The 144,179-nt window shown below is 39.2% G+C and overlaps 6 protein-coding genes across 18 annotated transcripts; 5 read left to right on the forward strand and 1 right to left on the reverse strand.

Moving 5' to 3' along the window:
• Positions 1-5,775: 5,775 nt before the first annotated feature.
• rbm25a (RNA binding motif protein 25a) lies at positions 5,776-16,907 on the forward strand. 2 transcript variants are annotated; one of them, XM_084914485.1, is made up of 18 exons: positions 5,776-5,964; positions 6,236-6,363; positions 6,781-6,830; positions 7,085-7,255; positions 7,690-7,747; positions 8,112-8,272; positions 8,529-8,723; positions 8,848-8,931; positions 12,018-12,280; positions 12,868-12,979; positions 13,105-13,194; positions 13,314-13,387; positions 13,488-13,638; positions 13,832-14,234; positions 14,343-14,647; positions 14,741-14,839; positions 14,942-14,989; positions 15,269-16,907. In XM_084914485.1, exons 2-18 carry the CDS (start codon positions 6,258-6,260, stop codon positions 15,359-15,361), a joined length of 2,463 nt encoding a protein of 820 aa, XP_084770611.1. In that variant the 5' UTR covers positions 5,776-5,964; positions 6,236-6,257; the 3' UTR covers positions 15,362-16,907. The 2 variants fall into 2 exon arrangements, with proteins under 2 accessions (XP_084770611.1, XP_084770612.1); XM_084914486.1 differs by having other exon boundaries at positions 8,851-8,931.
• A 97-nt stretch (positions 16,908-17,004) lies between these two features.
• Positions 17,005-24,892, forward strand: slc39a9 (solute carrier family 39 member 9). Of its 2 annotated transcripts, none has more exons than XM_084914488.1 (7): positions 17,005-17,578; positions 17,702-17,810; positions 19,390-19,593; positions 19,970-20,038; positions 20,430-20,515; positions 21,834-21,968; positions 22,211-24,892. In XM_084914488.1, exons 1-7 carry the CDS (start codon positions 17,483-17,485, stop codon positions 22,442-22,444), a joined length of 933 nt encoding a protein of 310 aa, XP_084770614.1. In that variant the 5' UTR covers positions 17,005-17,482; the 3' UTR covers positions 22,445-24,892. The 2 variants fall into 2 exon arrangements, with proteins under 2 accessions (XP_084770614.1, XP_084770613.1); XM_084914487.1 differs by having other exon boundaries at positions 17,006-17,578; positions 19,387-19,593.
• A 540-nt stretch (positions 24,893-25,432) lies between these two features.
• plekhd1 (pleckstrin homology domain containing, family D (with coiled-coil domains) member 1) lies at positions 25,433-37,363 on the forward strand. Of its 3 annotated transcripts, XM_084915539.1 has the most exons (14): positions 25,433-25,540; positions 25,650-25,824; positions 28,475-28,568; positions 28,711-28,800; positions 29,234-29,310; positions 29,477-29,568; positions 29,663-29,715; positions 29,881-29,975; positions 30,123-30,216; positions 30,703-30,893; positions 31,980-32,112; positions 33,322-33,466; positions 33,918-34,061; positions 34,494-37,363. In XM_084915539.1, the coding sequence occupies exons 2-14, from the start codon at positions 25,670-25,672 to the stop codon at positions 34,649-34,651; spliced, it is 1,521 nt and encodes a 506-aa protein (XP_084771665.1). In that variant the 5' UTR covers positions 25,433-25,540; positions 25,650-25,669; the 3' UTR covers positions 34,652-37,363. The 3 variants fall into 3 exon arrangements, with proteins under 3 accessions (XP_084771665.1, XP_084771666.1, XP_084771667.1); XM_084915540.1 differs by lacking the exon at positions 25,433-25,540 and having other exon boundaries at positions 25,551-25,824; XM_084915541.1 differs by lacking the exons at positions 25,433-25,540; positions 25,650-25,824 and adding an exon at positions 26,249-27,234.
• Positions 36,399-43,945, reverse strand: ccdc177 (coiled-coil domain containing 177). Of its 3 annotated transcripts, none has more exons than XM_084915530.1 (3): positions 43,678-43,945; positions 39,056-42,434; positions 36,399-36,964 (listed from the first exon to the last, which is right to left on the reverse strand). In XM_084915530.1, the coding sequence occupies exon 2, from the start codon at positions 42,426-42,428 to the stop codon at positions 39,882-39,884; it is 2,547 nt and encodes an 848-aa protein (XP_084771656.1). In that variant the 5' UTR covers positions 42,429-42,434; positions 43,678-43,945; the 3' UTR covers positions 36,399-36,964; positions 39,056-39,881. The 3 variants fall into 3 exon arrangements, with proteins under 3 accessions (XP_084771656.1, XP_084771655.1, XP_084771654.1); XM_084915529.1 differs by having other exon boundaries at positions 43,642-43,945; XM_084915528.1 differs by having other exon boundaries at positions 43,170-43,945.
• Positions 43,946-54,167: 10,222 nt separating this feature from the next.
• smoc1 (SPARC related modular calcium binding 1) lies at positions 54,168-113,674 on the forward strand. 7 transcript variants are annotated; one of them, XM_084915532.1, is made up of 15 exons: positions 54,168-54,577; positions 76,271-76,433; positions 77,196-77,267; positions 79,170-79,288; positions 79,493-79,592; positions 82,443-82,493; positions 82,995-83,042; positions 85,799-85,891; positions 86,280-86,360; positions 96,507-96,699; positions 98,543-98,625; positions 101,116-101,221; positions 101,638-101,882; positions 102,598-102,651; positions 108,373-113,674. In XM_084915532.1, exons 1-15 carry the CDS (start codon positions 54,476-54,478, stop codon positions 108,387-108,389), a joined length of 1,527 nt encoding a protein of 508 aa, XP_084771658.1. In that variant the 5' UTR covers positions 54,168-54,475; the 3' UTR covers positions 108,390-113,674. The 7 variants fall into 7 exon arrangements, with proteins under 7 accessions (XP_084771658.1, XP_084771660.1, XP_084771657.1 ...); XM_084915534.1 differs by having other exon boundaries at positions 108,376-113,674; XM_084915531.1 differs by having other exon boundaries at positions 102,598-102,631.
• A 3,948-nt stretch (positions 113,675-117,622) lies between these two features.
• On the forward strand, positions 117,623-128,590 carry slc2a1c (solute carrier family 2 member 1c). The gene is made up of 10 exons (XM_084915542.1): positions 117,623-117,637; positions 118,117-118,215; positions 118,906-119,066; positions 119,156-119,396; positions 124,631-124,793; positions 125,035-125,219; positions 125,756-125,857; positions 126,108-126,209; positions 126,522-126,725; positions 127,182-128,590. The coding sequence occupies exons 1-10, from the start codon at positions 117,623-117,625 to the stop codon at positions 127,359-127,361; spliced, it is 1,452 nt and encodes a 483-aa protein (XP_084771668.1). The 3' UTR covers positions 127,362-128,590.
• The last annotated feature ends 15,589 nt before the right edge of the window (positions 128,591-144,179 follow it).

Raw genomic sequence — 144,179 nt, forward strand, 5'->3', positions numbered from 1 at the left:
GATGTGAAGTTACCTATTGATACAAAGTATTTCCTGTTTTCTAAGTATGTTTTGAACCAGTTTAGTACAGTTCTTGAAAGACCTGCCCAGTTCTCCAGTCGTTTGAGTAATATGTTGTGGTCAACTGTGTCAAATGCTGCACTGAGATCCAGTAAAACTAAGACTGACATTTTTCCACTGTCTGTATTCAGACATATGTCATTAAATACTTTGGTCAGAGCAGTTTCAGTGCTGTGGTTCTGTCTAAAACCTGACTGGAAGGCATCATAGCAGTTATTCTGTTTTAAGAAGTAATTGAGCTGTTGAGAAACTGCTTTTTCAATGATCTTACTTAAAAATGGGAGATTTGAGATCGGCCTGTAGTTGTTCATTTGTGTCTTGTCAAGATTGTCCTTTTTCAGTATAGGTTTTATTACAGCAGTTTTTAGTGGTTCCGGAAACACACCTGACATTAAGGAGAAGTTGACGATCTGTAACAGGTCTGACTCTAAAGTCTTTGAGACCTTTTTGAAAAAACTTGTTGGCAGGACATCTAAACAGCAAGAGGAGGAGTTCAGTTGACCTAAGATGTCCTCCAGGTCTTTGCTGTTAATAGGGTGAAACTGTTTGATGGTGTTTAAACAGTTTTTCGGTGGACACAGTACATAGTCTGGATCTGCTGTTGATGTACCAATTGCTTGTCTAATCTTTTGGATTTTTTCTGTGAAGAATTTGGCAAAGTCATTGCAGGCCATGGTTGAATGAAGTTCAGCTGCCACTGGCACAGGAGGGTTTGTTAGCCTGTCAACTGTAGAAAATAAGACCCGAGCATTATGACTGTTTTTAGTGATGATGTCAGAGAAGTAGGACCTTCTTGCACTCAGTTGTAAATTATAATTGTGAAGTTTCTCTTTATAGATGTCATAATGAACCTGGAGGTTTGTTTTTCTCCATCTGCGCTCAGCTTTCCTACACTCTCTTTTTTCATTTTTCACCAGTGTGGAGTTTCTCCATGGAGGCTTTTTCCTTCCAGAGATAACCTTCACCTTAATGGGAGCAATTGTATCCATTACATTTAACATTTTTGCATTGAAGCTATTGACGAGCTCATTGACTGAACCTCTGGACAGGTCAGGTGTTAATGGGAAGACCTGGTTAAAGATCTCACTACTGTCTTCAGTTATACACCGTTTTGTGATCACTGCTGTTGATATATTTGTGTGGGCTGAGATTTTACTTTCAAAGAAAACACAGTAATGATCAGACAGGCCCACATCAGACACAGTAACCTCTGAAATGCTCAGGCCCTTGGAGATCAGTAGGTCAAGAGTGTGTCCTCTATTATGTGTGGCCTCTGTTACATGCTGAGTCAGCCCAAAGTTGCCCAGAGTGTTACTCAGGTCTTTAGTCCCTTTGTCCTGAGGGTTGTCCACATGGATGTTAAAATCCCCAACAATAATTACACAGTCGAAATCAACACAGATCACAGACAGCAGTTCACTGAGGTCATTAAAAAAGTCTGTGCAGTATTTGGGAGGCCTGTAAACATTAAGAAACACAACTTTGGATGGGGCCTTCAGCTGTAAAGCCACATATTCAAAAGACTGAAAACTTCCAGGAGATAGCTGCTTACATTGAAATGATTCATTAAATAAGACAGCAACCCCTCCTCCTCTCCTGCTCACCCTGGCCTCACTGATAAAACTGTAGTTAGGAGGGGTCGTCTCGATGAGAACAGCTCCACTGTTACTTTGGTCCAACCAAGTTTCAGTTAAAAACATAAAATCAAGGCTGTGCTCAGTGATTAAATCATTAATTAAAAATGTTTTCCCAGCTAAAGATCTAACATTTAATAAAGCCAACTTAAGTGTTTTAGAGGCATTACTTGTCCCCTCGTGTTTGGGAGCAGTCTGTGGCACACAAGGTATGTTTATTATATTTAAAGATCTTTTAGAGTGCAGCTCTCTGTGTTTTGACCAGGCCACATGTCTCCTTCTGTCACCTAAAAGTACAGAGATTTTAAAACCTTCTAGTAAACAGGGTCCCAGCTTCTCCTGGGAAAAGTCACCACTGCCATAATCCTCGCAGCCCGGACCCTCCACACATCACACATCAGACTGCGGAGACAGAGCATGAAGGTGGTAAGGAGGAACTAAGGGGGGCGAGGCTGGGCAATGTGACTTCGATTGCTCTGTTGAGTGCGGGGCTCGATGGCAAACCTTTGGCTGCTCTGGTGGGGGGTTTATGGGGGACAAAAAGGGATTGGGCCGGGGGGTAGCTCTGAGCCCAGCATTGACCCGCTCCATCATCTCCTCAGTGAATTTCAGGTGTGGGGAGAAGGGAGAAAGGGAGGAGGGTGATGGCCTGTCAGGGGTTTGGGGGACTGGGGAAGATTGTTCCTAGATGAACAATTTACTGGAAAGTGGATTGGTCGTCACGGGCCAGTTGAATGGCCCCCAAGGTCTCCCGATCTGACCCCCTTAGACTTTTATCTTTGGGGTCATCTGAAGGCAATTGTCTATGGTGTGAAGATACGAGATGTGCAGCACCTGAAACTATGGATACTGGATGCCTGTGCTGGCATTTCTCCTGCGGCGTTGCTATCAGTGTGTGAAGAGTGGGAGAAGAGGGTTGCATTGACAATCCAACACAATGGGCAGCACATTGAACACATGTTATGTGGTGAGAAACTTGTAAATAACTCATGAAAGAACAAAGTTACATTGAAACCAAGCACACCATTAAGTTTGATGTGTCACATGGCCCTCTTCCTATTGAAAAAACAAAAGTTGTATCCAAGATGGCCAACTTCTAAATGGCCACCATGGTCACCCCCTCACATATACTAATATGCCACAAACAGGACTTTAATATCACCAACCATTCCCATTTTATTACGGTGTATCCATATAAATGGCCCACCCTGTAGTTTGATGCTACTGTACTGTACGGGGATGTTCATCTGGAGCAGCTTTGTTGCTTTCATTTTGTATGTGTAACCTCTTCATATTTTTCTAAAACTCTTTATTCTTCCTTTGTAAATCAGCTGTTCACCTGCGGGTACAGAAATCAATGTGAATGGGCCCAGTGTTTGGATGTTATAGTCTTGTAAGGCTATGATGAATCCACTATATCTTACCTTTATGTACTCGGATTTTCTTCCAAGCACGATGCGCAGCGTTCAGCTGAAATTATTCACATCACAGGCAACACAAAGATAGCTCGGATTCATTAACATGGGCTATTGTGGGTATAAAGTAGTGCATTTCTAAACGTCAAGCCTAATTGTAAATCCTAACCCTAACCCACTGAGCGGTTCTAGGCGAATCAAGTGCAAGAGTTTTTCTTCTGCTGTCATTAGCCCACCTCAGATGCATGACTGTGGCATGACTCAGTGAACATACTGTACTACAAAACAGAGGTTAATATTAAGGTAACTTCGGGATTAACCCTGTGGTGTCTGTACTATGAAGGAGGTTCACGTCTTAACAGGGTATATCACTATGGTAACTAATGAGCAGTTTTATTAATAGGGTAGCTCCTTTCAGGTCTTGTTGACCAAAGCGCATTCAGATAGTAGTTTGATGCTACTGTACTGTACGGGGATGTTCATCTGGAGCAGCTTTGTTGCTTTCATTTTGTATGTGTAACCTCTTCATGTTTTTCTAAAACTCTTTATTCTTCCTTTGTAAATCACCTGTTCAGCTGCAGGTACAGTAATCAATGTGAATGGGCCCCGTAACCTTTTTATCACTTTTTAAAAATGGGACCAAATAAATTATCTGTATATAATCTTCTTCTATTGCACTTACTGCTCTTGCACGTCCGATTAGATGTAAACTGTATTTATACATGTGTAATGGCAATAAAGATGAATCCTAAATATTTTTCTTATCCTCAGTAAAATGTAAAATTGGAAGTGAAAATAAAAAAAGTCCAAGGCCTCTCTGTCGTTGCACAAACAAATTAAAAGGAACTTTCACGTGATCGAGATGAACACTTGGGTGGCACTGAAATATGTTTGTTTTCTCTCAGCAAATAGTCTACAGTCACGATATTGCTCTTGAAAGAAAATAAAGGAAACGAAAGGGAAAGTACGATTGTGACATTACATAAAGACATGCTATTTCATGTCAGTCATGCCACTGAGATACTCCTCTTATCATCTTCCTAGTGTCTGGTAAGGCTGACCGCTTATCCTGATGTTAGGGTAAGCGAATCCAGATAAAAAGATGGACTGGTCCTCGTAAAACAGGGTCCTGTAGTTACAAATTTACGAAAGTAAGACTTTAGCGCCACCAAGCGTCTAAAAGTAGAGATACAAAAGTTATATTGTTCTTTTTCTAGCCCTCAGTAAGGCTTGCCAGGAAAAACCTTGGATTGGATTGGATTTCACCCTGATGTTCTGGGTCCTATTTGGACAATTATTGGAGACTAGGGACAAACCCAAGCTGGGACTTGAAAATTCTTTGTACTTTGAGTACTGTGCAAAAGTCTAATTTCTTCATATTTTACTAGGAAAATGAGAAGTAAGTACAGCAATGACTGTATCATTAATTACAGACCATTAGGAACAAATTTTAGGTGGGCCCTTGCTGACTTATTTTCATGGGCAGGCTTTTTCCTTCTTCTGTGTCTTCTGTATAGGAACCTGTTGTTGTCAGCAGCACTTGTGAGTTCCTGCACTCTTTATCTGTTGCGCTTGTTGTGCTTGTATACAAAACTAAAGCTCAGAAACTCAGACAGGGCATCCTAAAAGCACACATTCATGATGTGTCCACTTAAAAAAGAAATAAATGCTTGTACAATTCTAATGTGCTTCCGTGTTTGTGGGGTTGTATGACCACCTTTATTCTTAAACACAGGCTGAACATTCTCAGGTAAGATTTCTTGTAATTTCTTTAGGTAGCCTTCAGGAATAGTTCTCCAGGTTTCTTGAAAGACATTCAAAGTTCTTCTTTAGATGTCGGCTACTTTTGTTCTGTTCTCTGTCAAAATGATCCCACACGGCTTCCACTTCCATTCCACTGAGATATTTTCTGATGATGCTTCAGTGAACAGCAGCTGGATCAACTGAAGGGCTTGATGCGTCTCTCGGGTCCTGTATCTGGTCTTTGCTGGAATTATTTATCTGTTTCTTAAGGACATGATATTCAGATACTGTTCATTTGCTTTAGATAGATTTTCTGCAAAACATGCAGAGATATGCCAAGTTTTCAGCTAATATATATTTTTTGTAAATCATTGTTGTTTAAGCTTGTCAAACTGTGTTATCTTTGGGATTTTTTTCTTTTTTCGTTCTTTTTTCTTTATTAAAAATGACAATAAAATCTGCCTCCTTAGATGCAAAATACAGAGGAATGTAGGATGGCTCAAGGCTTTTGCACTAACTAGACACATAGTGTATAGTAATTTGCAACAAATTATAAATGTTATTCTGATTGTATCAGTCTTAATTTTCAGTAAGTAACAATGTAATCCACATTTCTCATAGAAAACATTTACAAAGTGCGTTTGTACCATTTACTACACAAATAAATGTGTATATTTAATTTGTTCTATAAGCTAATGGCTCTAATTCTAGAATCCTTTGTCATATTTTTCCCTCTATTTTTTTTTCCACATTGAAAGCAAATTTCAGATAACTGTTCTGTTTTTTTGGGGTTTTTTTATTTTTATTTTTTTTAGCACATTTGTAAGGTCCGGTTATTTTTTATTTAGGACACGCTGGTGTGTTTCCAGCCTGCCAGACTAAAAACAGGGCAACAAAGAAAATGTGTGACGGATATGTTTTCCCATGATTCATTTCGGAAAAGAATCGGTCCCAGTTATTTGTATCCGTAGAGGTTCTCGTTGCTCACTGATGAAAATTACAACGCTAATCATTAGCGTTGGGCTTTTCTGTCAGTTGACTTTAACTGGGCTTTATTTGGACAATTAACTCCGTAATTAGGCTCCAGTTTTATTTTACTCTTGGTGTACCAGGTAGGTAAATCCGTGCTTGACCGCTGCAGCTAATATTTAGCAGCAAGGCCACAGAGTAGCGTTAGCCAGTCTCGGCTAATTTAGCTAGTTAATGTAGCTGCTTTTACGTGGGTGAGCAGATATCCTATCTGCTCAGTTGGTCATACTAACGATCATTTTGTCTATCCTTGTGAAAAATACTACTGTCATGATCTTAACAAAAGCCCGAGGACATAAAGAAATGTTCCTCTGATGTTTTGCTAATTTGCTAAATATCTTTTCTCCTCTGTAGGTAGGTTTCTGGAGTCTTCAGGATGTCGTATCCTCCTCCGATAAACCGCCAGCAGATTGGTATCCCACAGTTACCACCCAGGATCCCCCCTCCACAGTATGCAGGCTTTGCTCCTGCAGTCCCACCAGGTATTGAAAAGTTTTTTAAACTTGCTCTGTACCCTTTTTAAGGAACACACTGGGAAGTGGCAGCTCTGTGGCATTCAAGGAAAAGCAGCAGGGTGATCTAAATCTACAACCACATAATGTGGGTGAAGCATTAGTTGACGGTAGAATATCTTTGAAAATGAGTGCACATAGATAACTGTTGAGAAGTAAGATACCTAAAGGCCCAATAAACTGACATAACTTAATACCCCAAAGAGAGAGATTGAGGAATGTTACAGGAAAATTACCTTAACATTTAATATTCAGAAAATTAAATGTTAAAATTGCAGATCACTTTTTTTGTTATTGGCTTTGGAATTTTTACATGTAGTTATGTGTATTATCTGTTATAATATACATAACACCTGACTGAGTGCTGTATTTTGTTTCTGTTTTCAGGGACTCCTATGATACCGGTTCATATGGGTGTAGTGACCCCCACACCCACAGTGAGTTTGAAGCAGGAGCATTCTGAATAACCTACCTACTATTAAAAACATAATACTTGCACATATTAACAATGATGCCTGGTGGAATTCTTTTTTTTTATTATTATTATTATTATTATTATTATATTATATTGTCAAAGAATAAAACCCCTATGCTCGCCATCGGTTGCTTGTTGTATTTGCATTTTTTTTGGTTTGCTTTGGCGTTACTCTGAATATGAGTGACATTTGCATACATCAAATTTATTTTGCAGGTGCTCGTTCCAGCCACAGTTGCTGTAGCACAGAAGCCGATGACTCCGAAGAAAGAGCCTGGCACGATCAGAGCCAAGGATACGGAGGACGGTGGCGGCCCCACCACCACTGTATTTGTGGGGAACATTTCTGAAAAGGCATCTGACATGTTGGTCAGGCAGCTTCTGGCTGTAAGTTTACTGTTACTCAACTGGAATAATCCTGTTAATGTACGTTAGTGATCTTTTCATGTGAAACAATTATCAATTTGGTATAAAATCAGTCTACAGCTAGACAAATCTTTATTTTTTTATGAGAGCACTTTAAATATTTAGAGGTTGCAGTCATAATAATATTTAAAAGATGACAGCGGTTCAGGAGTTGCAGGTGACAGACATTTATTCTTGTTTTAGTCAAATGCAAATCTCCAATGTATAATAAAAGTAAAAAGGAGTGAGGTTTTCATGATATTTGATCACTATTTGAGTCTCTCAAATAGCCAATTACCAGGAAGTATTGTTATAGGGATACAACAATAGTGTAGCCATTTACTTGTTAATTATTATCATTATCTGGACTACTAAACACAAAAAAAATCCTTGTTTTCTGTTCTCTTTGAATATAGAAATGTGGTATTGTTCTAAGCTGGAAAAGGGTCCAGGGTGCCTCTGGGAAACTTCAAGGTAACAGCACAAAAACAAAAGCACATTTTAAACCTTTTTTGGTGTTTGTGCATGGAATGGTGCACAGGGATGACACTCCTAGAATTTTAAATCCTGCTAAACATACTTACCCTCTTATTTATCATGCTTAAAGACCTATTTTCATATGTTTATTTTATGTATGTGGTTTTTGGTCATTTCTCTTGTATAGTCAGTCAATCAGTGATTTGGAGAATTAGGACATTTGAAGTTGAATGTCAGATTCTTGTTTTTCCCCATATGTTTACTCCATTTTTTTCTAACAAAAAAAAGTTATCAAATATCTTCGTGGGCTGAATTTGAAAACCTTGTGAACTAACTTTGTTTTTGTCTTAACTCCTGCAAGCTTTTGGTTTCTGTGAGTATAAGGAGCCTGAATCCACACTGCGAGCCCTCAGACTCCTGCATGAGTTGCTCTTGGGTGATAAAAAGCTGTTGGTGAAGGTCGATGCCAAGACTAAGGCTCAGCTAGATGAGTGGAAGGCCAAGAAGAGGAGTGCAAATGGGGTATGCTGCTCATCTGTCTTTTATTTTGACTGTTCCTTTTCTTTTGGAAGCTACATTTAGAGGTCACCACAGTGGCTCATCTGCCTCCATCTCATCGTATTCCTAGCGTCCTCCTCTTTCACACCAACCCACTCCATTTCCTCTTTTATTAAATCCACAAACCTCTTCTGAGGTCTTCCTCTTTTATTCCTTGCAACTTAGCAAGCTGGCAGCCTTACCTCTCTTGTCTCCAAATCTTTCTCGATCTAATCAATAGGGAGTCGGTGGCAGCGGGAAAAACGGGGATGAAGACGAGGAGGAGGTTCTTGATGAAGAAACCCTGCGTAGAGACCAGGCTGTGAAGGGGGCAATAGATGTCCTCATCCGAGAGTATGCAAGTGAGCTTAATGCTCCCTCACAGGATCCTGACAGTCAGCCTCGCATCAAGAAGCGGAAAGAGAAGAAAGAGGAGGTAGTCTTTGCATGATGCACATGGGGAGGAGAAGGGGCTGGAGAATGGCTCTGGCTGTTGTAGTATTCATTCATTTTGGAGTGCTTAGTGTGTTTGTTTCCTTTCTCTCTTCACTTTGTGTAAGGAGGATATCAATGCCATGGAGATGGAGGATGACAAGAGAGACTTGATTTCCAGAGAGATCAGTAAATTCCGGGACACACACAAGGTAATGTATCAGACTGCTCTTGTTACTGTGTAATTTAGGTTTTGAAGAAGAAATCCTCCACATTTGTTAGTAGAAATTCCTCTAACGCAAAATGGATCTGCAGTTTAAGACTATTCTGTTTCTGTCAAACAAAGTCTTTTGGTAGTCAGTAAGTTCTTAGAGTAGCTAGTGGAATTCAAACGGTACAGAACGTAGTTGATGTTGATTTATGATCCATTAATACTTCAGCCACCGATTGATTACTTTATAGTACGTGTCAGTATTTCCAAACTGGCCATGAGTTGTCACTGTTCACAGTACTGATTGAGACTAAAATATTTCGCTCTTCACAAGCTAAATTCATCACACAGAGTGCATGGACACAATGTGAAATTCCAACCAAAGCTAATCTATTGATTAAACCCCACCAATATGGTAGAGTTCATTTGGTGACTAGAGCAAGATGAATCTCAGAATCTCAGCTTTGGAAAAAGTTGCGAGGATAGGATGTAAGTATGATCTTTTATTTCTTCTCTACTCATTTTGGGCGCTCCCTTCTGGAGGGTTTGCAGAGGGGCAGCTGGCTCTCAGTCGACTTGCACTAAGGTTGTCAAAAAAAGTGATGCTGGACAAATTCCTAGCAGGTTGTGATTACAGTGAATCATGTTTAAGAAGGTCGGGCAGCTCAGTGAACCTCTGCATGTCCTCATATGATAAATAGCGTGTTTGAAAAACACACAGAGCCTGAAAGAGCCTAACCACTGCAGCAGTTTGAACTGCAGCCTGTAGTATTACTGAAGCAGGGAGCGCCCCTTCACAGCACTCTGCGGTCTGAAGACTTGCAAGGTAAGTAATTGCTTTGCTGTTTCTGTTTTGTTTTTTGTTTTTTTGTTTTTTTAACCCTTAGAAATTTACACCACAATGAGACAATGCATAAATAAAGTATGCAAACATAAATAAGGAGGAATAAGCTGCAGGGATATTTTAGTATGAATACCATTGAACTGTTTTTTGCCGCTTTTTAAAACAAGGTTCTCTTATCAGTAGTATGCTATTTTTAAAAGAAGTTATAGGGCTACTAACAAAACCCAAAAAGTTGTGACTTTGTACTGGAACTGAGGACAATTGATGTTATATACTAAAAAAAAACTGCCATCAACAAAGGGGAACAAGCCTCACACCACATCAAACACACAGTATGGTAGGAACCTGCTCATGGCAATGTTTTAAAATTGTTTTCCAACTAGTATGTTTCAAACTCACTACTAACTAGTTTAATACAGGAGGTAAGTTGTAGGTTAGGGAAAAACTGTTTCAAAACAAATAATGTGTATCTGTCAAAGCCATCCCTTTGGAGCGAAGGTAGAAGTGCTAAAATGGTGTGCAGACTTTCGAGACTTTGGCAGACTTGAGTTAAATTACAGTTTTGTAGTTTCCTCCTCTGTGGTCCTTTTTTGCTTTTTGTTTTTTTAGTTAATGGCTGTCAGACCCACGTTTAACATGTGGTAGTTTATGTTGTTAACCGGTCCAGATCCACAAAGCTACCAGCTGGAATTTTTTTTTTTTTAAATCAGCCACAGGTCCGTTTGAACTGTGGGTCTGACTCTGAAGGGTTTATTTTTTACATTTTTTTTTTTTTTAATTGGGTTGGTGAGACCAGACAGACACCACAACCTGGCGGTAAGACTGCTTCACTAATTTCTTTGTGGCAAAATGAAATGCAGTATCTGATTTGCATTGACTTTAAAAACAAACAGATGTGGATGCTATTTATGTGGATGAGTTGTAATAAGATGAAACTGCTTCACAGGAATCGTTTGGACTTCTTTTTTTTTCCTGATTATATTGACTTTGCTCTTGACCTGCTTTTCCTTCCACATGTAGCCTGTAGGATGTGTAGGGGCAGAGAAGTGCTGAAACCCTAGTTCATCATCTGTAAGTTTTGCACCAGTAGCTCCAGAACAGACTGTGGAACATGATTTAAATGTTATCTAGTGAGAATGTAGAAAAATGGGTCAAACTTTGTTTACTGAGATTGTCAATGGACGGCTGTGAGAATCAGTGAGCTGTGATTGCCTTTACAGATAAATAAAATGGTGTTCAAATTATTATTTAGTAGTTTGGCTTCATACTGAAGTCCCACACTGCTCTAGGGGATCACTTACACTGCAGTCAGGCATTGTTTTCCTCCTTCTCAAATGACCATGTAGAAAACACGTGGGGGCCGATTATGTAATTTACTTAGTTACGCCATTTGCCGTGTTAAGCTTAGGCTTGTTTTAATCCACTTGGCACCTATAGGTACAACCAGTGCATTACATAGTGGAGATCTCAAGTTTATAGTTAGATCTTCATGACCTTAAGTTAAAAAAGGTTCAAAGCTGGCTTCAGTTTGTTGTATTTGTGTTTTTTTTTTTACTTACCACGAGCCATATGAAAAACCCCATTTCCAGTAAAATCCTATGCATATGCATTTCAGGCCAAATCTGTCCCTTATCCGCAGTCACGAGTACACTTTGAATTGGAAAACATTCAGATGCTGGTTTGACCAGTACTTATTTGCCTTTTGATATCAGATAATAATCCCACATCACCATAGAGCCCATCGTAACAGCAGAGGTTGAGTTGGCCTGTTATTTATTCTGTACAAATCTGATAAAGAAGGGAGGTCAAATACTGGAGCCAGAACAAGAAATGATCTCTTTGCACAGGAAAAGAAGACTGTAAGTGTTTACAGTAACACTGGAAATGTTTCTTTGGTGAAACCCCTCATATGAGCTGTGACATCCCCAGTTTGTTAGGTATTTCAAGAATATACTGTCATTTATGGTTTTATATAAGTGTGTCCTGAAATGAGCAGTATATACATTAAACCTGCTCAAGCTGCGGACCACTCTTCCTGGAGGAAACCACTTCCTGACTTGGAGCAGCCAACCTCTCCCCAAACAATGAGTCATGGTAGAACGTGAGCATTTCTGAAACAGGCAGTGTAAACCATTTTTTGCCGATAACTTGTTTATTTATGTAATTTAGTATGATGATCTTTTTTTCACCTTTTGCATCTTCTAATGCAGTTTCCTTTTCTCTTCCCATGTGGGCTCCTGCAGAAATTGGAGGAGGAAAAAGGCAAAAAAGAAAAGGAACGCCTGGAGCTGGAGAGAGAAAGGAGGGAGAGAGACAAAGAGCGGGAGCGGGAGAGGGAGCGCCGCGATCGCGAGAAAGAGAAGGAAAGGGAGAGAGAGAGGGACAAGGAGCGGGAAAGAGACCGGGACCGCGACCGTGAACGAGAGAGGGATCGTGAACGCGAGAGGACGAAGGAGCGGGAGAGGGAGAGGAGTCGAGATGTCAGTGAAGCTCGCAGCAGATCGAGGTCAGTTCTAATACAAGATGGTTTGTTCTGGCTCACACACAAACGGTTGGGACTCATCTAAAGGGTCGTCTCTTAATTCTAACAGTTTGGACTTTGAGAAATCAAAAGGTTGTTGGCTCCAGCTGTTTCTTACAACAGACCTCAAGATCCACTCATAAGTTTCTCCACATGTGTTATGACTTATCAATGCATGTGGCATAATACTGGTAACATAATTTATTATCTGTGATTTAAAGATATGCTAGATATGAAATCTTGTTCCCCACTTTAGGGCTTTGCAAGTTTTTTTTTTTGTTTGTTTGTTTTTAACACTACAATGAAAGACTCATTTGGTAGCTGTAAATGAAACCAATGAGGATTTGTTGGAGGCTGTTAAGGAACTTTTTATTTTTGGGGAGTGTTGTGTTCAGTTGATCATTTGTAGAAAATATCTATATCACAAAATAACTCTAATGAAAGCACTATAGTGAAATGTATTCAGCAGTTGGCTCTGGCTATGGGCAAATACCCTTGAAATGATTGCGTTTCAACTTCATTTGATATAAAGATGAACTTCACAGATCAGTAACCCATTATTATTTTAACAGAGAGAGGTCTAGAGACGATAAAAAACGCGACCGCGAAGAAGATGAGGAGGACATGTATGAGCGGCGGAGACTTGAGAGGCGGCTTAGAGATAAGGAAGCAGCTTATCAAGAAGTATGTTTATCATCTCTCCCATTTTGATTTGATGAAATGTTCATTTAAATAACTGCACATAAGCAAATTACTGTTAATGTTTGACAGATTACTGATTGGAATTTCTTTTCTGTGCCTTCTTAAAGCGCCTGAAAAATTGGGAGGTCAGAGAGAGGAAGAAGGCCCGTGACTATAGCAAAGATGCTGAGCGAGAAGAAGAGAGGCGTCGTGAAATGGTATATAAGAATGCATGCCACGCTGCATAAAACAAGTTTTAGACTATTTATTATTTCAGATATGTGGAAACAGAAGGCTTGATTTACTGTTTACTGTTTGATTTTGTGCATGAAATCAGATGAAAGAAGCCAAAAGGCTCAAAGAGTTCCTTGAAGACTATGATGATGACAGGGACGACCCAAAATACTACAGGTGATTATGTTAATTTGCATTTTAAAATGTTTTAATGCTTTTAATGCCTTTTGTCATTACTTAATGTTAATGCTAATCTTTTTTTAAAAAAAAATTTCAGGGGCAGCGCATTGCAGAAGCGTCTTCGTGACAGAGAAAAGGAGATCGAGTTGGATGAACGTGACCGGAAGAGGGAGAAGGAGGAGCTGGAGGAAATTAGACAAAGACTTCTCGCTGAGGGTCACCCTGATCCTGATGCTGAATTACAGAGAGTAAATCCACCTGGAACTTTCCCTAACCTCTGACAAAGACATTTGATAGACTCAGAGATCTTTAGTTTGTTTTGCAGAATTACAGCTTTTTTGCTTGTTCTGTAATGATGTTTGTGCATTTAATATTAATATGCCAGTCCACCAGTCAACAACAATATCCTGAGGTTGCTTAATGTGTTACATATTTGTGTAGATGGAAGAGGAAGCAGAGCGCAGACGACAGCTACCTCTGAAACTTGAACCGGAGGAGGATGTGAACCAGGAGAAAACTCACAAGGAGCGGGAGAAGAGGGGGTCCGGAAGGCCTGTGGAGCCGGAGCCTCAAGTTCCCCCGCAGCATTCAGATGACGATGTGGAAGAGGCAGATGAAGATGATTACCACGATGGCGAGGACTCACAAGAAGCCAAGCCGCAACTCAAACCCGCCATGCGACCAATCACCACTGCTCCCTCTGTGTCTTCTGCCAGTGGAAACGTTACTCCAAACACCCCCGGAAATGAGTCTCTTTGTGGCATCATAATTCCAGGCGAGAACACTCCAGAGGTCCAACCTCCAGAGGAACACCGGCCCAAGATTGGCCTCAGCCTCAAGCTGGGTGAGTACAGCAACAAAGCAAAACACGCATACAGATCTGTTGTTTAATGGCACTGCTTTTTCCCAGAGTAAATAGTATTTCCTGATGATTTTTTTTTTTCTCCTACAGGTGCTACCAACAGTCCGAGTCAGCTCAGCGCAGGAAAGCGAAAGAAATTAGCAACTGTGGACAGTGTTTTCAACAAGTTTGACGAAGAGGAGGCAGATGAGCAGCCTCGCAAAAGGAAACTGGTTCCACTGGACTATGGTGATGATGAAAAGAGTCTGGGGCTCGATGGAGCAGAAATTTCAGGGGCCAAAGGCAGCATTAACACAGAGGAGAAACGGAAACACATAAAAAGCCTTATAGAGAAGATCCCCACTGCCAGGCCAGAGCTCTTCTCCTATCCTTTGGACTGGGCAATGGTTGATTCGGTAAAAGACTTGGCATATTTTGAAATTGCACTTATTTTCATAGCTTGATATTTTAGTTATTGGTTATGTTTTGTTTTGATTTGCTTTCCATAGACTCTGATGGATCGCCGCATTAGACCGTGGATTAATAAGAAGATTATAGAGTACATTGGAGAGGAGGAAGCTACATTGGTTGATTTTGTCTGCTCCAAGGTCAGTTATTATCCTTTGAAGTTTATCTGTATCTTTAAGCTTGTGGTGTTGAATTGTTGGGCTTGTTGCTCACTCTAGTTAATATTTTTCTTTTCTGATCAGGTAATGGCACATAGCACTCCTCAGGGTATTCTTGATGATGTTGCTATGGTAAGTTGAACTTTGCCTGGATCCTAAGTCTTTAAACATCTTACATATGTAATCCATCTTTTGGGACTGAAACCCAGTTGAATGGTCCTTGAATGGTCTGTACCACACATTGTCAATTAAGTGGATGACTAACCAAAAAAAGGAAAAACTGTCAGTTTAAAACCAGACTGGTCTGTCTTAAAATGGTTGGTGACAGTCACATTGTATTCAATGAGTCAGCATATGTATACATTCAGCTTTGTAATATATAGTATGTTTAACTGAACTGTTTGTCTTTAGGTTCTTGATGAAGAAGCAGAAGTCTTCATAGTAAAAATGTGGAGGTTACTGATATATGAAACAGAAGCAAAGAAGATTGGACTGGTCAAATAAGTAAACACGACTCTCTGACTGACTTCCTGAGCTTTCAGTTCTACTGTCTGCAGTTTTCTGGTCCAGCAGACTGCGAACATGCCCACACGGCGCTCCATTCCATCGGCAAAGAGCTGCTGCCTTGTGTGTTTGTGTGTGTGTGTGTGTGTGTTTGTGAGAGAGTGTGCGTGAGAAAGTCAAAATTGTGAACTGAAAGGGTTTGGAAACAAATGTGCTGCATGGAAAAAAAAACTTTGGTTGTAATTCTTTTATTTGTTAATGCCGTTCAGGAGGAATTTCATCCATCTGTTCTACAATGTGTTGGACACATTCTGCTTTAATTTGGTGGTGTTATTTGGAGGCACTACTCCATTGTGTGAACTAATAAACATGCTTTTTTTTTTAAAAAAAACAAAAAAAAACAAAAAAACAGTATGTTTTTGTTGATTGTGTTGTTAATTATTATTAGCTGTTTTTGAATTATGACATTATTTTCAAACACCAAAAATTTAATTGGGGTCACTTCCATATACAGATGTGATTACTGCAGTAAATGTATGTACCTGGTTTATGCCTTCTGACCCCTATTCTTCTCAATCACCTCTCTCAAAGGAAACATCTATAGTGCCCTTTGTTGGCATGAAGCCATACTTATATTTTCTGGTCACCACCTTTTTTACTTTATTTCGATGCAAATCGGTTATCTTTTATTATCATCTTATTATCTAGACAAAGCATATGATAGGATGCCCGGAGAGGAACTGTGATATTGCATGTGGAAGACTGGAGTGGCGGCAAAGTACCTGATGGTGGTGTAGGACATGTATGAGAAAGGGTGAGAGTGGGGTGCCACATCAGGGTTCAGCACTGAGCCCTGTCCTTTTTGCAATGGTGATAGGCAGGTGGAAAAACAAGGTCAAGCAGCAGTGTCTGTGGACTATGATGTTCGCAGATTATGTTCCCTATTCTCCCTACTCTGTAGTGTAAAGTAGGAAGCAGGTGGAAGCGAGTTTTGGAGAGAAGAGCAATGATAGAAGTAAGGGACTGTCAGTTAGTTGGACATGTACAAAGAAGGGATAGTAGGTATACTGGAAAAACGATGATGAATATGGAGTAGCCTAGCTGGAGAAGAGCAAGACCACAGAGGAGTCGAGGATGCAGTGAAGAAAGACATGCAGACGGGATGATGTGATAGAGGAGGATGCTAGGCAGAGGGTAATATGAAGTCAGACCATTAGAGCGAGTAGACGGAAAAAGATTCAACAACCTTTATTTGTCACATGCATAGTTATAGGAGTACAACACGCTGTGAAATGTGTCTTGACACGCTCCTCGACTGCAAAAAGAGAACATTATGTACATTAAGCAAATTAAATAAAACAATCTGGAAATTTTACATTGAAAATCTAAAAAAGTATTAACAATTTTCCTCCAGTGTATTATTTATTTATAGTCATATTTTACGTTTAAGTGTATTATTATTTGCAATAAATAAACAAATAGCCAAACAAATAAATTGAACTTTAAAAATCGCACAAAAATAAAAACTGCAAATTCTCTTACAGAATCTACTGTTGGCGTTTATTCTTGTTTTTCCCCAATGTTTATGACTTGTTGCTAAAATTGTCACATTACTTCCTTATCTTTTCCAGCGAGTCTCGCGGATACGTGGCAGGTTCCCTAAACTCTGACCCGGAAGCACTTTGATCAGCTCCAAACAAGAAGATGTTCAGTTAGCCGGTGTGTTGACGCTAACCGAATCGGGAAGTTGCAATATTATTCTGACAACTGGACTTGACAGAAAATATGCGAAGTATCAGTTGTTTGCACTGGACGGTTACCGTTGCCGGGTTTCTTTTTCATTAATATCGAAAGGCATATACATACTGACGCTAGTTAGCTTAGCTTTGACTGCGTTACCGAGGCCAGTGAGCGACACACTGACCAGTTATAAAGTGGATGTTTAGCATCAGACCGGGTTGGTACCGAAAGTGGGTCGTGACGTGTATTGAATTAACCACCAAAAAACTAATGTTCTTGAACTTTACCGTCACGAGCAAAGGTCCGTGCTAAAAGCGCAGGTGGAGGTTGGATTTGATGGTATAGCTTAGCAGTAGGTTAGCTGAAGAGAAAAGTGCAGTCATGGACGATTTTAGCTCGATCAGCCTGCTGTCCCTTGCGATGCTGGTGGGATGTTATGTGGCCGGGACGATACCTTTAGCGGTTAACTTCTCAGAGGTAGGTTTGTGACATACGTATGCATGTAGCTAACTTTAGCTACCAAGCTATCATAAAATGGACTGAACTTTCAAACAATAAGAAGCTACTGTGCTTAATGTCTGGGTCTCTGACTTTGTTTAGGAGAAGTTGAAGCTGATCACTGTGCTGGGAGCAGGGCTGCTCTGTGGGACTGCACTTGCCGTGATCATCCCAGAAGGGGTCCACGCACTTTACGAAGAAATCCTTGAAGGTAGGGTTCCTTGGTGGAGATGGAAGGATTGCTCAGATCATGAATGGACAGACAATTAAGAATTAACTACTGTATCAATAACTGTAAGACAATGTAATAGTCATGATTTTTTACGGACTGCAATATCTTTGGATTTTGCACGTTTGAAGATAAGCTCATTCGGTTATTTTAGTCTATGGCTCAGAAAACTAGTAATAATGCCTTTCACAATCAGCCGGGATGTGCTACAGCTCTTAGAAGTATGTGTTCCTTAAGCTAAGAAATACACGGATGAGTTGCAAAGCTCAGGGCATCCACTGTCATATTGGTTTATTTCTAATGTACAGTGTGTTTCAGAGGCTGCCATGGTGAAATAGTCAAATAAACATAAATAAGTGATAAACGTCTCTCCTAATCCAATAGTAGATAGATTAAATTAGTTAGCCGGTTAATTATCAAGAAAGGACACCAAGTTTACCCTTTGTGTTGTTTTGCTGCTTTTCTCTTTGATGTGTAATGTAAATGTAATCTTTCTTGGGTTGGTAGTCAGACAAAACAAGTTGTTTAAATGCTTCCAAAAGTGATCACAATTTCAAATGAGAAGCAAATTGTTTTGCCCCCGCCACACACAATTTTGGCTGCTTCCTGTAAGTTAAAAAAAAAAAATCTTGATAGAAGACTTTGAGCTAATAATTGTTTTGTGTTGTTGATTAAATGTATTTATTTATTTTATCTGTTACTTGAATAAACTGTACAAGGTGACATACTCGTACTGTTTGTTTTGTTTGACTGACAATACAAAACCCAAAGATATTCAGGTTTTCCATCATGTTGAATCAACTTGTTAATTTCTTTTATGTACATTTAACAGCAATGTAGATCAAACAGTTGATTGACTGAACCTTTTTACAGATAATTACATGTTTCATAATTGATTAGTTGACAAATCTTTTCAGCTGTCATTTAAGTTTCATTAAGCCTAACTTCACCAAGGCAAACAACTCTGTTTTAATATGGTCTTCTTTTCAGTTCTTGGTACATACATTAAGTACAAATCAGAGTTAAAAAATGAAACAAAACTGAAAACACACACACACATTGTCAATCAAATGCACTGGTGTCCAGATTTGTCCCCCCTCCCCCCAGTCATTCTACTGAAAGTACTGAGTAATTGTAACTTTCAGCTGTGCATCTTTCCTGAGTGTCTGTTCTTTCCTCATTTCCTGTCAGCTTCTTATTTTATGCACTTTATAATGCAAAATCTAAAATAGTCTTTAGATGTTTGTGACAGCGCTAGATTCCTTCATGCTTGCAACAGGCTTAAACTGAAATATACCAGAGGAAAATTAAGTAGAGAGCATGTAGACCAATGATATAGGTACATGTGCTTGTGTACATTTAAACAGAGGAAAGTAAAGTACAACATCCTGAAATCAGTTTCTGCCAGTTTCTGACTCATTGTCATTTCCATATCAGCAGTATTTATGATGGTCTCTGTGCTGTGTGATGGAATTTTAATTTTAAATGTCTTTGGTTCTGATGCATTAACGTATTTGTGTCTTTATCAGACCATTTTTCTGCTGATTTTCTCTTTCAGCAGGTGGACACCACAGTCACGGCCAGTCTGCAGTTGCAGAAGCTTCCGAGGGAAAGGGTGAAGCAGAGGCAGCTCTTAGTGCTAGTGGGAAGCATGAGCACAATCAAGAGCAGCTCCATGCCTACATTGGAGTGTCTCTGGTTCTAGGCTTTGTCTTTATGCTACTGGTGGACCAGATAGGTAGTTCTCATGTTCACAACACTGAAGGTAAGCATTCAAATAGCCTTAGCCAGAGTTGGTTAGGGAAAAGCAGCAAAAGCAGCTTCGTCATTAGTCTCTTCTCATCTTATTCTCCTTGAAAAATAAGATTGAATTAAACCCAAAACACATCCAAATGGCTCAACTGCTAATTCTGTTTTCCCAGATGCACCCACACTCTGCACTGAACAATTTTACAGATCTTTATTTAAGCTGATAATACTCTTCAAAGTCTGCCAATGTTCTGGTGCTATTTAACTCTCAGTGTGGACATAGTGGTCCATCAAGATTATTGATTTGTTTCCTTGCCACAAACTGTTTGAGTTGTGTATGTGTGTGTGTTTGTTTATTTATGTATTTATTTATTTATGTTTGGTTGGTTTAGATCCAGAGGCAGCAAGAGTTGCTTCCTCCAAAATCACCACCACCCTGGGGCTTGTGGTCCATGCTGCAGGTAGGTCTAATTTTATATCTTCTGATAATGCTACTGTACACAAAATAAATATTAAATAATATTTAATATAAAATTATATTAATTAATTATATTGATATTTAATCATAAATATTAAATATTAAATATGTATTTACATTTGGTGGAACTCATGAAAAGATGTAATTTTATTCTGTACCTGAGTTTGTGTTACTTCAGAATACTATGAATTTAATTAAGCTTTAAATTGTTTTAATTTGGAAAATGTATACACAAATGTTACTTTTCAGTTCAAACAGTATTAGTTTCTTTTTATTACAGTAGTTTAATCCAGATTTTATTGCTGTTTTAATGACGAATCATTGCTTTTAAGTGTTCCAGTAGTTACTGTACCTTTCTGTTTTTTTGCCTGCAGCTGATGGTGTTGCATTGGGTGCTGCTGCCTCAACCTCTCAGACCAGCGTTCAGCTCATTGTCTTTGTAGCTATCATGCTGCATAAGGTAAATATACATCATATATAATGCAGTCAGTGGTTGATTTTTATTGTTTGTTTGTGTGTATACGTATACTGGCATCTTAAAAATAAAGTTTGCACAGGCCTGTGAAAAACTAACAAGCCCAGTGATTCAGTAGCTTGTAGAACTATCTTTAGATGTGATAACTTCAGTAATTATTTTCTGTGTGACTTTATTAGTCTCTCATAGATTTGGAAGATATTTTCCATGTTGAGGTCTGGACTTTGCAACACTTTGATTCTTTTTTTTTTTTTTTTCAGTCATTCTGTTGCATTTTCCAGTGTCTTCCAAGCTTTAGTTGTCAGACAGATGGCCTTACATTTGACTCTTGAATACTTCGATTTGTTTACCAATGACTGCAAGGTGTCCAGGTCCTGTGGCTCCAAAACAAGTCCAAATCATAACTTCTATGAAGAAACTATGAAGATCACCATTCTTCATAGTTTGTATGATCTGTTTTTTTCTTGATATGCTGTGTTTGATTTTCTCCAAACCAATGTGGCGCTGTGCATTATGGCCAGACATCTCCACTTTAGTCTTGTCTATCTAAAGGACAATGTTCCAAGTCTTGTGGGTTGATTTGATCCAGTTTTGGTAACTTAAGCAAGGCTGCCATGTTCTTTTTAAAGAGAAGATTTCTTCTGTTAGCAACCCTTCCACAGAACCTATACTCATCCAGTATAGGTTCTGTGGAAGATTTCTTCTGTTAGCAACCCTTCCACAGAACCTATACTCATCCAGTATAGGTTCTGTGTTTAACATTTAAAATTGTGACTGAGGGCTGTAGAGTCTGAGATGTAGCTCTTGGGTTTTTTTGCAATCTATCTGGGCACTGTACAGTCTGACCCTGAGATGAATTTGCTGTGTTGTCTATGTCTAGGAAGATTGTCTGATATCTTGAATGTTTTCCTCTTGTGAATAATCATTGTCACTCAAGGATGATGGATATGTTTGCTTGTTGTTGTATAAAAATGGACCTACAACCCTTCCTAGACAAACAGTTGCTTCTTTAAGATCACTGCTGATCGCTGCAGAGGAGCAAACTGACAAAACAGCTGTATTTATAGAGGTGCTTACACTTAATGATGATCAATTACTACTCCACCATAAATCCTAAGGAAGCAGTAAGGGTGTCTTTAATTTTTGCAGGCCTGCAAATGAATTAAATTTAAGTACAGCTACTGAGTTTATAATACACAGAGGATTTCTTTCAGCATTAATTTGCACATTAACTGGTAAAAGAATTGATTGTTGTTTGCTGCAGTAAATTGCTATATAAACTCTTCTGTTTTGTTGATTGTAGGCACCAGCAGCATTTGGTCTTGTATCCTTCCTAATGCATGCCGGTCTCGAGAGAAATCGTATCCGCAAACATCTCTTGGTCTTTGCCCTGGCAGCGCCAGTCCTCGCTATGCTCACATTTTTAGGTCTCAGTCAGGTAATTATTATATTTTTGCACTGATCTGTTTTCATTTTGCCAGATGTTTAGTTTTCAGTGTTAACTGTTTGGTACAATACAGTACTTTGAGGATCTAGATATCCAGCTGTCATCTTACTAGTCTGTATTGTGATTTGTACACTACTGCCCAAATACTACAAAGACATTATTTCATCAACATTGGAGTCACTAGAAAAGGAGAACTTTAAGCTTTACACTGTTCTTGTCTCTTCCCCTCTTAGAGCAGCAAAGAAGCACTGTCAGACGTCAACGCCACAGGTGTCGCCATGCTTTTCTCTGCTGGCACATTCCTCTACGTGGCAACGGTCCACGTTCTGCCTGAGGTGGGGGGCGGCGGTCACAGCCACGCTCCTGCGGGAGGAAACGGAGGGAAGGGACTGAGCAAGGTGGAGGTGGTAGCTCTGGTGCTGGGTTGCCTCATTCCGCTGGTGCTGTCCATCGGTCACCATCATTAGACCCACAGCTCATGATGGATTTTAGATGGGTGTACAGGAGGAAGAAGCTGAAACAAAGACTTCAAGCACGGTGGATTCAGATGTCTTATTGCTTGGTGTCTGTTAATGGATCTTGTGCAGGGACTTCTTATGACTTGAAAATGAACTCGAAGCAGGGAACGAGTGAAAATCAGAGTTGCTCCAGTGACAACCAGTGCACATGATGACATTTGATCTAATGACACTGACAACAAAGTATAATGCATCTACTGTATGTATGCATTAATTCCACCAGAAATCTTTTTTTTCCAAGACGCCAGAGGTGGATCTTTTAGATGAGTTCATTTAGGTCACTGTGGATTTTTCAGTGTTGCGTTATAGTGCTCGTCCAAGTCAAAAAATAGCCCTGATTTCATTAGACCTTTTACTAGATGGCAGTTGCACAGTGAGATTTAGTCTTGATTAAACTTGTGATATCTCAAAAGCAGTGAAACTCACTTTTTTAAAAATAATTGTATAGAGTGTAGATAAATTAGCAACAATACTGATGGATTGGATCTGATTAAGTGCCATATTAGCAAGCCTGAAACAGATCTCTGAAGAGGATGGCCCCCAAACAACACTGGCTTGTACAAGATGTTTTCTTCTTGCCAGAGGAGGTCATGTTTTCACAGTAGATCAGACAGATTAACCAGCAAGATGCTTGTAACAGTTTTTCCGTGGCTAGTGAGTTTGTCTAGCAAGTGGAGAGTCCGGCACCGCTAGAAAAATCAGTTGTAACAAGCTCCTTCTTTATGCGACACAGTTTCCTTTAAATCCTGCATAACGACAAACACAGCTAGCCTCCCATCTGAACATCAACTGTCACTTTTCTTTAAAATTTCTTTAGTTTATATTTAAACTTGGGATAAGTCTGTGTTGTAGAGTGTTTTCAGGTGGTGGAGGGATTTGTCTTGCTCGAGGGCATTAATTGGGTAAAACGTTTTTGGGCACAGGAGAACAGACCTGTTAAAGATTGTTTGAGGAGAATTATGAACAACCGTTTCATTTTATTTGGTTTAACTCTCTATTAAGTAATTATACTTATAGCAATAATCACCAAAAAGTGAAATTGAGGCCAGGTCACTTCTTTGCCAGCAGTGCAGCCAAGTCTGAAATGTGTACAGAGGGTTTGTCTTGATCATAAAGGTGCTCGTTATGTTATTCACGCACCAAGATCGGAAAGTTAGAGGGTCCCAAATGCTGCTCTGCCTCAGTTACTTCTCTGCTCCAGCACCATTAAAATGTAAGTAGGCTGATTTTGGATATCTTCTGTATCACTGTGCCTGCTCACAGCAGAGCTCGTGTGTTTGTATATGTATGAATACTGTACAAAGCAACTTCTTCCCTCCACAATCATCGGGATTTCTTGTGTGAGACAGAACTGCTTACTCTCAATTACAGTTTCTTTTTTTTCTATGTTGAACTTTTGGACATCGACGAACTCGTCTTCGCAGTACCAACTCAACAAGCTACAGACTGACTTGAGGAGTCTTTGATTTATGTATAAATTTAAGGCTTTTACACACGACCTGTGAATTAATTCTAACTTGTATGAGAAGAAGCACGCCGTGTTGTTTTAGGCTTTATTTTGTTTGTTTTGTTTTTTGAGTGACTGTGACAGAAGGTGGGGTGAAATTCCATGCAGACCAGAAGCTGCATGACTGTTTTGTTTTTTTCTGGGAAACTGTTTGTGCATACTAAAGGGAACTGGGAACCGTCCCCCTCCACTGTGATGCTTGACAACTTGGCACACTAGTAGGCAGCCTCATTATGTACCATTATATCTCTGTAACTTGAGATACTACGGCAATCTACAGCTTTTTTTCATCCCTTACAGAAAACCTTAAAACTTAATTTGGGGTCTGGTTTGTGGCTTTATTAAATTTAATTAACATTGCAGTCAAAACAGGAAAAAAAGCTTTATGATGGTTAAATAGCCTCTTAAAAGTTTGGAGACTAGAGTTGGCTGCAAGATATCTCTTTAACTTCTTATTCAGAATGTAGTTTGTTCACACATGATCCCATCAGTTTCAAAAGTATAAAATTTTTTTTTTTTTTTTTTTTTTTTTTTTTTTTTTTTTTTAAATTAATAGTTCAACATGAGGCTTCATCATCTTTTCCTCAACAGCCAAAATACTGGGGTTTAATTGGCTGAAGGCACATCCCCTTCAGATTTAAAATGATCTAAATGCATTTCATGATTAAAGATAAAGGCTCATATTGGGGCTGATTATCCCAATCAAGGGGGGTGGGGATATCAGGCTGATAGTTGTATAGTTAATTTCGGTGGAGGTCGGTGTGAATCTGTTTTCTTTTCTTTTCCTATCATTCCTAAAGGGGTCTGCCTTATTTCCATACTTTGATTGTAAAAATCAGTTGTAAAGGAGCGTGTTTTATGATGACTAAATTAAAGTTTTTTTAATTGGTGATGATGTCTGATCATTTAACTTACAAACATAATGGGTCAGTAACATAGACATAGAGTCTGATTAAAATCACAGAGGTTCAGACTGCAACTGTTGCCTTACAGTTACACAGCATTTCTCTGTCATGGATTTCAAGGCTGAACTATCGGTATCTTTATAATCTTCTGTCCATCCACTCGGACACATGTTCTGTAAATTAATCTGATACCTGTGACACTAAAGCTATACAACAACTGTTCTGACTCTTCATCCTCTTTAATAGAAAGTTGTGGAACCATGGCCTTCCTCTTAACTCGCTGCTAGGGTGCAGGATGGACTGATGGAGAGACTGGAGAGTTCATACCTGCCAATAACTGGAAACTGCTCCTCTCTGCAAATACTGTAATCTGAATAACAGCTTTTACTGGCTGGAATATATCGACCGGCTTCAGATTTAGCAACTCATTCCTAAAGCTTCTCTCCCTCCCCCATTGCCTTCCAGTATCTCCCCCCCCCCCCCCCCCCCCATCCTGTTTTCATCGCTGTGCAGTCAGTCTGCCTCCAGCTGATGAGCGTATTGGCAGCTGCATCGTTCCGCCCTGCTGAGTTATTGGGATTTGTTTGCTGCTTTTCCTGCTTTGTATTGAAGCTGTGCCTGCAGCACCTCTATGTGTGTATGCGTGTGTTTATCGGGTGTTGCTAGACTAATTGTTATTGAGTGATTGCATTGTGCTTTTATTTATTTTTATTTTATTGATCATTTTTGTCCCACCTCCCAGGGCGAGGGAAGCCACAGAGGATGTTCTCGTCTTCATCCAGGAACTCTCGGTTTTCGCCCTGGTCATCAATGGAGCAGTCAGACTCTGAACTGCTGGACATCAGCACCAAAGTGCAGCTGCATGGCGTGCTCTGGAAGAGGCCGTTCGGTCGGCCATCAGCCAAGTGGTCGCGCAGGTGAGGGTGAGGTGTGACTAAGTTGTTGTTTTGTTTTGATCCTACAGCTAAATGTGATCAATTCTCTTGATGCCTCAGCTTTTTCTTTAGTTTGCAGGCTGCCCCTTGACAGCGACAAAACAATCATGTTTAGGAAGTGGTTAGAATTTTCTCTCCTGTATCAAAGTCTGAACTAAAAGTTTGAATTAGCTGTGTTGTATTTAGAACTCATTTATTGGCTGTTACAGCTGTAAAATAAAAATTCTTGTATAGTGAGAGAAAATTAAACCTTTTAATTTGCATTACAAATTGTAGGTAAAACATCTGCAGTAATTTTTCCCTATAAATTGACAATAATTGTTTTATTTATTATCTTTTATGAATGCTTATTGATTAAACTTCTTTATTTTTAATCCCAGAAGAGAGCAATAGGATTTTGTAAACTGTACTTTGACATGTTTTGTATTAGAGGATTGCTTTATATAATAACAGGAAATATTTATCCACACCCGCATTTTCAGTATATCCTGAGAGCAGTTTAAATTTAGTCAAAATGCCTGGATTGATATTTTGAGTCATGGTAATGCTCTTAGTTTACATAACAGTTAAAACGACAATATACGGTGGATCCAGAGAGTCCATTTGCAGCACACCATTTGTAACCTATCCCAGCTGCTTGTGTCATAAAGGTCGCTAAAATTTTCAGTAAGTGCTTCTTTGGATTTCTGTGCTAAATTTGGTTTAGTAGGTTTTATTGTCGTTACCAGCTGTTTAATATAAATCTCCCAACCAGTGGGATGAAATGTATGTAAAAGACTTATCAGCCTTAAGTGTTAATAGTCCAGCATATTTCACAGCTGCTTTTATGGTGAAAATTAAATAGTTTAATGAAAGTCAGGACGAGTATTACACATTTGGATGTGTTGTAGGAGATTTTTCTAAAGACAGGAACATCTTGTAGTGTTGGAAAAGTAGGATGTACTCATACTAGAAACTAAATGTCAGGAAACATTAACATTTTATTCACCTTTTTTGATTAATTTCTAAAATAAATATATCTCTTAGTCAGTCATTTCCGTTATGAGTGCCACCCAAACTCACAAAGCCACTCCCTAAACTAGTGCAGTATTGTGCAAAAGTCTTGAGTTATTATTCATTTCTTTATATTTTGTTTCCAAGGAATGAGACTACAAGGCTTTCTGAAGGTCTTTCAGTGTTTTTCTGTATTGTGATGAAATGATGTTTGTTCACAGTGACCTATGAATCATTTCAACATTGAATGATGAACTAATGCTGAGTTTACACATGACAAACAATCTGGCAAAGAACTATTTTTACAACAACAAAGTGCTGCTACCTGAAAAGTTGTTTAGATGGTGTGCAGCAGGTCCTGTGAGGAGACTGGACAAATTGAGGACAAAAGAGGACGTGGTAGGCCTAAAGCTTTATCTGTACTATCTGACAGTCACATTCTTAATAGGGAAGAAAATCCAGCAAAGACATGACATGGTACCTGAAAGATGCTTCTAGCCGTGTAGTTGATCCATCTACTGTTTACTGAAATGGTCTCAGTGGTAGAGCGGTTGTCAAGAAGCCATTTTTAAGGAAGGAAAACAAAGAGAAAATGCTGGTGCGTGCCAAATTAAATAAAAACTAGACTGAAAATAAGTCGAAACAGGTCTTTTGGAGTGATAAATCATACCAAATATTTTTCATGTTAATTTCAAACTTGTTAGAATTGCACAAACTCTGTTTTTTGCTCTATAGACTCTATTTACATGTGTGTTTGCACATTTTTCAATAAATAATTGTACCTATTTCCCATTTTCCTAACAAAAGATAAAGGCAGGCTCAAGACTTTTGCACAGAACTGTAAATGAACTAATTTTCTTGTGTCTCTTTTTATGTGTCAGATTTAATTTAATGTAATGACTCTTTGAAACAAACATCCTTATTTTAAGGCTTTATCATTCCAGTGTGTCGACCTGTTTGCAGTACTCTGATTAACAGATCGATAAATGGGATTGTGTTATATAACAAAAACTGGTTTAAAATTGTTTATTATATATCATATTCATCCAGATTATACTTATAGTATGTCTGTAATAATAAAACATATTCTCTCACAACACTCTAAACTTAATTTTACATTTTAATACATAAAAAAATGATTCCATTCTTGCCACACATTTCTCTGTGTTATGATTGGTGTGATGAACAGACTGATGCTTGGACCGGTGGACTTAGGAAAAATATGAATATTCTTCTTAATGCTCAAAAAAAAAATGGACAGAAAACAGCAGCTCATACACGAAATAACTGTACTCGTCACCTGCTATTTAACCCAAAGCAACTCAACAGTTGTTTAAACAGAAACTTTTTCAAAACCACAAAATTATTTAGTGCAGCAGCAGTAAAAGAAAATTGAGTCCCTAGGCTGAGTGTGTTAACATAACATGGATTCAGTAATGAGAAAGTAAAGATATTACAGAAGACGTGTGTGCAATAAGACTGAAAAACGAGCAGAGAAAAGTGTTAATGGGTTATCAGCAAAAACATTTTCATATTCGGTCAATCGAGTGACTAAAACTTAGAGCGATGCCAGACGTTGGTTCCTTTTAGCCCCACAGGACTCACTCAGTCTTGCTTTCATTGTTTCCTTGGTACGAAGATTCTTCATCATCAAAGACAGCTTCTTGCTCTACTACGCAGAAAGTGAGAAGAGAAACTTTGAGACCAACAGGTACTTCAACATTCACCCCAAGGTGAGCAGCTGCAGTATCTCTGGTAACAATAACGAAATTGAGCAAAAGTTGGAGATGTGCTTGTTTTCTGATGTTTTAGTTTAGTTTTGAAAGATTAAATGAACTCAAATGACCAAAAAAACAAAACCTTTTCCTGTCTTAGGGAGTCATTCCTCTGGGAGGATGTGTGGTGTCAGCAAATGAAGACTTGGGGATGCCCTTTGCCATCATCATCAACCTTGAAGATTTCTCTGTAAGCACAAAAATCTTTTCCCATTACATTATAAATGATTGCAAGTTTAAATCAAATTTAAAATAAGCTGGTGGAGGCCAAAAACTAAGCTAAAAATCCGTATGCCAGGATGAAGTACTCTAAAATAAGGTAGATGTTAATTATTGATGTTGTGGTTACAGTTTTTTTTCTACTGCCCCCAAGTGGTTAACAAACTAATGTCACGTAAGTCTAAAACTTGTCATCTGTGAAGCTGCGTGTGGAGAAAAAGCTGCACACAGACAACACGCAACAACAAATTTATACAAAAATAAACATATCAAACAAATTGCACATAGTTAACTGACTGGAGCTTTATCTGTACTTTATCTGTACCAGCCAAAATTCATTTTACAGCATGAAACGATCATTGATTAGCTGCTAACATGTAAAACACAGTGTGTCCGGCCCCCAGGGCACCATAGTGCTGGCTGCTGAGTCTCAGGAGGAGCAGGTCCAGTGGATGGAGATGCTCCATGAGTCAGGGAAAGTGTGAGTAATTCATTTACTTCATTCAGAATGATTATTTTTGAGACACATTTCTTCTGCTGTTAAAAACATGCTTCCTTTGTCTGCTGCAGCTTTTTAAAAGCATTTGAATGTTTTAATTTTGCTAATAGTGCTTTGATTTTCTCAAATCACTGCATCTTCCCAACAGCACATGGAAAAATGCACAGCTGGGGGAAGCGATGATTGAAAGTCTGGAGGCTCAGGGCTTGCAGCTGGCCAAAGAGAAGCAAGAATACCTGGGTAAGCAGGAGAAAGGTCATCTGAATAAATTTACCTTTCAAAGGTCTTACAAGTGAACGCAGGGTATTAGCAATATATTTATTTCTTCTTCCAGATAAACTGATGGAAGAGACTGAGGAGCTTAGTCATCAACGAGCTCAGAGAGAGGTGAACTTTCAAGGATTAAGAGATTAATATTGATTTGTAAATAAACAAATCATTTGTTTTATATGGAGATGATAAAATGAAAGATGCAGATGTAGTAGTCACCTTCATCATGAGATCATTGATGTGTTATGTTTTAATAGTTATTCAGTTTGTTCGTCCATGCAGGAGCTGGAGCGTCTGAACCAGATCCTGGAGGAGGAGAAACAGAAGTTTGAAGAAGTGGTCGTGGAGCTAAAGGCGGAGCAGGAGCAGATCAAACTGTACACACTCAGCCTTGATACGTTCAACTTGATTCTCCATGCTCAATCATTGTAGTGGTGCTGATTTAACACAGGTTAAATACAGTTTTTTCCCCATCTCTTTGTCTGCTTTGTTTTATTTTCACGTTTGTTCGTGCTGAACTGCAGCGACCTGGACGGCACAGCTCAGTCCCTGAAAAGTGTCGAGCGTGAAAAAGAAGAGCTGAGCAGCTTGACGGTCACACTGCAAAAATCCCTCGAGGTATTTAATTGGAAACTTATTCCTGTATCATACAGGAATAGACAACACACTACATGATTTCAGACCACCTAATCCACCTTCTAGCTTATCTGGGGGTCAGGTCACAGGGGCCACTCCCCAGCTCCAGAGGTCTACACCTCTACTACTAGCTACTTTACTCTGAACTGAACTAACAGCACCTCTACTCTGAACTAACTACTTTAAAACCACAACCTCCTCAAGTGTTGGTGACTCCTGACGTCAGGGCTCCCCCATGCCGTAGCATTTGTGTTGTACCTCATGTAACTGGGAGAGGAGGCCATGAGACCCTTCTCCCGAATGGACACAGACATCCTCAGCCGGGACTCGAACTTGCGACTACCGCTCCAAAGGCGTGTAGTCTCACTACCACGCTATCCAGCTGCTTGTTATGTTTTTGTTGTTGTTGTACTTAGTGCTAAAATAGCACTAAAATCTGTATCTCTCCTGTTTTTCATTTTTCATCAGGAGTTGTCCCAGGAGAAACAGCGAACGCTGCAGCTGCTGGGAGTAAAGGAGCAGGAGGAGAAGGAGGCGGAGGAGGAGAGCTCAGAAAAAAGCTGCATGGAGTCTGAGGACGGTGACCTGCTGCAGGACCTGCATCACATTGAGGAGCAAATGAAGATCCTGCTGAAGGAGAAAGATCAGGCTGAGGATAAGTGGGTGTAACCTCAAGAGCAAACGATTACTGGCAGAGCATTGTTAAAGTCAGCAAGGAATATTTTAGGATTTTTATTTCTCTGATTCTTTTTAGAGGGAACATCCAATAAGACCATGTTCTGTTTTGATATTCTTTGACTGAGGAATCATACATCATACCAGGATATCACAAAAAACAGTCTGACAGGGAACTTCTATAATAATGTATTACAGGATGTAACTCTTAGTGGAAATGTGTATTGATCCTAAAAGAACCAGCAGATTGATTGGCGGCGGTAAGTGAAGTATTACAGGCAGCTGTTATTGACTGTGTAGCACTAATGTTCAGTTACAAAATGCTAAAACCTATAACATTGCATTTTCCGTGTGCTTGACCTTTACTCAGCCATTTTTCCTAGGTCACATTTGGACTGACAGCAGTATTTTTGTCATATGAACACTATGTAACATAATCAGACTGAAAACATTCTCATACATTGCTTCGTTTGTTGTATCACGCTAGATATGTTGGATCACATTAAATGTAGTATAAAGGATGCTGCTGATGAGATTTTAAACCCTGCATGCTCATGAATGGATCTCACAACAATGTCTATTAACTGTAGAAGCATTTTTGCTTATTTATACTTGTCTATTTATACAGTGTTTGCCCCTTTTCATACTCGTATCACGATGAAAGTATATATTTTCTCAGTTTTATTTGACATTCAGGAATTCAGTTAATTCCACAGATAGAAAACAGAAATAAACCATGGAACATAATTATTCTGTAGGGAATACTTTGAGCCTTTGGGATCCAAAACCTCAAAAACTAGTTCAGTAAATCCATTTTAAGCAGATACTAAATACTCATGGAAAAATTATCTTTAAACAAAAAATCCAGTTCTTCCCAGAAATGACCTGAGGTGTACATTCATGTGTCTCCTGTAGAGCTCAGTGAGCAGCATGACAGTAAGAAAACTGACAGATGCATCCACCATACAGGCAGTGTTGTTTAAAAACCCACAGACCAAACCCTTCCTTTAAGTTGGTCGGGTTTTGTGTGTGCTTCCTTTTTAATGTTGAGTGTGGTTTCTTTTATTCAGGATCAGGGAGAATGAGCAGCTGGCTGTAGTCCTGCAGCAGGAGAGGGAGTACTACTCGTCTCAGGCCCGGACGCTGCAGCATTCGCTCTCTCAGCTCAGTGTGGACAAGCAGCAGACTGAGGCTGAGCTCAAGGTAACACGGCGTGACTCAGCAGCTCTCAGCCTGCATGTTAATGAAACACCTTTTCAAAGATCACTGCATTAATCCGCCAGCAGACTTTAGTCTTTAAATGTAGTTTGAGTGGAATTTTTTTTCTCTCACAACTTCCAAAAAATTTAGATATTTAGATGAGTCTGTGTATGTATTGATGTGTGACACTTCAGACCCTACAGCATAGCTTGCTGGAAACATATAATAACATATTTTAACATCTATAACAACAGTGTAGCATCTCGTAACAACTGCATCACAACTGCTACAGACTCTGTAAAAGTTACTCAAATGCTTTTTTTTTTTTTTACATTGCATCCAAATGCAAGACAAAAGTGCAAATGTAAATTTATATTCACATAAAAAAGATAAGAAAAATAAGCTAACTTTTTCAATAAGTGTTGCTAAAAGAAATGACACAATATAAGGCATCTGTCTCACAAATTATACATTACTGAGTGGCTGTATAGCAGCAAAATCACAGCAGGAAGTCAATTACACTGGTACAGCTAGCATGTATTAGTGTTGTGGAATTAAATGGAATAAATCATAATTTTTTTTTTTACAGTCATGACGTGTCAAAATATTTCAAAGTCTTCTAATAAATACATTCCTTTATTTATGTTGGCCAATTAAAACATTCTGAATGTAAAATCCTCATAAAAACACCCTTAACGCCACTAAAGACTTAGAAAGAGTGATGATTGCATCCTGCCTATAATCAGCTGGCTCACCCATCATACTCAGTCTGATCTCCCTGACTTTAAGGTATGCATTGCATTGACGGGGTTTCTCACTCTCATTTGTTATCTAATTTCTCTGTTCGAAATTACATTTGTTTTCTGCCTGCTTTGCTTCATCACCTTAGTCCACCTGCTCAGACGGCTCCTTCTGCATCCCTTTTTCTCAGGCCTCAGCTTAAGTTGATTATTTGTAAAGTGCAGATGAGCAGTTTCAGATGCAGAATACCCTCATGTGGGATAGCCTAACACTATAGATGTCTACATAATTGAGTTTTACAGAGATGTTTTTGGACAAAAGCTAACATCAATCAATATTTATTCTGTTTAAGTTCAATTTTCAAACTCGCATCAAAAACACATCAGCAACTGATCAGGATACTATGGACTAATAATCCTCTACAGTATAGGTCTTAAATAAACTTGGCTTTCTATTCCCCCTTTTGCCCAGGCAGAGATAGAGTCTCGGATGGAGCTGGAGAGGAGGCTAAAAGAGGCTGAAGAGGCTCTGCAGAACTTGGAGAAAGGCCTGAACTCACTGGAGCGTACCAAAGAGAGAGATGAGAAGATGAAGGGCGACGTCACGCAGCTGAGGAGTGAGTGCATGCACTGATGTTATCCGTTTGGGTGTAGTTATCTGGTCAATATATGATGCATTAAGTGCACTGAAAAATTCAAAGAGCTTAAGTCGGTTGTTGGAGAAATCTGACTGTGGCGGTGGATCATGCACATGCAGAACAAGGGATAGTCGTTTTATTGCCATGGAAACTGATTTAATTGGGCACTTCTCACACCTCTGTGACTTTGTATTTTCACTAGAAAATATGACTCAATCATTTCTTATTAAATATTCCAGTAGACAAAAATTTACTGGATTTTTCTCCAAGAACTGATTCTGTAATTTTTTACCATAATGTCATATTTTAACCTGTCATTGTAAGTTTCCAAGCTACCACTAAGGCATGAAATCAGGACCCTGCCTGAGGTTACATGTTCGAAGGCAGAGCATCCTCTTTATAACAAATGCATCTGATTGTGTGTATCCAGGGTTCTTTGAGGAGTGTATCTGTGCAGCAGAAATTGAGGCAAAGCTCCCAGCCATAATGAAGAATGCAGTATACCTTCACAAAGCTGCTGCGCGCAGAATTAAGAGCTGCCGAATCCAGAGGCGAGCTTCGAAGCGTCACTGGTGTAAGTTATATCATGAAATAATCATCATAGCATAATGACGCACCAAAGAATCATGCTTCTCAAGTCCCTACTCTCAGGTACTTTTGGCTCTCTCCGTGGAGTGTTTAAGTTTTCTTTCTAAAGTGTTCAAAAATCCGATGCCATTTTATCGAGTTTCTACTTGTATTACGGTTACAGACTGTTAAATAATAGTAATTATTTTAGGTTTTGCCTTAGAGGCTAAGAAATTGTTTAGTTAATATCTTTTTTCAGAGCCCCAGTTACCAGTCCAAAAACCCAAGATCTCTGCCTAATACTATTTATTAAAAAAAATCAAGAAAAGCAACACATTGTCTTCGTGACAAATGATTAAAGCAATACATTTCTGAAATGTTGTTGTCCCAAATGGAGCACTCCATTGACTGAGCTCCACATTTCATTGTCTCGCTACAGTGAAACACTCCAAGTCGTTTGCTGTAGCCAACGCTGACGGCAGCAGCATCGAGGAGCTGAGGGAGACCGCCCGACGCCTGACCTCGGACAGCAGCTTCAGAGAGAGCGTGTACAAGATCATGGCTCGCAAGGACGCCACAAACATAACAGACATCTGAGAGGAGATAGAGCGAGGTAAAAGAAGAGAAACGGTCCTTAGCTTCACCTCAGTCTCAGAGTCACCCAAGATGCTGTTACCAAACCCATCATTAAGACACCTAAATGAATGTGCACAGGAATCTGTGTTATTTGAAACCATGACAAAGTTTTAGTTGATCAGTCATAATTTAAAGGAGTAAATATAAGAGCACTTTTTCTGTTCTCTCATGGTCTGATGGCTTTGTTGTCTTTTTGACTCAACAGTTCTAGGAATGTTAGGGCCAGTGGAGTTAAACTGGGAACCAAATTCCTACAGCAGGGAAAACTGTGAAGATTAGGCAAATAAGAGCGACTGTGGAGCCTAAGGCGCCTAGGTGAAAAGCAAGACTCCAAAGCAGCTCTTGAGTTTTGCTGTATAGAGCTGTGGGGATTTATTTTAGAGTAGAACTTAAAATTTTTTCATTAACATAAATTATGTCTTTTGTTGACCAGAAGGAACTAATCACATAAGCTAAACTAGGAATGCCACGTTACCTACTCCTTTTCGGGTTTACTGTTATTTCTTTTTAGCATAACCTTCAAGAAAGCATTTGATGTTGATTGTATCAGTTTATTTACTATATAGTGCTGTCAGAAAAGAGTCATAGTCACTCATGTTCACTAGTTTCTTTAAACAGTATGTAGAGAATGTGTGAATATCCATATTTTCCGAATTCTTGCAGTGGAAACATCCTGCTGAGTTTTAGTTCCTTATGGTCAACAGTTTCTGGAACTGTTTGACTGAAAATGACCACGTGAGGCTTTCAGATCTGATTAAGCCACATGTGAGTATCCTTAAGCTAAAGTTAAACCAATATATTAACTAGTTACTTTTCATGCTTAAAAACTAACAACACAAGAGTTTTTAAAAAGATTTACTGCCAATCAGTGGTTCCCTGTGTCTTTGGTTTGTGGCCTCTTATAGAAAACCTGTTGTTTAATTTTAGTTGTAGGTCAAATAGGTAAATTTCCACAAATGCACTATAGCTCTGAATCTTTCTTCAGTCACTTCCCCTAAGAGGTGGATGTGAGAACAAAAACATTTAATGAACAACATACATTAAAAGGTCTTTACCCCGCCAGCTCCTTAGTACAAAGTCTGGGTCATCACTGATCATGGCAGTTTGCACCAATCTGGGAGCAGCTGCGGGTGATACTCAGGGGAATCCACATGGAGTGTGTTGTTGTCCTGTGTCCTGCTTCTTGCACCCTATAGTAAGGTAGCTTCCTTGTTAATCCACACATGAGATCTTCATCTGTGTGGCACATGTGAGGGGAAAAAAGGTAGGACAATGACCTAACCTGATTTCCACTGAGACTTTAACCGAGAAAGTTCAAAGCTCAGAATTAAAAAAAAACAAAAGAAGAAAAAAAAAAACATTTCTTAGACTTTCCACGCCATTAGTTTTCTCAGGACCTGTCAGATTGATTTTTTCCAACCCCTGCAGGGACCTGACCACTAGTTTTGGAACCACCTGTAATTAAAAAAACCTTGCCGTATTAAAAAGGTTTAAAAAAAAAAAAAAAAGACAAAAGAAAAATGATGCAAAATATAATTAAATAATATAATTACACTTACTGTTAATATTTGAAGTACTTTTTTCTGATTCTTCTACCAATGAATATCTGTGTTAAAGTTGTATCTGTGTATCTGCTAGTACTTTTACCATTTTGTATTCCTGAAAAAAGCTCTTTACTAAATGAAGCAGATAGCACAGACAATGCAAATCCAACTTGAAAAATGTTTGTTTTTATTTTTCCACTTTTGATTGTATGCACGGACCTTCAGTTTAGAGGACTGACAGAAACGATGAACTGACAGATGCGTTCGATATCATCCACGACCATTTCATTATTGCTACATCTGAAAAAAATCCTTTCTTGATAATGCAACTCAATGTAATTCATGAAAGGAAGCATTTTATGATAATGTACAAATGTTAAATAACTCAACACCAGAAGTGATACAGAAACAAAGCCCACATGTAAGGGGAAGATGAGAAGGAAACATACGGGACTAAACACGACTTGATGCTAATAAAGCTGTGTTTGAACCTTGCACACGTTGTTTCACTGATGCAGGTAAAAGGCGGAAGGTTCTTCTTCTCTGCAGAACAATAGTTGGCACTGTTAACGGGTACAAACTGAATAAAAACCTATAAAATAAGATCTGATAAGACTGTATTTCCACCAGGAGAGGCTTTTTTTACACTTTGATAAAGCTCAGTGTGGGAGGATCAGTTTTGTCGGGAGGCTTGTGGGTTACATCACCAGCTCACGCTCATCACCAGGACCTGAAACACAAAAAATAAGACGGCGATGAATGTGGGTATCGGCAGTGCAGTTTGGTCTTCAGTAAAACAGAAGTTTAATGAAGGCTAGTGTTAAAAATAAGTATAAGGAAGAAATCTAAAGCCAGAGTACAATGAAAGATTTGGGCATTTCAGTTCAGACTGCATTCACTTTGCAGACTTACATGAGTTCAAAGACACAGCCATAAAGAACCATCTTCAGCAACAAGCAACTGGTTGATTATTTGTCCTTTTCTGTTGTTATTGCACTTTATTTGAATATAATTGATGGTGAAATACTATTCCCTGCTTTATTTAGGAAGACTCATTACTTGTACTAAAACAAGAATGTCTACACAAGCATTGTACTACACAGTCCAAGTAATAAATTCCTTATAAAAAGACATTTTGTTTGCGTTTTCAGTATCACGAAGTAAATCTGGTTGGTAACATGCATGTGCATTTCAGACAGTTCATTGTGTTACCTTAAAAAAAACATGTATTTTTATCTTTTGCACACCAGATACTGATTATTTAATTGTCTATAGAAAAAGATGGTATCTTCACTTGTTACATTAAATATATTTGATATATATATATATATGTTCAAGTGTTGCTTCAAAGCAACACAAAAAGCAATTAGCTACTTAAAACTGCACTGGCTCTGCAGCACTAACTAAAAAAGTGACCATATAGTTGATCGGCTGAGGTGGGAGTCAGCTGTTTGCATTCTTTGAACCTCTCATTAGTGTGAACGTCTCTTCGCTGTTAGAGGCAAACTACAATTTGGGTAATGACAGGGTTGGTGAATGTAGTTCGGCAAACATAAAATAGTGCCTACTTGAAACTGGTTACAACAAGGGTTGTGGAAATGTCGGAATAACTGTATTGTGATTCTGGAAAGAGACACTGATTCAAATAGCTTTTTATGGTGTTTTCAGCACAAGGCAAATGCCGTCTGGTTCCATTATATTCAAGGAAAGGGCAAACCATTTAAAATATGATAGCACATAAACGCCATCCAGACAGATAAATAGTGTTACAGGAATAAACTGAACTTTTGTGATGAACCATCTCCTTTAACAGCTACTTCTAGCCAAAAGGGGTCATCACAGCAGGGCCTGCTGCATGTTTGAATTGGCAGATGTTATTTTATACCAGATGCACCACATGACACGACCCCTAAGGGATTTATGTCTCCTCTTGGGATCAAACTGGGGATCTTTGGCTTGTTAGGCAAATGTGTAAACCACTCCACTGTGGGCAAATATTCTCTTTCATAAGTTCCTATATTTCCAGGGCGAGTTATTATTTATTTCTGTTGTTAATAATTTCTAGATTTGGAGCACCCTCTGTGTTTGACAGTAACTATACTTTAGATTGCCGACTTTACCTTCTGAATCGCATCATGAGCACATACAGATATGCTGTCTCATCCTCCGACCTTACATCACCTCCCTATGATTATATGCTTGGAACACTGCGGATCAGTCAGCCATAAGCCTGTTAGTCCTCTGCTGGCCATATTTATTCTGGCTTTAGATATCCAACATGTGACTGCCCGAATTGCTCAGTTCAGTCTACTTCCTGGCTGCAGTTGCGTGCAGGGAGAGCAGCTGACTCTCCAGGTGAAGGTCGACTTCTGAATAAGTAAAGAGAGGGAACGCTGCAGTAATTTCCCCCTGCCTCACATAGATTTTACACATAACAAAGTGAACTGAGTAGTTTTCCTGTAACGCCCCACAAATAATGAGCTGCCAAAAGATCCAGTTTCCCACAGACAGCCCCCTCAAATTCCCAGGCACTCTCCCTTCTCAGTAATTCACCTCCTGCTGCTTCCTGACTTCTGTCACTATGGCAACAGCTACATCTGAGGGCAAAGACTATGCACATCCTCCTTTTTTTTTAATCTGAGATTGTAGGATTAGTGCAGCCAGAGGCCTTTAAAACCTGCTCTTGGCTTGCATGCCAAATCGTGTGTCTTTATTTCCCTCTGTGCTGTCGAGTCAGTGTCAGTGTGACCAAGTGTTTTTTTTTTTATTGCAACAAAACAGAAGGTATTATATAAGCTGCAGAAGCAATAAAAACTCGTACCTGTTGACCTTGACGTGGTCACCAGGTGGCTGTGGGAGCAGATCAGTGGCCAGATAGGGCATTTTCAGAGTGCATCACTATTTTACTGTAATCGGCATGACCAGGAGAGTCCTGACACTGATGCACTGCACACTGCTTCTCCTCCCTCTTGTTCCCTTGAGAGGGCGGTGAAACGGGCCCTGCTGCGGAAGTCTGTGTCCTCCGATGCTTTCATCAGCACGGGTATCGTGCACATGACCCTCCACTGCTGCATTGTCAGCGGTTAAGTGTTCAGCCCAGGGCTTTATTTTCATGCTGTGTCACAGTGCACGTACAAAAGGATCTCTCATTTGCTCTGAGGGTCCAGGATCATCTGCGATCTGCCTTTTCTTTTGCTTATGCTTATTCTTCTCTTCCATGAGTGCTCCCTTAAAAGCCTCTGCAGTTGTCATGGAGTTGTGCTTCCTGGTAAACAATGACTCTTTTCATTCCAGCAGAGCTTTCAGTCCAGTAGCTGAGATCGATGGAGCAGAAGGCAAAGAGAAGGGGTTTGCTGCTGTCCTAAAACTCTCATGTCTATCATGAAGTCCACTGCATGTGTTTCACAGGCGTTACTGTTAGTTTGTAGTCTCATTACATCCACGATACAAAATTATTTTGTTTGTGTTGATAATAAAAATTATGAAAAATGTAGTAAAATCAGCTGATGGGTAAAGATATGTGAGGGAAAAAATAACATTGCAGGCGCTTATAGGTAGAAAGGTAAAGCTGTTGAGTGACTGAGGCCATAATGAAGGCAGGACCCAAGCACATGACCAGAAGTAAGGAGTCCACAACAAAGCTATGATTATTTCTCATCGAGACTGGCTTTGAGCTGAGCTTCCAGGGCCATTTTATCAAAGGTACGCATGTTGGTCTCCTCCCGCACTTTGTCTCGCACGTGAAAAGAGGCTCTAGCCACAGATCGGGCGCTCTCTAACACTGCCTTCTTCTCCTTGAAGATCTGCTCACTCTTCTCCAGCTTCCTCTCGATGGACTGCAGCAGCTCCAGACGCCTCTGCTTCTCCTCCTCCTCCACGCGCTGCCTGTTGAGCTTCTGGAGTTTCTCCTTCTCCTGTCGGCTCTGGACTGCCCGCTGCACTTTCTCTTTGGCTCTCTCCTCGGCCACCAAAGCTGCCTGCTGGGCTCGTTTCTCTGCTTCCTTTACGCGAGCCTCCAGCAGCTGCTGCTGTTGCCTCTCGCGCTTCTCTGCTGCCTTGCGTGCTTTCTGGATCTGCTTCTCCTCACGCTTGGCCTTCTCTTTCAGCTCCTTCCCTCGACGTTCAACTATCTGTTCGTAGTTTTCAAGGGAACGGCTGAGCTTTTCCTCCGCTGACCTCCTGGCCTCATCCCTCTCCTCTTTCTCTCTACGGGCGATTTCCTGTATCAGGGCGATGTGACGTCTCTTCTCTGCTTTGTTCAGACCTCGCCTCTCCTCCTGGGATTGGTGCTCTTTCTCTTGCCTCTTCAGCTCAGCCATGGTGAGCTTCTCATTCAGCAGCAGCCTCTCTTGCTCTAGCATGGCAGCCCTCTCTTCCTCCAGGCTCTTCAGGTTCTGCTCCTGAAGAGCCTTCTTGTGCTTTTCTTCTCGTGCTGCCTGCTGTAACTTTAGCAGGCGGTTACGCTCCTGCTGTTCTGCAAGCTCCCTCCATCGCTCCTCGCTCTCCTCGACCTGTCGCATTTTGGCTACTGCTGATTGTCGCTCTTGCTGGCTGAGTCTTCGCTGACGCAGCGACACCTGTGTCTGCCACACTCTCTGACACTGAAGCACGGCACGCTGTTTCTCTCGCTCCTCCTGCTCGCGACGCAGCTCCTCCATCCTGCGCTCACTATCCCACTGAAGGTGAGCCACATAGCGGGTCTGGCTCATGATGTCTTCCTCTTGATATCGGGCAAGCATCAAAGCTGCTATCTTGCGGTCTCTCTCAGACACAGCTTTCAGCCCTCTGCGCTTCACCTCCTTTACTATGCGCTCCACCTTCTGTGTCGTCTGAGGAGAGTGGCTCAGATCGCCGAGGCTGAGGCTGCGGCCCATTAGGGAGTTGAAAGTGGCCAGAGTGCGAGCTCGCGGACTGGAGACTCTAGCCCAGTGTTCTCGTGCACCATCCCAACTGTAGGAAGAAGAAGCGCCCGACTCTGACGAGGTGCATGTAGTCGTAGTCGTAGTAGTGGAGGTTGAAGAGCAGACGGGATCCATCCTTCGCTGTAAAGATTCCAGTGAATGGCTTTTTCCTCGTACCTTGGAATGAAATCCAAGATGTCCATTGTGCTGTGTAAATGGTCCTCCTGTTACACCGTTCAGAGGTATCCCAGAGCTCTGAACTGCAGGTTTTGACGCTGATGAAGTCAAAGTGGAGTTGGCTCTGGGGAAGGAAGGGGGTTTCGGTGTTGGTCTAGGAAAAGTGTTTGAAGATTTACCACCAGAGGATTTCCGAACTACTGGTGGGGGGCCAGATGAAAGTGGTCGTGTGGGCTTTACTAATTCAGGGGATGAGGACAGAGGATGTTTTCCAGATCCTAGAAATCCACTCTTGGAAACTGGTGTAGAGGGTGTAGAGCCAGATTTTGAGGATGTGGTTGGTCCCGCGTGAAAAGATTTAGGGGAGGTACTAAGAGTGGAGGCAGGTGCTTTGGATAAAAGAGCTGCACCTGTTTTGGAGGCTTGACCTGATGCTGTGGCTCTAGAAGATGTTCCAGCGTTGAGGGTGGAGCTGGAGGTCACTGGCCCAGACTTAGAAGACTGGGTGAGGCCAGAGGACATTTTATCCACAGAAGATGCATTGCTGCTATTGACCGTTGCCTGAAGAATCCTTCGTTTTTCCTCCCTAACAATCCTTTCCCTCTCTTCCCTGCACTGCCTAAGTTTGGCATGCCTGTCCCTCTCAAAGACTTCAAACAAGCCTGTGGCGACACGCATTGAGCGGCCAGGAGCCTCCCGGGCAAAGTCAGAGAGCGGGCGAGGCAGCAGCTCCACAGGCTTGACCCCGCATCGAGCACACGCCTCCAGAGAGCGGGGGCTCGTTAAAACGTATCGGCTGCCCTCTGCGGCCGGCGAGTCAAAGTTGTACAGATCCAGGTGCAGCTTTGGAGACACATCGCTGTCAGTCTGAGTCTGTGGTTGCTGAGGTGCTGAGTCCTGAGAGGTGACCTCTGGAGCCGCCGGAGATGCAGTGTGGCAGGGGCTTGGCTCTGAACTGCCGGTTGGTGGCGTCTCAAAACCAGCATCCCCATCTTCCTCTGTTGTCGTGCTATCTGTGTTTTCTGGCAGTCGAGAGTCTTCGGTGGCCACAGCTGGTGTGTCGAATTGCGGGCCTTTACACTTATTCTGCTCCTCAGCCTCCGAGGGGTCAACCATAGTTGGCTGCAGGTAAAGAGAGGGCAGGGTGAGCAGGGGAGAATAAAACGTGCAGAGTGGGGAGAGGTTTCAATTAGAGGATCATTGCACTGAGACAAGAGCTTAAGAGATGCAGTCTGTGGGGGGAGGGTCATTACACAGGTCCAGAGATGCATGCATGCACGCATGAACACATATTCGTGCACTCACTGATTTTACACCAGATGAGACATTTTCCCCCTTCAGGGAAGAGACACAACACAGAAAAACACCACAGTCCTTTAACGGGGGATCTATTTTCGGCAGAGTTACTGGGCTGAGAGAATCTGATTACTCATAGCAATATTTTTTCACTCTACATCGCACAATCAACCTACAAATGCTTAACGCACAGACGTCTGGGGTATGAATTATTAAGCACCTGATCCTAAAAGCTTACTTGGAAAAAGAATGGGATATCATGGAGTGTGAAAGTAGTAAACAACCACTGGACACTATTATGCTCACTAACATGGACTCATCACACCTGGTAACAAACAGTGAAGGCCTAGACTTTTCTCCTGCATATCAGCAGGATGCTGGCATAAAACCCTCTCCGCACTGTCAACACCAACAGCTCAGGTTCAAGGTTAAAACTCCAAAAATGACAAAAGAGATATTGCTGATTGCTTTGGTGCACAACAATAGTCATTACAGCTGCTCAAATCCGGTGGATTTGGCTGTAATTTAATGCGGTATTGCGTCGCGCAAGCATGCACTGACCTGCCAGGTCGCAAAACGTTTTCTAAACCGGTGCTTTGTTCCCCTTTAATCCGTCCAGAAAGCCTCGTCTCCTGCATAATATCAGGTTTCAGGCAAAAGGCTTCGGCCGTCGTCCCGAAGATGGGTGCATCACATCGTTGCAATCTCCGGCGACACGACAGACACAGACGGAGCCTTTCCCAGCCGGTTAGCCTCTGAGCGCCGGCGCTGAAAATGTGCACTCTCCGCGATCACAAACACCGATAAAAACCGTCCTCGCGGTGAAATCTGCTCACTACGATGACTCTCCTATCCAGCTTCCTCCCTTCCTCATCCTCCCTCCCTAAAGTTCATCCTGTAAACATCAGCGGTCGCCACCTGCTTTTCAGCATCCCTCCATCTCACCCTCCTTGGCTCCGCCCGCTTGTGGCAAATATGCTAAAAATACTGAGTGCACTCTGCAATTATCCGAGCGCCTGTCCACTCCACTTACAAGCTCTTAAACTGGCGTAATGGTGCTGAATGTTACCCCCGAGCAAAGATCCTCCTGCAGGCCTGCTTCTGTACCACGCACGCAGTTTATCCATTGAAGATGAATATTAGCCAGTTTCCAAAACGTGTCTATTTTCCATTTCCAGAAGTGATTTTGTAGGAGATGTTTCCAAAATACTGATGGAATAAAAAAGGCGTGGAATTTTAAAATTGGTCTTTGTTAATCTGTGGCTGGCTCATCACCAGCCACAGCACTTTCTCTTGAAGCTGACATCTGCCACCACTCCTGGGCGTGAAATCAAAATGCATGTAATTACTCGAAATTGACACCAGAGGGCGAAAGAGCACTGCAGATTTATGCTAAGGGTGTCTCAGGGAGGTCATCTGACCTCAAGAAGTCGTAATACTGAGTTATAGAGGATTTTGATTTTAGTATGGTAGAATAAACACCCTATTAGGCCTTGAAAAATGACACACCGGATCAAATAAATTACAGTCACCCTAGTTTACAGCATGATCACAGTTAATTTACGCCTAAATGTTTTGTTTTTCTTTTTACAGAAGACATATAGGAAAAGCACAACTGAAAATAAAACCTGACTCATGAAACTAATGTGCCAGCTAGAGGTATGATTGAATTGGTTCAGTGTCACAGTGTCATAAGATAATTATTTAGAACCATCACTGATGTTCTGATCAGAGAAGCCATCATGTCTGATGTGAAAAGGTTTACTCTTAGACATTACTGTACTCGAAATGTATGTAATCATTTTTCTATTTTACACCTTAAAGTGTCCATAATATCAGTGATAAGGTGTAGTAAAAGTTTTACAACATTTCTTGAGAATATTCCCAACATTTAGCACTGATGAGCATTTAGAAATAGACTTTTAACACTCTGTTACATAAATAAAAGGACTGATACTTATACACATTCACTTACATTCACCCATTCACACTCACATTAATGAGTTGGGGAATCCTTACAAATACAGCTCTCGAGCCACCCCTCATTGCCTTCTTGTTTTTCTAGGAAAATGAGAAATGGGTGCAAAGATTAATTGAAACGTGCAAAAATGCTGAAAATACTGCATATTAGGCAAAAGCAGAATTTGTGCCAGTCTAATGAGCTTGAAAGTCAACACACGGCCTTCAACACAGCCTGAACTCTTTTAGGCTGTGTTGAAGAGCAATGGTGATCAGGTTATAGGTCATAATTTAAGTAGTCTTCAGGAATAGTTCTCCAGGCTTCTTGAGGGACGTTGGCTGCCTTTTGTTATGTCCTGTGTGAAGATGATCCCTCACTTCTTTAATAATATGGTAAGTATGTAAATTATGTTTACAACAGTGCTTTTTGAGACAAGAAACCAGTCACGTGGTACTTTCCAGAGGTGTCAGTAAAAAAAAAAAAAAGACAGAACACAAAAACATCAGCCAAACACCCTCTGAATAGAAGAGATTTCAGATGAGTCAAAGGTGCAAAGAGGGAGCGGTAAGCTGTTACTGCAATGGCAGTGATTTTGGGATCACTGTTATGAAAAGCCTCTGCCTGTGACTGAAATAGTGAACAGAAACAATAAAAAAAAGAAGAAAGAAATTACTGGCAGTGATTTGCAAACTATGCAGTGACAAGCCTCATATTCATCACTGTAAAGATTTAGTTGAATAGGAAACTAATGCATCAGGTAACCCCCCTGCTTGACACTACAGTTACATTTTGCTATTGCTTGTACCTTTTGTACTACTACTTTCACTTCCTATAAAAGTCATTTTTATACTAATACTGATGATATAACATTAACATTATTTCTTACTGTACTACAACTGGCATCAGTAGTAACACAACTATTGTTCTCACAGATCTAGTACCAATAGTCGAAGTTGAAAAAGATTAGTATTTCTCTCTGTGTGTCTGACTGATTTGATCACCACATGGAACCACACTAATAAATGCAATTGATTAATTGAAAGCCCTCTTCTGCATATAGACTGGTCTGGTTTGGTCCAGAGCTTCAGGATTAGATAACTCTGGGTGAAAAAAGCTCTGATGATGACCCACTAAACTCCTGACCCATTGTGGGGAACAGTGCGAGTTTAATTGGCCCCACCCGCAAGCTGTATCGGGAGGACAGCGGGTAACAAGTGACAACAAGGAACGTGCTGGCTGGCTTGTTAACTGGGGGCATGGGGTCTGCGAGGGGAGCCAAAGGAGAGCGGTGCATGGTGTGCTTGCTGCACAGTTCACTGGTGCAGGGTTATGCTCTTCAGAAATTTTGTGTTTGTGTTTTTGTTTTTGGTAGGGCATGCTCCCAACCACCAAAGCTGAACTGGGGGGTTCATCGAGAGGTGAGCTGCTTGGTGCAGTCATGGAGACCAGTACACAGCCCATGTAGTGGTGAGAACCCAGCATTCCACCACATCATGTAGGATCCGACCTGGAGATGCCAAAATCCTTATTCTAGATCAATTTTTAAGTATTTTGCAACCAATAAAGTTATAGACCACCAGATCTTTAATGTGGTATACCATAAATACTATGCAACAACCAACATATTGAATATTTCAAAGATTTTCCTTAATATATCCTGATTGGGAAAGTGATTCTGTATCAGCTCCTCTGCTTTTGAGGATCTATTGAAAGACAGATCCTCAAAAGCATCTGATCGATTTAGGAACTCAGTTATAAAAACACAGGTGAGCCAGTATCTGTGCCGTTACAAGGATCTACGTCCCGTTCAAGCCACTTAAGGAAGGCTATTTTTTTTACACAGAGCCAATAGATAAATCCAGCCAGGAAATTATAGCGAAAGAGGAACTGAGAGATTATGCACTTTTGGCTACATGACTCTGACAGTCAGCAGCCTCAGCTGAAATTAATTCACCCATTTCATTTCCCTTCAAAGGCAGATCAGATTTTCAGCTGGACATGTGTGCAGAACTTTGACAAGTATGGATAGAGACATGGCAAACTCTTTTACCGGCCTGGAAATAAAAAGGCCTCAGAACATTTCCATCTCTCCAGAGAGCTTCTGATTTTCCACATTATTATATTTTACTACTATTGTAGTGCATCGAGCCAGGAGCTTACTGTACCCGTGTTTGCTCAGGGTTGAACACAAGGAGTGAGTGTGTACAGCTGTCTAGACAAGTGCAGTGAACCAAACTTAAGCTTTCTTGGATGCATTTTATATTTTAATATGTTTCCTATTCAAAAACGGCAAACATAATTAATAAGAAACATATTAGATCTGACAAACTTGCAGTATTTTTCTTAAACTCGTTAGAAAAAAACCTTATTTTTTAATTGTTACTTTACGCATAAGCTTCCTCTAATATTTAAAAGGCTTTAGAGAATTTTAGAATTCAAATCCTAAACTAAATGTTGCTTTCTAATTGTACATTCCTTTTGTTTTTTTATTGCTTGATACCAACAAAGTAACATGTGGACATAATTTTTTAATTTTTAGGATACATATTATTACACTGATTACTGTAGTGGTTTCCAACCTAGCAGCATGGGAACTCATATGTTTTCAGAAGATAAACAGGAAGGGTCACAATGACGACCACAATAATGAAGCACAGTGAATCCTGGTTATTCGGTCATCATCTCCTATTTGCCAGTTTTCCTGTAAAACACCAGATAGTTTTCCAGTTAGAAATTATTCATATTAGAGCATGACTGATATATTCATCTGCCAATACTGGTCATCCACCCACCTCTACTTTTCTGGGTCAGCAGTCTAAGCAGAGATGCCCAGACCTCCCTCTCTCCTGCCACCTCCTCTAGCTCTGGGGTTCACCAAGGTGTTCCCAAGCCAGCCAAGAGACATAATCATTCCAGAGTGTTCAGAGTCTGCCGCAAAGCAGCTCATTCCCAACCCAGAGTGGGCACTGCTGTCTTCTGACTGAGAGACAGAGAGACAGGGTCTCAGATTTGGAGTCGCTAATTCTGCTAGATGCAAAGAGCTCCAGTCCAAGCTGGAGGTCATAGCTCGATGAAGCCAGAATCACATCATTGAATAAATATATACTTATTCTAATACTTATGCATATTTATTTCCTTTTCTTCTTCTTCTTCTTTAAAAAAATCACTTCACATAGTTTTGCAGCAGAGCAGTTCAGACTGAGCTGTTTCACTATCAATAAAACCACAAGATAAAAATAAAAAATCCCTCTTAAAGTGATTACAACCAGACTGTTGCAGTGGGTGATCAAACACTACAGGTTGCTGTGTTGATGTTCATTTTGAGAACTATGTTAATTTTGAGTAGAAGATTATAAAGGATCATTACTAAATAACACTATCAAAGAGTAGATTAGGTTGCAGCTTATGCAATAATAGATCAGTAATAAAACCATATACATCAATCGCATAGCTTTTTTTCAGTATTCCTCTGCCTTCTCGTCTCTGCTCAACATATCAACCAAGGCCACACAATACCACAGCACCCTGTCTGACTGAGCAGCATTTGCACCAGCATTTAAATTCCAATTTTCCTTTGGAGGGCTTTACCTCTCCACTAATTTGCATGAAAGTTGCCCTTGTAAATTTTTGTGTCTCACTGACAGACAAACAAAGAAAATACAAGGAACAAGAAATATAACAGCAAACAGCAAAATAAAGTGCAAGATTGATTACTTGGATTTTGGGAAACTTAGTGCTGCGCAAGCACTCAAATATGTGTGCGTGCGTGCGTGCGTGTACAGTACTACATGCCTGCTGGAACTCACTGGCCCTGCGAATATTGAGACCTTTCATTGCCCCCAGTTCACATTTCCAGCCTTGGTTTGCCAACAGAAAGGGCCACATTTTCTAGACCGCTTCAACTCCCGCTTCTAGCCCTTTGCTATATTCAGTCACCAACCCCCTCTCTCCCTGCTGTCTATTCTGTGGGATGGTACAGGGGTCTCATGCGGGTGTGGAACAGTCCCCCTCCTTAGTGGAAGGGGAAAAGGTCCCAGAGACATAGCTGTTAATTCAATCAGGAGAGCGGTATGCTCAATTAGGCATCCATAAGGGCCTGGATGGGTCCGGGGGCCCTGCAGAGGGCAAGCAGCCCAGTCCCCAGGAGGTATTAATTGTGGATGACAGTGTGTAAACAGTGGGGTGAATAGACAGCGCAGGTGCGGGACACCCCATTCCAGACTCAATAGGCCTTTTCACACCCGTGGCTCTCTGTTGCCACTTTCTCTTTCACTCTCTCACTGCGTAAAAATCCCTCACATCTCTGATTAATGTCATAGATAATTTGGCTTTGTGGGCTTGCTTATTTGTTGCTATGCTTTTCCATCACCAGACATGCTTCTACATCACCTTCAGTGTGTGTATGTTTGTGTGCAAGTGTGTACTTGAAGAGGGTAATAAGAAATGCTGGCCAGCCAAGGGCTATACACTCCTCCTTGTTTTCAGGAGCTAGTGAAAATTGCGGCCAGTACATGTAAAATATATGGAATTTATGAAATGAAATCCAGATGACACTTTAAAAAGAGAAGGCTTTGTATCTGACCTTCGATTTTCCCCTTCAGCACACAAGCCGCCCGCTCCTCTCTGTCTTTCATTCAGTGCTTCAAACTGTATTCTGTTGTGTGTGACAGTACTGCCTTTTTAAGTGCAATCACACAGTCATCAAACAGATGCACTGCTAGAAAAAGTATTCAGACACTACATGTGGGTGTAAAAGTAACAGAAATACAAGTAATAGAACTACAACTGCAAGCACAGAATACTAATCTTGAAGTATGCCTTCTTTTTTAACATTTTAATAAATCTGAAATGACTGGTTTATTTTTACATACAGTGACATATAAGCTAAGCTTTTCTAAAGCTGATTGCAGTGGAGGTACTATTAAAGCAATTGCTTTAATAGTACAAATAATAAACAAAGTCAAATAATATTCTCCAATGTAAAAAAAAACTGTATCGGTATGGAGGTGTGTGGGAAGTGAAGTAAACCTTCTGAGACCCCGTGTCCTCACAGAGGAACATAGGAGATACTAAAAATGCATGCCAAACAAGTAGTGAAGCAACATGGGAGTTGCAAATACTTTAATAATTTGAATAAGTTCAAGCACTTGAAGAACCTCAGGGATGAAAAAAATCCTAAACCCAGAAACAGATTTGGGTTTTGGTTGCCGTATTGTTGGGTGACTGGTCGATAATTATAGTAGGCCTTTTCGGATTATCCTAAGTTACTGGTAAATCAACTAATAATCAGCTTTTTATTGTTATACAGGGAGTGCAGAATTATTAGGCAAATGAGTATTTTGTCCACATCATCCTCTTCATGCATGTTGTCTTACTCCAAGCTGTATAGGCTCGAAAGCCTACTACCAATTAAGCATATTAGGTGATGTGCATCTCTGTAATGAGAAGGGGTGTGGTCTAATGACATCAACACCCTATATCAGGTGTGCATAATTATTAGGCAACGTCCTTTCCTTTGGCAAAATGGGTCAAAAGAAGGACTTGACAGGCTCAGAAAAGTCAAAAATAGTGAGATATCTTGCAGAGGGATGCAGCAGTCTCAAAATTGCAAAGCTTCCGAAGCGTGATCATCGAACAATCAAGCGTTTCATTCAAAATAGTCAACAGGGTCGCAAGAAGCGTGTGGAAAAACCAAGGCGCAAAATAACTGCCCATGAACTGAGAAAAGTCAAGCGTGCAGCTGCCAAGATGCCACTTGCCACCAGTTTGGCCATATTTCAGAGCTGCAACGTCACTGGAGTGCCCAAAAACACAAGGTGTGCAATACTCAGAGACATGGCCAAGGTAAGAAAGGCTGAAAGACGACCACCACTGAACAAGACACACAAGCTGAAACGTCAAGACTGGGCCAAGAAATATCTCAAGACTGATTTTTCTAAGGTTTTATGGACTGATGAAATGAGAGTGAGTCTTGATGGGCCAGATGGATGGGCCCGTGGCTGGATTGGTAAAGGGCAGAGAGCTCCAGTCCGACTCAGACGCCAGCAAGGTGGAGGTGGAGTACTGGTTTGGGCTGGTATCATCAAAGATGAGCTTGTGGGGCCTTTTCGGGTTGAGGATGGAGTCAAGCTCAACTCCCAGTCCTACTGCCAGTTTCTGGAAGACACCTTCTTCAAGCAGTGGTACAGGAAGAAGTCTGCATCCTTCAAGAAAAACATGATTTTCATGCAGGACAATGCTCCATCACACGTGTCCAAGTACTCCACAGCGTGGCTGGCAAGAAAGGGTATAAAAGAAGAAAAACTAATGACATGGCCACCTTGTTCACCTGATCTGAACCCCATTGAGAACCTGTGGTCCATCATCAAATGTGAGATTTACAAGGAGGGAAAACAGTACACCTCTCTGAACAGTGTCTGGGAGGCTGTGGTTGCTGCTGCACGCAATGTTGATGGTGAACAGATCAAAACACTGACAGAATCCATGGATGGCAGGCTTTTGAGTGTCCTTGCAAAGAAAGGTGGCTATATTGGTCGCTGATTTGTTTTTGTTTTGTTTTTGAATGTCAGAAATGTATATTTGTGAATGTGGAGATGTTATATTGGTTTCACTGGTAAAAATAAATAATTGAAATGGGTATATATTTGTTTTTTGTTAAGTTGCCTAATAATTATGCACAGTAATAGTCACCTGCACACACAGATATCCCCCTAAAATAGCTAAAACTAAAAACAAACTAAAAACTACTTCCAAAAACATTCAGCTTTGATATTAATGAGTTTTTTGGGTTCATTGAGAACATGGTTGTTGTTCAATAATAAAATTATTCCTCAAAAATACAACTTGCCTAATAATTCTGCACTCCCTGTATAGGTGAGGGTGAAATATCGCTACAATAAACAAAGGGAGGAACTATTTACACACTGGAATAAAAGTCCCAAATAGGTTTTCATGGATTTTGTTATTAGAAGAACAATGAGAATCTACTGAAACACACGACAAATGCTGATTTTATTTAGACAAAAATGTAGTTATTTAGCATTAAACTGGAAAAATGAATGACAAGTAGCAGTTTTTGCCTCTCTTCAACTTGTTTTCCTCTCAGCATTTATCATACTACATCTGAACTGCATGTGCACCTAAACTGTACTTTTAGGCAACGTGACATCATTGCGGCACATCTGTGCTAAACCTGCTCCTCACCCGAGGCCGTCAGATCTCTGGGTGGCCTCAGTGCTGCGCCGTCTGTTTCTGTGTCTGCACACACCCGCTAATTTTCGGCCGTATGTAGTTGGTGTAAGCCGGTGGGGGGACCGGCGGCTGGGGCGTCTTTGGAAGGGCCACTGCAGTAATTGGGATGTACATTTTCTTTCAGCATGCCCATTCATTCCTCCTTTTGTTTTTGTTGTCAGAGGTTTTCTTTTATGTTCAGCCAAATGACAACAGAATTAAAGTGTCAAGCCATGCTTTCACTACAACGGCTTTGCAGCCCTGAAAACTTTGTCTTCATTGTTCAGGGTGGCGGGTTGAAGTGAGAGGGAAGAGCAGATATAAACTGATCTCGTTAACATTCCAAGAGACACTCTGTTGACCCTCTCTGCTCCTCATCCTCACCTCCCACAGCATTACTCCACTCACACAAGGACATGACTGGACCGGCTGGCACAGAGCGAGAGGGGTAGTTGGGTTAAATCTCTGGGGTGGGAACCAACTTGGAATGAGGCGCATCCCTTCTCTCACAGCTCTGATAATGACACTACACGGACGCTTTGCTGAGTTTCTATGGTGGTCCGATAAGCAAGAATCCAGATAATTCACTATCTTGAGACCACTTAGGCCTCGGTTTTTCTCCCTTTTGTACAACTGCCCCATCCATTTTTATCTCTCCCATTTGGAGTGACCCTCCTATGGCATCTTTTCTGCAAACAGTGCTTTACAGAAACTGGCCAGAGCACAGAGGAATAATTAATGCTGACCCTAATTGTGCCAATTCCAGAAGCTCAATAGCTCTAATTACAAGGCTCTTCTCTGAGGCACTCAAAAAGCCGCTGAACTGTCAAAACCAACAATTAAATATCTATAGGGACAAAGAGTGAGAGAAGGGGATTTGGGGTGGGGGTGGGGTTACCCGTTCCAGTAAAGGGTGACGGGACACCTGCACTAAACACTGCTTCTCTCTTCTTAATGGGCCTCACAATTTATTGAAAGGAAAAGATGGAGAAATGGACAGCACGGAGGCGAGGAAGATGAGAGAGCCATAAATTGAGAGGTTGCAGGCCGATTACAGTGTGGAAGCATGTTTTGTGAATGCATTAAGTGTGCTTTCCTGTTCAGGTTGGTGGAAAAGTACTGAGAATATTTATGGTTGTCAAAGCAACAACACTGCGATATTAAAGTGCTTCATAACAACCTTAAACCTTCCACTTAAATGTGAAAAACCCAAACGTATATATAAGTGACAAAAGGGTTGCAACAATGCAGAAATGTTGTCCCTACATTCATGTTGTGGTGCACAGCAAACCACTAATACAATATTAGAATTAATACATTCCTTTCTGATTGTGGTAGAAGGTTGAAGCAGAGCTAGGTTAACCTATACAGCATCACATATTATATGCATTATATCAGTCTGGAAAGTAGTAAGTAGTAAATCTTTTCTATAGAGCAGAAAATAAAAATGATCAAAAGGCATTTAGTTTTTAAGAAGTAAGAAGTTATTTTCTTTTGCACTGCAGTTTAAGACACATTGATTACTTCTTTGTTTTCATAGATTATTGTTTGTTATTTATCAAAATACTGATAACCCTATATTTTCTTCTGAATTTCAGCCTTACTGTAAAATTAGTAAATTGCAGTTTTAACATTGTGAGTGTTTGCAAACACATATGGTGTTAATATACATTAACTACTGAGGTTTTTGCAGATTATCATATAAGATGAAGAAATTCCAATGCTAGCCAAACAGCTCTTAGAAGGTCAGTTTATTTTGAAAAAATCCCCAAAACCAAGGTTCTCTAACAGAAAAAAAACCCCCATTTATTCTATGAAATGTGTTACATTATGACCATGTAATTGGGGATAAAGTGACACAAACTGTTGTTTTTTGCTCTATCAAACAATGAATCGTCTGCCAACTAAAACCCACAACGACTCACACACACACCCACACACACACCATATTCTACAAACACAGACTGGCCCCCTGCAGTGCTTGTGACAGCTATTGACTTTACTCAATAGATGTTTTCCATTGTAACCCAAGTACGCAGGCTAAATGTCACGGCAGCAGGATACTAGGCTATTATAGAGCATTATATGTCTCTGAATGGGGATGAGAACCTAAAATTTGACCTCACAATTGGTCGGCCATTGTCTCTGCTCTCAAAGACTCATGATAATACACTGAGTGTTCCTGCAGCTGCTGCCTCTCCTGCTCCTCTCTCCTAACTGACCGGAGCAGATCTTTCTCCTCTGCGAACAGTTAATCATGGGGTGAGGTGGGCGTGGCTTTCCCTCCACCGGACGCTGCTATTGGGTCCTCCGAGTGCCAGCTAGAGACGGCTGCTCCCTCCTTTGCTTTTAAATGAAGGTGCAATGGATACAGGCGCGACTCAACCTGTGGAAACCGCGATGAACAGCTGATCCTCCCGCAGTGGATAAAACCCAATCACAATGGTGACGGCCAAGTCCTGATTCCCGATCATACGCGTGGCACTATGTGAATAGTTATCGGAGGAGTAGACACAGGAGAATTATTAACAGGAAATTAGGGTTAAGGAGTCTTTTTGGGGCGTGCTATTATATATTTTTTTCGGTTTGGACCTGTCGATCATCAGTATTACAGACGGACAAGCTGTGCGCTCAGACTACCTGCCGCTCTTCGCTCTGCGCTCACCGACGCTCAATTATGTTATTATCAAGTTTCCTCATTTTTACCGTCTCCTACTTTATGGCGCCTCTGTTCCTCTGTTACCTGCCTCAAGTGTCGGCACAGAAGCCTGGGTCACGGGTGAGTACATCCCTGTGGGTCTGGTGCCTCACACTTTCATGGAAGTAGCAGTTTGAAACACAATACTTGCATTAATTACGAAAGTAAAAGTGTGTCAAACTGATTAGATTCTACTTAAAATAGAATGAATGGGATAAATTACAGACTGCTGGTAAACCTGAAATATGCCGAGATATTTCTTTAATGCGCCTTTAGTAGATAAGATGTAACAGTTGGGGGAAATTAGATGACTTTAAATCAGATGAGAAATTTGGCTTTTGGTGTTAAAGTTTCATCTGATTCACTGTTTAGAGAAGAACACTCCAAACCCAATCTCCAACTGGGCTTGTAAAGCTTAATCCCACCAATTTGTTGGTTTTACACTTTGAGTTTGGCCAAATCTAACTTGTAAAACATGAAATCGATGATAACTTACTGAGCTTACTCAACTTTTCCTTGGGCACAGCATCCCTGCTCCTGGACCTCTCCTTTTGCAGGAACAGATTTTTGTCACTGCCATGTCTCTCCATCGCTCTTTTTTTCTATCTTCAGTCTCTCACACACACTGCTTTGCTTGTTCAAGGTTCTTATTTCCCCCTGTCCAGGCACAGGGGGAAATAAGTGATGCGAAGTGAAGGGGAACACCATTGTTTCAGTGCACAGATGCACTGTAATATTTGTGGTCAGAGGCGAGGGGCTGACTCACAGGGGGTGAATATGTAATACTCTCACATACTGGAACTATTTCACAATATCTTTGAACCCCCCATCCTCCATACACAGTGTGCTGTGGCTAAGATTGTTCTCTGGAAAGAGCCACAGTGAATTTTGCTTAATCACTTCTTTGTTGCTCCTTTTATAACTGTTTTCCTACTGTTCAAATAATGAGAGGATCAAAGTGGAGTGTGTGGCTTTCCTACAGTATAACTGGATGCAGTGCTTGTTACTTTGCATAATTTGGGGCCTGATTCAGGTGGCACCTCCTTATATAGCTACATCACTTACACGTGCTAGGGTGTTTAGAAAATCAAAACAAAGGTGAGTTTTGAAATTACGATGGCTGATACTCTGAGCTGCCCTTTTATCGTGAAGTTCTTCCTATTGTAACTTTAGCTGAAAGATTTTGTGTACCTCGCCAGGCTGTGAAAGTCTATCAGTCTCAGCTTTGGTAAACCGTTTCAAAACCACATTGAATAAACTCCAAAATACAGGGTGGCCAGTGTGAAAGTGTGGTTTCTTGGTCCTCTGAAATTTGATTCTTTACAGACAAAAGCTTTTCATAAAAACAGGGATAACACTGAAAATCTGAGCATCTCCATCAGCTTTATCCCATCAAATTAAACTCCCTCTGCATCCCACTTCATCCTCCTTCTGGCATGGATTAGGCCCCAAGGAGCAACAGTCAGCCTGCTGAAACCCCCACTCACTCCACAGTGATTACTTCTAACATTTCTCACAGCTGCTGTAATACCATAATTCACACCCCCACTTTCCACGTTGATATCAGGAGTGAACGGCTGAGCTAATTTCCCTGCATAGACCTGCTCCTTTCTCATTTCTCTTGAGGTTCCATGATGCAATAGCACAACAATCCTCAAGACTGAGGAACACAAGTAATTGAGAGACTAAAAAGCCTTTTTTCAATTTTGCAGTTGCTGCTGTCTGTGCAGTTTGGAAGCCCAACAGCTTCTTTATTCTTGTATGAGTCCTTCAATAGTTTAACAGTGAGTCGGTGGATAAACCGTTGGATGCTAAGGATGTGTGATGATCAGTTGTAATTAATTAGTGCAACATAGTTTGTGCTTAAATTTGGTAGAATAAACATTAGTCTGAATTGTTTAGATTAAAAAAAAAAAAAAAAACTGATAATGGACTTAAAAACAGCTTCTTATGAACGATGCTGCCTTTATAGAGAGACAGGATTAAGGTTCACAATGAGTTTGCCTTTTTTATGAGTGCAACAAGATATTTCGTGTTTTTTAAAACCGTAAAACCAGGAATGATCAGTCTCATGGTCTGCAGGGATCATTTCCTAAAACATTTAAACTAAGAAATCAGTTTTCCCAGTGGGAGAAAATGCTTAGCTTTTATAGAGGCTTAGCTATGCAACTTTAATCCATCTTATCAAATCAACCTGTTAGTCTCAGATTGCCCATAGGGTTGGGATGCTATGGGCAGTCTGCTTGCATAATTTGGTGACAGCATCAGTGAAGACTCTTAAAACTAAAACAAACACACAGGCCTAAGCAGCAAAGCAGGAACACCGCATACCTTCAGCTTGGGAAAGCAGAGCTCTGGTTCAAAAGCAGGAAAGTCTTTTTATTAGTGTGAGGTAGATCACAGCAAACATGCAGGTGTGAGTGTGCTGATGCGTGCAGCGTATGGGTGCAGGTGTCTGTGTGGTGAGCCGTGGAGTCTTAATTATGCTTACAGTGTACAAAGGAATGGAGGTCAAGAATGGGCCTGTTTTAAGTGAAAGAAAAATTAAACATGAAAATAGAAGCGACTATACTTAAGTGCAGTATTTACTTAAAAATTGGCCAGTGTTTATGCTATATTTAATTTTTTTCCAATTCAGTTGAATTAAGTTTGGGAAAAAATGAAGTTCTGGAGGACATTAAAAAGAATATGGGGAAATTGAAGAGATTGGAAACTCCATCTGAGGCAGATTTAGCAAAAACTGGTCCATGAGAGACGTTATTACTGAATGGCTCATATTTATAAGTATAGGTTTTTATCAGTTAACAGCAGTTTAGCTTTTTCTTTAACTATCTGGCTTTAAATCTTATAATCCTAATCATAAAGAGAATATAGTCACGCATTTGGACATTTTTTTTTTTTTTTTTTTATCTACAAGAACCAACATAATGAAATAAAATCTAAACACATTAAGACAATAAGTGAAGCTCACAAGAGACCATTTTACAAAAACAGATTCAAAATTGGATCCTAGATTTCCTATAATGCAATTGCTAATATGATTACTCTCCCTTCTTGGGGAAAACTCACTTAGTTTTCAGCATTTTTGAGTCTGTAGTTCAAATCCAGATATTTAGTCAGACTATGTCCCTGGGATAAAACAAGACATTTTTACAACTTTGTGGGTAGGCTGAGCAGCCCATACCAGGACAAGTAAACTGGTCAAGAGCCCATTTTTTGTTTCACTACTTTAACAAACGAGACATTTTGTTATATATACACGGCAAAGTTGTCAGCAAGAGGTTTGATACCAGCAGAATCAGACAAAGATGAAGAAAGGCAACAAATGCAATTCTGTCATTATTCAGGACAGCTGAGAAGTCACTCGCTTTATCAAACCCGGCAGGTCTGATAAAGAGGTAAAAGGGGTGAGGTGAATGCAGAATAGCCAATATGATAATACCCGAGGCAAACAAACCATGTAAGCCTGATTAAGAAAGTACTTTTATGGGTCAACCAATAAGGGAAATGTTGTCAAAAAGCAACTGTATTATGGCCCATTTGTAATCTTTATTTATTTACAGGATTAAAAGAAGTTTATTTAGTTCTGCTTTTATTCTCTTAAAATTTGAATTTAATTGTCCCAAAATGTCAAAGGGAATAACAGAAAATTGTATGAAGTAGTCGTCAATAGTAAATAAACATTGTGATAATTAGAACTGAAGAGACAACATCTGCATAACAAAGGCTATGAGTGGCAGATGGAGAAGCGAGAGAGATCAAGGCCAGAGTGTGAGGACTGTTCCTTAACCATAATGAACCACTGAGATGCATATGAAGAAGAGCTGTTGACCATAATCATGCAGATGTGCAGTGCACATTTCCTCATTTAGTCTTTATGAGGGGAAAAAAAGATTCCTGGCAAAGTGATAAGGTCATAGTTTGGTTTCACCGTCGTCTGTGAGGAGAAGTCATGAAGTACAAACCTTTTAGATTAACTTTGTACTGACTGTTCAACAGCAGTTTCTGATTAGGCAGTTAGAGGAAGAATCCCAGCACACAGTCATTGATGACGAAGCTTGTGGTTTGAGGTTCTTTTGTCGTATCGTAAAGTACATTTGCATGATTATGCTAGTGTTAATCAAGGGTTAGAGGGGATCTAGGAGGTGGGGGAACCCTAGTGGTGGAAGAAAAATAACTCACCTTAAAATAAATGATTGCGTATTCTTTGTTGGCTCTGAGGTTTAAGGCTCGTGTGGATTTACTTAATCTGCAGTCTATTAACAAATGCTACATGGGGTATCATACCATCAAAGTTACTCTCCAGCCTGGAGCCATAAAAGTGGAATTTGGCAAATGATACTTAAGAGCATCATCTTAAATTCAAATTGATGCCTGCTACCCTTTACCTAACCTACCAGTGAGTATGGAGACTTCAACCTACCTTGCACCAGGCCAAATCAGTCCCTTTTCTGTAAACTGTAGTTGTTTGAACTCTTGAGTATTCTTGCACAGCAGCCATGCTACACTACAAGGACAACAGTACTTGAACAGATTTCTTATTCTTTAAAGTCAGGAGTTTTCAGTCCCATTGTCACAGGAGTATAAAATCCAGCACCTAACCATCTGCCTTTACAAACTTTTTATACTGTAATATTATGACACCATCGTAACAAATCAGTTTATGACTTTCAACCAACTTTAAGTGATATTTTTACAAATATCTCTTAACCACAGCAACTCAGTCATGAACAGTGTTGGTCAAGTTACTTGAAAAAAGTAATCAGTAACTAATTACTGATTACTTCCCCCCAAAAGTAATCCAGTTACTTTACTGATTACTTATTTTTTAAAGTAATTAATTACTTAGTTACTTAGTTACTTTTTAAAAACACGATTTACAACCTGAATAGGTGATAAAGCGATAGATCTTTCAGCCCAATTCTACTTTTTCTGCATAATCCATCATACAAAATGTAATCAAATGGAAAAGTCTCTTTTTAAAACTTGTTTTATTAGTTTTAATCTTTTAACTTTATGCATCAAGCAAAAATTTAATTATATGCAACATTCTCTGACTTGAAGAAATTAGTTTGACATTTAAACCAATTTTCTGCACATTCCAGCACATAAAATAAAATATTTTTTTGTGTTTACACTCAGTCTTTCAAATACAGGGAGTGCAGAATTATTAGGCAAATGAGTATTTTGTCCACATCATCCTTTTCATGCATGTTGTCTTACTCCAAGCTGTATAGGCTCGAAAGCCTACTACCAATTAAGCATATTAGGTGATGTGCATCTCTGTAATGAGAAGGGGTGTGGTCTAATGACATCAACACCCTATATCAGGTGTGCATAATTATTAGGCAACGTCCTTTCCTTTGGCAAAATGGGTCAAAAAGGGACTTGACGGCTCAGAAAAGTCAAAAATAGTGAGATATCTTGCAGAGGGATGCAGCAGTCTCAAAATTGCAAAGCTTCCGAAGCGTGATCATCGAACAATCAAGCGTTTCATTCAAAATAGTCAACAGGGTCGCAAGAAGCGTGTGGAAAAACCAAGGCGCAAAATAACTGCCCATGAACTGAGAAAAGTCAAGTGTGCAGCTGCCAAGATGCCACTTGCCACCAGTTTGGCCATATTTCAGAGCTGCAACGTCACTGGAGTGCCCAAAAGCACAAGGTGTGCAATACTCAGAGACATGGCCAAGGTAAGAAAGGCTGAAAGACGACCACCACTGAACAAGACACACAAGCTGAAACGTCAAGACTGGGCCAAGAAATATCTCAAGACTGATTTTTCTAAGGTTTTATGGACTGATGAAATGAGAGTGAGTCTTGATGGGCCAGATGGATGGGCCCGTGGCTGGATTGGTAAAGGGCAGAGAGCTCCAGTCCGACTCAGACGCCAGCAAGGTGGAGGTGGAGTACTGGTTTGGGCTGGTATCATCAAAGATGAGCTTGTGGGGCCTTTTCGGGTTGAGGATGGAGTCAAGCTCAACTCCCAGTCCTACTGCCAGTTTCTGGAAGACACCTTCTTCAAGCAGTGGTACAGGAAGAAGTCTGCATCCTTCAAGAAAAACATGATTTCCATGCAGGACAATGCTCCATCACACGTGTCCAAGTACTCCACAGCGTGGCTGGCAAGAAAGGGTATAAAAGAAGAAAAACTAATGACATGGCCTCCTTGTTCACCTGATCTGAACCCCATTGAGAACCTGTGGTCCATCATCAAATGTGAGATTTACAAGGAGGGAAAACAGTACACCTCTCTGAACAGTGTCTGGGAGGCTGTGGTTGCTGCTGCACGCAATGTTGATGGTGAACAGATCAAAACACTGACAGAATCCATGGATGGCAGGCTTTTGAGTGTCCTTGCAAAGAAAGGTGGCTATATTGGTCGCTGATTTGTTTTTGTTTTGTTTTTGAATGTCAGAAATGTATATTTGTGAATGCGGAGATGTTATATTGGTTTCACTGGTAAAAATAAATAATTGAAATGGGTATATATTTGTTTTTTGTTACGTTGCCTAATAATTATGCACAGTAATAGTCACCTGCACACACAGATATCCCCCTAAAATAGCTAAAACTAAAAACAAACTAAAAACTACTTCCAAAAACATTCAGCTTTGATATTAATGAGTTTTTTGGGTTCATTGAGAACATGGTTGTTGTTCAATAATAAAATTATTCCTCAAAAATACAACTTGCCTAATAATTCTGCACTCCCTGTAGATGCAAGTAAACAACAGCAGAAAATAAATGAAATCAAAGACTCAGCGGTCCTGTTGCTCTATTTTCACCTGTATAGCAGGAGTGGGGCAGGCGGAGGTTTACCCTGGTGCAGGTGTGCCGCAGCGGTCAGTTGAAGAATCCGCGAGTTTCTCTGTGAATTTCCCATTACGTGGTAGCGCACTCGGTGCTTGCTTGGAAGTTTAGGGTTTTTTTCGCTGTAAAAAGAAGTTTTCTTCCCACGCACAACGGACGCTAATGTTTTTGTCAGTTTTTATGGAATCAAACTCAAAGTAAGGTCAGTACTTCCACGCTTTAAACGCTGCACGCTCATACTCTCTCCCCACTCGATATATTATCCATTGTTGATGTGCACACAGCTGTTGTCACGAACGTCGCACTCGCTTACGTCACTGTCATGAGACATTCTCGCAAAAAAATCACCGTCTTAGTAACGCAGCGTTCCTATGGGAAAGTAACGGTAATCTAATTACCGTTTTTGCAATAGTAATCCCTTACTTTACTCGTTACTTGAAAAAAGTAATCGGAATACAGTACAAGTAAACAAGTTACAAGTAAACAAGTTACAAGTAACGCGTTACTGCCCATCTCTGGTCATGAAGAGTCAGATCATGTGAAGTTACAGACGGCAGTCACCGAGTGCTGAGGTGCATAGCAAGTAAAAGTCGCCAGCCTTCTACTGACTCAACCTCCAAACCTCCTCAATTAATTAATTAACATCAGCACACAGACTGTGTGCTGGCAGGTTCATGGCATGAGTAGCTCCTGTTGGTGTAAGGTGTAGGTGGCCAGGTACTTTTGTTCACATATGATATTTTAGTGAAACAACAAACAACACCATAAAGACATATATGAATACTCCAAATTGCTGTATATATGTATACCATACCCATACTGGATTCTTTATTAATGACAGATATTCTAAAATATTATTGTAGTTATTAAGGTTTAATTATTTTTATGCAAGAATGACTTAGCCATAGTTCACTGCAAAACATTACAAGGTGGAAAATTATGGTAGAATCATTTTCTCTAATATTAAAAAATAAATAAATAAATGGCCTTATCTAACGGTCCTGAAAAAAATATTTCAGGAAAATAAAACTAAAACAGCAGGGAAACGGTGGTGGTTAGCCTCACAACAAGAAGGTCCTGCATTCAATTCCACTATCAGTTCAGGGTTTTTCTGTGTGGAGTTTGCATGATCTCACCATGTCTGCACAGTACTCCGACTTCCTCCCACAGTCCAAAGACATACAGTTCGTGGGATTGAGTTAATTGGTAATTCTAAATTGCCCATAGGTGTGAGTGTGAATACCTGTTCTTCTCTATGTGTTAGCTCTGCGACAGATTGGCGACCCGTCCAAGGTGTACCCTGCCTCTTGCCCAAAGACAGCTGGGATAGCTGTCTTAGCAGAAGAGAATGAATGGATGGATATTGCAGCAGAATATAGTTATTTTTCTGGTGACATCAATGATCTTATCTAGTCACTTGAAGGTTAAGCAAAAAAATATCATATTTAATTTATGTTAGGAACATACGTACATAAGAATGACCTTGGGTAATACCATTCACGAGTCCCACCTGATTAGAATGATCCATTACAAATGGTTTAACAAACTTTTATGGAAACCTCTGATTTTGACACTCATAAGCCAAGATCTCATGTGACTGCACACCTAGGCTCCATCTGACACTAACAGATTGCTTTAATAGTGACTCAACAAGTGACCAATCAAATTGCTTTCATATGTCGATTCCCTCTCATGCCTGCATGATCATCAGATACATTTCATGCTCAATTTCATGGCGTTCTAATCAGTATAATGAAAAGCAGCCTTAAGTATGTTTCAAGAATCAGGCCAGTGTGCTCCACTCACGGATCACTGCTACTTAATTCAACCTCGCTTTTCTTTTGCAGATGCTCGTGATCATTTTGGTTTGCATTTATGCAATCTATCCCACTATGGGAACTTACTCTATGTAAATTTGGCCTTATAATGACAAACACAGACTCTTGTTTGAGAGGACTACTGCTTGTTGAAAGAGTTATGGCTCTCTGTAATCCTTTTGATTATCAGGATGGCAGAAACACTTCCTATTCCCTATCAAACTGGTTCAGCAGATTAGCTTCTGCTCTGCCTCATATTTAAGTTTCCTTTGATTTAAGTGAGTGTGTGGTCTCAGTGTTAGTATGCAATGGCGACATGGAACCTATTGTAATGGGTGACGGGCACAGACACATACTTCCTGGGAACAGCAGAGACAGCTGACTGTTCTTTAGCCAGGATGTAGCATTAGTGACAACAAGGAATGTTGTTAATCAGATTTAGAGCCATTTCCAAAAAGGAAGAACATGTCCCCCCTCCTCCTCCTTACTTATACTTTGATTTAGATTTCTTAATACCACTTCAAAAGAAAAAATAAGGATGTTTTCAACATTCATTAATCACGTGTTTATGTCCTGGCCATCATCAAGGGGAAATCTGATTTCAGGATGGTGTGGTCGTCAACTCTTTATTTACTGGATAAACTAGATTTTCATATTAATAGATTAACAACAGTAATCAGAACGCAGTTCCTCATGATGAGCCCACAGAGAATCAGGACTATTTCTCCATTTATAACACATGTTAACAGTAAAGTTGCAGGTTTTCTTTGTTTTTGTTCTTAGGCGGAGGCAGAAACTTCATCTGCCTGCAAAGGTTATTGGATTCAGTGTTTGTATTCAAGTTGCTTTCAGTCTTTACCTCATTGCTCTGCAGCTTTTCCACAAGAAAATTTGCCAAAACTAAAGGAAACAAAGGGGGGAGGTGCTACAGTTTAAAGGGGAACAATTATGCTTAATTTAATTTGTACTCCACATTCTTTATTCTTTATTCTTGGACTCTCCAGAATAACTTTTGTTTTAGTTCTTTTCCAGTTGGGTTTCATTTAGGAAACCAGTTGGTGATTCTTGGCAACTATGTGTATGTAACCGGCAGTGTTGGGCAAGTTACTTTGAAAAAGTAATTAATTATAGTTACTAGTTACTTCTTCAAAAAAAGTAACTGAGTTACAAGATTCTAAAAGTAAGTAATTACTTGAAAAGTAACTATTGCATTACTTTAAAAAAATGTTTAACCATGGGGTCCAGGGTATAATTGGCCATTTTTAACTACTTTTGATTTGACCTCTACATTTCACGTTTAAAAACTATTTATTTGCCTTGTTTGGTATCATCCTTTTCAGCACAACCTCATGTGCCTGAATTTACAGTTATGTTTTCATTTTGACATACTGTATTAATTGATCTAAAATCAGACAAAAAACATAAAATCCGAGTAGAAAAAGTTGTATTTTTTACTGTAACAACCACAAACATGTTTATTGAATCATATTTCATAACTTTAAATGCAAACATAAATTGTCAATTTTAAAATCATACGCACAAGTTTTGCAAACAATAAGATGCCACACAAATTATTTGTGCCACTCCAAAAAAGGTGTATCACTCCTTTTTCTACCTGGAGACAGCAGTCACATCATTGTTCTGACACACAACACAAAACTATCCACAACACTACACACTAACTACACAAGACAACACATTAACTACACACTCCAAACACGCTAAACGTCACAAATCTCTCACATCTCAAAACTCCCTCTCTCTCTTTTTCTGCTCTCTTTCTCTCACCGTCACTCCTCAAACTTCGTCCTCTTCCTAAACAACCAAAAGTCATGTTGCCATATCATTTTTGATTGGTCGACATGGTGCATTTTTCCACCAACACGAAAGGGCTGTTTCTTGTTTTTGGTTTTTTTTTGCTCATAAGCAGAGAGTGCTTGCTAGCGCTGTCCTTAGACAGTAAACGTGACGAAACTATTGAGGAAAAACGCCGCGTATATATTGTTTATCATGACTCTGGTTTTACGTGGCCTATCAACACAATTTAAAAACTGGTATATATCACCTTGTTGCTTTGTCATCTTAAAGTGGTCATGTGATTGGCTTACCACGACTACTTTATTCTTCCTCAGTCAAACAGCAGCACTCATGCGATTGTTTTGCCCCTCTAGCTCCAGGTGTTGTGCAGAAAGTGATTGCCGTCCGCGGGAGCGCGCGCAGCTGCTTAAAGCTGTAGCGCCCAGATTACTTACAGCTACTTCCATGCAACTGATATAAGATGTGGTAAGCTAAAGACAGCTTCAACCGTCTGTTTGTTGAAAAATAGTAACGCAACCGCACCGAATTTTCTTGTCACTAACAGTAATGGCATTGTAACGATAGAAATAGTAATTAGTTAGATTACTTGTTACTGAAAAAAGTAACGCCGTTACTTGTAACGCCATTATTCCCATCACTGGTAACCGGTTGGCGAGTGGTTGCTGAAGGTCGCAAAGAAGGTGCAAAACCCACTTTGTGATTACTTTGGTCGCCACAGTAGCCTTTTATTTGCATGGAAGATGCCCACCTGTATGCAAACACTTGCAAAGGAATAGTCAAGCAGTAATAAAACTTAAAGTTAAGTGTATCAAACTTAAGTGTGATAGAAAACCAGGAACTGAGCATGTTCACCTTCAGTCATCAATGTCTGCTAACAACCAAATATAAGGAGGTTTTCTGTGCTACTACGTTCACTTTGCAACTTCTAGCAACTGTTGCCAGCTCGTCAAGGAATACACACACACATTTTTCACTAGTGACAGGTGGTTGCCAGATTGTCGCTGTAGGCCTGTGTGAAGGGTGGCTTTACCTTTAAGGAAACTTGCTTCAGATTGACTGCTCTGGATGTATGTGGGTTATGTCCACTCTTATTGACATCATACAGTTTTATCAGCAGAAAAAATAAATTCAGGTGTTTTAACCTCCTAAGACCTGGCGTCCACGTATGGGGACATCACATTTTGGGTTGTCTAGACCACAATACTAAATTTTGCTCTTTCAAATGGCTTTCAAATGAGCCATATTGCTCAAAGTGGCACAATTGTTGTTTCTCATTTTGTTTTTGTACTCAGGAAAAATGCTGCTGTGTTCAGACATCAAATAAAGAGTTATGTACATCATTACTCAATTGTAAATACCAAATAAAATGCATGCCATGAAAGAGTTCGGGTCTTAGGAGGTTAAACACAATGAAACGTTAGTGATTTTTTGCCCATATACTGACCTCATTGTATGAAACTCTGGCCATGCTAAATATGGAGATCCACTACAATAACAGGGCATATAATAGTTCATGCCCAGTCATTTCTTCCTGCTGTGGATGGCTCACAGACCTTATGCCTCCTGTGTGAAAATTGTCCACCTTCTTTAAAAGCTTCCACACCAAAAAAGTGGGGAAAAAAATTTAAAATGTTAAAACTGTGTCTTGAGCCTTTTTATTTAGTCAGCTGGTTTTCCTTTCTCAATACAGAGTTAAGTTAAAAAGAATGGGGAAAAGAATGATGTAGCTTTTAATACATTCCTTTTTATTTTCTACACTTTTAAACACTGTGTGTTAATTCAAACAGCATGACAGATGGCATTTACTTTATAGATTTCCTGAAAACTAAATGCTAATTATCGGACAAAAGTGATTACCTCTGCCCGTTAAAAGCCCACAACCGTACACAATTAGCTCTGTCTTTGGTGGACAACTTTCATTGGCTTGTTACCTCTGTGGTTGGCTCACTTTCATCCTCCTTTTCCTCCATTTGACTAATCCACTTATTTCCCAGTGAGGGAATGCCAAAACACCTGATGATTAATGACATAGGGATGCATTAGAAAGCCATGCATGTATGTCTTTATATATGCGTCTGTGTTTTTGTATTGTTTGTTGTTGTTGTTATGCCCGGAGGCTATAATGAGCCCATCACACGTTAGCGTGAAGCTGGCACACAGATCTCCCTCTCGCTGTTTTGCGCTCACACACATGCACTGATGCGGACCAGGCTGTAATGAATCCATCTGTGCACGCAAAAGCCTTTTCTGTAGAAGCAGTGATGTCATTCATGTTAAGGTGCATGGTGCTGTTAGTTAATCTGATTTAAACATCTCTTATGCTATCAGGGTAAGAGCTGAGGTCATCCCTTGTTTAAAAAAAAAAAGAGGCCGCGGGCTTTTCCAAGTAAAGAGTTTGGATTATTGACTACTGTGTGTTTCAATCAGGGAAAAAGAATCAGTGAAGCTGGCGAAATTTGGACCACTGTGCTGTATAATTGCAACCATATTGGAGCCTGTATTTGTATTATGCTGGCTCAAGTTCTACACAGACTAAAGAGCCAAACATCCAAAATATGCTTTCTGTGCATGATTGCAACATATTTATGTTCGCAAGTATTAATAGCCAAGGCAGCTTTGACAGCGACATAACCAGCGTATCACCTTCTGTTCTGTGACGGAATAAATGGCTCTCCAAAAACAGCTCTGGAAAATATCATCTCTAATTAACATCAGGAAATTTTCTGGAAAACACATAAGAAAGCTGATGTCAATGATGCCTAATCGCACTGAAATGTCTTTAAAAATGTCAGCACTACAAATTTTCTGCAGACCGTTGGCAGTAAAAATTTCAAAGCACGCACGAGTATTAAATGTCTTCAATGGACCGGTATGCTATATTTCTCAGTTTGAACAGTAACAGCATTACAGGCAGTGACTTCCAAGTGTAACATCGGGCTCAAGTACAACGTCTTGCTTACTGGAACGCCTGGCTGCAGGTTTGAAACTTTATCTCTCTTGGCAGCTCATGAAGGGTGTTAAACAAATACAAAAAAGCTGAATTTTTATGCATTCTTCCACATAACACACAAACACCCCAAGTCATTGTTTCAGTAGGTATTAAAGAGATACCACAGCTGATAATGATGAACCAAGCAGCCATACCAGTAAGTTCGCTAGTTAAACGTTAGCTCCTCAAGTCATGCAGAAGTCTGTTTTCAAAGATAAACTATTTCATTAAGATTTTTAACCTCTTTTCCTTTAAAAACAAGCACTCAGCTTTTTGTTGTTGTTTGTTGAACTTGAATAGTTTTAATTATTTTTTTTTAAATAATGTGAACATATTCTGCTTTGACTGCCTTCATATCTTATCTTACTAGATGTTGTCTATTGTTTTTTTTCCTTTTACTGAAGTGGAACCACAAATCTCAAGATTAGTAGCAGCTGCATAAACCAAACTTTCCAGTTTTACACCTTTTTAAATTCTGAAGGTTTTTTCAGAGGCCTTTGATCATGTCATTCTGAGCCTTACTTATAATGTGCTATGGTAATGCAGTGGTTAGCACTACTGCCAGAAAGATCCCGAGTTTGAACCCTGGTCAGGTGCTCCAGCTTTCTTCCAGTAGTCCAGAGACATGCATAATAGGTTAATATGTGACACTAAATTGTATAAAGTGAATGAAGTACTTCTATGAATGCATGGTTAACATGTGACATGCAGTCCAAAGTGCTTTAAGTGGTCAGTAAGAGAAAAATACTACTTAAATACATCTTTTATTCCTAAAAACATGATAAGCACATATTTAGAAAGATAATGACCCTGCAAAAATAAATTATTCTGTCACCGAATAAAATCCCAAAAACTGGACTGAAAAATAATCTCTCTAATTAATATCAGGAAATATATGAAGATCTGTGCAAATTAACACATATTTAGGAAATAGTGTATTTAAAAACAACTTTGTCATACAAGAAATAATTGTCTTAATGTAAGTAATTAGATGGGAAGTTTCATGGTGCTATCTATGAGTTAATATTTTCCTCTCAGAGGGTTTGCAATACTTGGGAGATAGTACTGTGAAAAACAAAAACAAAAAAGTCTTGTCCTCAGGTCACTAATCAGTGCAGCTTGGTCTGATAAGTTACAAAAAGATGAAACAATACGAGAAACAATATGGAAATGTAGAGAAAGAAGTGAAGTTTAAGATCTGTGAAACTTCCTGTCCAGCTGCTTCCAGCCATAACACCACAAATTTCTGGATGTAACTGTTGAAAGCTGGGTTATATTTGGGTAAAGCAGGCGCCAGTTTATGACAAGGAAGACAAACCCAAGGAATTAAAAAGACAACATCTCTGTTTCTTTTTAGATCTTTTGTTTTTTAAACTGTTCACTTTGAGTCCAAAGATTTTGGTGGTGCACTCACTAAGGCACATACCATAACTGAGAATAAAAGCTATAAATAAAATACAGTAAGCACGCAGCTCATGTTGTGCTGTGCAGCTTTTAGTTCATTTACGTCATCCCAGCTCTAATAAATCTGGGAAATAAATCAGCTAAGTTGCTGTTCAACAAAACTTCAGCAAGTCTGTTCCCCATTAAAGCATTACCTGATAAAGGTGAAAACGGGATCAACCGTTTATGTTGTGTTAACGCTTTCTTAATACTCCTAATCTGTCCAAAGAAATTAGTTCTACTAAATTAAAAACACTTATTGTAGATGTGATCTGCATATTAACTACCACCTTGGTTCTGTCTCACATAGCCAACTTTTTACTCTTTATAAAAATGATCATTTTCTAATCATATTTTTCTTCTTTTTCCATTGCGGCGGGTTGGAGTGGAACAGACTAGCTGCCAGTGATGGTAAAAAAGACCATTTTGCTAATGCTGTAATGGTTGCACAATGGGGGTTGCATTTCACTTATTTTACGAGTGGTGGAGAGAGGGCTCAGGGATCTGTGTTATTCTGACTTCGATGCGTGTGTGAGCTTGTGTACTTGTGTTAGTTGGCAGAATGTGGCTTGTTAAATGTGAGAATGTCAATGCTCATTGTTTCCCGGTCAAGATATCAGTACCAAACCATCGTGTAACTCCCCTGGCGTTTTACCTCCAGCTAATCTTTCACCTCATCTCTTTGGTGGTCCATCAGGAAAAGCAGGATAGTGTAACGAGATTTATAAAATATGCATTTCTTTTAGTTCTACTGTTTGGACATTAAAGAAAGTGCCTCTGAGTGGTTGTTAAAGTTACGTTATTTCACTTCATTATGTTGTTTGGGGATGTGGCTCTATAAATCCTTGAGTGTTGCCTGTTACACTATAATCTTTAGGTAATTAAGATTTATGTAATTAATGTTACTTTGACTTATGCTTGTTCCTTAACAGCTCCAGTTATATGTTAGACTGTTTAATGTAGATGTGTTTGTTTGGCTGTGATTATGGAGTGTCAGCCATTACGGGCCTAACAGTTGGGGCTGTTTCTCCTCAGGAGATAATGCCAGGTCCTGTCAGCCTGGTTTATACTGTATCAGCTGATCACTGTCACATAGTCCTGGGTCAGGGAGTGACTGAAAATAACTCTAAATGTTTGTTTTTTAACTTCTTCAGGCTGTGTGATGGGTGGGGTTTATCACTTCAGGTCAGCTCAGATAATAGTCAGTAAGCCGGAGAGTAAAGGAAAGATTAAGAAGGCAGAAATTTAGTCTACTGCTAAAATAAAAAAGTAAGTAACATTAACTGCTTTTTTCCCGCAGTATTTAAATGTGGAGCACATTCACATTGTTTACAGTGAGACAAATGTGGAGGAATCAAAATCAGAGCCGCTGCAGAGTGTTCTTAAGACGCAGTTTGAGATGTTACTGTGAAAGAAAGCAGAGTATTCAGATTAGATTGGAAAGAGTTTAGCATGCTACAGACTATTTGATCTTCTTTCCAAAGGGTTTGACTCATCATTCTCTGTTAAGCTAGATATTTTTCAGGTGGTTGTTTTAATTTGCAGTACTGCAGAAATGAGCTGAACCTCATTTCTTTATATTTTGTTTCCAAGGAGCCAGACACTTTTGGACATTGGCTGCTTTTTCAGCCAGTCCAGTCCATTTTCAGAGGAATGTATTTTGAGTTTGTTAAGCCACTTACAAACTGACCTGTGAATCATTCAAGCATAAAAAAGGCACAGATTTTATGGTGTGAACCAGTGTCAGCATGACTATGATCCCAAACACACTGACAGTGCAGTAAAAGTATACCTTGGAACACTTGAAGTGAAGGATTGACTTTTCCAGGGCCCAGAGCTCAACTTCTTGACAGAATGTAAGAAAAGGTAGCCAGCATTCAAAGAAGAGTTTTGAAATGTCCTTCAAAAAGCCTGAAGAACTATTCCTGAACACTGCGTAAAAGGAAATGAGGCTTGTTAGAGTTGTTCAATGTCTGTTTTTGTACAGATTTATTGAAACAGTTTGCACATTTCAGTAAACCTTTGCACCTATTTCTGATTTTCCTAGCAAAAATATATATAAAAAAATAAGGGTTGGGTCAAGATTTTGTTTCGCACAGCCCTCTTGAACATTTCTTTACCAAATATAGTTATGCATTTCAGGGTTTTGTGAAACGGTAATTAATATTAATTTAAAAGGAAACAAAGTACATTACAAAACTTATCAAAAGGATTTCATCAGTAACGAGTCAGCTGCTGGCTGAGGCTTCATGGCGCAGAGACAAGAGAGTGGTATCAATCATTTCAAGTCACTCTGACAAGTTAACTGATGATGTTTCCTTTGGGTCCCAGTGTTTGCAGGCCTGTTCTGGTGCATCCAGTAGATGCTTGATCAGATCGGTATGCGGGGAGTTTTTAAGGTTAGTGAATGTCTGGACTAATGGTTTCCGAGCAGGACTTTACACTGCATCGAGACCATTACCTGTCAGCTATTTAAATGTTTGGCCTGATCGGTGCTGTTACATACCTTATGTTAACTTTCCAGGAATATATTTCACAAACTACTTAACAGGTTACTGTGAAGACACCGCTGTGATGCAGATAAAGCTCTAAGAGAGAAAGAACACATCACAACATTGCTCTCTGTGATGTGCTTTTAGTTTATCTTAGAATTTCAAGAGTACTACTTGAAACATACAGAACAATAACTCACACTTGATAAATTTATATGCTGTCACATTGAAAGCTAAACAATGGGTAAAATGTTCCAGTGACTGCTTGAGTAATGCTTTCCTATCCTTTTAAAGTACTTTATTAAAAAAAATCTTCCATTTATTAAAACTACTCTCAACTATAAATTAGGAAACTTTTCATGATCTCCTTGAGTGTCTGTTTCACCTTTACCAGAGGCGAGTGTTTGGGTGGGACGGTATGAGTAAGAACTGTGGGAGACATGGTAGAAGTGTTTATTTCCACCTACCAGACAATGCCGTCCCAATGCTTTATTATGACAGTGGAGGTAGAGTAAGTTTGTGAGTCAGTGATGGGGAGGACAGGTCAGTCTGTGGGCAGAGGCCAGACTCTTTGGCTCATAACCTGGAGAAGAAGTCGGATAGAGCTAAATCACTTTTTAAAAATGGTTTGTTTTGGATGGTGATGTACCAGTTTAACAGTTCACCACACAGACAAACTGCTTTCCATCCACATTCGCTTGGCTCAGGCTAGTTGACTATTTTTAATCATTTCTCCTGTGGAAGAAACAAGTAACTGCTCTCTCCTCTGCTAATGCTTAAAAAAGAAAGTTGACATGGTCGCTCTCTACCTGGATAATGAATAATAGTCATATGTCTGGTTAGTCTGGGAAAAAACGTGATATAATGCAGATACATGCTTTTTTCCAATTACTGAATAATTGCTGTCCTTGACCAAAGCCAAGAGGAAGACACGCAAGTTAAAACTTGGAATGATGTGCCACGTTTTTCTCCCTGTCTGTACGTTCTCCTAAAGAGGTACGTCATGATTTAGTTTTACTCTGCACTATCTGACAAGAGCTTCTCTGTGACGGTTCAGTGCCAAGCCTGGAATCAGGTTAAACTCTCTGTCTTGTTTTAGGGATATTTTTACAGCATGGCAAGCTGTATTTGTGTCTCGCCAAAGTATTAATCCCTTTGTTTGAATTTTACTTTACCTTGTCGTATTAAGGTTCTTCTATATGGGAAGAATCAACATTAAACTTAACATTTCTGCCTTTGTTCAGATGTTCAATACAAGACAATGTTTTTGAGGGGTTAAATCTGTTACCTTCCAGTTTCAGGACATTTACTTTGGCTTCTGATTTATCTAGCTAATAATGTCGAGTATCTTTTTATATTTCAAGAAAAATCCAGTTATCTTTGCAGATAATGAAGTATCTAAATGTAGGATTATTTCCATGATAGTAAGTCTAAAAAAATGTCCAAACAATCTAATTAATGTCACATTTAGTAATAAAAGCTGATTTTTTGTGCACCGTTACATACTTTGCAGTGGAGTAAAATGATTGTAAAAGAAAAAGCCAGAAAAACTCAATAGTCGTCACTATTATAAAAAAAAAAAAAAGAGCCATGTAGTCTTGAAACTAGTTCATTTGCATTGGACACTGGTGATATTAAATCACCACTTGGCAGATAATTTACTTTTTGAATTTGGGACTCAGTTTTGGATTCAAATGCTGAGATTTAAAAAATTAATGTTTTTGACCGTCACAGCTGTCAGCGCTGGCAACGATCGTTTGGTATTTGTAAAGTAAAAAAACCACAGAGACTGCAAATGGATGATTTTCTGACCTGCGTCTCATTTTACTCACCGCGTTTTGGCTTTGTGCTGCAGGTTATAACAAGTTAAAATCCCGTTTTCTTTCCAGGTCACTAAAGAGAACGAAATATCAGCCAGAATATGACAAAGAATATAAAATTCAAGTAGCAAGAGTATTTTGCCACTGTGGCTGAAGTCATGCTTCAGGTTTTACCAGCATGTGTCAAGGGATGCCTATTTTTTAACCATCACAGCAAACTGATTGATTGCAATAGTTTGCATGGACATTAATTATTCCCCGGGATTTACTATAATATCTCATTTATACCCCTTTTTTGTCAAGTACCACAATAAGGTCACAAACTGTGGTCTATAACATGCAAACCTAATGGCATTCCAAGCTTTGCTTTGCAAACGTGTCTGCACAGTTAAAATACATTAAGTGCACCAGCTAAGTATGCGTCCCCCAAGTGGACTCAATGTGGACAAGTAAAATAAAATTAAAAAAAAAAACCAACTACTTCCAGCAAAAAATGGGTTTACAGAGCTGCTGGCATGACTACATACCTTGGCTTTGTGTTTAAAATTTAAAAAAAATTGCTTAATCATCACTAGTGAGATGACACAATTAATCCGTTGATGCATCTGCTGTTTACTGAATTTCCAATATGCATTAGTAAATTGCTGCATCTTTCCCATTTCCCTTACAAAATATAAAGAAATGAGATGTACATCACGTGAAAAATTATTTTAGTGTAGACTTTAGTGTATACTAAAATGACCTCTAGAGGGCGATCTAGGGGCGATCGTGGCTCAAGAGTTGGGAGTTCGCCTTGTAATCGGAAGGTTTCCGGTTTGAGCCCCGGCTTGGACAGTGTCGGTTGTTGTGTCCGTGGGCAAGACACTTCACCTGTTGCCTACTGGTGGTGGTCAGAGGTCCCGGTGGTGCCAGTGTCCGGCAGCCTCGCCTCTGTCAGTGCGCCCCAGGGCGGCTGTGGCTACAATGTAGCTTGCCATCACCAGTGTGTGAATGTGTGTGTGAATGGGTGGATGACTGGATGTGTAAAGCGCTTTGGGGTCCTTAGGGACTAGTAAAGCGCTATACAAATACAGGCCATCTAGAATAGATTAAGGTTAAGGTATACATAAGTCAAAATTCCTAGGAAGCTGTTGTCAATAGAAAATATTTCAAGTCTGATTGTACTGGCAGTTTCTTGTTTTTTAAAGGCAGAATAAACAGAAAGTTACAGACTTCAGAGATGATGATTGTGTTGGGTTCTCACTCCTTGATAACAAGATTAACACTAATTCAAAGCCACAGAGGAGTTTAGAGCATGTTTGATGAAAACGTCTGGTGTGTATATGAGATCCAGTTGTCTACCAGCTCATTCATGACATCAGAAATTTGGCCTAGTTACAATGTACCATTTGCTCATGTCTTTCTGATTAGACGTTCAGAGAAAATCTGTCTCCAAGCAACATTTTTTAATGTTTTTCAAAATAATAAAAAAAAAAAAGTTTTGAAGTTGGAGGCTGGGGCCAGGAGGGGGTGGGGGGTGGGGGTTACAATGAGAGAAGCATGAAAGCTCAATGTAGATCACTTCGCAAATGGCCTCAGATTGTCTGATATGAGTTGGCAAGTGAAGGTTGGAAAAGTGTCTTTTTTTGGTAAAGTACCTGCTCTTGATGCTCTGTTGGATTCAACTAGATCTCTTCTAGTCACTTTTGAGACCTTGGGTATGAAACACATTTGATAAAAGTTTTAATCTGCAGGATATTTTTATTTTCTTTTTGTTTTTTTTACCTTTTATAAAACATGTTTAGAATTTTTAAAAAAAAGCATAATCATCACTAGCGAGATGACACAGTTGCTTCTTGTGTTTTCATGTTGGAATACTGAAAATAATTTCAACAAGAGTTGGCTCAGGTACACAACTGGGACACTTCTCATAGCAGAGGACTCTGTTGCTGCTCAGTACACACCTACTCTCTCCACTCACTAACACAAAACTCCATCTTTCTGGCAAAGTTTGTACTCCCTGAAATCCTTTAGAGCTTAAATATATCTGAGGCAGCTGTAATGCCAAGGACCATTACTGCTGTCAGAAAGAAGGCCGTGTTCCAACAGTACAGTATAATTGACTCACTAATAGATCATGAGTGATCTTGGGAGAGGGGAAGAAAGATTCCTATTGGAGAGTGTGGTTTGGCTACTTTGAAACTTAATCAAGGTTGAACCTGTCTTCAGTCAAAGATCAATTACATAAATTAGCCTCTAGGTCAAGCTTCAGTGCAAAACAATCTTGTCACGTCGGCCTAAAAAAAAAAAAAGCAAGGCAGCAGCTGACAAGTGTTTGAGAAAAACAGAAATGTTTTGAGCAAAATAGGCAAGTGACCTGTGAGTCCAATTTGTACATTAGTTTGGCATAACCTCAGATTCAGCTGAATGCTGCCTTTGTTCAGACATAGGGGAGCTAGAAAGAGAAGACGCCAAAAAGTAAGAACAAACCAATTTTTCAAGGGATGACCAAAAAATGTGTCTGTCCCGTTATATAAAATCTGAAGTGAGTTAAATGTGTATTGCACCAGTGTTATGTTAACATGTTGCTGTATTTGTTGTTGCAGTGGCTGATTGGAGACAGAGACAGGGACTGTGGGATCACCTGCTCACGGACGGGGAAGCCGGTGTGTGGTTCAGACGGGCGGAGCTATGATAGCAACTGTGAATTGCAGAAGGCGCGCTGCAAAGATAAGACACTCACATTAGCACACAGAGGCCGGTGTCGAGGTGAGAGCTAAACTCTGGTCAACTTTGTGCAGATACACGGAGCTATTTTCAGGGTGCATTCAAGAAAATTGAGATGTAGGATTCATCTGTTTTTTTTTATAAATGTAAAAAGTGTTTACATGAATGTTTTCCTGATGTCTGTGTTTACACAATTCATTTCTCACATTTCTCACAGCTATCAGTAAAAGTCATACATGCATTTACATACACAACAGGTACAATAATAAGTCAGACACAGCACTAATGAGACGTGTTGGGATGAAGGTTGGTTGCAAAGCAGCTTGCAGATGCATAGCAACTTTAGGTTGGATAAAAGAACTGACTCTGTACTAAGATTAGCTGACCTGTGGGATTGCAGTTGAGGTTAACTTGGCCTACCTATACTGATGCTTTGCTCATTTTCTGAATCTGTATCTAGGGTTGGAGAGGAAATGGATCAAAAAGAAAATCACCCTAAAAACACATCGTGTACTATAGCATTGTCATGGTAGATAGTTTGCATTGGTCTGAAATGTCAAAACAATACAGCTGGATTTGTACTTTTAGATTTTTGATACTTTGAAATATTCTAATTGAGTTTAATTTCAAAAGAGTGTGGGAGTTCTGTTTATGTTTATTTAAGTTTTCCTTGTCACACCTGTTGCTCAATTAGGTGTGCAGAGATTTTGTATTGTACTCGACTCTAAATAGTACCTGAAAGAGTACAAAAAAGAGCATCAACAGCCAAAACCACACAGACTCTGTGACCTTTTTGTCATTCAGGTAAAAACTGGGTGTTGCCAGTGGCTCTAGCACCAACTGCCACATCTGAAGGGAGAGACGTGGAGCTCAAAGGTAAGAACTGTGACACCTTAAACACTGCACACAACCTAAAATGCAGTTTTAGAATTCATCATAACCTAATATGGCCACTAAAAAAGCAATAAAATAAAAATGAAAAAAAGCAATAAAATTAATTTATTAGAATCTTAAATAGCATATTTAAGTAACTGCAGCCTGTGGCCACAACTCAAAGTCTGGGAAAAGTGGAACTAAATGAGAAGATGTCTTTCATTTGCCTCTGTGTAGCCATGTAAGTTTTTACAGACCAGGCTCACACACTTCCTCAGTCTCTGGATGCCAGCCACCCAGCAACAGCAGAGATTGATAGGTCTAAAGTCAAGATTGGAACCGGGCATTGTAGCCCCCTTTTTTCCAGACCCCTTCTATCCATTAGAAAAACAGCAGTACGACTAAATCCATTTTTGGAGTGAATCTGACTCCCTTTGTGTGGTAATATGTGGCTTTGTTTCATAATACCAGTGTTGTGCCAAGGGAAGGAAAGCTGGGCAAAGCTCACGCAGTCTTTGCAGATGCAGCAGGCCTGTTCTGTTGTAATGAAAATGCTGCTTTATTTAGGCAGGCAGTTCGTGAACCAATCCTTGTTTACAACGACAAAGCCAGGCAAAGTCTGGTTGAAATGTGCGTGAGATTCAGATTAAACACAACAGATTAATTTGAATACGAGGCTTCTAAATTGCTAACAAGTACAACAAACAACCGCAAACAACAACAAGCACAAAGCTGTGGCTGATTCAACCGGCAGACCTGCTTATTCATTATTTAGCTTTAAAATCAACACATGATGAGGTCATCATTCAGTCTCTCAAAGGGACATTTGTCTGTGTGCATACGCTGTGTTTCGGCTTTGTTACAGCTAACAAACACGAGACGACAACCTGCAAACGACTGCTGGGCTCGACTTTCTTTTTACATTTACATAAATCAGACGTATTCAGGTTAGATTTTGGGGTTGCTTTTATGTCTCTCACTACAATATTCTATCTGCATTTTCTCTACAATACAAGTCTCATTTATGAATTCATGCATGGCTGTCCTCCTCAGTGACATCACCACCCTATTTTGGCCCTGTCAGTCTTTTACACTTAAAGGAGACATCATGTCTGTCTCTACTCAGGTCCAGAGATGACTTTTTCAAACTTTTATTTATCCAGGAAAAATATTTGTCAAAAGTGGAGGACTGTGGTCGACTGGTCAGCTCCCTGGTGTGACTGTGTATGCATGAACGGTTGAACATGAACTCAGGTCCACAGGATTTTTGAGTGCAATAAAAACAGTAGTCGCTGACGGGAGTTTGAACCAGTGAACAGCTGGTGTGAAGCCCACTTCATTCTCTGACCTTTAAAGCCACCTCCATCTCTGTGCCCCGAGAGCAGGACAAGCTCATCGGTGCTGCACGAACAGTTTCCACTGACATTTCCAAATATCCATGTAGAGTACATGACGCACTCCTCAGCACTAACAATGAAGTGTCCATAGCCTACATCTGGCACTAGCAGTGGTCAGTGTTAAGGAATGTGTTGTTTTAGTATTTTTGAAGACTGTTAAAAAGTCTCTGCCTCCTCTAGAGTTGAGCTACCTGCAGGTTTTAAAATTATTATGGTTGTACCTTTTTTTTTTTTTTCCAGATTTGTGAAAAACCACACGCTGAAAGTTTGATGAAGTGCTTTAAGGGTCAGATTAAAAATCAAAACTGAGAAGAAAGTTATAAAATGATGTTTGTTTTCCCATCCTATCAAAACATGCCTTTGAGCAAGGCACGGCAGTAAACTGTGTCTGTATTTACAGGTGTGAGCAGAGTGTTACTGGCACAGAACGTGTCTTCAGTACATAAAAACAGTGCTGGAGGTTTGTATGCAGTGTTTGAGAACAGAAGGTCCTTCCAATACGTTTCAGATGCAGGACAGTCCAAGTGTCGTGTTGAGAGGAACCAGGCTCTGGAGCAAGCCAGAAGACCTCAGTCTTCAGAGTCCATGTTCATCCCAGAATGCAATGAAGATGGAACATTTGCCCAGGTCCGTATCCGATCATCCGCGGCTTTTTCCTTCCCTTTTAAATCTTTCATGCGTCATCTTTCTCTTTCCATTAGTCTCATGTGTACCCCCCTCTTCAGATCACCCCAAAATTGAGCTTTTTCTTCACTGACAGAAAGGTCCACCCCCTGTTCTTTATTTACACTCTCATGTGTTTTACCTCTTCCATGTGTCTTGCCTCTGCAGGTCCAGTGCCATACTCTGACCGGTTACTGCTGGTGTGTTACCAGTGATGGCAAGCCAGTGAGTGGCTCCTCTGTGCACAACAGGACCCCAGTGTGTTCAGGTACTAAATAGGGGGGAATCAAATTGGTAACCTGTTGATGAGGAGCTTTTCCAAATCATCTTAAAACATCTGCTGTATTACCGCACATACGAGTGATGGTTAATTATTTATGTTACCTGAACAGCTCTACTTCGGAGTCATTTTTAACAGTCTGCATGACCAAAGCATCCGAGTTGGTTGGATGTTTCCTGACAATTCCTTGTCGGTATGAAAAACAGAAAAATAAGCTTTTAGACATGATAGTGGTGGCTATGTTTGCTGGATCTTGCAGGCAAGCGTGCTTGGAAGCCAAGTCGCTGGGGTTTGGGGCCAGTCAATCATTTTAGGAAGTGAACTAGTTTTCATAATTTAAAAAACATCTGGCAATAATTCTTTTTCAAAGGCTTTATATAATTTTAGGATACTACTGGACACAGAGGTAGAGTTAAACTTATAAATGATGTTCAGGAAGCCTGCCAGTCCTGATGGAGGATAAAGAGTGAACACAGCATTTGGATGACAGTTACAAAAGGTCTGTCTGTAAATGTCGAGCCATTCTATGGGCACGTGTATTAAATGTCATGTGGCTTACAGCAGGTGCAAGGTCAACGAGAAGGCTAATGGCCATACATGCAGGGGCCTCTCGGCACTCAAACTCTCCCCCCTCCTCTAAGTGCTCTCAGCAGGCTGGAGGAGAGAGAGCAAACGGGGCTCTGCACACTCATCCTGGATGGGAACACTTTATGATAATCACCATCATTTTCTCTCAGAAGATAATACACAGAGATCTTTGCCAGAGCTGGATTGCAAAGCCACTAGAGCATATGGTGCAAATTTTGTGTGGAAAGTGCGGTGAAAGTGGTCGCATGCCCCTCTGAAACTGCTCAGCAGACAAAGCACCCCCAACCAAACCTCCCCTTTTCTTTTTCTCTTCAGTTCCTTGATCGAGCTCTATCTGCCTAATCTGCTGTGTTTTCTCTTTTCTGTCTCTCTAACTTGTGCCACATTTTTCTGTTTGATGCTTTGAAGAAAACTTCACAAATTGATCATACTTCCATCCACCCGTTACAACAATAAAACCTCACCTTACTGATTTTCCAATATATGAAGGTATGCTATGACAAAGTAGCTCTAATTATAATTTTTTTGCTCTATTGTTCTCTGCACCAGATGTGTTTTTTAATGGCGCATATACTTAATTTTTCAGTTCACCCTTCACAACAGAAAGTGACAGCAAATTAATTTGTGCAGCCACACAAAACATGTGGTCCTGAAAGTTTTGTGACTTTTCTGTGTTTAACGCTGCAGACAATTCTTTGTGCTTTTTTCCGTGAGGCTCTGTTTCCTCAAACATCATCACTTTGCAATGTTTGCAAAACATTTTTACTTCACCCCTGTAAGCCAACTCAGGGAGAGACATTAGACTGAAATGAATTTATTTTGGTGCAAAAAATGAATTTGCTCCAAAACAGAGCTGCACCAAATCATATTTGCTTGTTCTGTTCCTTAACGTAGAGAATTTGGAGCTTTACTGTTCATATATGACATAAATCTGCTCTGGATGATTGGTTTGACAAAATAAGCAATGTGAAGATGTCAGTTTGGATGATATCTTTAACTACGACATTCTGACAATCCAAAAATACAAAATACACTGATTGGCCATTTTGTTAGATATACAGTATACTCACATGGTAACAATTCAGTGTATTTAGGTGTGTAGTCATGGTCAAAATGACTGGCTGATGTTAAAAAGGAGCATCAGAATTAAGCAGAAAGGTGATTTTGTTTGTGCCAGATGGGCTAGTCTGAGGATTTCTGAAACTGGAACAACCATCTCTTGGCTTTACAGGTAATAGTCTGAAAAAGAACAAATATCCACTCAGTGGCAATTCTCTGGGCTTTGTTGATGCCAGAGGTCAGAAGAGAATGACCAGACCGCTTCAAGCTGATAAGAAAGCAGTAATTCAGATAACCTGCTGTTACAGCAAAGGTATGCAGAAGAACATCTCTGAATGTACAGCACCTTTAACCTTGGAGCAAATGTGCCACAGCAGCAGAAGCCCACACTCGGTGCCATTCCTGTCAGCCTGGAAAGATAGGAAACAGACTGTAATTCATACAGAAGATTGGAAAAGTGTTGCTTGATTTCTGCTTCGACATTTAGATAATAGGGTCAGAATTTGGTCTAAACAACATAAAAGCTTGAGTCCTTCTTCCCTATTTGTGTAAGGGTGCTCGGGATATTTTGTTGGCTCACTTTAGGCCCCTTGGTACCAACTGAGCATAGTTTAAATGCCACACCCTCTCTTAATTATTTTTGCTGACCATATAAATCCCCTTATGGCCACAGTCTAACCATCTCCTGATGGCTGCTTCCAAAGCATTAATGTGAGCTAATCAGAGCTCAAATCATCTTGAACTGGTTTCTTGAACATGACAATGCACTCAAATGGCTTCACAGTCTGTAGATACCAGCAAGTTGTACTAATAAAGTTGACACTTGAGTCTAGATAACAGATTAATTAAAAGCAGTTACACTGCATGAAAGTGCATTCTCGTGTAATCGTGTTTAAATACACTCTTTTTAAAATCCTGAAATGTAGTTTATTGCACAACACAATTTCTACCTGTCTCCTTTCTGTCCTGCATAAGATCCGATATCTTCATTGTTTCTTGCAAAGGTATGTATGACACTGGTGCCTGAATCTGGGCACAATAAACCCACTGGTGTCTCCGGATACTAAAGTTTAACAGTACATGCCCAGCTCATCTGCCCCTTACTATACCTTCCCAATCAAATAACCTTTGACATGCTCAGATGCGCCTGTCTACTGTGACCCAAATCAATCATCTCGCATACATTTGCAGGAAACTTCCGTGAATTTATGGGAACTCATGCTGGGACAAGTGGATTGTCAGGTAGTAAATTTCCTTCTAGTTGCTTTAACTTAAAAAAGAATCTCCCATTTTTCTTTTCTACTGTAATTGGTTGCACCGTTTAATTTTGCCCTGCCCTCCGTGCAGCCACGCATGACACCAAATACTTGCATGCACCAAACAAGAATGACATTTAGAACTTGGAATCTTTCATGTTTAATTTCCACAGATGAAGCAGATCATTCAGTTTTGCGTTGGTCTGTATTAAAATTATGCATAGTACTAACAATATGTACTCGTCCACCTAACCAAAGGAAGAGACACCAGTGGATTGGGTAATCAGTAGGAGTGCTGGTTTTTCTGATGTTTCCTGCGTCGACTGTTTTAAAAGAAATAAAAACATATTTACTTGCTGTAAGGTGGTTAATTTTTTTTTATTTTACCAGCTCAAAAAACAGTTTTGAAGACAAATCCTTTAAATTTAACTTTACTGGCTGTTACTGTCTAGTCTTTGGTTTACACTGTGTTTCTTCCTCTTCACAGGGTCAGTAACTGATAAGCCACCAGGGCCACCAAACACGGATAGAAAAGGTGAGTTGTGATCTGCTGTTATGTGTGCATGTACCCTAAAAGTGTTTTGACCTGATTTTACTCCATGTGATCCATGCAAAGTCAACATTTGTGAAGAACACAAACTTACACGTACTGGCCTTCACTGTTAAATTTAAAGGGAAGCTAAAAACAACACCAAGAGATGTTTTCCTCCTTTTATAAATGATGCTGAATTTATTATAAAGATCTCAAATATATGCACCACTGTCTAATGCATCCCTCAAGTGACAGTTCATCTTTAACCATAGCAGTTTTGACAAATCTGTACAAAATCTTGACTGGTTTTGCTCAAGTTATGCTTTTTTCCCCCACCCTTCAGGAATGATAAAATATGGAACATTAAAGAATTAATTCAAGAAATTAAAGAAACACTGAGGAGACTTTCTACTGAGCCTCTAAAAATCGGTCTTTGCTTCAGAAATCTCACAGAAAACAGATCTTAAAGAATTTCTTTAAACTCAGAAAACGCGGACAGTCTCTCAAAGCTTCTCTGCCGATGCCGTTTCACACCACTTGACAATTGCAGTAAGTTACAGGTTATTTTGACATGCTTATCACACTCTAGCAGGGTTTACACATAGACGTCTCATATATGGTAAATTAAGAGAGATATGTAATAAACAAAACAAAAACGCTGCTGCTCATTCTTTGTTTCACCTGGGTTTACACCAAGACCGACCCAGTGACTACTGCATTTTATTTACAGTTCAACCTGAATAGGTCAGTTTGACCTCAGGTTCTTTAACATTACTGACATGTCATCTGATTTAAGAACTTAACATTAGTGTTTATCTCCAATCAAAGTTTCTCTGTTGTTTGCTTTTGATTGAATTATTTCCCAAGGAATTTTCCAGATGCTACAATACCGCATGTGGGTGAGTATTCTAGGCAGTTCAATTCACAGCATTACATGAGATCCTTTAAAGTTTTGCAACTCTACCTAAAAGCTTAGCTACTTTAAATTTTACCAGTTTTCCCTACAAGGTCACCCCCTTTGGCGCCCCTGGGTTACTTTCAATGCAGCTGCAGTTTTTAGAAATCAGTTCTACTCTAACTGCAAGGGGTATATAAACATGGACTTTAGACTTTTGTAGGGAGCAAACTATCAACTTCTACGTCACTGCAGAGTATAGTGGAGAATGAGAGCTGGGGCTCTGGTTCCTGAGACCAAACAGCAGTTTTTGATAGAAATTCCCATCCAAAGGCAGCAAATGACAGCCACGACCATGCTCATCGTTCACAGGGTTTGAATTTGCCTTGATAGGATCTGACTGACAGCATGGAGGTCTACTATATTGCACAGAGGGAAAAGATTAGGTGTGCACTGTGCACATGCTCACAGTGAATTGAAATGCAGGAGTATTTTCACCTCGCCAATAAAAGCTTTGCTCACCTGCCACTTTGAAACAGTGTGGGATTGTGGGCTACATAGCAAACTCAAAAGTCTTCAGGTGATAACACAGGGGGACTTCCAGAAAGCATTCTTGAATCTTTAATAGGCAGAGTTGCAAAACTTTATAATCACATCTATAAATGTAAAAAAACGGACTTGAAATGTTTCTAGTTTTTGCTTAACAGTTAAAGTATTGTATTTTTGTTATACCCATATGAACTTTAGCATTGCCAGAATTTACTGCGTTTAAGAGAGGAAAGTCAAATATTTAGTTAATAATTTACCAAGAAAACTGAAGACAGCAGTTTATTTGGCCCTCAGTGTGGGAGCAGAGACACAAATATTTTACCAGTGTTTAACTGTAATGAATAAGAATAAACGTTTATACTGGGATCTTCAATTTTATTACTTGTAGTTTTGGTTAGTAGTTAAAGTGAGCTGCATAATTGCATCTGCCAAACACAAGGGAGTCACGACATCTTTTAAGTCTCCTTCTACACTGGCATATTTTAAGAAAGGAAAAAAGAGGAAAATATTGCTTAATAAGATTCTTCTGTGGCTTATTAGTGTTTTTTATTTTAGTGTCCGAGACAGTTAATTATCTAGTACTTCATGTGTTTTGAAGACATAAAAGTTTGCCCCGAGGATGATGCTTGAGTGATGCATATCTGCTTGGGAGAATAAATGACCTCGTATTATTTTTGTAAAAACTCGTGTGATTCCATTTTAAACTGGTTTTGTTATATATCCTTCTACTTAACCAAGGTGTGAAGGAGTAATTTTCCAGCGTGACGTGATTGTAAACTAACGATGAGACCATCACCGAATTCACTTTGGTAAATTCCCTGGACATCCATGAGTATATTATTTCCAAATTTTAATGCATTCAAGGAACTTGAGATCTCACCAAAAACAAACATTTTTGGGCGGACTAACCAGTTGACCTACTTGGCATCCTAGCGATACATTACAACATAATTTGACAATTAAGAATGATGACACAGACAGTTTCACCTCTTTGCATTAACTGTGGATGCAGCTTTCTGATGCTACATCTGCACTGCATTTGTGCAGGTCCTGAGGAGCGGTGTCCTCCTCGTGTGAGTGTCTGGGTGTGTGGTTTACACTGCGAGTGTGAGTAAGTGTGCTAAATGTGCAGCTGATCATGTTGGTGTGAGGATGATTTATTGATGCATGTGTGCAGGACCACATGTGGGTGTTTGTCTCTCACTCTCTCTCCTTTCTATATTATTCAGTCTGTCTGTCTGTCTTGGCCGGGCCATGTGCAAATCCCAACCATTCAACAGTTCTGGAGAGTAGATTGTATTAACCTCAATAATAGTAGTCTCTTTCCGTTTCTTTCTCACCCTTAACCCAGATGATGGCTCCAAGCCCACACCCACCATGGAGACTCATGTCCCCCCTGAGGGTGATGGTAAGCCTCCTCAATAACTCCTCCACAGTCGCTTAGATAATTAGTGTGCATACGGTATATTTATAATGACTCATGGGTTTAAAGGCAGCTGACAGCATTGCTCCTTTGTGTGCTTACATCCCATGTCTTAAGAATGCACCATTACATCAAATGGAAAAGGCCAGATGTTAAAAATACCAAATGATACATTTGATATTTTTGGAAAAACTGGGATCTTGGATGCAATTTTAGCTTTGGTTTTGTGGGCAAAGCTTGGCTGTGCATGTTGCTTTTCAAATAAGTAGCTACTGGTGAGGTTAAATAAAACACGGCTGTGTGTAAAAGTTTCTCGAGATCACCTAAATGTGTGAAAGCTATTTGTCTAGAACTTGTCATTCTGTCGCTGCAGAGATAACTGCTCCAACACTATGGATAAAACAGCTGGTTTACAAGGAGAACAAGAAGAACAGCTCCTCTTCCAGGAAACCAGGTGAGTGAAAGAAAATTGTTCTGCTTATTCTACACATATACTCTAAAATAAAGGCATTAAGGGTATGCAGTAATTTGCAAGTTTGTGTGCGTGAAGCCCTTAAAATATAGCATTGTTGGATGCTGATAAACTCAGCTCTTCTCTGCCACACTTTTTACATACTCAGGCTAAATAATTAGCCATACTGACCTTTGGAAGATATGAAAGCTGTATCAGAGAAGTTGCTAGAACCCTAAACAAAGTATATATAAACGTGGCTCCAGTGTAACCAGTTTCAAAACCACCAGCTTGCCATGAAATGTAATCTGTTTTAACTTGAAGACAGACCTACACTGCCAGGGTTATGTTTTGTGGTTTCATTCCTTTGGTGTAATTTGTTTAGCTTTCTCTGTCTCCTTTTTAATTACGCCTTGACGTGTCCACTAAACTCTGGGCGGTTTGATGGCTGTACCAAGTCGAGGAGTGAATGAAGTGTGGCCTGTGTGAGCATATGTGTATTAGGAGTAGATGGATATATTGGTTAGCTGATATATATGGGTTGATGTAAATCTTCAAAAGTCTAAAAACAGTCTATTTTCTTCAATAATAAATCTTTCATTCAGACTGTATCTCCTAAAGATGGAAAAAGTGGGGGAAAAGTGCAAATCAGGCACCTACTGTGTTTGTGTTGAGCTATAATGTTTCCACGAGTGTTTAAAAAAGCATTTATGATTTAATCAGACTTTCAGAAAATCAAATACCCATGAAAACTGATGTGGAAGCTTGCAGACTTGTAAGCCCCGTAGTTTTTGCTGTTAAAATACTGAAAGGAAAAAAGAAAAAATTCACCACATCTCACCAGTAGTTTGTCTGCCTGTCTTCTCGCACACATCAGTATTTTGCATCTAAATATTGTTGATGTAATCTCACAACTCTTCTTTCATCCTAAAGCTTTTTGTCTGCCATTTACCACAAAATCTGATTTTACATGCTACGCTGCAAACAATGAGGCATACAAATATTTGATTGTACCTTGGGGTTTCCTGGGATTATGAATGATGGTGATGTGGCAGGGGAAACTGTGGTCAGCATTGAGGGGTGTATTTTATCTAAGAGGTATTCGCTGTGACAGCTCTTTGAAACTTCTGTGGAAACACCAGCTTCCTGTTTCAAATTAGCATCCGGTGTCCTCAAAGGACAAGCGACAAGGCCGAGTGAGGGGGAGATGTCATCACATTTGAGGCATGAGCGATGTGTGTGTGTGTGTGTCTCTACATCTGCATGTGATTGCAAACCGCGTGTGTGTTTCTGTGTGTTGTCAAAGGAGATTGTGTGCCTGTGCCTAATTTAAAGTTGGAAAGCAAATAACAGTTACTGGAGGAAGTGTACTTAAACCTCTTCTTCTTTTGGCTGCTCCCTTTAGGGGTCACCACAGCTGATCGTCTGCTTCCATCTCATTCTATCCCAACCATCCTCCTCTGCCACACCAGCCCTTTTCATATCCTCCTTCACTTCATCCATGAATCTCTTCTCTGTGGTCTTCCTGGTTTCCTCCTGCCTGGCAGCTCCATATTAAACATCCTTTGTCCAATATATCTACCATCCCTCCTGTCTGCACATATCCAAACCATCTCAACTGTTCCTCGCTAAGTTTGTCTGTCTTCTCTAATCTTGTCCATCCCGTATATTTAGCTCTGCCCTCTCCAGCTCTGCCTGTCTTTTTGTCAGTGCTGCCATCTCCAAATACATCATAGCAGGTCTCACTACCATCTTGTAAACCTTCCCTTTTACACTTCATGCTATCCTTCTATCACAAATCACCCCCTCTACTCTTCTCCACCCACGCCACCTGCACTCTCTTCTTCACCTCTCTTGTGCAGTGTCCGTTGCTTTGGATGGTTGACCCCGGGTATTTAAAATGGTCTCCTTCACTTTTTCACCCGTTTCCCTCTCAGTCACACACATGTATCCTGTCTTTCTTTCATTCCTCTTCTCTCCAGAGAATACCTCCACCTCTCCAGGCTCTCTTCCATCTGCTCCCTACTCTCACCACAGATCATAACATCATAGTCAAGGAAATTCCTGCCTGACCTCATCTGTCAGGCAGTGTCATCCCCAGTGTAATCCCATCCCCACTCTGAACCCATCTGTCATTCCCACCCCACACCTCACCGCTGTCTTACTGTCCAGCAGTACATGTCCAGCACCACCCTTTCTGCCATTCTCTTGGCATCATATGCTTTCTCTAGATCAGCAAGAACACTGTGTAACTCCTTTTGACCTTCTTTATACTTTTTCACCAATACTCATGAATTCTCATCTTAACCTAGCTTCAGCGTTATCCCTCTATAGCTACAACAGTTTTGCACATCGTCCTTGTTCTTGAAAACTTGTACCAGTACACTTCTTCTGCTTACATTCTTAAGTGCACTGGCTCTTTTGTAATTCTTTAATTTAATGAGCTAGTTACCAGTGCTGGGTAATGTTACTTTTAAGAGTACTTGTTACGTTACAAAATATCCACAATATAAATAATTTCTTATGTTACAATGTTACCTATTTAAAAAAAAACAAAAACTTTTATTGTACTTTGAGATACCAGCATTCACAATTATTTGCACATGTTGATTATATTGTCCATGTAGCTTACTGTACATTTCAGATAAAGAAGAGGTAAGATATATTTTGTTTTGGTGGGAAAACTCCTTTGTTATAGCAGTTCAAAGTTCACAACAAACATATATGAAATATGTAGAAGGGCATATAACTTACATATAATACAGTATGAAAAATTAATTAGGTAAAAACTAATCTGAAATAAATACAATAAAGTAAAATAAGTATATTTTACTTTAAGTATTAGTAATATTACAATTGAAAAAGTGAAAAAGCTACTCTCAGTTTAGGGGTGAAATAAACTTAACAGGAGAGGGCAGGACTTCTAAATGTAGTGACTTTACCTCATTGCATAGCAGGTTGGTTCCGATAGCATCTCTTCCATTAACAGTGGCAGCTGTAGCATTGTTTGCTGGTACTTTTTAAGGCAGAGGTCACATTTTGCATGTGCATTTTATCTGCAAACCCCCCCCCCCCCCAAAAAAAACAGGAAAAAATACCTCAACAATGTAAAGATCGTCCCTCAGTCACAAATTCTTTTAGCTACAAGACTTTGTGGCAACAAAGGAACAAAAACACATTATCACTTTTACCCATCAGCCGTAAAAGGCTCTCGGGCCGTTGTCATTAGCTGGAGGTGTGGGTGCCGTTGACGCCCATGTTTGTCAATGCTGTAACTGGAGAACGAGGCGATATAAGGGTTTCAAATTGATGCCAAAGGTGTATCTACTAAAAATCTCAGCTGGATTTGAATTGCAGTAGCATCAACCTGAAGGTTAAGGTCAGAGGTCAAGTCTTCTGAAAATCTTGTGAATGCGATAACTCAAGAAGGAAATCAATAAATTAAATAACTAATTTGTAATTTGTTAGCTCCAGCATACGCAATTACAGCGTGTCTTCTGATTGGTTAGTAAAAAAAAGTCCATTGTTTGTCTTTTGTTAATATCCTTGATGCTTTGCCTTCTTCCTTTTTAACATGTTTTGAAAACATTAAAATCCTAAAAAGATTTAAATCCCAGTTCTTCTTCACTGCAAACACTGCCCTTTCTCATACTTCATTCATGGATCCATTCTGTCTTTAGAAGTTTCTAGCAATTTTGTAATTTTTATAATCATTTAACCAAGAAAAAAAATCACCAGTAAACCTTTAAAATACTATAAATACTATAAATATTAACATTCAAGGCCACAATCTTGAGAATTCAAGTTCTAACCACTCACATATTGTATAATCTTCACAAATACACACTAACTGGCCATTCTGTTCTACTGCTTGTTAATCCAAATATCTAATCAGCCAATCAAATGAACAACAAGTTAGTGTATTTAGCCATGTAGAACTGGCAAAAACAACCTGAAGCAATGACATTGGCCTGCTGCGTTGAGTTACTGTTGCAGTCATATATCAGTTCAAACAGTCATTACAACCAAGGCATGCAAAAGAGCATCTCTGGACAAACAATACATCAGTCCTTGAAGCAGAGGGACTACAGCAGCAAAAGACCACACTGGATACCATTTCTGTCAAGTAATGAGTCTAGACGTGAAAGTATGGATCCATCCTGCCTTGTATCAGCATTTCAGGGTGGTGGTGATGGTGTGATGGTGTGGGGGAGTATTTTCTTGAGACACTTGGGGCCCGTTAGTACAAACTGATCATTTAAATGCCACAGCTTTATGACCACAGTTTATTAATCTTCAAAAGCTGCCACCAGCAGGATAACACACCATGTCACAAACATCAAATAATCTCAGACTGGTCTCTTGAACATGACAGTGAGTCCATTGTACTCAAAATGGCCTCCACGGTCACCAGATGTCATTCTAATAGAGCAACTCCATATGGTGGAACAGGAGATACACATCATGGATGTGCAGGTCACAAATCTGGAGCAACTTTGTGACGCTGTCCAGTCAGCACAGATCAAAAATAAATTAAAAATAATCAAGGCAGTTCTAAAGGCAAAAGCTGTCAAAATGGGTACTAGCAAGGTGTTATATTGTTGTATTATATTCATACACATACACTCACTCACTCGGGCAATTCGGCACGCGAAAGGGAAGAGACAGCGAATAAATCTCTCTACCCACCAGGCAATTTCTCCACTTGACTCTAGGACAAGGGCAGAGGCTGGCAGGGCTCCTTATACTGACAAACTGCTTTATTAACTTCTGGATAAAATCATTTCTAAGCAGAGAAGATTTGGCATAACAATCCTTATTTAAACCTTCCTGTTTTTAAATACAAAGTGGAATAACCTGAGTCCTAATGGAGCAGACATCCCGCACGCACATAAACTGCGTTATTCATTTACAGGCTTTGTCTCTGGACACTCAATAATTCTGATTTAGAGCGATGTGGAGATTGTGCTAGTGAAATGTGTTTGCTTAGGCAAAGCAAAGCAAGGTCCATTTTTCAAACAGTTGCTGTGTTGCCAGACTTTGACGTGCTGTTGATCAAATGTTGCAAGCAGGGGGAAGCGCTCTGTCATGCAGCTCATTTTAAAAAGTGTACAGAGAAGCAGAAACTTACAAACCACCACTCCTCTCTTGTGGTGAAGCAAACAAAAGAAAAACCAAAATGCTGAAGGGATATAATGCGATCATGTCATTAATGAGCATGATTTTGTTTAAACATTTGCAGTCTTAAAAAGACTTGTTTCTTGTAATCCCATTTACATGTCATGCATGAGGGCAGGATGCACTTGTTTAACTTTAAAGGGCAATAAGTGTGCACAGCAACAGGTTTCGGCTGTTCGGTTGATGTATTCAAAAGTTACGCCATCTTTTTAATGAGTCTCTATCATCTCAATCTTTTTGTTGTGTTGTAAAGACAAACACATGCACCTATATACATCCTCACAGAGTTCCTCTATTACTAACATGTCTGCCATCTTAACTGCAGAGAAGGCAGACAATGTTGCAGTGATTACACAACAGCTGAAAGCCATTGAAGTGAAGTGAAAAAGAGAGCAATCGGAGGGGGGAGAGCAGGTTTAAAGACGGAGGAATTAGGATGGAGGGAAGCAGGGTAAAAAAAAAAGAAAGAAAAAGATGTAGAGGAGTGGAGGAAAGGACTGAGAAAGTGAGGGTGGTCACAACAAGCATAGGAATAAAGAAAAAAAGGAGATTAAAAATTATTTTGCTAAGGCTGGAGCCTCAGTAACAATGGCCAAAGTGAGACGTATAAAATGGGGCAAGCGTGTTATCAAAGATACTGCAGACAGCCATCTTTTCTTCATTATCAATTTGCCCTGAAGAAAATCACAACAACAATGATCACATTGTTACAACTGTTCCTGACTTCCACTTGTGTGGGTTTCATTTTTTTTCCAAACTACAATATTTGTTTTCTGAGGGTTTTGTGTTTCTTGTCTTTAAGTTCCTGTCGAAGGAAGGGAAATAAAATTGAAAAAGAAACAAAAACAAAAAATAAATAGAGCAGAAATGCAGATATCCAAGGCAGGCCTGGACGACGTTGATTGAATTTCATGTCCACACAAAACTGAAAGGATTACATTGCAAGCATCCAGCCTTTTTCCATTTATATGTACAAAAACTATTTTCTTTTGGGAATCCTAGTGCCTGGCGCCAGCATAACCTCTGTATAATAAACAGTGCTAAATAATTTGGATGTGAAGGAACCTTGGCGAGGACAGCACTAAGAACACTTGAGTATGAGTCCTTACAGGACAAAAAATGTTCTTTAGTGCAAGGACACGTTTAGCTCTGTGCTGGCAGCCACGCTCAGGAAATCTGACCTCCCCACCTCCCACTCTCCTCAGCTAGGTCTCAGGCCTTCTGCTGAACCCGCCACCACCATCATCTCCATCTTTATTAACTTCACCATGGATCGTGATAAGAGAGTATTGTGTTTTGCACACAGTCACTGCCAAAACAAAAAGAAACAGAAGTAATGACATGCTAGGTTTTTCATGACTCAGTGTTCTCAAAACGCCACCTATAAAGAGAAGCTCAGTTTTGCGCTCATGATATCAGCTTGATTATTGCCTGATGCGGACAAAGCAGGGCACTTGTTTAAGCTGGGGATGAAAGCGAGCATCGTGTACAGCAGTCAGTCAGTCAGTGTCACAGAAAGACTTGCATCTTGGAAAAATTGTGGAAGACTCAAAACAATTCTGTCACTTCTGTAAAGTTGACTGACGTGAGTACAGAGTGCTCCACCAGCTGTTTAGACTTTTCCCCCTGCTCAGCTTTGCAAAACTGGAAACAACGCAAAGCAAAAGATGAATAATGTTGCTGGAGTAGCTAGGTGGAACTCTTAAACACAAGACAGCCAGCATCGCAATACTATCTGGTTACCATTGGCTGTTTACACTCTTTTCCTGAACTTCCATCCAGTGACATCAGGCATCTCGTGAAAGATGGCAGCTGTGATTGATCAGGGACCAGTGTAGATCTGTCATGTGTCTCAGTCATAAAAAGACAAGTTTTTATGACTAAATGGATACGGCAGCCATTGTAACAGACAATAATATTCTGTACTCTAAGCACAGCATCCTGATTTAAATGTCAGCCTTTAAATCAGCACTGTGATTTTTATTATTATTTCCTGCTAAGGTGCCAGAACACTGGTTTCTGTGTTATTGTGAATTTGAAAAAAGACCATGATAGTATCATTATATTTGCTTTTGAAATACAGGTGTAGGAAAGAGTAGAGGGAGTCTATAACCATGTAGAAAAGAGTAACACAAGGTATTATGTGTGTAATTTAAAAACTTCAAAGCTATTGTCAATACTGTCAGGTACAACTTCTTAGTAATGGGTTGGACCTTTTAAAGCCTTCAGTACTGCTTTCATTGTTTTTAATGTTGATTGTACAAGTTGCTGGGGACGTTACTCAGAGATTTTGGTACATATTGGCATGATTCGTACCACATCCTGATCCACTAAAACCCCAAGGCTTGGAATGAGCTCTGGTGACTGTGGAGGCCATTTAGGTACAAGAAACCAAGAAATGATTGGAGTGTTCACAAAGGTATGGTCACGGTTAACTGCAATAATCAGGAAGTCTGTGGATTTTAGATGACGGTCAGCCGAAAGCAATACTCATCAGACCAGGCAATTTTTTTTCAATCTTCTTTTTTTAGATTTTTGGGTAGCCTGTGTAGCATCCAATCTACTAAAAGGTTCAATGTGTTGCGTGTTCAGAGATGTTCTTCTCCATACTTTTGTTGTGACAAGTCATTATTTGAGTTACTGTTTCCGTCCCATCATTTTGAACCAGGTTGGGCATTCTCCTTTAACCTCTAATATTAACAAGGCATTTTCTCCCAGAGGACTGCAGCTCATTGGATATTTTCTCTTTTTCTCACCATTCTCTCCAAACCCTAGAGATGGTTGTGTGGGAAAATCCCAGTAGATCTGAAATGCTGAGAGCAGCCTGTCTGGAACCAACAATCATGCTACATTCACATTTCACATAACCTTTCTTCTCCATTCTGATGCTTGGTTTGGGCTTAAGCAGGTCAACTTCACCATGTCTACATGTTTAAATCAGCAGCAACAGATTCTGAAATGCCCAGAGCAGTGCTCACAACTACTGATTTGCTATTGTGGTTGCTAACGTAAAGGGGTTGAATACAACCCGCTTTTTATTGGATGGTCTTAAATTATGTAAAGACCAGAAATCTAATTTCTGTTTTCACTGCTCAACTTCTCTGATGCTGATCTGAATTAGGCAGGGGCTGTGTGATACAGCTGTTATTCTTTGGTAGGAAAAGCTGAGTAAGCTAAGACTGCAGGCACTGTCTTGGCACTAGTCAGCCCCTTAATGTGAAAACACCACCACATGTCACCACCTTGAAGAAAAGTCACTGTGGCTCTGTTATTGTTGCTTAAGGCTTCATCATAGCGTACTTGAATGTAAAATGAAGAATGGATTTGCAGCGACCAAAGCACACTTAATCACCTTGGTAACCATCTCAGCAGGCAGCTCTGTTGGACGTGGCTTAAGAGTGAGCAATGGATTAAATGGATGTGAATATAAATACATTCTTCATCCACTGATGTCCACTGAGACAAGGTGCTGCAGGAGCATCTCTCAAGGGTTGAGGCCTGTTTTTGAGCAGAAACATGTGAGACTGTGGTGGGTAAAACCATAATTTAACTTTGCTGCTAATGGCATTACTTTTGGGGTGGTCGAAAATTGGTGATTTAACAAAAGACCTATTTGATTTTAAAAAAAATCTGCAGTTAAGAATGTGACTATCTCTCCATAACCCAATGTTGTTACTAAACAGTGACAATTGCCTCCCTGGAACATGCTTGGAGGGAGTATGCCTGGCATCCATGTGCTTGCTGTGCAGTATTTTAACATGGGCTCACACAGACTTTGCACAAAGGTGCTGGGAGAACAAATGACTGAATGGAACATTTACTTTCTTACATAAACCTCTGTCCGGTAATATCTACTGCTATGACCCCCAGATAAACTCTCAGTCACAGCTCAGACAAGACGCCACTATAGCTCAATACTCTCAAGGCTGGTCCTAACGCATACTGACCAAGCAGCTCTTCCCTAGCTTTTATACTGTCAGGTGGCTGATTCTCAGGAAAACCGGATGGCAGCTGAATTCAAGAAAGGGGCAGACCCGACATATGTCACCACACATGTGAAAATGGCATTGATTCAGGTCTGAGTCTCCGAGGGAACCTGTCAGTGACACCCTGATAACCACAGGTTGCGAAAAAAAAGTGTGTCTGCGACTGGTAGGTAAGTTATTGCTTGAGGTTGCTGGCTTTACAATTGTTGTGGTTGCTTATAGTTTGCATGGACGATGTTGACTTCTCTTGAAACACATGTCATTTATTCTTGAAGGTGTAGTGAAACTTGGAAAAAGTGCAATGCAAACCCGAAACAGACTTCAAAGTAAAAGTTGAATATTTGCAGACAAGTCAGCATTTTCCATCCAAACTACAAATGACCACAGCAACCTGTTAGTGACCTCCAGCAGCCTCTAGCAACCCCTTGCCAACTGCTCATGGAGTACACACTTTTCCTTAGTGACTCATGATTACCGTGGGAATCACCGACTCGTTTCTAGACCTGAGTTAACAGAACAGCAATCAATTTCATAGCAACTCTCAGCAACCATTTGCAACCTGTTGGAGAATACAAATTTTCCTCATGACCGGCAGTTATGAGATGGTTACAGGTCTCTAGGCCCTGTGTGACTGATTCTTTGTACAGCCAGTGCATGACTGAGTCTCACTGGAAAATGCCCACATTAAAACTTTTGGTTTGTATTTATAAATTGCCTGGTCAGGACATAAGGCTTTATGTTGTTAATTGTCATTCATGTCCTGAATAAAATGCACATTAATGGATTTTTTCCCTTTTTGTGCTCACAGGCCACATAAAATGTTACCAGAGGCCAACATCTGGTTTGCAGTGAACACTTCCAGAACCCTGTTCCACATATTTCACATTTTAATTTAGTAGTAGTAATTTTTTGTATATGTGCCGTCTGTATTTGGTTTCCCAAATCTGTTATTTTCCTGTACTGAGTGTGTTTCTAATACTTTTAGAGAAAGTTCCCTCTTGTGACCAGGAGAGACAGAGTGCTCTGGAAGAGGCTCTGCAGAATCCTCGTGAGGCTATTTTCATCCCCGACTGTGGGCCTGGAGGTCTTTACAAGGCCGTCCAGTGCCACCAGTCCACAGGCTACTGTTGGTGTGTTCTGGTGGACACGGGACGCCCCATTCCTGGAACCTCTACCAGGTAAGATTATCAGAAAAATCACGTAAAGAAACAATAAAAAAAAATTAAATAGACTCTTTGTTATCTGAGGGATCTTCCAGGAACGGTGAGGACATTTTCCAGAGATCTGATTGTGTACATTTTTTTTTTTTTAAATTTATTATAGTAGTTGCAGATGTTTTTTTAAATGATTTGATATGTATGTCTGTTTGCCATCATATGAATAACTGACATGCTAATAACAGGACTAGTGAAATGTGTCAAAAACAATAATCTGTCTAATTTTAAACAGGAGTGCTCTATGGTAGTTAATTTGAGGGCATCTGAGAATGAATGATTATGGAGTCATATTTACCAATCTAGGAATCCATTCCTGAAAAGCACATATTGGTTCCAAAATTTGAGGCAGTCAATCCCCCCAAATAATTCACTTGGATCAACAAAGGAAAAGCTCAAGAATAACACCTTTCTGCTGTAAGTCAGACTAAAGTGGTGGACCCACTGACAGACTGGTCAGTTATATTATCCAAAATTTTTCGATCCAAGCTCTCTTGCCAGTTCATTTGCCAAAGCAAGTAGTTCCAAAATGATGTGAATTTCGGTTAGCTAGCTATAAACACTCTGTTTCTGGAATGACTTTGTTTTTAGTGCAGTTGCTACTGTTTACATTGCTTTGAGGAAAGCACAGCATTTTTTGTGCACGAGCTTCATGTTGGGGGATCTCTGAATTAAAAACACGTTCGAAAAAAATGATTGTTCACTGCTCGTGTTTTGTTTCTGTAAAATGTTTTCGTGATTTGTAATCAGAAGATGAATATTACAACTTCAAACAAGTGGTGAGACAAAGACAAAGCGTGGACTATAAGCATGCACTGGTGAAGAAATGAACTGATTTTGTTCCTGAAAAGGAATCGTCATTCTCTCTCTCCAAGAGGCTTAATGCTTTACAAGCTGAAGTAAAGACGTTTTTCAAATTTGAAGATATCGTCTTCTGTTTGAATAGACAATAGCTCAAGTTTAGTTTCAAATCAATAAGATACCAGAAGGCTTATTTATTTATTTTTTGACACCCTAGGATAAATCACTTGCACAACAGGAAACTTTAGACAGAGCAAATTCTGATCTGCATTTCAGAGCTCTTTTATGAAAACCCTGAGGTGATTATTCCTTCACATAAAAATACACTTCGACTAGAACTCATGTCATACATCCCAGTTTCTCTTCTCCAAACAGCAATGTGGAGAGTCATCCATCAGATATCCCCATCTTGGATCAGTGGCTGTGCAGACTGTGTAAAAAAATATAGAGCTGAGAACTTGCTTTTGCTTAAAAAAAAAAAAAAAAAAAGACAAATCAAACACATGTGCTCCATTTTCCATCGTATCCACGAACCACTGATATAATAGCCAGGAGAAAACGAGTCATGCCACGCATAATGCTGAACAGTTTGTTATGGCTTTGAGAAAAAAAAAAAAAAAAAAAAAAAGCTCTGTGCACTTCAAATCCAATTTATTTATCAAGCTATAAAGAAAAGTTAATCACGGTCAACTGAGATGAGGGGAGAGCATACAGATCAAAGACAAGAGAGCAAGAGGTTGTAATTTTAAGAAGTCAGAATTTGAATCATTTGTTACATGTTGCAAATGAGATCATGGAAGACTAATTGGATTGTGGTGGGTTTTTTGTTTAGTTTGGTTCGGTTTTAGTTTCAGGTCATGATTTTTTTTTCCTTCTCTAGCTGTTCAAATCTTTCGAAATCAACTCCTTTGATGTCTCCAATTTTTCACACTTTGCTAAGACAGATTTACGCTTTTCCTCTTCGGCTTCTATCTAATGTAGCCATGTGCTTGCCTCTTTGTAACAGGTACCAGACGCCTGAGTGCGATGGAGCTGCACGATCTCGAGTCTCGGACACAGAAGAAGCATTCCAAGGCAGAGAACTGCAAGGTCACTTCACTTTTTCACTGCAGTTCAATCCAATTTGGGTGTGGGAGTACAGAAACTTTCCATTTATTATCTGGTAGAATTTTTATAGCTGCTTTAGAGATTAAACTTGCTTTCCAAATAATAACTGTCAGTGGACTTTAATATCAAAACACTAGCTTCTAGCCAACAACACAGCTTAGCTGAGGGGGAAAGCATCAATGTTTACACCCTCTCACCGGGACTGGCTGCTTGTCATGGGTCAATGGAATCTTCTGTAGCATGAAGGGATTGGCAAGTGTGGTTTGGTAGAAAGAAAATGATTTTTACATGAATCTGTTCACAACAATGTCTCTTTGCTGGAAAGAGAGATTGCTGCTTAAGTTTTTTTAATTTATTTTTTGGCACTTTGAGCACCACAAGGAAGGCACGTCATATTCAAGAGAACTTTTTATAGTCAATATTGCCAAAACAGAGAAACTTATACCAAAATATAATGGAAAAAAGCTCTTTATAGCTATTTAGATGAATGACAGAAGCAAATAACAACTGAAAAACAGTATGTATACAGAGATGTGGTTTGTCAATGTATACCTGTTTGTGGCTGTTGCAGAAAAAAAGCCCAGGTCCTACATAATAATCCACATGAATTCTGCTTTTAAATCCACGTTAAAGAATGTAACCTGGAAGGTTTTAAGTATGCATGACTCAGACTGCCCCCTGAGCCAGAGGTCGTAACATAGGCTCATACTCCTTTGCCCTTGTTACTGCTCACTTACTTTTGTTGCCCCTCTGTTTCCCCATCATTTAAGGCTGCATTGTAACTCTTGTTTAATTCCCCATCTGGTGAGTTTACAGAGTCAAGCATACTCCTGACTGTGCAGCAGATGTGTGGTATGTTTTATGGAAGGTGTTAGTGTTGTGGGGTGTGGTGGCAAGGCATGTGGGGGGGCTGCTGGTGGTGTTGGATACTGCAGGGAGCTGAGTGTAGATATTTTTATGTACTGTAGAGGGATGTTCTGAACCACCACAACAAAGCATGATATTTCATAGCTGTCACATCAAGGCAATGGTGAAAAAAGAATGCTTAAGAGGTGAGGCTTAACAGCATTTGGCTACAGGTTCAGCCTCACCAACTACACATAGTGACAATATTGCCTCTGTCCTTTTGAGCATATAACAGCTCTTCCTCTGAGACCAAAGTATGAGATCCATTAAGTTCAACTGTAGTAAAGTAAAGCCTTAGTTGCCTGTGGCTATACTTTGAATAGAATTGTTTAGGACAATGCAATTTGTAATGTGATTATGGTAAAGTCCACCAAACAGTAAGGCAAAATTGCACTTTTCATGAATCAGCAAATGCCTTTAAATTGAAAGGTTGAACACAAATTTACATACATATGCCACCAATGCAGTATTTACAGTGTCTGCTCTGTAGGTAAAGCCTGACTTTATCAGCTGGCCTGTCACAGATATACCAGTATTGCTGCATATATTGTTCAACATCCACCAGTATTTAACTTCATTTTAGGTGTTAAGAGCCAAAAAGATTTTTTTTTTTTGGGGGGGGGGGGGGGGGGTCTCATTTGGAGTCTCTCAAGGGTAAATGCCCTTCTTTATGTTTACACCTGCAACAATCATGTTTGTGGCAGCTTTCATGTGCCCGCAGCTTCTTTTATGCTGGCAGACATCCTGAACCACCTTGCCTCATAAGCTACATACAACATAACAGTTTGCGCTTCATAACACCCCAATTTAACACTTGGATTAAAGCACAGCGAGGTAGAGATTCTTCAAGCTTGTCATGCTGTAGGAAATGCTAATTGGATTCACCTGGCGGGGCATCAACCCGCCTCACACAGACCGTCCTGAGCTAACACAAAAGGAAAGAAAAGACGTGAATGGCGCAGAGGACGAGGAGGCCACAAATCCTCAGAGAAAGGGGGAGGAGGGGATCTACAGAGAGAGCTCGAGAGAAAAAAGAAGAGACTGAAAAAAAAGGCAGAATAGGAAGATTAGTTTACAGTGCAGCTGCGTTTGAAGTTTCCCTTTAAGAGACACAATTAGGAGGGAAAATTTTGCACGGGTTTTGTGTGCTTTTAAAACCATACATCTGGGCAATTAAAAAGAGCTACCCAAGGTGTTCAAAATTGTGCCATAAAAGTTAACAGGTCTGCACTGCTCAAGAAAGCTCTCTCATCACAGCACACTTCTGCCCCACCTCACCCATGTGCCTCAGCTCTGTGTTTTTGAAGTCTAACAAAACAGCCAAACAATCTGTTAAAGCATATATTCATATGTTCATGTTTTTCACCTGGTCACTTTTAACAGATTTACTTGGTCACTAAGCTCTATATAAGGTTTGCTTTGACAGTGTAACAGACGTTTTCTATTTGACATCTGTCACAGTGGTTCACTGGTGTTGAAGGTTTAGAGGCTCTTCATTGCGGCCTAATGGCTCAAATTAGTTGTGGTAGGTAATTTTGGTGTATTTTTGTCTTTTATTTGCACCAGGCTGCCCTGAGGGCAAGAAAGTGGAATTCATTACAAGCTTGTTAGATGCCCTCACCACAGACATGGTGCAAGCCATAAACTCACCAGCCCCCTCTGGTGGTGGGAGGTAAGTAGCGTCACATACCACAGAAGACTGACATATTGGTTGATTGTTTGTGGAAAACTTTGTTTCCTTTTGGTTTCATGAATTGCAAACGAATAGTATTTCTATGTACTAATAAACTTTTTATAGAATGTACAATAGAAACATTAAAATAATTCTAACTGTAAAACAGCAACCAGACAGTACATCATTTTTGTTAATAGTAAGAAGCTGTGGATTACTGTAGACACTGCAAAATGTGAGCCCAGTCCTGGAAACTTCTCTGCTAGTACTTTACTGTAATTTAACAGTAAATTTGACCAAGTTGTGGCTATTGATGTGGTGAATGTCCCAAAAGTAATTCTGCCCTCACATTACTTTTTGAAGAGTTTCCATCAGATTTTCTTTTTCAGTTTCTGTTGCCTGTTATATCTACTCAGGTTTGTGGAGCCTGACCCCAGTCACACTTTAGAAGAGAGGGTGGTGCACTGGTACTTTGCCCAGTTGGATAACAATGGTAGTCAAGACATCAACAAGAAGGAACTAAAGCCTTTCAAGAAGTACTTGAAGAAGAAAGCCAAACCCAAGAAATGTGCCCGAAAGTTCACCGACTACTGTGATCTGAATAAGGACAGAGCCATTTCCCTGCAGGAGCTGAAAGGCTGCCTGGGCGTCAGCAAGGAGGGTAAGAGAGGAAGAAGGAAGCTGAGGAGAAAACTAGGAAATCAAAATGACTGAGAGTGCTGTGCCAGCACAACCATGCAGTAAGACCATGACTGGCCTCCTTCAGCAACTGGACAGAGATGCCAGTTGGCATTAGGAGCTCATCTGCAACTCTTTTATGGCTTTAATCTGTTGTTAATTTTTCATTATTGTTACATAGTTTAATAAACATAATTATGGTTTCATAGCTTAAAAATCTTAAGTCAGTCACAGTAAGACAGTAATTTTAAGTAAAAGATGAAGTAACTGTACTGCAAGTGACAAACAGTTGAATCAGTTCGCAGTCCAAAGAAGGCTAATGCACTCAGCACCCACTAATGAATATTTAGACAAGACTGATGCATTAACCAATCCTAGACACACACAGTCTGGGCAGGAAAACTGAAGTACTAATAATAAGTTTGCTCCTAATAGAGACTATTAGCATTTGTCAAACAAGCCTAACAACAACGACGATTCTCAGAGCAGCTGCAGTTCAAATATTTGTGGAGAGTAGAATTTTACTTGGTGTTGAATATTAAGAAATTATATTTTAAGCATTAATATCCATTAATAGCCAAATTACCTTATGCACTTAAATTATAACATTTGCTGTGTGACCAAAAAAAAGACCCAACAAACCAAAAAAGAAGACATCCACTCCCATTAGGTTTAATCACAGGTTCTCTTTTTTGCAGGTAGCTCAACAACAAGTGGCAACCAAGGGACAAGGCAAGGGACAAATTTGTTCAGTAAGGCAAACTAATACGCTTTCACTAACTCTGCTTCTTGCTTCAGGAGCTGTAGTTGGCTTGCTGTATAATCCATTAACACATATTCGTACATGTGCAATGTGACAGTCTGGTGTAGTTAAAACTAGTACTAGTGCATGCTATTCCCTGTGTGATTTGTTATCAACACACAATTACTTTGGCCCACTAGTTAATTACATTTTTTTGTAACTCACAGCAACAACAAATAAATTATGACCAACTCATCAATCGACCTTTTAGTCCGTCTCGCTGCTCTTTTCCATCTTCCTGTCTTCTTCTCCTCTTGATCACTCTAACGGGATTCCCCTCAGTGAGTGGTGATTGATCCCACTGGTGCTGCTGAGTCTAACCGCCAGCCCTATTCAACGCCACATAACACTGAGGTCATGTGTTTACCCTGGCTCTGCCCTCCGGTGTCTGCAGAACAGTGGCTCTGAGCGGGCATAACGTCAGGGTTCTTGGACCCCAGGCATGGCTGCCAGGATAAACAGCCTCCCTCTGCTGGAGCAGAGGAGGCTCGTCTAGCTGTTTCACTACAGTCACTGAATCTATCACCTTCATGCTTAAGAGCTGGAGGTAAATGGCCTGACAGCTTTATATGGCTCCTAATGCTGCCACTCAGGCGCTATAAGCTGCTGATGATTGTGGAGAAAGTGAAGTGTGAAATAAAGAAAAGAAGAGGGAGAGAGCGTGCAGAAAGAAGCTAGAGCCTGTAAGAACATATGGCATTGTTCACTGTCTTGACTAAGAGACAGCCATTGTGTTCAGGTATGCCTAGCTGTTCCTTAATGGCCTGGATTGTTTTAAGTGAAGCTGCCTTTGTCAGCCCTTAAATCTTATCAGGCACTGTCCTCCGGATCATCATCGGGTTCTTGCTTGATATATTTGCCGTTTACAGTGTGTGCTTTTTGCTGAAGGATTTCAAGCATTTGAGGAAGAGTGGAGCTCATCTGTATGAGGTTTCTCCCTCCTGACATGTTGGCAAAAGCAAAGGAAAAATATCTAAATACCTTGGGAGATATTTCCTGAAAAGAGTGGCATCCATCCTCTGAAGACAGTGGAAACGTCATTACAGATGAAGCCAAGGCCAATGATTGTATTCTCTGTAATCTCTTCTTACAGTCAGTCAACTGGTAAGCCACAGGTCTGGAAGCTCAGATAACTCCTGAACAAAACACAAGAATGTTTCACTGTTAAACAAGTTGAGCAAGGTTAACAAAGTTCTTTTTTCCCCCCCGAAAGGCTTAATTCCATTTAGAAATACGTAAACACATTTTACAGTAAGTGCAAACACATGGCCTTGTGCATGTATGAGTGCTCACAAACACCTCACAGGGTCATACACAGTTAAAGGATGTTGAGGATCTAGTGAGAGTGACTACAGAGGCCTTAGTTTGCAGTATGCATCACCTGCTGTCAAGAATAGCACGAGCTTTGTGAAGGAGGATTTGCTCATTTTTGCTATAACACTTAAAACAAACAGGCTAATCAACAAGTTCTAAATGTGATGGTTCATACATCATGCAGAACGTCATGTATTGTCAGATTCACAGCAAACTGAAGTCACTCCAGTGTGAATCACATGATGGGAATGTGATGGAAGGTGGTTTCAAAACCTGAAGGATTTATTTTCATTTTGTTTACAGAAGTAAAACCAATATGATTTCTTTTTTTTATGCCATCTACGTTAATTATAATCCTTTAATTAAAAATAAGTCTGTGGTCATATAAATATGTTTTTTTTAGTCTTTAAGCAGAGATTAGGAAGGAAACTAATGAGCTCATCACTGGAGGTATTCGTAAACTTATTTCACCTAGCAGAGGCAAATAAATAATTCAGTGCTGTTATGTAGACGAGACGAGTAACAAAAACAGATGAGACAGTCTAGCACACAGAATTATGCCTTTTCTGTTTTCTGTCAAACTCTTCTCTTCCTCTTGTCTCCCTTAGTGCTTTCCTGTCTTCTTCTCCTGTTTGTTCTGGCTACGTCTGGCAGGAATGAAAAGAGGGCATTATTGAGCAGCCTTGGCACTGGGGATACAGGGCCATTAGAGAACTCCTGCCCCCTCAGAGCCAACACCACTTGTGTTTTAATTACAGTGACATCAGCTTGACTTTCTGGATTCTGGGCTGATGTTAAAGAGGTCATCAGAGAGGATACTGACAGGAAAGCATTACTTCTTTATATCATTAGCTTCAGGAATTTGCTACAAAAGTCATTCAATGGGCCGTTTTTACCTAACTGAAAGTAAACTCAAGCCAGTGTATCTCTCGTCTTAGCAAAGTGACTTCCCCCCTGCTGCCATTATGCACAGGTATACCATGATTCCCAGCTCTTGAGCCAAGTGGCTTTATTGGTCAGTCCCAGGTGAGGCCAGGCGATTCACTGCTAGACAGGATCTGCTTTCAGCTCTTTATCAGAAGTGGGGCCAAGGTGTCCAGGGAGAGGCTGGAGAGCTTTGTGTTGTTAATGGCACAGACAGTGTCCTTAGTGACTGGGAAGAGAGGAGGGAAAGGACCATTCGCTCCTCTGGAGCCTCGTAATTGCAAAGCCAATTCATCAGCACAACTGTCGCTCAGCTTCTCACAACAGAGACATTTATCTGAGCTAAAGAGAGGAACAGCATGACTTCAGTGGAAAAAGCTCTTAGGAAATATTGTGGACCTGCCTCAACAGGTAGAACATGCCACTAGTGTTGCCAAGGTAAACGATTTATGACAACGAATACTACCACTTAAAAATCCATTAATGTGAAAAAGGCCAAACTTTAGCCAAATACTTCATTTTAGGTCTGAAAAACCATCCATTCATTCATCCATCCTTGGGTCACGGCGATAGTTACACCTAGACCTCCCTCTCCCAGGCCACCTTGTCTTACTCAACATCCAGGAGGCTTTACTTGGCTTCTTTTTCAATGTGGAGATGTAGCAGCACCGCTGTGAGCCAACCTGAATCACAGAGGTCCCTTATGGAGAGACCAACAACTCATGAGGAAGCTCATTGTTGTTGCTTGCACCTGCAATCTCATTCTTTTGGTTACTAGCCAGAGCTCATGGCCATGGCCGTAAAGGTAGGAACATAGACTAACCAGTAAACTGACAGCTTCACCCTCAGCTCCGTCTTCAAGCCAATAGTGTCCGCCTCACTACAGATACCACGCCAATCTGCCATCATTCCCCCACTTCACTCTCCCCACACTCGTGAACTCAAGACCCCAAGATACTTAAACTCCTCGACTTAAGGAATAGCTTGTCGATGACCTGGAGTTAACACTCCACCCTTTTCTGAATAAGAACAATACTCTGAAACTTGGACACCCTGATTCATATCCTACCACTACATAATTAGCGGCAAACCATCCTAGTGCAAGTTGAAGGTCGCTGGTTGATGAGACCAGGAGAACCACATCATCTGCAAAGAAGTGGTTTGCAGATGGCTACCAGAGCAGAGATCCTCCAACACTTGGCTCCACCTAGAAATTCCATCCATTAAAGTTATAAGGAATTGGTGATAAAGCTCTCGCTACCCCTGTACAGGGACTGAATGAACTGCAGCTACTGGCCAGTCAACCTGTACTCCTCGAACACCACCCAAAGGATGTTCCAACAGATGCAGTCGAATGCCTTGTCCAAGTTCACAAACAACATGCAGACTCATTGGGCAAACTTCCATTCTCTCTGAGAGAGTAAAGAGCTGGTCCAGTATTGCAAACCACCATGTTTCCTCCTGAATGTGAGCTTTTACTAACAGATGGATTTTCCTCTCCAGTACATTGTCATAGACCTTGCTGGGGTGGGTGAGAAGTGGGAACCCTCTGAAATGAGAGAACATGTTCTGGTCCCCCCCCCTCTTAATAAGGGTTACCGCCACTCTGGTCTGCTAGTCCAGAGGCATTGTCCTCAAGTTTCATGTGATGTTGCTGAAATGTGTCAACCAAGACAGCCCTTCAATATCCAGAACCTTTAATTAAGAACTCTTCAAGGCTCGGCAAAAAGGCCAAGCTCAACTTCAATCCCAGAAGATCTGATCTTGTTACCAGCCAACAATAGCAGATTTCTTAGCTGGACATGCAACTGTCCACAGTTGTTGCACATCTGCAAGCACCTTTGAAACCCCCTATACCCTAACACCTCTTTTACATGGTGTGCCTGACTTAATCAGTCATATCTGTTGTCACTGGTATATGCCCTGTTCTGTGCTGGGGTATTGCTGTTCTCTCCAACTGGCTTTCTATGTATGCACATGGAAGGGTGGGGGAGTCCCAGAACAGAGACATGCTGCCAAATATAAAATACTAAAAATGGAAATCAAAATTATCTTTTGATAAGGAATCACGTTAACCTCATTGCTTCCATGCAAAGAGGCAGTAGAGATTTTTGGTATTTCTGTTTCAAGCACAAAAACTATTTTTTTACGACCTGGGTAAGATGATTCATTCTGTTCTGGTCACATACAGGACCTAAAGCAATATTTATTTACATAAAAGTGTCAAAGCTAAAACTGCAAACAGTAGTCACTTAGATTAAACCGACTCATGGCAAGATTAGTTGGCTATAATATTTTATTTTGTACAGTTATAGTAAAGTATAGATGAAAACATCGACCGCTGGATCGCTCATGTGGAATGTAACTGCTGATTTATAGGACAGTGGAAGGATTGTGATGCATTAAAGTCTGAACTGAGTTATTGCTTGTAAATGTATCATCTGAGACTACAGAAGCCTCTAGAGTGAAATCAGCTGGGCTTCTTTTTCGTAGCTAAAAATGAAATCCAGCTTATTGACAGATATTGCACCTGCAGCTCCCCACCCCCAGGCTGCTCTTTTGAACACCTCATGCAGGCCAGTAAAGTCTACACATACAAGCAAACACTGCACAGAAAATATGCAGAAAGAAAGAATTTACCTATACACAGAAATACAACTTCATTATTAATGCACTAAATTTAAACCAAACTTAACTCAGCATAGAAATGCTTGCAAATAAAAGTGAACACCCAGGCACACGGCTTGAAACACAGCCTGAGCTCTAACAGGAGGACCTCGGCTCTATTCTGACAGCCATCTGCAAGCAATCGAAGCTCTTGACCCATCTGCTTTTCTCCCAGGCCTGTTCTTTCTTTCCTTCTTTATCTTTCTCTTCTACTCCCTTTTTGCCCCTGAACATATACACCCACATATCTGATTGATGAGTGAGCAGCATGCGCAGTTCAGTTCACTGTCCCATGCAACTGCAAAACAGTACAACTTTACAGATTTTGCTTGGCTTTAACATAATTGCAGGAAATTTGATGTTACCGTTCTAGATAACATTTTGAGTCAGTACATATTACTCGTGTAGTTTAATTACCTTAAAAAACAAAAAGATGGAGAGCAGACAGTATGCTGGTGATGTCTGTAATATAGAGATATAATTAAAGTTTGACAAATTCAAATAAAATGAATTCTGTAACAGATTAAACTAAAAATCTGCTTTGTTTGAAAAATCTGAGGACAAATCTGCTTTCCACATGCTCATTCAGAGACTTTCACATGTTCAAAAAACGCACAAAGAGCATTGTTACGTGTTTGCGCACTGAAGGGTTTGCATTAATTGTACTCAGAAACACAGCCCACATCAGTAGTAACAAATCTCTACTTCCTACACTTTCATTATTAAATGATTTCTTTTGTCTTCTTCTTCCTGCACATGTTTCCAGTAGGACGTCTGGTGTGAGAAGAGAAGGATCAAGAAGCTGAGATGAGAGCAGAGGGCACAGAGGGAAGGCATCTGCACGCTTGCTGACAGGACAGAGACAGATGGAGCAGAAAAATTAAGAAGTTCCTGAGTTTTGTAAATGAACAGAAAAAAAAATGGAAAAGAAAAACAAAGTGGCGCCAAAATATTTGCACTTTCTTCTCCCTATGTTTGACATTTTATTTGTTTTTATGTTTTTTTCCTGTCTTGAAGTGACTGAAAAATATCTAGGTAAGAATGAGAATATATTTGCAAAGATGACAGGCTCACCACTGGAAGAGAAAGTATGTGTATATTACCACAATTCTCTGTGTGTTAAGCCTGATGTTTTGATTCCTTCTTTGTGTCCTCACGAGGTACTAATACACATTTTTTTGCCATGTGAATTAAAATTACAGGCCCTTTGTTAGAAAAAGCAGCACACAGGTCAGTGGAAACCTATAAAAGAGGATCTTGCCATGAGTCACATACAAAAAAGAATGGTGCTTATTTAAAACGCACTCTACAAGTCAGTCTAGAACAACTAAAACAAATGTGTAATGTTCTATGTGAAGAAGCAACAATTATGTGAGAGGCATGCATCGGAATTAAACTGAGTTGAGTCTATGGATCATCAGCACAGAATTAGCTGCGTGAATCCTGCACAAAACCTTCTTGATACATTAACATTTTGGATATCTGGTTTTTGTCAAGTGTCATGCACGCACCGGTGTCGGACAGTGGTAACTAAGTGGATGTCACTTTTTTTTTTTTTTTTTTTTTACCCGATTACTTTTTCTACAACCACAAAACATTGCTAAAAAACACTCTTCTTCACTATTCATAATTTATTTTCACATTCTGTAGTATCAAAAAAAGAGAATTTACAACAACAAATCCCAAAAAGTTGGGATGCTGTGTAAAATGTAAATACAAACAGCATGCAAAGATTTGCAAATCTCATAATCCCATATTTTATTTACAAATGAAAATGTACCATTTTCTGGGAAAAAGCTCATTTGGAATTTATTGGTAGCAACGTATCTCACATTAATTGAGACGAGGCCATATTTACCACTTTGGAGAATCCTCTGTTCCAATCCAGTTGTCGGACTTTTGGGAGATGAATCCTGTTCCATTTTTGTATGATATAGGATTCTAGCTCCTCAGCAGACTTTGGTCTTCTTTGTCATTTTTTCTGTTTCACCAAACGCACCAAATGTTTTCAGTTAGTGGAAGGTCTGGACTGCAGGCAGGCCAGTTCAGCACCCAGACTCTTATACTATGAAGCCATGCTGTTATAAAAGATTCATCATGCAGTTTAGCATTGTTTTGCCGAAATGTGCACGATTTTCCCTGAACAAGATATCATCTACCTTTGAACACTAATGATGCCTTTCCAGAGGTGCAAGCTGCCAGTTCAATGGGTACTAATGCACCCCTATACCATCAGAGATGCAGGCTTTTGAACTGAGCACTATTAAGGCGGATGGTCTCTTCCCTCTTTAGTTAGGAGAATGTTAAGCGCTTGCTCTCCAAACAGAATTTGAAATTTGGACTCATCTGACCATAGAACAGCTTTCCACTTAGTCCAATTTAAATAACCTTTGGCCCAGAGAAGATTATGGTGTTTCTGCATCATATTCACATATAACTACTTCTTTGCATGATAGAGCTTTAACATGCATTTAAGAAAATAATGCCTGTTTTTAATGTTTGTTTTTAATGTAGTGCCAGTTGAGGTCCCAGCTATCACGGACATACAATAGTGATTTTCAGTCTTATCCTTTGCGCACAGAGATTTCTCCAGATTTTGTGAAACTTGTGATATTATCACAAGATCATATTATCTACTGTAGATGATATGACATTTAAACTCTTTACACTCAATCGCTTTTAAAAGGAACATTATTCTAATATTGTTCCACAATTTGGAGATGCACATTTTTGCAGGTTGGTGGATCTCTGTCTATCTTTACTTCTGAGAAACTCCAAGAATACCTGATTAGTTGTGAAATTTTCCACAAGCTGGCTTTTTGGTACCACTTACTTTTGAAAGAATATTTTTCATGAGATGTCTCAGTTTAAACATGTGATATGTTTTCAGTGTTCTATTTTAAATAAAATATGGGTTTATGATATTTGCAAATCAGTGGAATCATTTTTTAAAATTTACATTTTACACAGTGTTCCAACTTTTTTTTGGAAATGGGTTTGTAAAAAAACAGAAATATAATAATAGAACAAATAGTAAAAGATTGTGACAAATTAAACATGCAAAACTACTGCTAGTAAAAGATTTCACACAGGATGTTCATGGAACTTTACACTGTTGCACCCAGTGGAAGACATTTCAACATGTTTACACAAAGGTTGGAATACGAACAAACAGTATTAAATATGAAGTAATGAAAGATTTCAGGAATGCAACCACACACATGCAACCACACAGAGACAAACAACTCTAAAATACAGCCTTATAAAGTTGTGGGTTGCATTTTAGCATAAATGTCCACACAGGTGTTTTTAGAGCTGGGTTATTGTGAAGCTTTATGTTAGATGGGCGAGCTACTAGACCTTGTAATGACAGATAATTTGATAGATCCTCTTCTGAAACCAGGTAGAATTGTACAAATGATTTCATACCAAAACAAACACACTGTTTGCAAAAAGAGCCGCAAAATATTTTCCCGGAAAAAAACAAAGTTTGAGCTCTGAAACAAAATCTGTCTTCATTTGTTACCGATTTGGTTAAATTTTCCCAAGCCTCCAGAGTTGCTATTGCACCAGGCACCTCTGATTTGTATAAAGTAACATAGATCTCAAGTTTATACTAATGAGGAGCTGGCAAATTGTTGCTTAAGTTCCAAGTCTGACACTATGTGATCAGAATCCATTGCATTGGTGTTTACATAAACAAATGGGATGCATTCACTAATGCATCTTCAATTTAAATGTGTCCTTACCACAGTGGAGGCCACTCATTTATAATACATGCATCCCATTCTTTTGTGTATAAGTTTATATAGTGTTAAAAGTAATTGTGCAGGTTTTGTTAAACTAAACTATTATAATGTTAGTATCCGTTCTTTACACAATCAATCATCTATAGTAATGATCTTTCTTTAATTCTGCCTTGTAGTGTTTACTGATCCAAACTGAACAAATCTTTGACCCTCTTGTGGAAATTTTAGTTTTCTAAATAGATTACATCCCAATAAAGATGTTTTAAATATTATTAGTATCAGAGAAAAACGACTCCACAGTTGACTAATCTAACCAGTAAATAGAGTAAGAAGTTCACATGGCTCAATATCTTGTTAATCTCAGCCCATTTCATCGATCATATTCACGTTTACCTCGCAAGATATGGCGTGACAGTTCATACAGTAAATACTGGAGCCTTCCCAGTAATGTCAGACTATGTATTGTGTATGTAAACACAATTACTGTCTGACCTCAAACAGCTGATGTCAGTCTTGTTGTCTCAAACACTTAAAACTACTCATAGTGGAGCTTTTCCACTTTATGTAAGACACTGAAGTAAGTCTTTTGAAAAATACTGCCCCAGGTGTCTGATAAATGCTAACATTTTATGAGCAGTGAAGGGGGAAAAAAATCCTTTTAGTTTTGCAGTGTAAAAAATAAAAATGTGATCCTCACATTTGGGAACAATCGGAGAATCGTGCCTTTGCTGTTGTGGTTTAAATACTTTGTATGAGTTGTATTCCCCAATAGTCCCTGCAATGGCTCACAATTATGAGACAAAAAAGCTCCTTTTGTAAATATGTACAATAAGCTTTGTTTTACTAAATGTCACTGTGGGGGTGTATGATTGTTCACTTACTTCACTGTCATTCTGGCTTCTTGTAAAAAAGATATACTTTTCTCTCTGATTATATCATGTCAAACATTAGGCTGTTACAGTAGCTAATTCACAACATGGAAATGCTTAGGCGAGACTGCACGTTGTCAGCTCTGAGGACTGTTTATTTTAACTATGGTGAGGTTAGTTTACTATTTCAGTTTGTGTTTTAAGATTCCCGTCGTCATCACTACGCACAGTCAGGACCATACTTATGCAGTATCTGGTGCTTAATATACTACAATCACAAGTCCAGTTGCATCTAATTTGAATTGGATAGTTATGCCAAGAAACCAGAAAAGAAACCAGCCTTTCTTTGAGGGCTGTGCAGTCTCTCCTGAGTGCCTGTTTCAATCCAGGTTTGAACACAGTGGGCTTATGTGTGTCTGCTGAAGTGCTTCCAGACGCTCCAGAGCTGCAAATCACATGCAAGATCTAAAACAACCCAAAAGGCTAGTAATCACTACAAATCATGATGGGAAAAATGTAGTGAAGGAGTCTTGTAGCATGTCAGTTTGGTAGAGAAAAGACAGCTTTTTTTTTTGTTCACTTGTTTTTGCACTTCACCATCCAAATGTGTTTTGATAATGTTTCTTATTCATAGCAAAGGAAATTAGATCCATGGAAAAGAAAACACTGAAATGTGTTATTTTTGAATAAAAATGATTCATGTGGATTTGGGTGCTGCTCAGAATCATTGACATTTTCAAACTTGTGTCAAAGTAGACACAAGCAAAACAAAAGAGGCTAAAGGCTTTTTTCTTTTAATCTCAAAATGAATCAGTCAAGTGTAAAGCTCAGAAAATGTTCATAAAGTTTATGAGCTACAACACAGTAGTAGCTTCCACCTGGGTTGTATCACTCTTTGGGATACTTCATGCTGTTTCCTACCTTAAGTGTGTCATAAATTTAAAGCAGCTATCTAGGTGCCCAACATTTGGAAGAATTTAACATCTCACTGTTGTATGGACAGAGAGGACTGAATTCAGCAACAAGACACTTGAAAACTTGAACCACGTTATATCTCTTACAAAGGTACTGTGTGACATTCTCTAAGTATCCAACTGATTAGACTCACTTTAATATTAGTACAATATAAACAGTGGTATTTTAAAAAGCTTGATAATGATTCTAAAAAAAAAAAAAAATATGGAAATACTCCATATTACATCTCCTTAAATTATACTTTTCTGGGCAGTTGAAAGCATTTAGAGCTGTTAACAGAAGACAAATTTTCTGAAAGGAGGGCGAAGGAGTTCAATATTGACCCCAAATGGTGAAGATTGTTCACTGCAGGTTGGAGTTTGACAAATTGAATCCAGTGTCTGCACAAGAAGTTTTTACTTATGATACGGCATCAAGCAAGCCAACTGAATTTCATGAACTGAAATATTTTAATAAAGATAATGTTTTTACTGAATTTCTCTGCAGACTTGTGTAGTTTTTGTGTTTTTAATGGTTGAAATAAATAAAAGATCCCACGGGAATTTTGTAGTGGAATTTCCTGTCCATGTTAAAAAAGGACTAAAATTAATTGTCCCCATGTTTGAATGTGGAAACCTATTATGCACAATTATTTGTGTGCGCTGTGAGATGCCCTGATTTAGTGATGATACTTCAAAGGTGCTGGTGATTTTATCAGTGCATGATGGGAGGAAGAGGGCTTGTGGTGCGGTTGCTGGTGAAGGAAGGGGTGGTCGTGGTTTGGAAATGGGTAAGGGGGAGACAGGCGGTGGAGAGGGCTGGTATCACAGATGAAATTGGAGCCAAGAGGCAGCTGCAGTACATCTGTCTTGTACTGACACATGTGGCATTTGACTTCCAGTGTGAAGTTCAAAAGAGTTTTATAATGACGCAGCTGCTTAGGGATGTATGTGCGTGTTAGTGTGTGTGTTCTTTCTCCTTTGTTGAAAGTGGGGTGAAGGGTAGGCAGGTTGCCGGAGGGGTTTCATAGGTGAAAGCTGGAATTTGGATTTTTGAAAGTGACGTGGGCAGAATAGGAGCGGAATAATGTTTAGGAGTGAGTATTTTTTTAAATTCTTTAAACACTAATTGAGTGACAATCTTTTTTTTTTTTTAAAATCACTTATCTAATTCAGGATAAGCAGTTCAGAAAGTGCATAGATAGAATCTTTTGATTCTGGACTTGGAGTTAAAGACATCAACTTGAATTACCGACATTTTTCAAGTGATGGTTTTACAGCAAAGCTGATAATTCAGTTGATAGGAATGCATTCTAAAACAATTTCAGTAATCATCTAATGACTCAACCTTTTTCCTCGCTGTCTATTTACAAGCATCATGTGTGGAAGAAATCAGTCCAAGAAGTAGTTGTCCAATACAATTAGCCACCATCTAATATTTCCCACATGTTTTAGTAGTGATGAGTAAATTTGCGCATTTTTATCCTCCTTTGTGCGCACTGAAACGCTTAGAAACAGACCAAAACCACCATCACAGGTAATTTAGAGAGCGAGCCATTAGCTTCGGTGATAGCAAAACATTAACGGTGGGGGGATGACGGCGCACACCGCTCACCATTTGTGCCCTTGTGTGCCTGTGCAGAACCTGCCCAGCTGCTTGACTGCAAGGTCAAGGGGTTGCCTGTCAGGAGGCCAGGGCTCAGGGGTCAAAGGTCATATTCCAGACGGGCGTATCCACACGCTGATTAAGAACTCAGCTGCACAGAACAGAACAGAGCTTGCAGGTGGATGATGCATTTGACCCCTCTCCAAAATGCCCCAAAACACTTCTCTTTCTTGTTTGTGCTCAGAAACTTCTAAATATAAGTATCACTGATAAATATAGTCTTGTGATATTGTGACTGGCTTTCTTTAAAAATAGAGCACCCTTAAGGAACTGTTCCAATTATTGTAAGTTTCAGTTTGGAAGGATTATATTTCTTATTCACGCTGAAGAAAGCACATATGTCATTTTGTTGTATGAAATGAGCAATCTCATGCTATTTAACATCAAAAACGTTAACATCAAAGCTATGATGTCAGTCAGCAGTTTAGGGCTTACAAGAACTAGTTTTTAAATATGAAGCTAGATCTGTTCTTGTGTATAACGTTTAATTGTGCTCCGTCTGTAATATAAAGCATTTCACATATGACTCAGTGTAGCTGAGGTGATCTGCTTTTAATCACCTCCACGCTCCAGGGGCCATTTAATATTTATGCGAATGTATTCAACTTAAAATTAATGATAAAAATTGTTTTCAAATGATGTGGTTTGCAATGTGAAATGTTTACAGCATTTATATTCATTTGGCTTATGAGTCTCGGCAATGAAATACAGTTAGGGGGCTTGTGGATTTTCTTACGAGACAGGTGTGTGCTTAGCTTACATGATTTCATCATAAAGACACACTTAACCCACATTTTGAGAAAACATATAGCATATTCAAACATCTGTCTTTAGTGAATTCTAGCGCAGAGCACAGATATAAGCACATACTCGATTGTGCAATAGTTATTCAATAAAACTGGATTGGATTAAACATTAACAAGCCATGTAAAGAAACAGGATGTAGCAAAAAGAATTGAGCAATTCACTGACTGAAAATAAAGCAATGGAATAATGAAATTAAGCTTTCCGGAATAGTTTATCTTCAAAGGTGAACACTGGAGATGAGTTCATATCACCTATAACAATCACTCAATCATAAGGTTTATTTGGATGACTATTAGAAATCAGAGAGACCCAATTATGCCAAAATCAGATAGAAACTTATTATTGTTTTACGTGTTCCCCCTTTACATAGTTTCTGTATTTGACTGCCATCATTAAAGTTTTGGGTAACGCTGTAATGTGCGCAGTAGATGAATAGGGACCATTTTAGAGCAGTTCCTTTGTAAATACACACAAAAAACGCAGGAACAGTTTATCACATCAGCAAACATACTGACATTTTGAGACTAAACTTGCATTTCCGTGCTAGTATTCTTCTGATGGAAGCAGGAGGAAGAGGAGTGAAAGTACACATACATGCTTATACTTCATCACAGTATTATCAATAAAAGCCCTGAGGCCCTAAATTGTGACAGCATTGTGTGATGGGTGTTGTCGTTTCCATCCACATGCCACCTCTGCAGCAGCAGTTCTTTACCCTAAATTTCCAATTAGTTAACCTCCCATTGTAGTTAATCTTTGTTGTTTCAATTAAATTCTCTCAAACAATTTGTTTTAAAAGGGCAAACCATACAAGAATACAGATTTATACTTCCAAAAGACTCCAGCCTGAAAAAACAAACAATCTACCATGCACAGATGTGTGTCACTTGAGGGATTCCAAGACAGAAAATGCTACCAGGTGCCCGAAGAACATATCAGCCAAAGCATGGGAAACCCTGCAAAGAATGCAGTACGACCTCGTGATAACACAGACATTTAGGCTTTGATAAACTTTAGCATGCCACACTATAACAAAAGTACCTGACTTTTTCCATCTTTGATAAATGCGATTATAAACCGTGGCCTACTCAAAGCACCAAACCGTTCCTCTTAAAACCTTAACTGGGAGCAGTTTTGCAATTTTCAAAGCAATTTGAGGTTTGAGTGCTGCAGACCCAGAGTCAGTGGGAACTCAGGATGTTGATCAGCTGATTCATGAGAACCAGAGGAGGCCCACTGCTGCCATTTTATCAGATATACCTCAAATTCACCAGCTAGGTGTGACTTCGTCACTGTGGTCACTGGTACAATGTGTGTGTGTGTGTGTGTGTGTGTGTGTGTGTGTGTGTGTGTGTGTGCGGGTGCGTGTGTGTGTGTGTGTGTGTGTGTGTGAAGTTTCAGCTGGTAGTTGGTTTAGATACACAGTCATATCTAAAACTCAGGGATGAAGAAGCGATCAACATAGGACACTCAGGAACAGTGGTGAGGACAATCTTATATAGATGATATGGTCTTCCAACTTTGTTTCGGGACAAATCAAGCAGTCCGGATGATGCAGTAACACAGGTAAGTATGCAAAAAAGACGAGCAAAAATATTTGCATGCAGTAAGTATATAGTTTCATATACTTGCTTGATTTTTATTTGATGAAACATGTTTTGTGATGCTGTAGGGGAACCGCACTGTGGTTCAAAAACATTTAGTCATGTACACTGTATTTGATATATATATGTATATGAAATCTGCACTGCAGAAAAAAATATCAGTGTCTCTGGTTGTTAGCTGAGTCTTTTTCTTATCATTTTGCTCCTATACTACCACTACTACAACTCCTATACTATCACTAATGCTTCCTAAACTACAACTGCTAGACTTTTTTTCCCCACTATCTGGTTTTTACAGATAACAAAACCAGGAGAAAAATAAATGCACATACATCCCGAGGGAGTGATACACCATCTCAGACAATCAAATGGCATCTCAGGAGGTTTGTTTGAATCAATGCTTTTCTATGAATGAGTGAATGAGGCAGAATGAACATAGCGAGGCAGTATCACTTACTCGACTAAAACTCTGGACATGTTGCCAGTGCGCCAAACCCTTGTTGTTCTTGCCAAGCTGGACTTTTACAAGTAGTCATATGATTGGCCTGGTTGCTGGAATCATGGGAGGGATCGGGAATGTTAATCAATGAACTGAGGTCATAAGGTTAGAAATCAGTAATGGATTGAGTATTTGTCTTCTATCTGCTTAATCATAACCATAACTACTATGGATTTTTATGATGATTGTAGTCAATCCAAAATAAGAAAGAAAAAACAAGAATGTAAAGGGTTAAAATGACCTAATTAAGAATCATATAAAGCTTTTTAATGTTGCTTTAAGAGGTAGCGTTCTCTTATTAGTTATGAATTATAAGATATAAAACAAGAAATGGTGCTAACCTCAATTCTGTTTCTGCGGCAGAGCCATCTGACAGCCACGCTTGTGACGTCCATCCTGGGAGCGGTGATCGGCTCCCTGCAGATTGGTTACCACACTGGCAACATCAATGCTCCAGCCAAGGTGAATAGAGCTAGCAGCATCTGAGGGACAGCACACACATTTATGTTTCAAATTGTATTATAAGTGTGACGTGTAAATTAAAATCTATACAAAACAATCTGCATTGATCAATAGAATTATTTTTGGAAGTATAAAACTGCAACAAAACATAACTCCAGACATCAAAAAGTAGACATTCTCGTCTGGCTGATATTCCTTAAAAGGCCTACATTGTCCAGATATAACAGTTATGCAGAGGGGAATGCTGGAAAGCATGCTGCCTGTCAAACATATTACAGAGCCTCAATAAAGCACTAAATAAGGTAACTCTCCGTCTCAGCTTTGGATTTGGCTCCCTTTTTTGGAATGGTTTTCCATTTTCACAGGTATACTGTTCTAACTTTACAAAATTAAGCAGTTGTTCTACCCACTCAAAAATCCCAAAACAATAATTCATGAAATAGTTCTTGTGGAGGAAGTGTTTCTGTTACAAAAGAAGCAACACATGAATGATTTTGAACACTGCATTAGTCATCTATGGAAAAAGAGGAATAAAAACACATCTTTGTAAACCCTTTTTGTGTGTGTGTGTATGTGTGTGTGTGTGTGTGTGTGTGTGTGTGTGTGTGTGTGTGTGTGTGAAAAAAAACATGTCATTGCATCTAATTGAGTTACCAGTGCAAACTGATTCACTTTGGCATTGTTGTTTAGATTATCGAAGAGTTTTTCAACAATACCTGGAGAGCCAGACACAACCAATCAATCTCAGATCACAGTCTTACTTTCTTGTGGTCACTCTCTGTCAGCATTAAAGATTTTGGAGCCTTACTGGGCTCGCTGGGAGTCAAATATTTGGCAGATTCTTACGGCAGGTAAGAAAACCAAGCTAACTTTTGTAAAGTTTCCAACAGTGCTTGCTTCCCCCCCACCCCTCCTTATAAATTTGCTTGTTCCCCTCCAGGCGTAACTCCATCCTGATAGTTAACGGTTTGTCTGTGGTCGGAGCATGTTTGATGTTTGCCTCCAAAGCCAGCGAGTCATTTGAGGTCCTCATCCTAGGGCGACTGGTTTTTGGTCTGTTCTGTGGCCTGGTGATGAGCCTTAACCCCCTCTATATCCAGGAAGTTTCCCCCACCAACCTCAGAGGAGCATTTGCTACACTGAACCAGGTGTCTTTCGCTGCAGGCATCCTGGTGGGTGTGGTGAGTTGAGCTTTAATTTACATTTAACTTCCTTCTTACTGCTCTTGGTAAGGAGACACATTAAATTCTGTTCTTTTCATTCAAATTCTATAGTTTGTTCTCAAATTCTGTTCTGTTCTTTTCATTCAAATTCTGTTCTTTTCATTCAAATTCTATTGTTTGTTCTCAAATTCTGTTCTTTTCATTCAAATTCTGTTCTTTTCATTCAAAATCTGTTCTTTTCATTCAAATTCCGGTGCTTTCGTTCTATTTTTTTTGTTTTCATTCAAATTACGTTGTTTTCATTCAAATTCTCTTATTTTCATTCTAATTCCGTTGTTTTCATTCAAATTCTGTTGTTTTTATTCAAATGCTGTTCTTCTCATTCTAATTCTACTCTTTTTATTCAAATTCTGTTGTTTTCATTCAAATGCTGTTCTTTTCATTCTAATTCTACTCTTTTTATTCAAATTCTGTTGTTTTCATTCAAATTCTGTTCTTCTCATTCTAATTCTTTTGTTTTATTTAAATTCCATTCTTTTGATTCTAATTCTTTTGTTTTCATTCAAATTCCATTCTTTTGATTCTAATTCTTTTGTTTTCATTCAAATTCTGTTCTTTTCATTCAAATTCTGTTCTTTTCATTCTAATTCTGTTGCTTTCATTCAAAATCTGTTCTTTTCATTCTAATTCCGTTGTTTTCATTCAAATTCGATTCTTCTCATTCTAATTCTGTTCTTTTCATTTTAATTCCGTTGTTTTCATTCAAATTCTGGTGCTTTCATTCTATTTTTTTTGTTTTCATTCAAATTACATTCTTTTCATTCAAATTCCGTTGTTTTCATTCTAATTCCGTTGTTTTCATTCAAATTCTGTTGTTTTCATTCAAATTCCCGTGCTTTCATTCTAATGCTTTTGTTTTCATTCAAATTCTGTTCTTTTCATTCAAATTCCATTCTTTTCCTTTAAATTCCGTTGCTTTCATTCAAATACTGTTCTTTTCATTCAAATTTTGTTCTTTTCATTCTAATTCTGTTCTTTTCATTCTAATTCTTTTGTTTTCATTCAAAATCTGTTCTTTTCATTCACATTCCGTTGTTTTCATTCAAATTCGATTCTTCTCATTCTAATTCTGTTCTTTTCATTCTAATTCCGTTGCTTTCATTCAAATACTGTTCTTTTCATTCAAATTCTGTTCTTTTCATTCTAATTCTGTTCTTTTCATTCTAATTCTGTTCTTTTCATTCAAAATCTGTTCTTTTCATTCACATTCCGTTGTTTTCATTCAAATTCGATTCTTCTCATTCTAATTCCGTTGTTTTCATTCAAATTCTGTTGTTTTTATTCAAATGCTGTTCTTCTCATTCTAATTCTACTCTTTTTATTCAAATTCTGTTGTTTTCATTCAATTGCTGTTCTTTTCATTCAAATTCCGTTGTTTTCATTCTAATTCCGTTGTTTTCATTCAAATTCTGTTGTTTTCATTCAAATTCTGTTCTTTTCATTCAAATGCTGTTCTTTTCATTCAAATTCCGTTGTTTTCATTCTAATTCCATTGTTTTCATTCAAATTCTGTTCTTCTCATTCTAATTCTGTTCTTTTCATTCTAATTCTGTTCTTTTCATTCTAATTCTGTTGTTTTCATTCAAAATCTGTTCTTTTCATTCACATTCCGTTGTTTTCATTCAAATTCGATTCTTCTCATTCTAATTCTGTTCCTTTCATTTTAATTCCGTTGTTTTCATTCAAATTCTGGTGCTTTCATTCTATTTTTTTTGTTTTCATTCAAATTACATTCTTTTCATTCAAATTCCGTTGTTTTCATTCTAATTCCGTTGTTTTCATTCAAATTCTGTTGTTTTCATTCAAATTCCCGTGCTTTCATTCTAATGCTTTTGTTTTCATTCAAATTCTGTTCTTTTCATTCAAATTCCATTCTTTTCCTTTAAATTCCGTTGCTTTCATTCAAATACTGTTCTTTTCATTCAAATTTTGTTCTTTTCATTCTAATTCTGTTCTTTTCATTCTAATTCTGTTCTTTTCATTCTAATTCCGTTGCTTTCATTCAAATACTGTTCTTTTCATTCAAATTCTGTTCTTTTCATTCTAATTCTGTTCTTTTCATTCTAATTCTGTTCTTTTCATTCAAAATCTGTTCTTTTCATTCACATTCCGTTGTTTTCATTCAAATTCGATTCTTCTCATTCTAATTCCGTTGTTTTCATTCAAATTCTGTTGTTTTTATTCAAATGCTGTTCTTCTCATTCTAATTCTACTCTTTTTATTCAAATTCTGTTGTTTTCATTCAAATGCTGTTCTTTTCATTCAAATTCCGTTGTTTTCATTCTAATTCCGTTGTTTTCATTCAAATTCTGTTGTTTTCATTCAAATTCTGTTGTTTTCATTCAAATTCTGTTCGTCTCATTCAAATTCTGTTCGTCTCATTCTAATTCTGTTCGTCTCATTCTAATTCCGTTGTTTTCATTCAAATGCTGTTCTTTTCATTCAAATTCCGTTGTTTTCATTCTAATTCCGTTGTTTTCATTCAAATTCTGTTCTTCTCATTCTAATTCTGTTCTTTTCATTCTAATTCTGTTCTTTTCATTCTAATTCTGTTCTTTTCATTCTAATTCTGTTCTTTTCATTCACATTCCGTTGTTTTCATTCAAATTCTGGTGCTTTCATTCTATTTTTTTTGTTTTCATTCAAATTACATTCTTTTCATTCAAATTCCGTTGTTTTCATTCTAATTCCGTTGTTTTCATTCAAATTCTGTTCTTTTCATTCAAATTCCATTCTTTTCCTTTAAATTCCGTTGCTTTCATTCAAATACTGTTCTTTTCATTCAAATTTTGTTCTTTTCATTCTAATTCTGTTCTTTTCATTCCAATTCTTTTGTTTTCATTCAAAATCTGTTCTTTTCATTCACATTCCGTTGTTTTCATTCAAATTCGATTCTTCTCATTCTAATTCTGTTCTTTTCATTCTAATTCCGTTGCTTTCATTCAAATACTGTTCTTTTCATTCAAATTCTGTTCTTTTCATTCTAATTCTGTTCTTTTCATTCTAATTCTGTTCTTTTCATTCTAATTCTTTTGTTTTCATTCAAAATCTGTTCTTTTCATTCACATTCCGTTGTTTTCATTCAAATTCGATTCTTCTCATTCTAATTCCGTTCTTTTCATTCAAATTCTGTTGTTTTTATTCAAATGCTGTTCTTCTCATTCTAATTCTACTCTTTTTATTCAAATTCTGTTGTTTTCATTCAAATGCTGTTCTTTTCATTCAAATTCCGTTGTTTTCATTCTAATTCCGTTGTTTTCATTCAAATTCTGTTCGTCTCATTCTAATTCTGTTCTTCTCATTCTAATTCCGTTCTTTTCATTCTAATTCCGTTGTTTTCATTCAAATGCTGTTCTTTTCATTCAAATTCCGTTGTTTTCATTCTAATTCCGTTGTTTTCATTCAAATTCTGTTCTTCTCATTCTAATTCTGTTCTTTTCATTCTAATTCTGTTGTTTTCATTCAAAATCTGTTCTTTTCATTCACATTCCGTTGTTTTCATTCAAATTCGATTCTTCTCATTCTAATTCTGTTCTTTTCATTTTAATTCCATTGTTTTCATTCAAATTCCGGTGCTGTCATTCTATTTTTTTTTGTTTTCATTCAAATTACATTCTTTTCATTCAAATTCCGTTGTTTTCATTCTAATTCCGTTGTTTTCATTCAAATTCTGTTCTTTTCATTCAAATTCCCGTGCTTTCATTCAAATACTGTTCTTTTCATTCAAATTTGATTCTTCTCATTCTAATTCTGTTCTTTTCATTCTAATTCCGTTGTTTTCATTCAAATTCTGTTGTTTTTATTCAAATGCTGTTCTTCTCATTCTAATTCTACTCTTTTTATTCAAATTCTGTTGTTTTCATTCAAATGCTGTTCTTTTCATTCAAATTCCGTTGTTTTCATTCTAATTCCGTTGTTTTCATTTAAATTCTGTTGTTTTCATTCAAATTCCCGTGCTTTCATTCAAAATCTGTTCTTTTCATTCAAATTCCGGTGCTTTCATTCTATTTTTTTGTTTTCATTCTAATTCCGTTGTTTTCATCCAAATTCTGTTGTTTTTATTCAAATTCTGTTCTTCTCATTCTAATTCTTTTCTTTTCATTTTAATTCTGTTGTTTTCATTCAAATTCCCGTGCTTTCATTCTAATGCTTTTATTTTCATTCAAATTGCATTCTTTTCATTCTAATTCTTTTGTTTTCATTCAAAATCTGTTCTTTTCATTCACATTCCGTTGTTTTCATTCAAATTCGATTCTTCTCATTCTAATTCTGTTCTTTTCATTTTAATTCCATTGTTTTCATTCAAATTCCCGTGCTTTCATTCTAATGCTTTTATTTTCATTCAAATTGCATTCTTTTCATTCTAATTCTTTTGTTTTCATTCAAAATCTGTTCTTTTCATTCACATTCCGTTGTTTTCATTCAAATTCGATTCTTCTCATTCTAATTCTGTTCTTTTCATTTTAATTCCATTGTTTTCATTCAAATTCCGGTGCTGTCATTCTATTTTTTTTTTGTTTTCATTCAAATTACGTTCTTTTCATTCAAATTACGTTGTTTTTATTCTAATTCCGTGGTTTTCATTCAAATTCTCTTCTTTTCATTCTAATTCCGTTGTTTTCATTCAAATTCTGTTTTTTTTCATTCAAATACTGTTCTTCTCATTCTAATTCTACTCTTTTTATTCAAATTCTGTTGTTTTCATCCAAATTCTGTTCTTCTCATTCTAATTCTTTTCTTTTCATTTTAATTCCGTTGTTTTCATTCAAATTCCCGTGCTTTCATTCTAATGCTTTTGTTTTCATTCAAATTCCGTTGCTTTCATTCAAATACTGTCCTTTTCATTCACATTCTGTTGTTTTCATTCAAATTCGATTCTTCTCATTCTAATTCTGTTCTTTTCATTTTAAGTCCGTTGTTTTCATTCAAATTCCGGTGCTTTCATTCTATTTTTTTTGTTTTCATTCTAAATCCGTTGTTTTCATTCAAATTCTGTTGTTTTCATTCAAATCCTGTTGCTTTTATTCAAATTCTGTTCATTTCATTCAAATTCCATTGTTTTCATTCAAAATCTTTTGTTTACTTTCAAAATCTGTTGTTTTTATTTAAGTTCATCAAAATCCCATAATACACTAATTAGGATTTATACGATACATGGATATGACATGAAACTAGCTGCTCGTGTGCTGCAGGTGGCTGGTCTCGAGATAGTGTTGGGCACAGAGCATGACTGGGCCATGATGCTGTCCCTGTCTCTCATCCCGGCCCTCACACAGTATGTGATCCTACCCTTCTGTCCTGAGAGTCCCCGCTATCTGCTCATCAACCGGCAAGAAGAAATCAAGGCCAAAAGTGGTAGGTTCCACTCACTGGACTTACTGTTCATATCATTTAATAAATCATCCTCTCTCTAAAGAGATTACTCTTTTGTATTATGATATATTAAAAGAGATGAATTCATTTGTATGACATTCTCAAGTTGGTTCCAGAAGTTAAAATGCAGAAATGGTTTACTACGGTTTGCTATCCCAGCTTTGTGGATTTCACCTAAACATCCCCTTAGAATATGTTGAAAGTTGTTTCTTTAATCCTGCAGCCCTGCTGAGGCTGAGAGGCAGAGCAGAAAATGTATTTACTGAGCTGGAAGAAATGAAAGAGGAAGCTGCTCACACACAGAGTCGTGTCACCATCCAGGATTTCTTCAAGAAACGCAGCTACAGGCAGCCGATCATTATTGTCCTGATTGTTAGCCTGGGAAGCCAGCTCTCTGGATTCAATGCGGTCAGTGATAAAATCCTCTTAATCTGAAAAATATTTCTCTGACATATATTTCTCTTTTTCTATGTGTTGAAATAGATGAAGTAAAAGCTCCTAGCCTCAACTTTAGCTTTACCTTTTTCCTTGGTGTCACACTATGGTAACCTAACTCTGAAAGACACAAACTAACTGATGCAAAATATGAACTGATCAGGCAAACTGATCAGGTTAAGCTGCTATTTACCAGTCTCTCTGTACCTGACAGCTGCAGAGACTGGCCAGTTCCATCTTACATGAAGACACCCATCCCTTTTGTGGGGATTTTTAGCTTCTTTCCTCTGGATGGAAAGGAGGCTTACTCACTTTTGGAGGCTGCCTCAAGGAGTACTTGGCATTTCTACATTGGCTTCTTTTCTTTTTCAGTTTTGCACACTTGCTGTAACCCTGAGAAGAGCTTGAGGCAATATCTCAACCCTAAAAAACAAACAAAAAAAAACAAACATTGAAATATTTCTCAGTTACTCACTAAACTAAACTAAATTCCTGTGCTTTTCTTCCAGATAATCAACTATTCCACCAAAATGTTTCAGGCCAAGTTTGACCAGGCCAAATATCTCACACTGGGTGTTGGGGCCGTCAATCTGACGTTCACTTTGGTAGCAGTGAGTACAAAACAAATTGCTGATCCTTTATATTGCAGTTCAGTGTGTTTTTGAATGCCAAACAATATTATTTATTATATTTAATAGGTTGCTCAATATAATCAGTAAATCAGCTGTGCCCTATTTTGTTGATTTTGTCACAGAAAGCATGAAGTTTTGTCATTATTTCTTCATGAATGGTTTAACAGCATGAACCACAAAAGGGATAGTGTTGCATTTTAATACCAGTGTGTTGTTTTTTCCTCCCCAGTTCTTCCTGATGGAGAGGGCAGGGAGGAGGCGGTTGCTCCTGACTGGTTTCATCTCCATAGCAGTGTGCAACTTAATCATGACCGTAGTCGATTCTGTCCTGGTAAAATCATCTATGTGTGGTTGTTTCCATTTGTGCAGAAAAAAGTTATGTGCTGGTTTTGAATGTATATCCAACTTCTGCAAACCGTGGAACCCGATCTTATGACATGATTAAATGGATAATATGAAAAATAAACCATGGCATAGCTTGGAGGATGTTTGAAAAGGAAGCTTCAAGTTTAAACAATTTTATACTAAAAACTGTCTAATTTAGAGAGAAAGACACCATCTACATGTTAACCTAACAGAATTTTCTACATGTCTACATGACTAACCTACAACCATCCTTCCAATTTATTATTTTACTGTGTAGCATCTGGTCCCAGAACTCAGAAGCCTACAAGTGCTGCTGGTTTTCTGCCTGACTTCAGCCTATGAGCTGGGCCCAGGTCCGATCTCCTGGTTCATTGCTGCCGAGCTGTTCGACCAGTCTGGCAGACCTATAGCCATGGCCTTCAGTAGCCTGCTCAACTGGGGAGGGAAGTTTGTTCTGGCACTTCTCTTTCCTCCATTACTGGTGCGTAACATTTATACCGTTGGCCTGCATGCTGTATGACCAAGCAAGACTTCAGGGGAAACTTTAAAGGTGGATTTCTTGTTTGCTTTTGTGAGTTTGCTTACACCTCAGAGAAATAGCTGTTAAATACAGGCTATAAATCTGCTCCATCTGTTATACTGCACATATGTATCTATAGAAAAACATATAAATCTATTGCTAAATCCTTTAAATCCAGCTTGAAATAATGTAATAAGTAATTAAATTACAGTTAACAAAAGAAGCATCTGTTCCCTATAGTGCAGCAGAAATGGCAGCCAACATGAAATTAAGACCAGTGAACCAAATCAATACCTATTGTATTTTCTTTCTTTCCTTCTCTTTTTAACATTGTTTTGGCTCTTGTGGTATGAGATTCCCAGCAGAGGTCAAATAAAAACATTTAAAAAAGGATTCTTGTCTGTCTCTCTCACACAGAAAATCTGTGGTGCTTATGTCTACCTCCTTTTTATGGTCGTGGCTCTGCTCGCCTTCACCTTCACCTGGATTCGCCTCCCGGAAACAAAGGGTCGTACATTTGATGACATCGCAGAGGAGTTCAGAGGAGCAGAGGGCATCCCGTTGCACAATAAGACTGTATTCAACACTTTCACCTGAGCAACGTGTCAGTTTTGATTGATGCTGGTCAATAATCAGTGTGTAACGAGTCAATTCAATTTAAAGCAACACAAAATATGCTACAAAACTGTTTTGAATATAAATCTGGTGCTCACAGCATTGAAAAATTACTTTTAAATAACAAATCTTTAACACAAAACAAGAAAAACACAAACGCCAAACCATCTTATCAATGCAATTGCTGTTACTCAAAGCACGCACAGATATTATTTATGCAAAGACATTTTAATACTCAGAGCTCAAAAATGATAATTATTAAAAGTCAGAGCACCAAAATTTAATTCCATTAGGTACAGGTTCTGACGCTTACTTTTACCTTACTTCTTTAGGCTCTCCAGAAAAATGACACTAAAAAAATGATGATATTAAAAGTAGATTATAGTTTATATTTATCCTGCATGTATCAGGCATTTTGTGGCCATTGTGTTGTTATTTTGTAAAAGCACTAGGGGGAGATTGTGGGAATAGTGGAAAAAGTTTGCAACACATTCTTTGCATAGTTTATAGCTTGTAAAAACGCTGGATTTATTTCCACACCATCAACCAAGCCTCTTTTTTTAATTTTAACACACAAGTGTACCGTGACACACTGCCTGGCAAATAAGAAAGTTAGAACACTTCCAGCATGTCCAAAATGTTTAACAGAGTTCCTGTAACTTCTTTCCCTCTTGTTATTTCCATAAATCTGCTAGTTATATCGTAACTTAATATCAGGTAGCAAATGAGATTATTGTAATTCTTAAAAATGGTTGTGTAGTGATCCAATTAGATGTTTTTGCTTATCTAAAAATTGTACTTTTAAATGTTCAGCCTAGTTTAAGGCACCATCTGTACCTGATCTCCTATGGAGCCTTTCTTAGTTGGATTCTCAGCGGTGCAGCCTTACAATTCATTATTTGTGTGCAAAATCTCACATGTCTCTGAATTGTGTATATTTGTAATATGCCTGAAAACCAACCACAGCTCTGAGGATAAATATGTGATCCAACACGATCCACTTTGACTTGCAGGAACCGCAGAGGGAGTGAGACCAGGAGATTAGAGGACAAGTTTGGCTTTTAAAACAGTAGGGGGTCAGAATAAAATGGAAATGAATAATGCTGTACTTGTCTATTCAAAGTCAGTTTCTAATAACTCAAAAACAGAGCCAGAACTCAGTCAGCTTGTAAAGGATATGTTCTCATTTGTCTATGGACAGCTTGTTTTTTCTTTTTAGACACACAAGCAAAGTCCACAGAGACTATGATTTTTTCCCATAAAAAAGGCAGATCGACTGAGCAGGGTGTTTAGAAAACAACATTCAGGATTTCATTCCATTTTCCAACACTTTGTGTAAAAATATGTAAACAGCGCCATCTACTGGACCAAACCGTCTCTTTTGGTTATTAATCCATAAACTACATGCAGATATATGTTGGTAAATGACTTAAGTGGCTTTAGTTAGTGGTGCAGCAAAGAGGAGACAACTGATCAAGTGGACAGCACGGTGAAAGGGAGACAGGAAACAGTTTTCACACTGCTATGTGTAGCTTTTGTAAATAAAAAAACAACAACAATACTGTATTGTTATAATAAATGAGTGTATTAAAAAAAAAACTGCAATATCAAGTAATTTTCTCTGATAACCCATCCTGACAAAAACAAAAAAAGAAGATTGAATCCATGAAGCCATGCATTTGTTTTGCTTGAGGATATTATTAAAAATACCTTCACCACCCTTTCAACTGATGCTATTTAGTCACTGTGATTTGAGTAAAACACAGAAGGACTGCTGTGTAAACTTTTATTTCACAGCTAGAAAACCCATAGCAACATAAAAGTAACAGCAGACATTATTTATTTATTTTTTTTAATTACAAGATATTAGTTTATTTTTTATGAATTTCAAATGATAACCTAAGTAAAATGGCTTTGATGGACTGTAGGGGGAACCAGAGTACCAATTATATTACATCTGCAGTTGGACTGAAAGTCTTGCTACATATAGAGCAGTTCCTCAGAATCTGGGACAATATAATCTAGAGGGACAGTCTCACCAGAAGCTTTACATATCTCTGTACCTACAGTATATACGATGCTGACACCTTTTGTCCAACAGAACATGAATACAGTTCTCAAATTCATCCTCGGATTATTCTTCATTTTAAAGTGGGATTCAGGTAATCTGCAGTCTGATCAACATTTTTAATGTTTTTGCAGTTGTTGTGAATGTTTTGGGGTTTTTTTGTTTTGTTTTTTACAGTGTTTTAGTGAAACACTATGCTACATATAAAAGATTGTGTGTGGTAACATCTTCTGTTAAACTCGTAGGTGATGGGAGTGATGTCACCCAAAACGCCACGATTTGGAAAAAACAGGGCGAAGACGGAACAATAAACTGCAGACATACCAAGAGTGTAGACTATTTTCAGATGTATTGGTACAGACAGCTGCCTGGACAAACTATGAAACTAGTTGTGTTCACAACTACAGCAAAACCTGATCATGATTTTGGAAATTTCAGCACAGAGAAATTCTCAGCCACCAAGCCTGACGCTTACACGGGGACGTTCACAGTGAAGGATCTACAGATAAAGGCTTGTATTTCTGTGCTGTGAGCAAACACAGTGATACAGATGCACCCAGTAGCTAAACAAAAACCCCAGTACACTGTCAGTGCAAAGTCTTACCTACTAATCTCCTCTACTGTGGTACCCACCACACAATACATGCACCTGCAGCTTTTTATCTGTGACAGTTATTCTTTATATTCAGACTTTATAAATCAAAAACATGTCTCTATAGCTTTTAATTGTACAAGACAAAAAGACAAATGTATGATATTTGTGCCTTAAATCTATGAAAGAGAAATAATTAGCAAGTGTTTAAAATTGTAAATGCTTTAATATATGATAGTTAAAGTGTCCACTTCTGGTCATGTTAACTTTTTTTTTCAGATCCAGTCAAACTAAAATGAAATAAAAGGAGATCCACTGAGCTGAATTAATAATCAGCCACACTGCGAGTTAGTTTCTAGAGAAAGAGGAATCTACTTCATTTGCAGTGCCCTTACCACAGTAGGTGGAGACAGACCTCAATAAATGAAATAATCACTTGCACAGACTGTTGTATGATGACAGCACTTTTCTCTTCTAGTTAAAGCAATGATGTAGACAACTCCTCACACCTCCTATGGTCATCATCTGGTAACAGCGATCTATTCTCATCTACAGCTGGTGAACCAACTATATTGAAAGGATCGCTAGCTTGAATTGTTTAAGATCATCGTTGTGGTCTCTATACTTTGTTTTCTTCACTTTCCAGGAATTACAGGTAGGAAAATAACAATGATAACAATACAATTCAAATTTAATGATTTCTGTGTTTAAACTCTTGTTTGCTTTTACACAGGTGATGCGAAAAAGTGTCTACCAAACACCTCCTTCCATCATTAGGAGAATCGTTCAAAGGGAAATCAAATGTTGACATAGCATACCAAATTATCAGGTCATTCTCTGGTACAAACAAGGCCAACATCAAACTTTGGAGATTCTGGGAAATCTCAACATCCAGGTGGCAAAAAAAGAAAACAATCTGAGTGGAAATACCAGCTTTGATGGAGATGGCCGTGAAAAGTCAGCCCTCGCCATCTATAATCTAAAGTTAAATGACAGTGCAGTGTATTTCTGTGCTGCCAGTCAGCACAGTGCTGACAGTTCACTGTAAAGTCAGTACAAAAACCCTTTCTCTTATCTGCCCAACACACCAAAAAAGCCTTAAGGCTCCTGAGCACCTCACAGCTAACTTCTTTCAGGATCTACAGTATCTAGGATACCTCAATCTGGATTATTCAAACACTGAGGACAATGTGCAAAGGGAAAATCAGCTTAATGGAAATTGCAAAAAACATTCAGCTGCACATTCAAGATGCAAATTTCCTTTTCCACTCCATCCCAAATGTTCTCTATGTGACTGAAATCTGGTGACTGTGGAGGTCATTTTAGTACAGTCAGCTCTTTGTGATATTCAAGAAACCAGTTTAAGATCATCTGTTCAAAGTCACTTTTCTTCCCCATTCTGATGCTGATTGATTTGAACCTCAGCAGTTTGTCACAACCAGGTCAACATGCTTAATCCAACTGAGCTTCTGCCATGTGATTGAATTTTATTGAGTAACACTCCCACCTGAAACTCCTCATGTAACCATCTCTAATAGTTTTGTTCCAACAGAACACTGAGAACTTGATCACAAAGAAACAAGACTGCTGAGGGTATCAGGTAATTAAAAAACATGTATAATGTAAATCCATATAATTTATGTTTTCAACTTGAATGTATAATTTAAATTCTTTCAAGAGCTTTATGATGGCAAATAATCTTGAATGCTTGTGAAAATTAACACATTCACATGATAACTTTTACTATTACACACAGGTTGATCTCATGGGAGTGATGTCACCCAGATCTTGTTTGCTATGGAAAAACAAGAATGATAATGCAACAATAAACTGCAGCCATACCAAGGGAGCTGCCTATCTCCAGTTGTACTGGTACAGACAGCTGCCTGGAGAACTAATGAAACAAATGGTGTTAAATATTGCAAACTCCAAACCTGACTTTGAACCAGACTTCAGGGATGAAAAATTCTCAACCACCAAGCCTGACGCTCACAGTGGGACACTGACAGTGAAGAATTTGGTGCCAGGAGATCAAGGTTTGTATTTCTGTGCTGTTAGTATGCACAGTGATACAGCCACACTCAACACCCGCACAAAAACTCCAGATCATGAACTGTAGGGGGATGTCAAAGATCACAAATACTCACAACTGAACGCGGACTCATTGTGTGAATGGTGACACCACAGATAACAAGATCACCACACAAACAGTGACACTCCCACCTGCAAAATACAACTAATAATGTTCTGCTATGCTATGCTTGATGAAAATAGCAGACATAAATATTCGAACACCTGCTGCAACAAAACAAAAATGTTGACCTCTATGAAAATATTTTCTTGGCTCAATTCAAATTTTAATAGTTGTTATAATGATTTGGACCAACAGAATATTAATTACGGACAATAGTAAAACAAACATGCAGTTAGTATCCGTTTTCTTGTTAAAATTTAACAGTTAGGTATATAAAAGTTTAAAGAATGATCAAAACACAATATATCCTAAAAAAGATCTTCCTCAACATTTATCTTGTATCGTTAATGGAAGTGATGACCTGTAGGGGGACCAACAGTATCAGTATATCTACTCCACTCTACACTTCAGCTTCACTCCCAACTGAAGCTTGTCACACGTCTATCTCAAACTGGTCTTGTAAAAAAACATGATGAACAAACGAGGCTGCCTCATTTTAAACTTTTTGCTGTGGGTATCAGGTAATTCACAATAAACTCTTTTATTATACCTATTCAACTCAAACTATTTCACATTTTGAAGCAACTTATTTAAATTGACAGTTATTTTGTTCTAAGAAATTTTGGATAACAAAACACTTTTTTAATGCTAAAAATAGTAGAAAGGAAAAAAACCCCATAATAATGTGCATCGTTACAGGTCGAACATATGGAAGTGATGTCAAACAGGCCTCCATGCTTTGGAAAAACCAGGGTGAAGATGCAACTCTAAACTGCAGCCATACCAAGAATAGAGAGTTTTACCAGATGTACTGGTACAGACAGCTGCCTGGAGAACTAATGAAACAAATGGTTTACACTATCCCAAACTCCAAACCTGACTTTGAGCCAGACTTCAGGGATGAAAAATTCTCAGTAACAAAGCCTGACGCTCACAGTGGGACACTGACAGTGAAGAATTTGGTGCCAGGAGATCAAGGCTTGTATTTCTGTGCTGTCAGAATTCACAGTGATACAGCCACACTCAACACCCGTACAAAAACCTCAGATCATGAACTGTAGGGGGATGTCAAGAACCACAAATACTCACAACTGAACGTTGATTCATCATGTGAATAGTGACACCACAGATAACAGGATGACAGAGCTCCACACAGAGCAGTGACACTCCCACCTGCAACTCTGTATGTCAACATAAATTCATAGTTTCATTTACTCATTCATACCTTACATAAAGCAGACCTGTGAGTATAAATTGATCTATGTCATCTGACAAAGAAGGTTCAAGTTTTAGTTTCTTCTACTGAAGCTTTACAGTTTCCAATCAGTGGGTAAAATCTCAGACATGTCTCAACTCTAAATTTGAAAGATGTCTGAAAAGCAACCACAGCTCTGAACATTAAGTCCAACATGTTGGAGGACACCACACAGGGTGTGGAACCAGAATTTGTATGTTCAGAAGATACGCTGATAACAAGTTAAAGAAAAAATAAACACTATTTTTTTTTCCTATCTGAATACAGAGACAGCTATCATCTCGTATTCAGCACCGACAAGCTGACAAACATCTTATCAGTCTTAAAGTTTGAAATCACAACTAAAACTGATGGCACTGATGGACTGTAGGGGGACACCGAGTGCCACGAGGTTCCCACCTGCAGCTAGACTGAAAGTGATGATATGTATAGAGCAGCTCATGGGATCACATCACACACTGTAGTGACAGTCTCACCTGCAGCTCTTCACATGCTGACACCTTCTCTCAAGTAGAACATGGATATTGTTTTTATTAAACAGCTTGTCCTCGGATTATGCTTCATTTTAAAGTGGACTTCAGGTGATTTACATGTTTAGCAATATTTTCATGTTTTAGCCATCACCGAGAGTTATTCAGGTGTTTTCAGAGTGTTTCAATGTAAAACTGTGCTACATATAAAAGGTTGCGTGCGGTAATATCTTCTGTTAAACTCGCAGGTGATGGGAGTGATGTCACCCAAAACTCCATGATTTGGAAAAAACAGGACGAGGATGCAACAATAAACTGCAACCACACAAAGGATTATACTTATTCTCAGATGTATTGGTACAGACAGCTGCCTGGAGAAACTATGAAACTCGTTGTGTTCACAAGTACAGCAAAACCTGATCATGATTTTGGAAATTTCAGCAGGGAGAAATTCGCAGCCACCAAGCCTGATGCTTACACTGGGACGTTCACAGTGAAGGATCTGAAGGCTAAAGACAAAGGCTTGTATTTCTGTGCTGTGAGCAAACACAGTGATACAGATGCACTCAGTAGCTGAACAAAAACCCCAGTACACTGTCAGTGCAAAGTTTTAACTACCAATCTCCTCTACTGTGGTACCCACCACACAATAAATGCACCTGCAGCTTTTTATCTGTGACAGTTATTTGTTATATTCTGACTTTATAGAAATGATCAAAAATATTCTTGGCAGCACATGACATTTGTGACTGAAATGTATGATAGAGAAAATAAGAAGTACTCAGAATTGCTGTGAATGTTCTACCGTGTAATAATTAAAGTGCTCACTTCTGGTCATGTTTACCGTTTTAGATCCAGCTAACTGAAACTAAATAAAAGGAATCGATTTAGCTAAATTAATAATCAGCCACACTGTGAGCTTGTTCCTCTATAAAGTCTGAGCCACAGCATCCAACTCCACATAGCCTTCACTCCATTTACTCCACTAGGTGGAGAGAGAGTTCAATAAATGAAACCATCACTTTCACAGACTGTCTTATGAAGATTCTGCTGCTCAGCTCTGACGTACAATGACACAAACAACTGCAGACACCTCCTCAGGTTATCTGTTACCAGTGATTTATTGTCATCCACAGCTGATGAACTGACAATACGCAAAAGGACAGTTAGCTTAAATTGTTTGACATGATTGCTGTGGTCTCTATATTTTGTTTTCTTCACTTGCCAGAAATGACGGGTAGGGAAAACAACAATATTAATGATAAAAAATATAATGTATTGTTAAAGATTTCTGTATTTAATGTCATTTTTTTGCTTTTCCACAGGGGCATCTGACACAAAACGTGCCAACCAAACACCTCCATCCATCATTAAGAGAATTGGTGAATCTGTTCAAAGTGAAATCAAATGTTCACACAGCATACCAGGTTATCAGGCCATTCTCTGGTACAAACAAGATGAAAAAGGAGTCCTACAATTTCTGGGACACCTAAATCTGAAATATCCAAACATTGAGGATGATGTCAAAGGGAAAATCAGCTTTGATGGAGATGGCCAAAAATATTCAAACCTGGCCATTTCTAATGTTTCAGTGACCGACAGTGCTGTGTATTTCTGTGCTGCTAGTCAGCACAGTACTACAGATTCCACTGAAGTCAATACAAAAACCTATAAACCCTAATGTCTCTGATAGATTCATATCTGAACACCTGCTGCCAGTCTGCAACCAAATCCAGACATTGAAAAAAATGACTGACTAACCGATGGAGTTTCATCCCCTATGAAGTCACATTTGAGGCTCAATTAAATCCTTAAGATTTCCTTTAATTGGTGAAAGCAGCAACAAATTAATTATGTTCACTGACAGAACACTGACATGCAATTCCTATAATCAAGCTGGACCAGTTTCCTTGTCAAGAATTTCAGTCAGGCAGAGAAAATTTCAAAAAACAATCAAAAAAATACAACATGTTCTAAAATCCAGCTTCCTCAGTCATCATATGTTGTTGTTAATGGAAATCATGACCTGTAGGCGGACCAGCAGCATCACATATACTTGCATCTACATCCGGAGTGACAATTTCATTGAGCAACACTCCCGCCTCCAACTCTTCATACAACTATCTCAAACAGGTCATGCCAAACAGAAAGTTGACATCTTCATCATGAGCAAACGACGTCGCCTCATATTTTTATTCTTATTGCTGTGGGTATCAGGTAATTCCCAATAAACTTTATAATACAAATTCAACTTAAACCATTTCATGTTTTGAAGCAATTTATTTTAATTGCCTGTCATTTTGTTTTAAGTGATTTAGGATAACAAAAAATATGTAATGCTTAGTGGAAGTGAACAACTGATCATGATTGCTTCTATTGTTACACACAGGTCTAACTGATGGGGGGGAAGTCAAGCAGACCTCCATGCTCTGGAAAAGCCAGGGTGATAATGTATCTATAGAATGCAGTCATACCTATGGCAGTGGCTATTTCCAAATGTACTGGTACAGACAGCTGCCTGGAGAACTAATGAAACAAATGGTTTTTACTACTCCAAACGCCAAAGCTGACTTTGAGCCAGACTTCAGGGATGAAAAATTCTCAGCCACCAAGCCTGACGCTCACAGTGGGACACTGATAGTGAAGAATTTGGTGCCAGGAGATCAAGGCTTGTATTTCTGTGCTGTCAGTGAGCACAGTGATACAGCCACACTCAACACCCGTACAAAAACCTCAGATCATGAACTGTAGGGGGATGTCAAGGACCACAAATACTCACAACTGAACGTTGATTCATCGTGTGAAAGGTGACACCACAGATAACAGGATGACAGAGCTCCACACAGAGCAGTGACACAACCACCTGCAACTCTTCATAGCAATATAAATTCACGCTGTCATTTATTCGTGTTTCAAAGACTACTACAACACAGACATGATCAAACACATTCACCTCTATTGTTTGATGCTTCTGCTATGGATGAGAGGTGACTTTGACTAAGGTCCCATTTAGAGTATTCAGTATTTCAGGACCTTTTGCATTACTTGTTTTTTCTGTAAAAAACTAAAACAGTATAGGAAAACAGCTCATTGACATTCATGCACTTCTACATCTGTGTAGCAATGTGTATATTAAAACTTCTGTCACAAAGCATCATTTTTCACCACGCTCTTGATCAACACTGTAGTCTGAGAAAAGAAATACAAACATTTGCAGCTGTGTTACTTTATGTAACCATTTGATTTCAAGTTAGAAAACTAACTTTAAAGAGCACAAAAAAGGAGCATGTTTCATTCTTTTAAAAGACTAATTACTTTCATTCACCTTGTTTTCATGAAACTACAATGACAACATACAGAAAAATATAAAAATCAGAAGCTTTTTTTCCAGTCTGAGTAGAGAGACATCTATTATGTCAATGCACAAGATGACAAACAGTTTTTCAGTTTGAAATCACAGCTAATGCCGATGGCACTGATGGACTGTAGGGGGACCCCGAGTGCCACGTGGTTCCCATCTGCAGTTAGACTGAAAGTGCAGATATGTATAGAACAGCTCACGATATCACATCACACACTGTAGTGACTGTCCCACGTACATACATGCTGACACCTTCTCTCAAGTCAAACATGGAAATTGTTTTCATCAAATGGCTCATCCTCGGATTATGCTTCATCTTAAAGTGGACTTCAGGTGACTTACAGGTTTAGCAATATTTTCATGTTTTGTTTTGTTCAGAGTGTTTGAATGTAAAACTGTGCTACATATAAAAGGTTGCTTTTGTTAAACTCACAGGTGATGGGAGTGATGTCACCCAGACCTACATGATTTGGAAAAAACAGGGCGAGGATGTAACAATAAACTGCAACCACACAAAGGATATTTCTCACAACCAGATGTATTGGTACAGACAGCTGCCTGGAGAAACTATGAAACTCGTTGTGTTCACAACTACAGCAAAACCTGATCATGATTTTGGAAATTTCAGCAGGGAGAAATTCGCAGCCACCAAGCCTGACGCTTATACTGGGACGTTTACAGTGAAGAATCTGGAGCCTAAAGACAAAGGCTTGTATTTCTGTGCTGTGAGCAAACACAGTGATACAGATGCACCCAGTAGCTGAACAAAAACCCCAGTACACTGTCAGTGCAAAGTTTTGACTACTAATCTCCTCTACTGTGGTACCCACCACACAATACATGCACCTGCAGCTTTTTATCTTTATATTCTGACTTTATAGAGATGATCCAAAACCACCTTGGGAGATTTTAACTGTATAGTACAAAGAAAGGTGCATGAGATATTTGTGCTCCTCTGTACAGCAGTTGTGTATAATAAAGAAATAATTGGCACGTGTCACAAATTGCTGTAAATGTTCTACTATACTGTAGTAAAATTTTCTGGTCATGTTAACAGTTTTACATTGAGTCACACTGAAATAAAATAAGAGGAACACGTTGTGTTGGACTAATAATCAGCTACACAGCCACAGCTATTTCCTTTAGAAAGAATACCTGCTGAGACCCAACTCCACACCATTTGCAGTACCCTTATTCCAGCAGATGGAGACAGACTTCAACAATAATCACTCTCACAGACTGCAGTATGAAGATTCTGCTCTTAAAGCAATGACGTAGACAACTGCTGACACCTCCCATGTTCATCATCTGGTAACCACAATCTATTCTTAACCACAAGTGATGAACCAACTATACTGAAAGGATAGCTGGCTGAAATTGTTTATCATGATCGCTGTGGTCGCTATACTTTGTTTCCTTCTCTTGTCAGAAATTACAGGTAGGAAAATGAACAATAATGATAACAATATAATGCAGTTAATGATTCCTATATTTAAACTCCTGTTTGCTTTTCCACAGGTGCATCTGACACAAAACGTGTCTAGCAAACACTTCCATCCATCATTAAGAGAATAAATGAATCTGTTGAAAGTGAGATCAAATGCTCACACAGCATACCAAGTTATGATGTCATTCTTTGGTACAAGCAAGATGAAAAAGGAGTCCTACAACTTCTGGGATACCTAAATCTGGAATATCCAAACATTGAGGATGATGTCAAAGGGAAAATCAGAAAACATTCAAACCTGGCCATTTCTAATGTTTCTGTGACTGACAGTGCTGTGTATTTCTGTGCTGAGTAGCAGCACAGAAATACAGATTCCACTGAAGTCAATACAAAAGCCTCTCCTAATGTCTCTGACAGATTCATATCTGAACACCTGCTGCCAGTCTGCAACTAAATCTAGACTTTGGAAAAAAAAGACTGACTAATTGAACAAGTTTGATCCCCTTTGAAGTCACATTTCAGGATCAATTAAATCCTTAAGATTTGCTGTAAATGGTGAAAGCAGCAACAAATTAATTATGTTCACTGACAGAACACTGACATGCAATTCCTATAATCAAGCTGGACCAGTTTCCTTGTCAAGAATTTCAGTCAGGCAGAGAAAATTTCAAAAAACAATAAAAAAAAAATGCACCATGTACCAAAATCCATCTTCCTCAGTCATCATATGTTATTGTTAATGTAAATGATTACCTGTAGGCGGACCAGCAGCATCACATATACTTGCATCTACATCCGGAGTGACAATTTCATTGAGCAACACTCCCGCCTCCAACTCTTCATACAACTATCTCAAACAGGTCATGCCAAACAGAAAGTTGACATCTTCATCATGAGCAAACGACGTCGCCTCATATTTTTATTCTTATTGCTGTGGGTATCAGGTAATTCCCAATAAACTTTATAATACAAATTCAACTTAAACCATTTCATGTTTTGAAGCAATTTATTTTAATTGCCTGTCATTTTGTTTTAAGTGATTTAGGATAACAAAAAATATGTAATGCTTAGTGGAAGTGAACAACTGATCATGATTGCTTCTATTGTTACACACAGGTCTAACTGATGGGGGGGAAGTCAAGCAGACCTCCATGCTCTGGAAAAGCCAGGGTGATAATGTATCTATAGAATGCAGTCATACCTATGGCAGTGGCTATTTCCAAATGTACTGGTACAGACAGCTGCCTGGAGAACTAATGAAACAAATGGTTTTTACTACTCCAAACGCCAAAGCTGACTTTGAGCCAGACTTCAGGGATGAAAAATTCTCAGCCACCAAGCCTGACGCTCACAGTGGGACACTGATAGTGAAGAATTTGGTGCCAGGAGATCAAGGCTTGTATTTCTGTGCTGTCAGTGAGCACAGTGATACAGCCACACTCAACACCCGTACAAAAACCTCAGATCATGAACTGTAGGGGGATGTCAAGGACCACAAATACTCACAACTGAACGTTGATTCATCGTGTGAAAGGTGACACCACAGATAACAGGATGACAGAGCTCCACACAGAGCAGTGACACAACCACCTGCAACTCTTCATAGCAATATAAATTCACGCTGTCATTTATTCGTGTTTCAAAGACTACTACAACACAGACATGATCAAACACATTCACCTCTATTGTTTGATGCTTCTGCTATGGATGAGAGGTGACTTTGACTAAGGTCCCATTTAGAGTATTCAGTATTTCAGGACCTTTTGCATTACTTGTTTTTTCTGTAAAAAACTAAAACAGTATAGGAAAACAGCTCATTGACATTCATGCACTTCTACATCTGTGTAGCAATGTGTATATTAAAACTTCTGTCACAAAGCATCATTTTTCACCACGCTCTTGATCAACACTGTAGTCTGAGAAAAGAAATACAAACATTTGCAGCTGTGTTACTTTATGTAACCATTTGATTTCAAGTTAGAAAACTAACTTTAAAGAGCACAAAAAAGGAGCATGTTTCATTCTTTTAAAAGACTAATTACTTTCATTCACCTTGTTTTCATGAAACTACAATGACAACATACAGAAAAATATAAAAATCAGAAGCTTTTTTTCCAGTCTGAGTAGAGAGACATCTATTATGTCAATGCACAAGATGACAAACAGTTTTTCAGTTTGAAATCACAGCTAATGCCGATGGCACTGATGGACTGTAGGGGGACCCCGAGTGCCACGTGGTTCCCATCTGCAGTTAGACTGAAAGTGCAGATATGTATAGAACAGCTCACGATATCACATCACACACTGTAGTGACTGTCCCACGTACATACATGCTGACACCTTCTCTCAAGTCAAACATGGAAATTGTTTTCATCAAATGGCTCATCCTCGGATTATGCTTCATCTTAAAGTGGACTTCAGGTGACTTACAGGTTTAGCAATATTTTCATGTTTTGTTTTGTTCAGAATGTTTGAATGTAAAACTGTGCTACATATAAAAGGTTGCTTTTGTTAAACTCACAGGTGATGGGAGTGATGTCACCCAGACCTACATGATTTGGAAAAAACAGGGCGAGGATGTAACAATAAACTGCAACCACACAAAGGATATTTCTCACAACCAGATGTATTGGTACAGACAGCTGCCTGGAGAAACTATGAAACTCGTTGTGTTCACAACTACAGCAAAACCTGATCATGATTTTGGAAATTTCAGCAGGGAGAAATTCGCAGCCACCAAGCCTGACGCTTATACTGGGACGTTTACAGTGAAGAATCTGGAGCCTAAAGACAAAGGCTTGTATTTCTGTGCTGTGAGCAAACACAGTGATACAGATGCACCCAGTAGCTGAACAAAAACCCCAGTACACTGTCAGTGCAAAGTTTTGACTACTAATCTCCTCTACTGTGGTACCCACCACACAATACATGCACCTGCAGCTTTTTATCTTTATATTCTGACTTTATAGAGATGATCCAAAACCACCTTGGGAGATTTTAACTGTATAGTACAAAGAAAGGTGCATGAGATATTTGTGCTCCTCTGTACAGCAGTTGTGTATAATAAAGAAATAATTGGCACGTGTCACAAATTGCTGTAAATGTTCTACTATACTGTAGTAAAATTTTCTGGTCATGTTAACAGTTTTACATTGAGTCACACTGAAATAAAATAAGAGGAACACGTTGTGTTGGACTAATAATCAGCTACACAGCCACAGCTATTTCCTTTAGAAAGAATACCTGCTGAGACCCAACTCCACACCATTTGCAGTACCCTTATTCCAGCAGATGGAGACAGACTTCAACAATAATCACTCTCACAGACTGCAGTATGAAGATTCTGCTCTTAAAGCAATGACGTAGACAACTGCTGACACCTCCCATGTTCATCATCTGGTAACCACAATCTATTCTTAACCACAAGTGATGAACCAACTATACTGAAAGGATAGCTGGCTGAAATTGTTTATCATGATCGCTGTGGTCGCTATACTTTGTTTCCTTCTCTTGTCAGAAATTACAGGTAGGAAAATGAACAATAATGATAACAATATAATGCAGTTAATGATTCCTATATTTAAACTCCTGTTTGCTTTTCCACAGGTGCATCTGACACAAAACGTGTCTAGCAAACACTTCCATCCATCATTAAGAGAATAAATGAATCTGTTGAAAGTGAGATCAAATGCTCACACAGCATACCAAGTTATGATGTCATTCTTTGGTACAAGCAAGATGAAAAAGGAGTCCTACAACTTCTGGGATACCTAAATCTGGAATATCCAAACATTGAGGATGATGTCAAAGGGAAAATCAGAAAACATTCAAACCTGGCCATTTCTAATGTTTCTGTGACTGACAGTGCTGTGTATTTCTGTGCTGCTAGTCAGCACAGAAATACAGATTCCACTGAAGTCAATACAAAAGCCTCTCCTAATGTCTCTGACAGATTCATATCTGAACACCTGCTGCCAGTCTGCAACTAAATCTAGACTTTGGAAAAAAAAGACTGACTAATTGAACAAGTTTGATCCCCTTTGAAGTCACATTTCAGGCTCAATTAAATCCTTAAGATTTGCTGTAAATGGTGAAAGCAGCAACAAATTAATTATGTTCACTGACAGAACACTGACATGCAATTCCTATAATCAAGCTGGACCAGTTTCCTTGTCAAGAATTTCAGTCAGGCAGAGAAAATTTCAAAAAACAATAAAAAAAAATGCACCATGTACCAAAATCCAGCTTCCTCAGTCATCATATGTTATTGTTAATGTAAATGATTACCTGTAGGCGGACCAGCAGCGTCACATATACTTACAATTTCATTGAGCAACACTCCCGCCTCCAATTCTTCATACAACTGTCTCAAACAGGTCATGCCAAACAGAACGCGGACATCTTCATCATGAGCAAACGACGTCGCCTCATATTTTTATTCTTATTGCTGTGGGTATCAGGTAATTCCCAATAAACTTTATAATACAAATTCAACTTAAACCATTTCATGTTTTTAAACTATTTATTTTAATTGCCTGTCATTTTGTTTTAAGAGATTTAGGATAACAAAAAATATTTAATGCTTAGTAGAAATGAACAACTGATCATGATTGCTTCTATTGTTACACACAGGTCTAACTGATGGGGGGGAAGTCAAGCAGACCTCCATGCTCTGGAAAAACCAGGGTGATAATGTATCTATAGAATGCAGTCATACCTATGGCAGTAGCTATTACTATATGTACTGGTACAGACAGCTGCCTGGAGAACTAATGAAACAAATGGTGTTTATTACTGCAAACTCCCAACCCGACTTTGAACCAGACTTCAGGGATGAAAAATTCTCAGCCACCAAGCCTGACGCTCACAGTGGGACACTGATAGTAAAGAATTTGGTGCCAGGAGATCAAGGCTTGTATTTCTGTGCTGTTAGTATGCACAGTGATACAGCCACACTCAACACCCGTACAAAAACCTCAGATCATGAACTGTAGGGGGATGTCAAGAACCACAAATACTCACAACTGAACGTGGATTCATCATACCAATTCAACTCAAACGTCTTAATGTTTTGAAACAATTTATTTCAACTTACAGTTATTTTGTTCCAGGAAATTCTGGATTACTAAAAATCTTTAATGCTGTACAAGTAGAAATGAACAAAATTCGAAATGATAACTTTTATCGTAACACACAGGTCAAACCTATGGAAGTGATGCCAACCAGATTTCCATGTTATGGAAAAAAGAGAATGAAGATGCAACTATACACTGCAGCCATACCAAGGGCAGTAGCTATTACCAGATGTACTGGTACAGACAGCTGCCTGGAGAACTAATGAAACAAATGGTGTTTCTGTGCTGTCAGTGAGCACAGTGATACAGCCACACACACAAGGACGACAAATACTCAC

The sequence above is a fragment of the Perissodus microlepis genome, chromosome 19 (genome assembly GCF_051167445.1).
Source record: "Perissodus microlepis isolate ML-2025 ecotype Zambia chromosome 19, ASM5116744v1, whole genome shotgun sequence".
Lineage (NCBI taxonomy): Eukaryota > Metazoa > Chordata > Actinopteri > Cichliformes > Cichlidae > Perissodus > Perissodus microlepis.

Bases quoted from the DNA above. Each gene is read 5' to 3' on its own strand.
- rbm25a (XM_084914485.1), top strand. From the start codon at position 6,258: ATGTCGTATCCTCCTCCGATAAACCGCCAGCAGATTGGTATCCCACAG. The intron at 6,831-7,084 runs GTGAGTTTGAAG...TTTATTTTGCAG, and splicing joins TAGTGACCCCCACACCCACA to GTGCTCGTTCCAGCCACAGT. The intron at 8,273-8,528 runs GTATGCTGCTCA...TCTAATCAATAG, and splicing joins AGAAGAGGAGTGCAAATGGG to GGAGTCGGTGGCAGCGGGAA.
- slc39a9 (XM_084914487.1), top strand. From the start codon at position 17,483: ATGGACGATTTTAGCTCGATCAGCCTGCTGTCCCTTGCGATGCTGGTG. The intron at 19,594-19,969 runs GTAAGCATTCAA...TGGTTGGTTTAG, and splicing joins TCATGTTCACAACACTGAAG to ATCCAGAGGCAGCAAGAGTT. The intron at 20,516-21,833 runs GTAAATATACAT...TGTTGATTGTAG, and splicing joins TAGCTATCATGCTGCATAAG to GCACCAGCAGCATTTGGTCT.
- plekhd1 (XM_084915539.1), top strand. From the start codon at position 25,670: ATGTTCTCGTCTTCATCCAGGAACTCTCGGTTTTCGCCCTGGTCATCA. The intron at 28,801-29,233 runs GTAAGCACAAAA...TCCGGCCCCCAG, and splicing joins TCAACCTTGAAGATTTCTCT to GGCACCATAGTGCTGGCTGC. The intron at 29,976-30,122 runs GTACACACTCAG...GCTGAACTGCAG, and splicing joins GAGCAGGAGCAGATCAAACT to CGACCTGGACGGCACAGCTC.
- ccdc177 (XM_084915530.1), bottom strand. From the start codon at position 42,428: ATGGTTGACCCCTCGGAGGCTGAGGAGCAGAATAAGTGTAAAGGCCCG.
- smoc1 (XM_084915531.1), top strand. From the start codon at position 54,476: ATGTTATTATCAAGTTTCCTCATTTTTACCGTCTCCTACTTTATGGCG. The intron at 82,494-82,994 runs GTAGTAAATTTC...TCCTCTTCACAG, and splicing joins TGGGACAAGTGGATTGTCAG to GGTCAGTAACTGATAAGCCA. The intron at 98,626-101,115 runs GTCACTTCACTT...TATTTGCACCAG, and splicing joins CCAAGGCAGAGAACTGCAAG to GCTGCCCTGAGGGCAAGAAA.
- slc2a1c (XM_084915542.1), top strand. The intron at 118,216-118,905 runs GTGAATAGAGCT...ATTGTTGTTTAG, and splicing joins ACATCAATGCTCCAGCCAAG to ATTATCGAAGAGTTTTTCAA. The intron at 125,220-125,755 runs GTCAGTGATAAA...CTTTTCTTCCAG, and splicing joins AGCTCTCTGGATTCAATGCG to ATAATCAACTATTCCACCAA.